Source organism: Sciurus carolinensis (genome assembly GCF_902686445.1).
Source record: "Sciurus carolinensis chromosome 14 unlocalized genomic scaffold, mSciCar1.2 SUPER_6_x, whole genome shotgun sequence".
NCBI lineage: Eukaryota > Metazoa > Chordata > Mammalia > Rodentia > Sciuridae > Sciurus > Sciurus carolinensis.
Window position 1 is genome coordinate 531101 of NW_025920104.1, and position 144179 is coordinate 675279.

At 40.1% G+C, this 144179-nt stretch overlaps 1 protein-coding gene and 3 pseudogenes across 2 annotated transcripts; 1 reads left to right on the plus strand and 3 right to left on the minus strand.

The window, feature by feature from the left end:
- Window positions 1–39710: 39710 nt before the first annotated feature.
- On the minus strand, window positions 39711–40521 carry LOC124973131 (phosphomannomutase 2-like; annotated as a pseudogene).
- Window positions 40522–62169: 21648 nt separating this feature from the next.
- LOC124973132 (transmembrane protein 140-like) lies at window positions 62170–63152 on the plus strand (annotated as a pseudogene).
- A 1519-nt stretch (window positions 63153–64671) lies between these two features.
- LOC124973096 (cell cycle regulator of non-homologous end joining-like) lies at window positions 64672–66820 on the minus strand. Of its 2 annotated transcripts, none has more exons than XM_047537262.1 (3): window positions 66684–66820; window positions 65671–65758; window positions 64672–64917 (listed from the first exon to the last, which is right to left on the minus strand). In XM_047537262.1, exons 1-3 carry the CDS (start codon window positions 66818–66820, stop codon window positions 64672–64674), a joined length of 471 nt encoding a protein of 156 aa, XP_047393218.1. The 2 variants fall into 2 exon arrangements, with proteins under 2 accessions (XP_047393218.1, XP_047393217.1); XM_047537261.1 differs by having other exon boundaries at window positions 65671–65761; window positions 66678–66820.
- Window positions 66821–71610: 4790 nt separating this feature from the next.
- Window positions 71611–94199, minus strand: LOC124973119 (WD repeat-containing protein 91-like; annotated as a pseudogene).
- Between the last annotated feature and the right edge of the window lie 49980 nt (window positions 94200–144179).

Genomic DNA, 144179 nt, shown 5'->3' on the forward strand with positions numbered 1-144179 from the left:
AAAACGGGAGACAGGGCCCTGCCCGGGGCCCGCAACAAATATACGGGGTAATTCAACAAGTTCCCCGATGGTGGTATCCTCCCACAGAGAAGGGGAGCGCAGAGCCACCTCAGGAAGTGCCGGATTGGACATCTGTGCCACCTCCAGACTCATACTAACCCCAGATATGGGGGTGCAGATGATTGATACTGATTGGCATGAAAAAATCCCACAGAACAGTGTAGGACTATTACTAGGTAGAGGTTCCTCAACACTAAAAGGACTTATAGTGCACCCAGGGGTTATTGATCCTGATTTCACTGGACAAATAAAAGCCTTGGTCTCTTCACCAAAAGGAATTACGGTCATCTCTCCAGGGGATCGCATTGCACAAATGCTTATATTACCCATTCGACATTCTTTGTGGCCCAGTAAAAATACAAATAAAAGACAAGGAGGTTTTGGATCAACAGGAACCACTTTAATAAACCTTACTATGGATATGGGACAGAGGCCCCTCCTAAAATTAAAAGTGGGAAATATGGAATTTACAGGTTTATTAGATACGGGAGCAGACAAAAGTATTAGCGCAATGGTCTGGCCAAAGCACTGGCCATTGATCACAGCAGCTCAGAGCTTGAGAGGCTTAGGAGTAGCAGAAAGCCCCAATCAAAGTGCTTCCTCATTATCGTGGAAAGATACAGAGGGACACACAGGAATATTTCAGCCATATGTCTGTAATGTTCCTATTAGCCTATGGGGACGAGACGTCCTGCAGCAAATGGATATGAAACTCACCACTGATCAGACTTACCAAGGGACTCCTGTAAGAAATATGTTACAAAATATGAACTATGATGATAAAAAAGGATTAGGAAGACATAGTCAAGGATCTACCCAACCACTGCCTTTACTTCCACCAAAAAATGATTCTCATGGATTGGGTTTTTCCTAGGGGCCACTGATAAACCATCAATCCCTATAATATGGAAAGATGATAAGCCTCGCTGGATTCCACAGTGGCCCCTAACAAAAGAGAAGCTAGAGGCAGCTCATAAGTTAGTACAAGAGCAGGTACAAGCAGGTCATTTACAACATTCTACTTCTCCTTGGAATACTCCAATATTCTTAACAAAGAAAAAATCAGGAAAATGGAGGTTATTACATGATTTAAGAGCCATAAACGAACAAATGTACCCTATGGGACCCATCCAATGTGGACTCCCTCTTGTCACTGCGCTACCAAAAAATTGGCCTACTATTATTCTGGATTTAAAAGATTGCTTTTTCTCTATACCCTTACACAAAAATGATTGTTGGAGATTTGCCTTTACTTTGCCCTCTCTTAATCACACTCAGCCTGACCAGAGATTCGAATGGACCGTGTTGCCTCAAGGTATGGCTAACAGTCCTACTATATGTCAAATATACGTAGATAAAGCATTAACAACTACTAGACAAAGGTTTAAGAGATTGTTGATTTATCATTATATGGATGACATACTTATTTGCCATCCAGAAAAAGAAGTTTTGTTAGAAGCATTACAATTTATAACTCAAGCATTAGAAAAAAGAGGACTAACGATAGCCCCTGAAAAATTACAATTAGAGGAGATCCAAGAATATCTGGGTACAAGGCTCACTGCCACTACAGTCAGACCATCAAGGTTGACCATCAGGACAGATCAATTGAATACCTTGAACGATTTTCAGAAACTCTTAGGTGACATTAACTGGATCAGATCCTATTTAAAATTATCCACAGGGGAATTAAAACCTTTATTCGATATATTAAAAGGTAATCCTGACTTGAATTCCCCTAGGAAACTTACTCCCGAAGCACGGATATCCTTACAGCTAGTAGAGAATAGACTTCAGCAGTGTTACGTTGATCGTTGTGATCCTACTCAACCATTAAGTTTAATCATAATCTCAGAGAAACATACCCCTTTTGGCATAGTTTGGCAAGGAGGACCTCTGCAAAGTATAAATCTCCCTAGCTCTCCAGCTAAAACATTACAATCATATCCCCAAGCTATTGCTCAGGTAATATTCAAGGGAATAGAATCTTGCATTACTGTTTTTGGAATCCATCCAGTCTATTATTATAACTCCTTATTCCACTCAGCAAATTAAATGGCTAATTAATAATGATGATGATTGGTCAGTATTATATTGTTCCACTTCAGCTCAGTTCGATAACCATTATCCCCAACATCCCTGGATTCAATTCTGTAAAAATACTCCCATAGTTTTTCCAAAAGTGACTAGTGTCCAGCCTCTTAAAGACTGTGTAACCATTTTTACTGATGGCTCCAAAAATGGAGTAGGTGCAGTACTTATCAGTAAACAACTTCACACCATAATAGTTCCACCCAACTCCGCACAGGTTACTGAACTTGCAGCTGTAATAGTAGCCTTTAAATTAGCAGATAATCAGCCATTCAATCTTCTATCTGATAGCTTATATATCGTTAACGCTTTACAGGTTCTTGAAACGGTACCCCATATTTCTTCCATGTCCACGGTAGCTTCTTATTTTACCACGCTACAAAACCTTATCCTACAGCGTAAACATCTATTCTATGTAGGACATATTAGAGCTCATTCTAATTTACCAGGACCTTTGGCCAATGCTAATGACTTGGTAGATATGGCCACCAAATCAATTTTTGTTTTTTCCATAGAGGAACAGGCAAAACTCTTTCATGAAAAATTCATGTAAATTCCACTACTTTGAGCAGAAAATTTCCTATATCTAAATGTATGGCTCGACAAATAGTAAAAAATTGTCAACATTGTGCTCCTTTAATCCCAGTACAATCCTTTGGAGTTAACCCCAGGGGACTGCTGCCTGGTCATATGTGGCAGATGGATGTAACCCATATTTCTGAATTTGGTACTGTTAAGTATGTACATGTGTGTCAGTAGACACTGCTTCAGGGGTCATTATGGCTTCCGCTCATTCTGGAGAAAAGGTAAAAGATGCCATTCAACACTGCCTATAAGCATTTGCTGGCTGGGGCATACCTAAAGTTATTAAAACAGATAATGGTCCTGTTTATACTTCCAAAAGCTTCCGGTTGTTTTTACAAACATTTAACATCCAATCAGTCACTGGCATCCCCTATAATCCTCAGGGACAGGGCATTGTGGAAAGAGCACATCTTACTTTAAAAAATTGTCTAAATAAACAAAAAGGGGGAATAGGAGCCTCCTACAAGTCTCCTAAAGATAAACTTAATTTAGTTCTTTTCATTCTAAATTTCTTAACTCTGGATAGGGACGGCCACTCTGCAGCTGATCGACATTATAATCCCCATGATACTCCTCAAGTATGGGCAAAATGGAAAGATATCCTGACAGGTTGTTGGAAAGGACCGGATCCAGTCCTTCATTGGGTCCGAGGGTCTGTTTGTATTTTCCCACAGGATCAACAGACTCCAGTCTGAATTCCAGAAAGGCTAATCAGAGTTTTACAGCATGCAAGTGATGCTGCTCCTCCTCGCGATGGCGAGCCTGAGCCTTCCTCCAATAATAAAAACTCAGACGGAAAGGCAAACCCGGAACCTATGGGCCATTGTTAGCCTGGCCATATTTTTTACTTCTAACTAACACATTTTTTATCCTTCCTTTTCTTGTTTTTCACCAATTCCTCTACAAGCCTGTCAATTCTACTGATGATTTTTCAGGTCAGTGCTGTTTTGGTGACAAGGATATCTCTAGCCTTTCTTTGCTTTAACAGGAGGAATTTCTGCACTTTGCCGTTGGAATCATACTACAAATCAGACCCAGAGTAGAGCAACTCGTTCTGCTGACCCTAGCTGTGATATTGCTTTTCCTCCCAAGTCAGCTTGTGTATTTCCTCCCTTTTATGTTTCTACCAACTAACATTTCTAATAACACCTCTTAACTGTTCACTAACCGTGTGCTATCTCGCACAATGCTGGAATGGTTCTTTTGCCACCCGTGCAATTTGATGCACATTTCTATCTTCCTACCAGTCCTAGTTTCTGTTGCAGATATAGAATTGCCAGTGCTATTATCAAGAAACAGAAGAGGCTTTGACATTGCAACAGCCGTGATCATTGCCATCACAGTCCTTGCAGTAGCAGCATTGACACAACCATAACAATGATCATTTGGCTGAAAATACAGCTGCAGCCTTACAGACCATAGAGACTCTATCAGAGAGTGGACTTACTATAAGAACAAGTGGATACCTTGCAAGAACTTTTGGGACTGGGATGCGTTTTTTCCCTGAGAGCTGTTTGTGTTGCCCGTATTGTAACACTGCTGGGATGTATATTGTTTCTGTATTTAATATGTCTATATGGTTTTTCTTCTGCTTATAGATTTATCAAACAGCGGGCAGGCTTAGGGGCTATGGTGGTACTCCTCTGCCTTGGCCTCCTTCTCTTCATTTGTTTTGGCATGCATCTACAAGCTAGCCAATAGAGAGATCAAATTATCTTTCATCAGGCCATGACCACCCTAAAGGCCGACAGCCCCCCATTAGTATGGCTCTTGATGCTGGACCGGTAGTCAAAGACGGGTAATGAAGGAGGTGGCTGTGTACCAACCTAAGACAGGAGCTGCAGCATGCTCTGCAGGCTCTGATGACGGGTAAGGACATATGCTGACCACTCAGCCTAAGACAGACACGGTCCCGAGCCTTAGTTTAATAATAAAGAATGGGGATATGTCGGGGTTCCCGGGACCCCCAGCCTTGGGCATGGTCATGATGGCGTCTGGCACTGAGCCAAAAGCGGCCAGCTATACAGTAAACAACCAGCGAATTCCAATGATTGGTTAGTTAACGATGTGATTAGAGCATGCCCCCCCTCGTGTACCTATTCTATGCCTGCAGCTGTCCGCGCTTTACCTCGTGTGCTCTCCCCTGATTGGTTGAAGTGAATATAAGCTTGGTGGGTGGGGGAGTAAGGCACGGAAGCTGGGAGTAAGAAGAAGCTGAGAGAAGAAGAAGCTGAGAGTAGGAGAAGAAGCGAGGAAGAAGAGTGCGAGCGAGGACGTGAGCCGAGTGGGAGAAGCGGAGCGACCGGAGCAGGCGAGAGTTAAGCAGAGGGAAAGAGAGCAAGAGAAAGAAAAGAGAGAAGGGGATAGAAAAGAGGGAAAGAAAGGAAGACTGTGCACAATAAACTTCCAAAGCTTCAGACGTTTGTCGTGTCTCTCTCTGCGGCCAGAGGGAACGCGATACTCTGGGAAGATTCTGCCTCCTGGTTTTCCAAATTCTGGAGGCTGTAGCTTCCCTGGCTGCAGCCACATTCCCCCAGTGTCTGCCTTTATATTCACATGGACTTTCCTCTTCTGTGTTATGTCTCCCTCTCTGTTATGAGAACAACTGCAGCTTCATTCAGGGCCCACCTTGTTTATCCAGGATCATCTCTAGATGGAAATATTCTTCATTCACATCTGCCAAGCACTTTCCACACAAGGCAAGTCAGGATAGGGGAGGACCTGGCCTGATGGCCCCACACTCAACCTCCTGAACCTTGAAGAACCAACTCTCCATGTTCACACACCACAGTCCCTCCCCCCTCCCTCTCAGCTTCTCTCCTTCATGGTTACCAAGGACCTTACTTGTCCAAGGGAGTCTGCAGCACTATAGGGCTCACATAGGAAGATTTTCAGAATGACCTCCTATATCAGAACTGTGAGGCTGGGCTGCTACATTTGCTCCTCCTGCTGCCTCACCTACTGAGAACACTTCTCAGGGGCAGTCAGGCTCTGAGGTCACTGGGAGGATTTTCTACAAGGGGAAAGAAAGGTCCTCTTCCCAAAGGTCCCCTTGCTGCTTCTCAGCCCCAGAAGCAGAGAGAGGACAAGACTCTTCCAGGTCTAATTCAGGACCAAGCTTGTTGCCTCTGTGTCATTGTGTTATGGACACTGTGTGGTTTTATCATGGCTGAATGGAGAGAAGCTTGGAGTGGTAGAGTGTTAGTAAAGCATATTCAGGAAAGTTGGTGTGATGTTCAGTGTAGATGGCTGGACTAGGTGGACTATAGGAGAAACAGAGAACACTCATCTTTTGTGTTCCCACATGCTCTTCCTCCTTAAGAGGATGCCTTTCTTCTCTCACCATGCATGGACATTAACCCCAAGTCTTTTAACCTTTCCACCCAGATGTGCACCTGCTGCCCTCTCTGCAGACATTGACCTGTAGATATTGGACTGGGAATATGTTATGGTCTCTCTCCTGAGGTTTCTGGCTTTATGGACAGAGAAGCAAATGGTTTTGTAAGATTATCAGGTCTTGCAAAAACACAGTGGGAAGTTAAGGGACATTGTCCTTTTGGAAGAGCTATGCCCAGACATTGAAAGATGAGAATTATTTAAAGTAAATACATTCCAAATGAATTTCCCATTTAAAAGTCATTATGGAGCAGGAACTATCAATAATTAGCATGAACAAACACACAGACTATAGATAGTCATCTTGTACTATTCCATTTAGGCTCATGAAACAATGTTCTGAAATCCTGCTTGGATTTCAATAGTATCAATTTCATCCCACCCAGTTCATGTGATCACTGGCACTTGTGACCATTCAACTCACAAAGAAGGCAGACCACTGTTGATCCCTAATGTTATATCCACACCATGGGGCCAGACTGACAGCCCAATGTTCACATGACCAGAGTGGCCCTGAGGGAAGGCTGTGAGGGATTCTTGTGTGTGCCTTTGGTTTCATTCTTGTGCTGCCAGGAATATGTGGAAATTTTCAGAGAGTTTTAATATATGCTAGAGCATTCTTATATAATACACCATTGGACAAAGCAACTCACTTATAGAAAAGTAAAAAAAACTGAGTGAAATTGACCATGATACCAATACGTATGCAAGTTCAGCTGCATTAAAAGAAGGAGACTGTCATGTACAACTAATTGGAACAAATAAAATTAAAAATTTTACAAAAGAGGAGAAACTAACAGGAATCAAGCTACTTTGATACTCATTCCTGTGAAGTTGATTCCCTGTCCTACTGGGCGTGGTGAAGGCTCAGAAGCACTAACCCTGTGTGGTCTGTTTCTCCCACAGATTATTCGCTCTTCAGAAACAAGGGTTCATTCCCACCATCTATACTGTGTCTACTGAGCCCCTTTAAATCTTCTGTTTCTATACACTCAGCTTTGAGATTGTCTGGTCTACAGTCTTGACACAAAGGATTGCCCTGGGCACTATTTGAGATAAATTGAATATATATATATATATATCAGCATAAGGGAGAACAGTTTTTCCTGAAAAGTGAGGAGAATATGACCACTCTATTACATACAAGATTGTATTATAAATGACAGCAAATGCAGTAAAGGCATAAGACTTTCCTGTAAAGATTATTAGAGATAAAAAAACATTGAGTGTTGACAGTCTATCTATAAGAACTGTAAATAACTTCTCATCAGCATGCTGAAGAGCTGCAGTGAGCGAAAGAGTTAACTGCAATAAACTGGTGGGATTATGTCATTTCCTCAGCAGCTGAAAAAAAAAAGTTGACATGTCAGTATTTAAAGAAATATATGATGGAACCCAATTAAAATGTCTTAATATTTGCTGTAAATTGTTGGGGTTTCCAGGACCCCCAGCCTTGGGCACGGTCAAGATGGCGCCTGACGCTGAGCCAAAAGCGGCCAGCTATACAGTAAACAACCAGCGAATTCCAATGATTGGCTAGTTAACGATGTGATTAGAGCATGCCCCCCTCGTGTACCTATTCTATGCCTGCAGCTGTCCGTGGTTTACCTCGTGTGCCCCCCCCGATTGGTTGAAGTGTATATAAGCCTGGTGGGTGGGAGAGTAAGGGGGCGGAAGAAGCTGGGGGCAGAAGAAGCTGAGGGCGGAAGAAGCTGAGGGCGGAAGAAGCTGGGGGAGGAAGAAGCTGAGGGCGGAAGAAGCTGAGGGCGGAAGAAGCTGGGAGTGCACAGAAGCTGAGAGAAGAAGCTGAGAGAAGAAGCTGAGAGAAGAGAAGCTGGGAGTGCGCGGAAGCTGGGAGTAAGAGAAGTGTAGGAGAGGGACTGTGCATAATAAACTTCCAAATCTTCAGACGTTTGTCGTGTCTCTCTCTGCGGCCAGAGGGAGCGCGATAACTGGTGCCGAAACCTGGGAAGATGAAAACCTTATAAAGAAAACAAGGTAAGATATCTAAAAAAAATTTTTTTTTATTTTATATAATTAAACCGGTTATAAAATAGTTAAAGGGTATTGGGATACGCCATCAGAGGTCCTGACGTGTGGAACGCAGGTTAAAAGGTATCGGGATACACCATCGGCATTCCTGACGCGTGGAACGCGGGTTAAAATGTTTCGGGATACGCCATCAGCGGTCCTGACACGTGGAACGCGGGTTAAAGGGTTTCAGGATACGCCATCAGCGGTCCTGACGCGTGGAACGCGGGTTAAAGGGTTTCGGGATACGCCATCAGCGGTCCTGACGCGTGGAACGCGGGTTAAAGGGTTTCGGGATACGCCATCAGCGGTCCTGACGCGTGGAACGCGGGTTAAAGGGTAACGGGATACGCCATCAGCGGTCCTGACGCGTGGAACGCGGTCCAATTAAAGTGAAAGTAGAAACATGCTTGAAGCGGTCCAATTAGGGTTCTAAGGCACACTTGATAGATAGTTTTCCTTTCAGTAATCTCGTTGCTCCTGGCAGCTAGGCCACTGTTTGTTATTGTAACTGCCATAACTAAAGCTATTCAAATTAGTAACAATGGGGTCTGAATGCAGCAACCCCTCAGGGAGCTATTAAAAAACCATGAGACGCCATTATTCAGAATGCAGCAACCCCTCAGGGAGCTATTAAAAAACCATGAGACGCCATTAAAGGAAAAAATAGCTAAAGTAAGAAAAGCTGCTCAGTGTGCCACAAGGGGGGTCTTCATGAACAGGATCTAATAGCAACAGAAAAGAACTCTTAAAGAGAATAAAGTGAGGAAAAATTGAGTGGTGGTGACCTAGAAAATAGTTGCTCAAAAAATCTAAGAACAAGGGAAAAAAGGGAACTAAGTCTAACACAAAGAACCCCCAAAAGGAATAACCAAGTGGTAGTGAAAACTTAAGAACAAGGGGAAAAGGTAGGAGAAACCTAAGCCTAATAAAAAGAGCTTCAAAATTTGTAAAACCTGCCCATATTTGAGGAGCAAATGGAGATACCATCAACCATTAGAAAAACTTTAAAGAGGCAGTTAAGACTATTGGAGACAGCTATGCAGAGCAGTGTTATCTGGAGAACAATGTCTAATTGGAGAGCTCAGTGGCAAGAAATAGCTGTTGAAACTGCTTGCAGAAACATAGTGGCAAGGTTTCCCGATAGAAATGTTGAGATGAGAAGGCCAATACGCTTCAATAGATGCACAAAATCAGCAGCAAGGAGATAATGCCCTAACAAAAGATAAGAGATAACTATAGTAAAATCTGTTACACCTTATGCCCCAGGACTTTGCCCAAGGCGTAGAAGGGAAACACGTTGGGCTAACGAGTGCAAATTGGTTACTGTTGAGGGAAAGCAGCATGCAAGTGATGCTGCTCCTCCTCGCAATGGCGAGTCTGAGCCTTCCTCCAATAACAAAAACTCAGACGGAAAGGCAAACCCGGAACCTATGGGCCATTGTTAGCCTGGCCATATTTTTTACTTCTAACTAACACATTTCTTATCCTTTCTTTTCTTGTTTTTCACCAATTCCTCTACAAGCCTGTCAATTCTACTGATGATTTTTCAGGTCGTGCTGTTTTTGGTGACAAGGATATCTCTAGCCTTTCTTTGCTTTAACAGGAGGAATTTTTGCACTTTGCCAGTTGGAATCATACTACAAATCAGACCCAGAGTAGAGCAACTCGTTCTGCTGACCCTAGCTGTGATATTGCTTTTCCTCCCACGTCAGCTTGTGTATTTCCTCCCTTTTATGTTTCTACCAACTAACATTTCTAATAACACCTCTTAACTGTTCACTAACCGTGTGCTATCTCTCACAATGCTGGAATGGTTCTTTTGCCACCCGTGCAATTTGCACATTTCTATCTTCCTACCAGTCCTAGTTTCTGTTGCAGATGTAGAATTGCCAGTGCTATTGTCGAGAAGCAGGAGAGGCTTTGACATTGCAACAGCCGTGATCATTGTCATCACAGTCCTTGCAGTAGCAGCATTGACACAACCATAACAACGATCATTTGGCCGAGAATGCAGCTGCAGCCTTGCAGACCATAGAGACTCTATCAGAGAGTGGACTCATTATAAGAACAAGTGGATACCTTGCAAGAACTTTTGGGACTGGGATGCGTTTATTCCCTGAGAGCTGTTTTGTGTTGCCCGTATTGTAACACTACTGGGATGTATATTGTTTCTGTATTTAATATGGCTATATGGTTTTTCTTCTGTTTATAGATTTGTCAAACAGCGGGCAGGCTTAGGAGCTATGGTGGTACTCCTCTGCCTTGGCCTCCTTCTCTTCATTCGTTTTGGCATGCATCTACAAGCTAGCCAATAGAGAGATCAAATTATCTTTCATCAGGCCATGACCGCCCTAAAGGCCGACAGCCCCCCATTAGTATGGCTCTTGATGCTGGACCGGTAGTCAAAGACGGGTAATGAAGGAGGTGGCTGTGTACCAACCTAAGACAGGAGCTGCAGCATGCTCTGCAGGCTCTGATGACGGGTAAGGACATATGCTGACCACTCAACCTAAGACAGACACGGTCCCGAGCCTTAGTTTAATAATAAAGAAGGGGGATCTGTCGGGGTTTCCAGGACCCCCAGACTTGGGCACGGTCAAGATGGTGCCTGACGCTGAGCCAAAAGCGGCCAGCTATACAGTAAACAACCAGCGAATTCCAATGATTGGCTAGTTAACGATGTGATTAGAGCATGCCCCCCTCGTGTACCTATTCTATGCCTGCAGCTGTCCGTGGTTTACCTCGTGTGTCCCCCCCCTGATTGGTTGAAGTGTATATAAGCCTGGTGGGTGGGAGAGTAAGGGGGCAGGAGAAGCTGGGGGCGGATGAAGCTGAGGGTGGAAGAAGCTGAGGGTGGAAGAAGCTGGGGGCGGAAGAAGCTGAGGGCGGAAGAAGCTGAGGGCGGAAGAAACTGGGAGTGCGCAGAAGCTGAGAGAAGAAGCTGAGAGAAGAAGCTGAGAGAAGAAGCTGAGAGAAGAAGCTGAGAGAAGAGAAGCTGGGAGTGCACGGAAGCTGGGAGTAAGAGAAGTGTAGGAGAGGGACTGTGCATAATAAACTTCCAAAGCTTCAGACGTTTGTCGTGTCTCTCTCTGCGGCCAGAGGGAGCGCGATAGTAAATAAAATAAGGAGAATTTGGAAGAAAGTGTCAGCTTTGCAACATGAAGAATGCAATAAAATCAGAGTATTTTCTGTCCTAATTAGTTAAAAGGGAGTTGTCATTGAATTTTTTCTCTGTCCACCTAGAGGCCAGATTGTAATAGAATGTGTTGTAATTTAGTTAAAGTATGTTCTTTAAGTATTGATCCAGAAATCAAAATAATATCCATGTAATGATAAGCAAAAATATGTGGGAATAATTTTCAGAAAGGCTGAGGAACCTTATTCACAAACTGTTGATATAATGTGGGTCTACAGAACATACCTTGAGGAAGAGCTTACCACTGATATTTATCAGCAGGCTTATGATGATTGAAAACAGGAACTGTGAAGGCAAATTTTTCTTGATCATCAGGAAAGAGAGGAATAGTTTAAAAATACAGTCTTTTAAGTCTACTAAATATAAAGAAAAATCTTGAGGAATTGAATTAGGATTAGGCAATCAATCCACATTGAAGTGGACCCACATATTGTATACATATATTAATTTCTCTTAAATCTTATAATAATCTTCTTTTCCCTGATATCTTGTTTGTGATAAAAATAGGTGTATTCTATGGACTGGTAGAAGTTTCAATATGTCCCAATTTTAACTGATCTTGAATGAGAGCCTGTGCAGCTGCCACCTTCTCCTTAGACAATGACCATTGTTCTATCTAGACAGTAGTGTTGTCCTTTCACTTTAATGGTGGGTGTTCAATTCCACAGAGACCCCTATACAAAAGTTGACTCCATAGTCATTTGTAACTTGTGTAAGATGTCTTTGCCTCTTGTAGGAAAGTGAATAATCATAACGTATGAATTAATATGAGTAATAACTTATGGGTTGGAAGGAGTAAAGCATTGAAACCATAGAGACTTTTAGACACCTGTTTATTATTTTCTTCAATGCCTCAGGTGATGATCCTCTGAAAGGGCCATGCATGAGGCCACTTTGAGACAGGTATCACTGTTACATCAGCACTGGTGTCTGATAAACCAGTGATTGACTGCTCATTTAAACAAAGGGTTTTTTTTAAATCTATTTCTCAGTAATAGGCAAACATGATCCTACAATACTGGAACCAAATCCTGGATTTCCTCTTTCATTTAGGGGTCGTTGGACATTAATTTAAGGAATGACAATTAAATGAGTTATGGAGGATCCTTTGGGGGAAATTAAAGTCATATGAGATCAAACTTGAATGTATATTACACCAGTGTAAACAGAATCATTCATTTCAAGAATTATAGATTTCCTTCTTTACCACTGTGAGAGCAGGGCAAAATTAAACCAAAGTTACCTTTTGGTAGAGGTCCTTGAGTTTGGGTAAGAATTTCATAAACTTTCCCAGAGAGGCATATTTGAGCATTCTCACTAGTAATCAAATTTAATCCCTCTAGTAGCAGGAAAGTATTTGTGGAATGAGCTTCTGTTTGAACTGGAAACATCTGTGAAGGAGACATCTGCATCTGTAGATGGTTTCTCCTCCTTTGGCTTTGCTTCAGGAGGTGACCCATAATTGGGTTTCCAGACATATCTGTTTTAGATCTGCATTGATTAACCCAATGAAATCCTTTATGACAGATTAGACATTTCTGATTGGGCTGTTTTTGCAGCCCCCCCTTTTTTATCATTCAGTACTTTGGAAGATGACCAGGATTTTTACAACTGTAACAAAGATTATCAAAGCCATGCCCATTCTGCGGAACTTGGGTGGGTGCATCCAAACTCTCTGGTCATGCAAGGGGTGAAGGGGAGTTGGAAAATAAAAATTTACAGACACAGATCTTGAAGATTAAACTGGGATCAGGTGGAGCTCTGCTCTCTGATGGAGATGCAGATCTAAGGAGTTGTGCCAGCAATCTTTATTTATATATATCCAATTATCAGTTTAAAGACTATGAAATTCTTTATATTCAGGAAAGTTACAGAAATTAGGACAACCTATGTAGTTTTTCTGTGTTGCAATCCACAGTTGGAAAGGGCAATGATAGGAGCTTTGTGTAGCTCTCAAGAAAGTCCATTGTTAAATGTTACTATAAGGCAGGCAGAAACCTGGGAAGCAGAGTTGGTGAAATTTTGTGATTGTCTAGCATAAGAATTTCTTCCTTTTCTGGAACTGTGTGCCTGAGATCAAGGTCAGAACTGATAGAAGTCTTGTACAGAGCCTGCTCATGCAAGGCATTGCCACAGTAGCTAAGCATCCTGTGTCCTTGCACAGAACCATTCCCAGGCTCTGGGCATGCCACAGCTGTTAGGTTATCAGAGATCCCCAATCTCAGTCACTGCTCTCCTATCCTCTGTCACTGCTCTCCACAGGTGGGGTTGGCCCTCATGGTGCCTCTTGTTGCTAGGAATAAAAAAAAAAAAAACATTTGCATTAATTTCTCATTAACAGTTACACAAACTTGGTATGTCACCACCAAGCACAGAGACTGCAGGTGGGAGCAGCACAGTTCCCTGGGTACATGAAGGGACAAACCCGCATGCCCTGAGTCCAAGACCTGTAGTATTTCCTTGTGCTACCTTACCTGCATGGGTTCCACCTGCCTCACAGCAGCTGGGTGCCCTGTCAATGCAAGCCAGGTCCACAAGCCCCGCCCTGAGTGAGAACTGAGATGCAGCTGTCTGCACTGTCTGCGCCAGATCCCTAGGGTCCAAGCCTGCATGGGAAGCTGCCAGATCAGTGCAAAATTGCAGGCAGGTGGGAGGGGGTGAGTCCAGGTGAGAGCCGCCTCTCTGGGCCATGTGCTTCAGCACAGATGGCACATGGGAAAGGACCCTAAATCTGGAGCTTTGGCTGCTTGCTCTGGGAGAGGTGACAGCAAGCCAGTGCTCTTTCTTCTCAGTGCTGTTCAGGGGGTGGCAGGGTGGTGGTGGCCACCAGGAATGGCCAGGCAACTTGACCTCCTGTAGGGCAGCTGCTGCATCCCTGCCCACTATAGCATCAGGGTACAGGGCCCTCATTGGTTTGATACAGCATGGCCCACCCCAAAGTAGCGGGCTGGGAAGGTTTCAGGAACGCTCTCTGCCATGATCCGACACTAAAACCTGGGGTGTTGGTGTGAAGTGGTGGGCGGCAAAATTCTGCCCTGGCAGTGGTGGATGTTGGGTGCTGCTGGTGCTTCAACTACTATTGTTCTGGGAGCTCTTGGAAAGTCGGTGTGTGCTTGACACTGGTGCCACCAGGGCCATGGACCTGTTTGTGGGCCAGGCATGGTGGATAGGGGTTGTGGTCACACACTGGGGTGCCACCCAAGTGGTGTAGGGTGGGTGTAGGCCAGGTGGGCTCTCCATCTGGGGTGGGTTCTGGGGTGCAACATCGTGAGCTTCTGGGCCCCTGCCTTTTCCTCAGAGTCACCAGTTTAGGATGGAGCATCGTTAGGTCTGGAGGCTCTAGGTGGGTTAATGGGGTGTGCCTTTAATCCATGAGGCATCCATGAGAGGGAAACTGACCTAGTGAGTGTGTGCCATGTTGCTACTTTTTTTTCTTTAATCAAATCCAAGAAAAACCTTTGAAGCTATGACCCCACCCTCTGCTCCTTCAAAGAATGCCAGAGACCCATCCCATTACTCTGATTAACTGTGTGTTGATTAGTGTCTGAGTCTCAGCATTGCAGATTTGTTTTCTAAGGATGACTGATATTTGTGAACTTCAAATGTCAAGTGCCAGTCACAGTGACCCACACTTTCAGTCCTCTCTACTGTCCTCCTGTCCTCCATGTCCCCCAAGACTTGGTTCCCGATTTCAATGGGTGTTGTGTAATGCATGGAGTAAAACATTCAGTGTCTGCAGCTTTGCCAGTCCACTGTTTCTCCCTCTGTTGACATCTATTTAGAAAATAGAAGTGAGCAGTAAAATAGGGAAGGAGGATCTGTTGATTTCAAATGACCTTTTGAAAATGGAGATGCAATCTCTTGTGCAAGAGCTTTCCAACATATCTGAATTTCCCACCTAAACTTTACCAAGCCTGCCAGGTAGCATCTTCTTCCACAGAAGTTTATTCTTAAAAAAATGTTAATGCTTCTCTTTAGTGGGGTGTTGGAAATGCATGAGTGAACTTGTTTTGCTGCTAGCTGCTTTAGAAAAATTAACTGTAGAATATTCATTAACTGTATTCTGAATTGCTGCCACACTAAGAAACTACTTACTCTGGGTTTGATGGAAGTTGTTCGCATTAGCTCTTTCTGTGTCAGGTGAAAGTGATTTAGGTGAGTCAGGCAGTGATTTCCATTTGATAACATTTTAAAGGTCTGAACTCAATTATGGTCAGATAGTTTGACAACATAACTTTTAAATTAATGTGTTTCTTATGTTTTGTAGTCATTTTTCTCCTCAGGTTTCCATAAATGCCTCCTTTTGTGTTCTACTGCATGAAAACAAATTGCTCTACTTCTAGTTAACTCTCACATTACTTACAAAAAGTTTATTTCATGTATCTGTGATTTTTGCTTAATGACTTAGTCTGTGAGAAAAGAATTGAATCAATTTGTAAAATGGAACCTGAGGATTGAATAATTCACAGCTATTCTTGGATTCACCATAATTAAAGGAAAACTTTTTATACAAATTTTCCTGTATCAATTCAAGCTCCTTTTTAAGGTTTAAACATTTTCAAGTATATGTTATTGTTTTCCTCATGAACTTCTAAAGGAACACATGATTTCAACTTCATTAAATTATAGACAATAAATGTGCATGTATTTTTCATGTTAACATTTTGCACTGTGAAGTAGTATTGAAATGTATAATTAACTTGAGGGAAATGATATTTACTGAGAATAACATGGATATACAACCAGTTTGTTCCTGGAAGTCATTTTTATGAACTATCTAGAAAGTATTTCCAGTGAATATTGTTTACACTTTTTCATTTTTTATGCTTGTTTTACCAGATTTCTAAGAAAAATTTGGATAATTTTAGAATGATAATCACTTGTATATTGGTTCAGTATGGTTCAATCATTTAAAGTTTTATTTATTCAATTAGGGTAATTTTATTTTTAAACAATTGTAGATTTATATGGAGTTGTGTTAAGAAAAAGAGAGACATCCTCTTCTCACTTTACATAGAATCCTCCCCGGGTTTACACTGTGACATTAAAGATGATATAGCTCAGGTATAGATATTTTCCATCACAAATACGCCTCATGTTGACCTCTGAGCCACACCTATTTTCTCCTGCTGCCCTACCCACTACTCACGAACACCATGAAGCCTTTTCTATTTTTATGAATTTATCACTTCAAGAATATTTTACAAACAGAAATATACTATGAAACCTTTACTGATTTAAAAAATATTGTAATTATTTGGTGATTCATTCAGTTTGTTGTGTATATTATAAGGGCTAACACATCTATAAGCATTCCACCTGAAAGCACCCAGAAACCACTTCTGATTTGGGAACTCACCCAAGAGATTTTATAAAGTGAACAGGCAGAGTGACTGACCACAAGGGTGAGAGAGAGAGAAATGGCAGAGAAACTATTCTTAGGTAGTGGAATTTCATGGGCTAATAAGAACCTGACAAGCAACTGATGAGAAAATTTGAGGGCTAACAATCTAGGTTGTAAATTGGTATGGAGGAGCAGAATAATGGTGGCAGCAAAATGGCAGATCTGATGCCAATATTCAACCCTTTTGTTTTTAGAGATACCAGGGGTGAGACAATGGTCCTTCTTCTGTAGCTTCTTCCTGCTGATTAGAGGTGCAGAGTCTCATTCCCGTAAAAACGGAATTAGGAAGGGCTTTAGGTGGGAGCAGAGTTTTTGGAGTCAGAGCTGTCAATAATGAATTGCAGGTATTGCCTTTGGGTGTCAGGGGCTGGCAGTCTTGTAGGAGAACCAGTTGATTGACTGGTTGGTGATCTTTTGTATCTGATCTTGTAGGAACTTCTGTAGGCAATTTAGCAGGCATGGTCCTATTTAGAAACATCTGTAGGCCTTTAAATGACCAAAAATTTCTGACTCTAGGTGTTTCTCCTGATAGTTATCAGACACTCCGGCCTGCCTAAGAATCTCTTTTGTAGTCTCCAGTCTTACTTATTCTTCGGGTTAACACAAGTGTACATATTAAGATACATTTGATTATTGTTTCTTCTTTTAAATGCCCAGGAATGGTTATGTTTTGGTTTTAACTGTTTTGCTAGGTGTTCAAGATCAAGCTGGTCAAACAGACTCTGTTCCTATTGCTGTTAAGGTTCAACTGAGTTCCCACAGGGGACACTCATGGAGAATTTTAGAGCAGCTTATTAACTCCTTTAGTGCCATTTGCTAGGTAGGATCTCCTTGATGAAGTGACTTCCTTTGGAAGCATTGGGGATGTCTCCCTTTTCAATTACCCTTTTCTTTGCAGCAGGTGCACTGATTGGTTTTTAATCCTCTAGTGGTCACATTAATTTCCCTGATTGGGAGGTCATGTTACCCAGAGTTACAAAGCCGCTTAGAGAAGTTTTCCCTTTCCCTGGATTCAGGCTGACTCAGAGGGCAAGAGTCAAATACTGGTTTTCTTGGCACCTGTATTTTAATGTCAATCACTAAGTTTGATCTTAAATATCGAGCAAGTCAGTCTCACAAGTCATAAAGTAAGAGTACTAGGCTTTAACTTCAATGTTTATGACTTTACAGCCATTTACCCCCTTTACTTAATTGGGGTCTATATTACTTGTACTATGGGTGATGACTTATTATCTCCAGATTTTTTGTTCTTGATGCAATATTTCTTGAAAACATTAATCAGGCAACAATTATAGAGTTTACAAGAAAAATAAAAAATGGAATTAACAACAATATTTAGTTTGAGAAATTGGTATCTTGAATTTTGGGTGAGCTACGTAGTATATTCCATTTGAGATCACAGTAACTCTACAATAAAAAACAATCTTTTCAATATAATTTTAGATGAGCTGAAGTCTGGTTATTTTGGAGCTACATTCTGATAGTAAGGTGGGAGGAAGAACCTTATCTCAGGTAAGATGGGGTTCTTCACAAATCTTAGGTAAAGTGTTCTAGTACTGTAGCTCCTCTTTACACATCATTTTACAAAGTTTACATATATTGTTTCCAGAATCTACATGAACGTTAACTAACATAAAGACATTACATCCCAAACAAATATCAAGGAGAGGCTGAGAGAGCTTTTAACTTTCCTTATGTGTGGCAAAATGTTTTTTGTGAATTCATGTTTCATGATATTAACCTTGAAATAAATCAGGCTCTTGGTAACTTTTAGAAATACATTTACATTTAATTTTTTTATCTCAGTGTCAAAAGTAACATAATTTTTTCATATACCCTATTGATAACAGGTCCTGCTATAGAATATTAAATGATATAAATAAGATCACAATAAATTTACTATTCTTATATGTTTAAAATTACCTTTACAGAGAAGTTTAGACTGGAGAACAACAGCTTTATAAATTTTCTGCTTTAAAGATGTGTATACCTGGAAGATATGAACACATTTAATATACAAATAAGAGTGACCATTCCACAATTACCTTGATATTTTTAAGTTAATAATGTTTCGCTTTTAGAGAAAATTTTAGACTTTGAAATGCAGTATAATAATCCAGCAGTTGTTTAACCATAATTGCATAAATCCTAAGTTTTAAGACCAATTTTCCTAAAGAATAAAACTTAACAGACACAATGTTAAGAGTACATTAGTGTTTTTAAAAAATCCTTGTGATTTTAACATACAGATTTAACATTGGTTTATATTAACCCATTAATATTTGATCTTAGGGAAAAACCCTAAATAGTTTTAACTGATTGTCTCACATACATCTAACCAAATTAGTTGCACACAAACTTGTTGAAATTTGCCCTTTACTTACACACAGACTTCCTTAGCACTTACTTAGACCCTCATGTATTTCATCACACAGAGATTTTCTCACCCAGAAATTTTTTTCTTCTTGTAAATATATTTCCATACTTAAAACATTTTACTTTCTTTCTTATCTGTTGACTCCTTTTTGTTCACATTTTGAAACATCTCTTATGAAGTTCATGAATTTAGATAAACTACTCCATTTTAATAAGATAAAATATTTTATATTATTTATAGTACTCTAATTGAAACACAGTTGAACCTTTGGATCCCCTTTGTATATAGAATTATACCTGTTAGGACTTAACTCCTAGTATCCTTGTTTTTAGTGATGACACAAAGCAATTATAAACCCTTTTTATTTACCATGTTATCCCATGGAATTTAAAGAGTTAGGAGTACTCAATGATATTTAAGTTAGCATTTTACCTGTGTAAATTAATCAAATGTCTCTTACAAACACATTGGAGTAATCCGAAATGTGTCCAATCTAATTATTTTACTGCAAAACCAAAATATCAGACAAGTGTATTGAACAGTATTTACCATCTCTTTTCTGTTGAATAACAGTCCTAAAAACAATGGATTAGACATTATATAAACCTCAATATTTTATTAGTTTTACCACCTAGACAGACTTGTTTGTTAAGTAATTTTAAAGATATTTTACCTTCATTTGTTCACCCAATTTAAATTAAACCTTTTAAAATCACATAAATTAAAGGTATTTGGATCCATTTTCTAAATTTTAATTATATGAGTACTCGTTACTTCTGTCAATTTTGATATCAGGTGCATAATATTTTAATGCACTATATAGACAGACAACACAATATCAGACAAAACAATATGTACATAACAAAACAAAGTTCTTGTAGTTTTTTGTAGGTTAATCTCTATTGAAATATTAAAAATGTTTTAAAAAATAAATTTTGGAATTGAATAAAAAATAGAACTGATCAGAAAATCCTTAACCTAGGAATGGAAGATCAAAATTGTGAGCTCGAAAAATAAACCATTTAAGGAAAAACAAAAGTCCTAAAAAAAAAAAAGTTAATGGCCATTAATTATAGTATAATACTGTGAACAAGACAGGCAGAAGTGGGAAGAGAGGGAGAGAGAGAGGAAGATGGAGAAAAAGAAAGTCTTAAAATCATTTTTCTGTGTTTCTGTACAAAAGTTTAAAACTGACAATTTTTTTTCCTTCAGTCTTAGTTCAGGCCCCTGCTGAGCCTGCTAGCTTACATTCCATTGTAAGGGAAATGCCTGCATAGGGATTTTTAATCCTTTTTGTGTTCTTAGCTTGGGTTAGCTGAAGTGGTGAGGGCTATTGCCAAATCCTTGAGGCAACATTTTGTAGGCAAATTGAGATCCAGTATCTGGTACCTTAAAGGTAAATAGAAATCATGATTGTGAGTCTAGAGTACACAGAAAAAGGCATCTTTTAAATTTAACATCATAAGACTAGGTAAGATACTGAAATTTCATAATGAATTTTGCAGAGTTGGAGGTGAAGTGCCTAGCTGCTTGTCTATCTGAGAAAGATTGGAGAGTAAGAAAGTAAAATGAACTCTGATCACTCCCTCCACACCATCCACCTCCCATAGGGTAGCTGAAACATGTGCTTAAGAATTCATTGCAGGAGGAGTGGGTGGACAGGGCAGAAGTTAAAATAGAGTGGGGCAAAGGAGAGAGAGGAGCAGGGTCCAGAGGGGACTCTGCTGCAGGAGAACAGTATGGGAGTAGAATATTAGCTGGGTCAAAGTTGGGGAAGGAGGAGGTATCAGGAGGGGAGAAGAAGCCAAAAGAAGGTGTTCAGGCTTGCAGGAAGAGCAAAGACTCACAGAATTGGTATGCCATTAAGTGATCATTTTGATTGATTTTCTGAAGGATCCTGTGGCCATATATCTTTACACAAGTGAAAAAGTTTTGGTGGCTTTAGGCCAGGTGAAGAGGTTTAAGATTATCTAGTAGACACCTCAGGGGTGAATCTGCTGGATTGGGGACACAGATCCCATTTTTGAGACTGATAAATAGATGAGTTAGCATCTAAGTCAACCGGAGGTCACAGACTAGTTGAGTGGAGATGAGGAGGCAGCACAATGATGGGAGTTTTCACCCCTGTCAGTGTGTGCCAGGCAAAAGTCAAGGGGGTAAGGACCTGGTGGCAGAAATTTTGACATGAAAACTAATGTGGAGACTCAATTCACAGAGGGAATCTCCATCATAAAAATCAGGGATCCACCCATCAGATAAAGTCAACTAAGGAGGCCAGCCATAATTGTAAAAGTCATGGCTGGGAGAACCCCCACTCCTCAACTGCCCCAAGGGCACTAGATGACCAATGGTCACATCTCAGGTCAGCAGAGGGGTGTTAAAGTCAACCTATGAGAAATGTACCAAACTGAAGCTGGGGGTGGATGTGCAACAAGTGTCAGGGTGAATGGAAGGTGAGACCAGCATCAGAGGGTCTGGGCAACAGATGGGATTCCACTCACTTAAGTGGCAGTAGAAGGGCCCACAGAAATCATGGCACAAATGAAAGCACCCAGAAAACATTCCTGATGTGGAAACTCGCACAAGAGATTTTATTAAGCAGACAGGCAGAGTATCTGCACACAAGGGTGAGAGACAGAGAGAATGGCTGGAGAGCTATTCTTAGGTAGTAGAATTTTGTGGGCTAATAACTATCCAGGGTGTAAAATGGTGGGGAAAAGAATAATGGCAGCAAAATGGCAGATCTTATGCCAATACCATCTATAAACAACTGAATACAACCCAGCAGGAAAAGGGAGGAGGGAAACACAGGCCATATAATCCTCACAGGTGAGAGGGAAAACAGGAAGCTGAAGTACATAGCTGTTATAATTTTCTTATATGAAGGGTCAACAAACATGTTCCTTAAAGAACCAGACAGCAAAGAGCTAGTTTTGCAGGCTCCATGGTCTCTTTCACAACTGCTCAAATCTTCTCATAGAACTGGAAAAGAATCTCAGTCAAGATGTAAACAAATCAGTGATGTACTGCAAATAAAATTTTAACTGGAGAAACAGAAGAGAGGCAGAGGGTGGGGACACTGTTGGATTTGCCTCTAGGGCAGTAGTTTCAGTAGAGTAACAGTAGCAGTAACAAAAGAAGTAGAAAAGAAGTAGTAATTGTGATTTCCACAAGCTTTTTAGAACAAAACCCCATTCTTGTAGGAAAGAAGAGGGAACAAGATATGAAAGGGCAGTGAGGAATGCATGGCTCAGAACTGAGGCAGAGGCAAAATTTAAATTGAGGTCTGGGAGACTGTAGCCTGTGATTTCATCCATACCTTTCTTGCCTCTAAAATATTCACCTCATTATGCAGGGAATTGGAAACTGGAAGGCTGTTCACCTGTCACCTACTCAGACATACTGAGATTTTGCAGAAGGAGACAGAGTCATGGAAGGCTAAGAGGCTTTCTAAAAAACAATTGTTGAAAGCAAAATAAAATCTATCTCTTGGTTCCTGTGCACCACTACTATACATGCTTCCAGTAATAAGAGCAGCAAATATGGCACCTGCACAGCACTTACGATGTCCTTTCGATATCTCATTTATTCTTCATAACAGCCCTATAATAGAGAAAAATTGACTTCTCTGATCTCATACTACATGTAAGAAATGAAGCCCAAAACAATAACTGATTTGCCAAAGATTATACAAACAAGAGAAGGTGGAGCTGAGATGTGAACCCTAGTTTGTTGTCTGAGCCCAGGTTCTGCATTACCAGACTGTACTGACTGTGGATTCCTGTTTACTTCACTGCACTTCAGGGATTGAGGGAGTTGCATTACATCCCTATGGAGTATGCAGAAGTCTCTGCAGTTTTTAAATAGTGATATGCTGAACTTGGAGTGCACAGCATCAAACAGGAATTAAGCAGTGAATATGCTGTCACCATAATAATCATCTAAGGTCTTAAAGCTCTTAATACACTGCCTGCCCCCAAAACAGGTACATATACTTTCTACAGGAGTCCCATTTTAGGAACCATCTAGTCTTTTGGAATCAAATGTTTTCTAATAGTGTTAGCAGGTGTCATGTTTCTCCACCCATTACCATTCTCTAAGGTCTTGAATAACTGGAAATTGACAAAGAGTTTTAAGTAATAATAATTCACAGATTCTGTGCCCCCTTACACAATTTCCTGAAGTTATAATAGTTTGTAAAATCAACACTGGACACCTGACCAGAAGGCTGTTGTGAGAGAGTCAAGGCAGAGAATTTTCATGGCCACAAGGTTCCTTTGATCTGCCTGTCCACTCAACTTCAACACTCCATTTCTTCACTAATACCCAGTAACCTGAAATTTGCATATTTCAATAATGTTCTATAAATGGAATCAGCAGCAAGTTCTTTTAGTAGTGACAATGATATATTACTAAGAGAAATGCTTTGAAAATAAATTTAGTTCTATTCACAAAATATTTCAACCTTGCCTACCATTTATAGGATAGTTAACTAATCTTAGATTTTTATTACTTCCCCTACTCCCTTCAAGATGTGGAACCTTTAACAGTAGTAAAGACACAATTACAATAAGGAAGTTTGTGCCCCCAGGAGCTATAAACAGGCAAGTTGGCCAACCACATTGGTTTGCTAATGGACTAAGAAAACATTCACTGTAAAATCTGAGGCAATCTAGAATGAACTAGACTGAGCTGGTGACCCTACACTCACACACACAACCTCTAGACATATGGTCTAAACAGTCTTTCTTTCCTTCTTATATCTTTTTTGGTGGTATATGTATCCTTTAACGCCAGCAGAAATTTCTAATAGAAACAATTCACAGTAAAGGAACAAAACTAGGAGACAAAGGAGATAGATCCCAAGCATAAATCATATTTCCTAAACATTTTCTATAGGTAAAAATGTTAAAAGGGGTAAGGGTATGTAAGAAACAAGTTTCAGCTTGTTTATTTTCCACCTGAAACTACTCTACTTTGAGACAAAAACATAGATTTTCATTTCTCTGATGTGAAATAATTAATTTCAATACAAATCATAAACTAAAAATCAATATTATTGTACTTGAGACACAGCAAGAATCAAATAATTTTACACTGTAATAGGTTTTAAAATATGGGAACAACATTATTTATTTAATTATCAAATTAAAACTATCACATCTAATTATAAAAGTCCAAAGTGAAATCAAATGAGTGTAGTTGTTTTCTGATGCATACATGTGCATCTGTGCAGTCACACACACTTACAGGTAGATTACATAGCTTTAGCATGCTAGCATGAGACACATGTGGAGGACACAGAGGGCAAAACATTAGTTGTTTCACTTTTGAGGTTAATGTGTAAGGCCAGGAAAGGAAGCAAAGAGAAGGTAAGGTTCTCACTCCCTTTTCCATACCAAGAATACCAAGGAACATACCAGGAATTTTCCATGAACCTGTGATCCTTCTGCCTCAGCCTCCTGAGGCACAGGAAATATAGATGTGTACCGCTGTACCTGGATCAGGTAATATCTTTAAAAACCTGCATAAACTACTACTCATCTCACAGAATTTCAGTACTAATTCAACAGTTACTTTTTATATACTGTTATTAAGAATTTGGATTCTTATTCACAAAAGGATTAAAGCAATAATTTTTACACATCCAGATGGCATGAGGATAATCAAATATACAAAATGAAATTTTTCTTTCTTAGAGTTGCTTGAACTAACAACAGATTATTTCCACCATTGTCCCTACCTTTGTTGGAAATACTCAAAAAAGTGATAATATATAAGCCTCTCCCCCTGATCCTCAGGGATATGTTCCAAGACCCCCAAAGGATATCTAAAACCATGAACACTAACACCACTCCCCAGTGATTTTTCCTAGGTAGCTTCAGTGTTCCCACAGAGTACTGGAGTTAGCCCATTCTTAATGTTTTATGCCCTGGTGCCTCCTTTGCATCACTATCCATTTTGGGTCACTATTAATTAAAACAAAATTATGTGATAAAAAATTGTGATACTGCAACAACCTGATAATGTGGAGGTAGTATATACAGTTTGGAGACACTGGACAAAGGTATGTCCTCAGAGGGATGGAAGATTTTATCATGAGAGGCTGTCATTTGCCCAAGGACATGTACTGTGATGTGTCAGAGACAGGATTCAAACCCATGCAGTCTGATTTTCAAAATCACATTTTAACTACCATTTTTATCATTGACTCTTTTGAATATTTACTAGTCATATATTTCTAAAGTTGTTAAGAAGAATAGTAAGATAACAAAATTGTAATAAATCAGGGACATTTTCCATGAGCAATTTAGAAATACTATTTTTTAAAATTTAATCAACAGATACTACTCAAAATTTTTATGACTGTCACAATTATTTATTTATTCACAAAGCCAAAAAATGACTAAATTGTACTAAGGGCATTTACAATTTATTGAAATTCTTAATGAGTGTAATAGATTACTATCAAGCACTAAATAACTAGACAGTCCACTCACAATAAAGGATCAAAGATAAGCCAAAGGCAGGTTACCAATGCCTCCTTTCTCTTCAAATTTAATTAACATGAGTATTGTTTCATGTTCATTTATACAGATAAAATTTTTAAATTTAACTGAAATTTAACTCAGTAAGTTTAACCCATATTCAGTGCTTCAAGATTATGATTTCTCTTAATGGGGTGTGGGAGGGAGGCTAGAATGGAGGAAGGAGGGACTGTATAGAGGGAAAAGAGGGGTGGGAAGATTGGATGGGAGGGAAAAATAACAGAATGAATGAAACACCATTACCCTATGTAAATGTATGATTACACAAATGGTATGCCTCTACTTCATATACAAGCAGAGAATCAAGATGTATTCCATTTGTTTACAATAAAAATAAATTAAGAGGTGGGCCAAGATGGCGGACTAGAGGGCGGCTGCATTTCACGCTGCTCCAGGACGCAAGATTCAAAAGAGGAGATAGTGACAGACTCGGGACCAACTCAAAGCTGCCGGGTGAGTCTCTCCTGTTGGGGAGGTGTCCTGGATGGGGCGGTAGCCCCGGAACGCAGGGAATTTGTGAAGTGGAGTTGCTCGGTGAGACGCCCCTCCCCCCGCTGGAGCGGTAAACACGGACAACTGGGATCATCGTAGAGGAGGCGGCTCAGCATAGCGCTTGGACTCGAGCAGACGCTGGGGCTTCAGGTGGCTGCCTGGGGAGGAGCTGCGTGGCGAGCTGTTTGGACCCAGAACAACCGATTCTGAACACTGGGGGGGTGACCGGAGGAAGAGGAGGAGCACGGTGGGACGCTTGGTCTAGGAGTGACTGCATCAGAGCCACCGGCGGTTGCCAGAGGAGGAGCTGCATGGTGAGCTGTTTGAACTCAGAGTGGGTGCTCCTGAGCGCCGGGAGACTGCCCGGAGGAAGAGGAGGAGCGCGGCGTGTTGCTTGACCTGGGAGTGACTGCATCAGAGCTGCAGGTGGTTGCCAGAGGAGGAGCTGCGTGGTGAACTGTTTGAACTCAGAGCGAGCGCTCCTGAGTGCCGGGAGGTTGCCCGGAGGAGGAGGAGGAGCGCGGCGTGTTGCTTGACCTGGGAGTGACTGCATCAGAGCCGCAGGTGGTTGCCAGAGGAGGAGCTGCGTGGTGAACTGTTTGAACTCAGAGCGAGCGCTCCTGAGTGCCGGGAGGTTGCTCGGAGGAGGAGGAGGAGCGCGGCGTGTTGCTTGACCTGGGAGTGACTGCATCAGAGCCGCGGGTGGTTGCCGGAGGAGGAGCTGCATGATGAGCTGTTTGAACTCGGAGCAGCTGCTCCAGAACACTGGTGGCCTGCCTGGAGGAGGAGAGCGGTGGGACACTTAGTCTGGGAGTGGCTGCATCAGAACCACAGGCGGTTGCCAGAGGAGGAGGCGAGTGGTGAGTTGATTGGACTAAAAGCAACCGCTCCCGAACACCGGTGGCCTGCCTGGAGGAGGAGCGTGGTGAGTCACCTGGTCTCGGAGCCACCGCTCCTGAACACCCAGGGGGCTACCCCAAGGAGGAGGAGGAGGAACAGGGCGGGTCACTTGGACTTGGAGTGACTGCCTAGGGCTACGGGTGGTTGGTGGGAGGAGGAGACCCGAAGTGAGTTGCTTGGACTCCTAGTGACTGCGTCGGAAAACGGGTGGCTGTCCAGAGGAGGAGGTGTGTGGCGGGTCTCTGGGTCTCGGAGCTATTGTATGGGGCTCCAGGTGGTGGCTCAGGTGAGGGGCTGCATAGCCAGGCGATTGGTGCAGAGCAGGGTCCCAGGAACTAGGGGGCTTCTTGTTGGAAGAGCCGCACAGAGACACGCCTAGGGGCAGAGCGAAGTTTCCAGGGCGGCGGGCAGATTCTCTGGGAGAGGCAGCCTAAGGAGACTCGCCTGCGAAGGGTGAGGCTCCCAGGACCAGGACGTAGGTCCTGGGCCCCTGGGATCGTTGCAGAGGAAGACAGCCCAGCCCAGGTGGTAGTTGTAGATTGAGGGGAACCTCTAGGAGGGAAACTGACCAGCGAGACGTCCCCACCGAGTGACTCTTCCCGGCCGGGGAGGTTTTTCCCACAAGGACAGTAAAGCCAGAGACATAGGCACAAACAGGCCTTGCCTCAGCCTGCAGTCTAGTTCCCCATTGGATGACCATTGGTCAACAAGTGGAGGCACCTCTGCCCACTATCAGGGAATATACACCACCTGAGGGTTACCACACTTAGAGAGGCAGCTTCTTCGTGAAGCTCTGCATTATCAACCTCCTCCAAGACTTCAGGCTACTGAAGGATAAGAGGGGATATACTAGCAATCTTCAGGGACATTATAAGTTGATAGAGGAAATCTGCAATAGCTTAATGACCCACTGATTCCTGAACAATATGAGATAACAAGGGAAGAAAATGCCCCAAACAAATCTAGATGTTACATCAATAAAATCCAACGACAGCATGGCAGAAGAAATGACAGAAAGGGAGTTCAGAATGTACATAATTAAAATGATTAGGGAACCAAACGATGAGATGAAAGAGCAAATGCAGGCATTGAATGATCGCACCAATCGACAGTTAACAGAGCAAATTCAGGAAGCAAAAGATCATTTCAATAAAGAGTTAGAGATATTGAAAAAAAACCAAACAGAAATCCTTGAAATGAAGGAAACAATAAACCAAATAAGAACTCCATAGAAAGCATAACCAATAGGATAGAACAGCTGGAAGACAGAACTTCAGATATTGAAGACAAAATATTTAACCTCGAAAACAAAGTTGAACAAACAGAGAAGATGGTGAGAAATCATGAACAGAATCTCCAAGAACTATGGGATATCATGAAAAGGCCAAATTTGAGAATTATTGGGATTGAGGAAGGCTTAGAGAAACAAACCAAAGGAATGAACAATCTATTTGAAGAAATAATATCAGAAAATTTCCCAAATCTGAAGAATGAAATGGAAAATCAAGTCCAAGAGGCTTATAGGACTCCAAATACACAAAATTACAACAGACCCACACCAAGGCACATTATAATGAAAATACCTAACATACAAAATAAAGACAGAATTTTAAAGGCTGTGAGAGAAAAGAACCAAATTACATTCAGGGGGAAGCCAATACGGATATCAGCAGATTTTTCAATCCAGACCCTAAAAGCTAGAAGGGCCTGGAACAACATTTTTCAAGCTCTGAAAGAAAATGGATGCCAACCAAGAATCTTATACCCTGCAAAACTTACCTTCAAATTTGACGATGAAATAAGATCATTCCATGATAAACAAAAGCTAAAAGAATTTACAAAAAGAAAGCCAGCATTACAGAACATTCTCAGCAAAATATTTCATGAGGAAGAGATAAAAAACAAAGAAGCAAATCAGCAAAGGGAGGAATTATCCTAAAGGAACTGTCAAATAAAGGAGGAACCAAGATGTGTCAAAAATTTTAAATATGAACCAAATGACTGGGAATACAAATCATATCTCAATAATAACCCTGAATGTTAATGGCCTAAATTCATCAATCAAAGGACATAGACTGGCAGATCGGATTAAAAAGAAAGATCCAACAATATGCTGCCTGCAAGAGACTCACCTCATAGAAAGAGATACCCATAGATTAAAGGTGAAAGGATGGGGAAAAACATACCATGCACATGGGCTCAGCAAAAAAGCTGGAGTATCCATCCTCATTTCAGATAATGTGGACTTCAAGCCAATGTTAGTTAGAAGGGATAAAGAAGGACATTTCATACTGCTTAAGGGAAGCATAAATCAGCAAGATATAACAATCATAAACAGCTATGCCCCAAACAGTGGCTCATCCATGTATGTTAAACACATCCTTCTCAATTTTAGAAACCAAATAGACCATAACACAATAATACTAGGTGATTTTAACACGCCTCTTTCACCACTGGACAGATCTTCCAAACAAAAATTGAACAAAGAAACCATAGATCTCAATAACACAATCAATAATTTAGACTTAACAGACATTTATAGAATATACCATCCAACCAAGAGCGAATACACTTTCTTCTCAGCAGCACATGGATCCTTCTCTAAAATAGACCATATATTATGCCACAAAGCTACTGTCAGCAAATACAAGAAGATAGAGACACTACCTTGTATTCTATCAGATCATATTGGATTGAAGTTACAAATTAATGAAAGAGTAAAAAACAGAAACTACTCCAACACCTGGAGATTAAACAATATGCTACTATATGATGAATGGATAACAGAAGATATTAGGAAGGAAATTAAAAAATTCTTAGAGGTAAACGAGAACAAAGAAACATCATATCAAAATCTCTGGGACACTATGAAAGCGGTACTTAGAGGAAGATTTATTTCATGGAGCGCATTTAATAAAAGAAGTAAACTCAAAAAATAAATGACCTAACACTACAGCTCAAAGCCCTAGAAAAATAAGAACAGACCAACACCAAAAGTAGTAGAAGACAGGAAATAGTTAAACTGAGAGCTGAAATCAACGAAATTGAAATGAAAGAAACAATACAAAAAATTGACAAAATAAATAGTTGGTTCTTCGAAAAAATAAACAAAATTGATAAACCTTTAGCCCCACTAACAAAGAGAAGATGAGAGAAAACCCAAATCACTAAAATTTGGAATGAACAAGGAAATATCACAACAGACAGGACTGAAATACAAAACATAATTAGAAGCTATTTTGAAAACCTATACTCCAACAAAATAGAAAATTTCGAAGACATCAACAGGTTTCTAGAGACATATGAATTGCCTAAACTGAACGAGGAGGACATACACAATTTAAATAGACCAATTTCAAGTAATGAAATAGAAGAAGTCATCAAAAGCCTTCCAACAAAGAAAAGTCCAGGACCAGATGGGTTCTCAGCCGAGTTCTACAAAACTTTTAAAGAAGAACTCATTCCAATACTTCTCAAAGTATTCCAGAAAATAGAAGAGGAGGGAACTCTCCCAAACTCATTCTATGAAGCCAATATTACCCTGATTCCTAAACCAGACAGAGACACATCGAGGAAAGAAAATTTCAGACCAGTATCCTTAATGAACATTGATGCAAAAATTCTCAACAAAATTTTAGCAAATCACATACAAAAACATATTAAAAAGATAGTGCACCATGATCAAGTGGGTTTCATCCCAGGGATGCAAGGTTGGTTCAACATCAGGAAATCAATAAATGTCATTCACCATATCAATAGACTTAAAGTCAAGAATCACATGATTATTTCATAGATGCAGAAAAAGCATTTGATAAAATACAGCACCCCTTCATGCTCAAAACACTAGAAAAACTAGGGATAGTGGGAATATTTCTTAACATGGTAAAGGCCATCTACGCTAAACCCATGGCTAATATCATTCTAAATGGTGAAAAACTGAAAGCATTCCCTCTAAAAACTGGAACAAGGCAGGGATGCCCTCTTTCACCACTTCTATTCAATATCATCCTTGAAACTCTAGCCAGAGCAATTAGACAGACCAAAGAAATTAAAGGGATACGAATAGGAAAAGAAGAACTCAAACTATCCCTATTTGCTGATGATATGATGGTATACTTAGAGGAACCAGGAAATTCCACCAGAAAACTTTTAGATCTCATAAGTGAATTCAGTAAAGTAGCGAGATATAAGATCAATGCACATAAATCTAAGGCATTTTATATATAAGCGATGAATCTTCAGAAAGAGAAATTAGGAAAACTACCCCATTCACAATAGCTTCGAAAAAAATAAAGTATTTGGGAATCAATCTCACAAAAGAGGTGAAAGACCTCTACAATGAGAACTACAGAACACTAAAGAAAGAAATTCAAGAAAACCTTAGAAGATGGAAAGATCTCCCATGTTCTTGGATAGGAAGAATTAATATTGTCAAAATGGCCATACTACCAAAAGTGCTATACAGATTCAATGCAATTCCAATTAAAATCCAATGATGTACCTTACAGAAATAGAGTAAGCAATTATAAAATTCATCTGGAAGAATAAAAAACCCAGAATAGCTAAAGCAATCCTTGGCAGAAAGAGTGAAGCAGGGGGTATCACAATACCAGATCTTCAACTCTACTACAAAGCAATAGTAACAAAAACGGCATGGTATTGGTACCAAAATAGAAAGGTGGATCAATGGTACAGAATAGAGGACATGGACACAAACCCAAATAAATACAATTTTCTCATACTAGACAAAGGGGCCAAAAATATGCAATGGAGAAAAGATAGCCTCTTCAACAAATGGTGCTGGGAGAATTGGAAATCCATATGCAACAGAATGAAAATAAACCCATATCTCTCACCATGCACGAAACTAAACTCAAAATGGATTAAGGATCTCGGAATCAGACCAGACACCTTGCATCTTATAGAAGAAAAAGTAGGTCCAGAGCTTCAACATGTCGGCTTAGGACCAGACTCCCTCAACAGGACTCCCATAGCACAAGAAATAAAAGCAAGAATTAATAACTGGGATAGATTCAAACTAAAAAGCTTTCTCTCAGCAAAGGAAACTATCAGCAATGCAAAGAAAGAGCCTACAGAGTGGGAGAAAATCTTTGCCAATCATACTTCAGATAGAGCACTAATCTACAGAATCTATAAAGAACTCAAAAAACTCTACACCAAGAATGTAAATAATCCAACTGACAAATGGGCTAAGGAAATGAATAGACACTTCACAGAAGAAGATCTACAAGCAATCAACAAACATATGGAAAAATGTTCAACATCTCTAGTAATAAGAGAAATGCAAATCAAAACCACCCTAAGATTCCATCTTACCCCATTTAGAATGGCAATTATCAAGAATCCAAGCAACAACAGGTGTTGGCGAGGATGTGGGGAGAAAGGTACACTCTTACATTGCTGGAGGGGCTGCAAATTAGTGCAGCCACTCTGGAAAGCAGTGTGGAGATTCCTTAGTGTTAGGTATAAAGCAACCTTCCTTTCCCATTACAGGAATCCAGCTTCCAAATCCACCTGTCAATCTGCCGTTAAGCCCACCTTTCCCGTTACAGGAATTTCCAGCTTACATCGCTGTAACCTTCCTGCCCCCCCCCACATTATGTTCCAATATGTCATTGGTCCATCAGTCAGTCTGTAATAATCCTCCTCCGTGATTGGTTCCTCCCAGCCCGCGAAATTCCAATACAAAGAACCGTGCGCCATCTTCTCTTTTTCCCTTTCCCTTTTCCCCCAAGCGGACACGTTTTGTCCACTTGAATAAAAGTTCCTCATGTGAGACTGTATCTGTGGAGCGTCTTTTCTGGGAGTTATCGACAAACCAAAACTGCTCCCCTTTATATCTAACTAACATTTGGTGCCGAAACCCGGGATGGGTGTTTTTTTCCGCTGACTAAGCAAGTGGAACCCCATCAGATTTCTCCTGCGCCCGCAGATTCAGGCTCACCTTCCATTTACCTGGATGCCCAGTTTTCTGCATACAACACCGGACTCCAAAATTGGTGAGTTCCCCTTAGGCAGGCCCCTGACCATTTAAAACACATCTCGGCTACCCGCACCTCCATCTGCAGTCCGCTGCAGCCCCCTTCTTATTATAAAGCGGCCAGTCCCCAGCTCCCTTCCACCGGCTCGCAGCCTTTCGCTGCCTGCCCAGCGGCTTCATCTCTCGCTGCCCTGCGGCTTCACCCCTCTTGGCTCCTGCCACTCAACCGCTGAGGTGTGGGGGTACCTCCTTGGTCCTCATAATTGGTCTTAGTTGTTGGGTGGATGTCTGAATTTTATGGTGCTGTGATTCTTTCTCGGGTTTGAAGTTTACTCACTTCTGCCGCTGCTAGTCCCTCTCGCCGCTCTGTGGCTTTTCTCCCCCTCCTCTCCCGGCTCCCAATCATTGTTTTTAACCTCTCATTGCCTGGTACCATGGATTCTGGGATGCCAAATCCACTACCCAGGTGGGTCTCAGCTTACCATGAAATTCAAAACATCCAACCCAGCAAACTCGCCCCTGAGATGTTTATTGAACCATCTCAAACCCCTTTACCTATTCCCTGAATCAGAGCTAAATTGTCCTTTAGATAGTAAGTCAGAATGGTCTATTTATGACACCCTAAATTCTAGCTTTATACTAAGTAAAATTGTATGCCTAATTATGCTAGTTATAATTAAGTACATATATGGGCAACCTGGTGAATGGAAAGGAACTTTTCCCCTTCTTGTTTTTCCTTTCTTTCTTGCTAAACCTCTCTTGGCTTCTCCCCCACCTATTAACCCTTCTTTCCCTTCTGAGTTCACCTCATTCTGTTTCTCCTTCCACTCCTCCATTCAGCCTTCCAAGTTCCCCAACCATGCGGTCTCGTACACACATTCTAACTCCTTTACTGGAGGAGGCTGACATGGAGGGAGTAAAACCTGAACACATTGTCTTGGCTAATTCCTTATTTTCAAATCTTTTCTTTCTTATCTTAGCTCTCCCTACAGACTCAAGAAATTAAAAGGTCCTAAGCATCAAGTTTCTGCTAGAACATATTAGCCCCTTTCAGATTCAGATCTCAGTCAAGGGTTACATTGAAATGTAAATGAAGAAAGGCTCAGTAGGAGACCAGTTTCAAACCCAAGGGAAAAAAAGTGTCCATTTTAAATTTCTCCTGGGCTACAACTCAGAATACTTTTCTCCCTTTCACCTTTACTTTCCTTCTCATTTTCTCATGCTTTAATTAATAACCATTATCATTTTTCTTCCAGGACTTTGTTTTTCTTAAATGCTGTATTTTTGAGCTCACAATTTTGATCCTACAGACCTAGGTTAATGATTTTTGATCAGTTCTTTTTATCCAACTCGAGTTATTTTTGAACATCTGCTACATTGCAATGGAGATAAATATTACAAGGCCTTTACTTTTGTGTTAAATATAAGCACGCATAAAAATTAAATTTTTAAAAATGGATCCAAATATTTTTAATTCACGTGATTTAATGAGGTTCAATTTAAATTGGGTATACTAATAAAGTAAAATGTCCTTAAAATTAACTCACAAGTCTCTAAGTGGTCAAACTAATAAAATATTAATGTTTATAAAATGTCTAACATCAATTTTCTAGGAATTTTCTTCAACAGAAAAGAGACAGCAAATACTATTGGTACACTTGTCTAATATCTTGGTTTTTCTACAATAAGATGAGAGAATTGGAGTCAACATGTATGGGATTATTCAAATGTGTTTGTTAGAGACATCTAATTAATTTATAAGGTTATTCCATGGAGTAACATACTTAAAAACATTATTCTTTGTATATTAAATGTGTTCATATTTTCCAGGTATGCAAGCCTTTTTCAAGCTGCTGTTCTCCAAATTAAACTTGTCTGTAATGGTAACCCTATCATTTAATATTCTGTTATAGGACCTGTCATCAATAGGGTATAAGTAAAATGACATTTAAGAAAGAGTGTAATATGCAGTAGCAAAAATGGGACTCAGCCAAAATTCAAGATAGCTATTGCACAAACTGAATGTTTTACTGTTGGTAATTCTATTTTGTATTTTCCTTGTAAACTCTAATTGTTGCCTGATCAATATTTTGCAGAAGTACTGCTTCAAGAGTGAACACCGTAAATTAACTTAGAATAGTAAGCCATCACCTATAGAACAGATAATGTAAACCCAAATTTAAAAAGGGGGGTAAATAACTGTAAAGTTATAGACATTAAAGCTAAAGCCCAGTACTCTAACTTTACGACTGGTGAGACTGATTTGCTTGATGGTTAAGATCAAACTTAAAGATAGAAATTAAATACAGAGGCCAAGAAAAACTCCATATTTGGGTCTTGCCCTCAAAGTCAGCCTGAACCCAGGGAATAAGAGGACTTCTCCAAAAAGCTTTGCAACTCTGGGTCACACAACCTCCTGAGCAAGGAGATTGATGAGACTGCTAGAGAAAAAGCGACTCAGTGCTGCAGAGGAGGGTCATGGAAAAGGGAGACATCCCTGGCGCTTTCAAGGAAAGTCACGTCATCGAAAAGACCCTGCCTAACCAATTGCACTAATAGAGCTAAGAAACTGCTCTTAAGTTCTCTATGAGTGACCCCTGTGGAAACTTAGCTGACTCTTTAACAGACAGGAACAGGTCACTTTGACCAGTTTGATCTTAAACACCTAGCAAATCAGTTACAACCAAAGTATAGCCATTCTTGGGCATTTAAAAAATAATAGTAACTATCAAGAGAAACTGCTAGAGTCAGAATTTCTGTTTTTAGTCAGTTTAAGGCCTACAGACACAAATAGGCTTAATCTATGTTTGCTAGTACTAAATGTGTTCACATTCCTGATGACCTAGACAATGTTGAAACTCCCAAATGAAGGCCTGTTCTCTCCAGCCTTTGCTAGGCCTTGTTATGGGAACAACTTCTCAGTTCTTCCACCCCCTGTCTTTTACTTTCATGTCAATTAATCAACTTGTATTGCAGAAATATCAGGATTTTACAAAAATTGGAGCCTGGCTGCAGATGTGCCTCCAGAGAAACTATCAAGTCTCCAGTTCTCCCTGTCACAATGATACCAGCTCTACGTCCACACCCCAGCAGGAAGTAATTACAGAAGACTGACCTTCATCCATGTACCCAAAAAATTTTATTATTTTTTTATAAAAAAGGAAATGGGGGAATGTTAGGTATAAAGCAACCTTCCTTTCCCATTACAGGAATCCAGCTTCCAAATCCACCTGTCAATCTGCCATTAAGCCCACCTTTCCCGTTACAGGAATTTCCAGCTTACATCGCTGTAACCTTCCTGCCCCCCCCCACATTACGTTCCAATATGTCATTGGTCCATCAGTCAGTCTGTAATAATCCTCCTCCGTGATTGGTTCCTCCCAGCCCGCGAAATTCCAATACAAAGAACCGTGCGCCATCTTCTCTTTTTCCCTTTCCCTTTTCCCCCAAGCGGACACGTTTTGTCCGCTTGAATAAAAGTTCCTCGTGTGAGACCTGTATCTGCAGAGCGTCTTTTCTGGGAGTTATCGACGAACCAAAACTGTTCCCCTTTACATCTAACTAACACTTAGAAAACTTGGAATGGAAACACCATTTGACCCAGCTATCCCACTCCTTGGCCTATACCCAAAAGACTTAAAATCAGCATATTACAGAGATACAGCCACATCAATGTTCATAGCTGCTCAGTTCACAATAGCCAGATTGTGGAACCAACCTAGATGTCCTTCAATTGATGAATGGATAAAGAAAATGTGGTATATATATACAATGGAATATTACTCAGCCATAAAGAACGATAAAATTATGGCATTTGCAGGCAAATGGATGAAACTGGAGAATATCATGCTAAGTGAGATAAGCCAATCTCAAAAAACCAAAGGAAGAATGATATCGCTAATAAGTGGATGATGACACATAATGGGGGGTGGGAAGGGTTAGTGTTGGGGTTGGAGTTGGGTTTAGGGAGGGGGGCAGGAATGGAGGAAGGAAGGACTGTATAGATGGAGGGGAAGGGTGGGAGGGGAGGGGGGAAGGGAAAAAATGGCAGAATGAATCAAACAACATTACCCTATGTAAATTTATGATTACACAAATGGTATGCCTTTCCGCCATGTACAGAGAAACAACATGTATCCCATTTGTTTACAATAAAAAAATAATAAAAATAAATAAATTAATTAAAAACAGAAAAGCTATTGGAATAAAATAAAAATAAAATAAAAGGTAATAGAAGAATTGAGAATGACTTAGATGTTCAATGTACTTGGCATGATAGATTTGAAGAGAGAATGACAAATTCTACAAAGCACAGGTTAATAATATCTTAGATCACTAAATTGGGCAATAATGACTTCTCATGATTTCATATATTGAAAGAGAGGTGTTCAAAAGATCATGAGCACAGCCTTCATAAAGGTGATTTTCTAAACACCACAATAACTCAGTTGAGGCCATTCTCGAAATTGGTTCATGCATTAGGTTATAGACACCATCTATAAAATATACACATTGTGTATATCACCAGAGGACATAAATTATCTCTCAGATATAGTAATTTGTATCTTCTAATAAGGGGCAAATCTAGACTGAAGAAAGAAAGATCCATGTTCTCAAAAGCAAAGAAAATTCTAAGGAATACCCCTTATTATAACTTTCCATGGTAAAACAGTGCAGTACCATCAGCAAGCAATAAAACCAAGCATTAAAACATAAAAATTCTGGGTGAAACATAAACTAGTGCTTCAATGGTTGTCTAATTTTAACATTCTAATCATTTCACAGCAGATTTTTTTCTCCAGGGGGCTTTTCAATTTATAACTTTGCTGAGGGTGAAGCTGGATGTTTTCTCAACCAGGTTGTGGAACTGAGTCTGTTATGTTCAGGTTTTACCCAAAGACAATGAATGCTATAAAGACAGGCTCCCCAGTCCCCTTCTCACTTCTCATTTTTCTTCCTCATGGCTCCCAAACTCCACCTCTGCTTTGTTGACTTCTTATTCACTTTCTATTGACTCAAGACTGCTCAACAAAGCTGGAATTGGTTGAAAAGTCTGCCTCCTGGTGGCTGCATGCCACCAGGCTCACCTGATACCTTCTTCCCAGTTGCACTCTTGTGCATCTTGAACATCTTATCTCTGTTCTTCTATGAATGTAGATTACTGGAGTTTGCATCTCTTCTCTCTAGAATCTCCTCCTAGAAGGGCTTGTCCACTAACATTGTCTCAAGTACCTCCACAGTGATGAATCCCATGTCTGCTTATCCAGCTTTCCTGTGAGCTCTAGACCTGTGTGTATGTAAATGTTCAGTTAATCTTTCTGTTTACGGTTTTCATATATGTCTGAAAGCCATTTGAATCCAAATTTCTTAACTTTAGAGAAATCTATACCAAAGAGCTCAAATTAGGCCCTGAATCCACTTTACACTCAACACATCTTTAAGACCTGTCCATTCTCATTTTGGCATAGCTTTTTTTTTTTTTTTTAATGTGCTACACTTTATTTTGAAAGGTCATTACAGTACCATTTGCAAAATCCAGCAAAGGCAAATGACAAGATGGCTGGTCCTGAAGTTGCTGAGAACACACCCATGTGGGGCCTAGGGCAGGCCTGCAGCTGCTGCTGGCTCACTTCCCTGCCCCAGGCCAGGCAATGGGGCTCACCTAGTGCTGAGCCCTGGGGTGGGGTGGGGATGCCAGAGGCTCAGATTCTAAACCTTTTCTGTGAAAGCTTGGTGCTCTGGAGGCATGGGGCTCCCTTAAGTCACAGAAGGTGGAGGGGAGGAGAGGGCAACAGTGCTTCCACCCTCAAGTGAAGGCACAGGAAGAAGCAGACACTGCAGACATGACTAATTCCTGTACAGATGCCTGAGGAACTAGGCCCCCTCAGGATAGGGTCCCCTTGGTCATGTCTGATGCCAGCCCCAGTGAGTTGCTCTGGTCTGCAGCAGACCCCACCTCCAGGGCAAGGCCTCTCATCTGAGAGTGGCTTGGCTGTTCAGTGTAGTGAATGCAGAGCCACCTGCGTGCTGAGCCAGCCCAAGGGCAGACCCCATGGGTCAGTTGGTCTTGGCCAGCAGTCTGGCAGGCCACCAGAGGTCTGGGCTCACAAATAGGAAGCATCTCAGCACCACCCTTGCTCAGCTCAGGAGGGCACATTATGTAGGAGGCATTTCCATCTGCTGTCCCAGTGTTCAGTGTGGACAGCTGTCTTTCTAATCACCAAACATCCCCTTCTGGTGTCTATACTGGGGCCCAAGCACTAACAGTTATGGTTTCTCATGATCCTTAAAGAGGGTGAGCCTAGGCACACTTGTCCTTTCTGAATTATTCCTGAATGACAAAATTTCCAAAAACCCATGTGCACAGTGACAATGTGCCAGTATGAGGTAGGTCATAGGCTGGAGATGGGGGGCAAATTATTTTCTTGATGAGTTTTATCCCCTCCCTTCTGGATGCTTCTGGCACTGGAAGAAGGGCACAACCTTCTGGGGGTGGAGGGTGACCTTGCTGTCTAGTGTGGCCAGTGTCCTTTCCACAACTGGACAGTGCAGACAGCCAGGATGGAAGTGGGTATGTGAGAAGGGACTGTGGTTTCAGCCCCAAGGGACCCCCCTCCCATCCTCCCTCAGAAGAAGAGCTCTTTACAGATCCTGCATGTGTCCTTGGGTGCCATCACAGTGTATGCCATGGTTCTCAGATCGATGAAGATCTTGTAGTCATTGCCACCTAGTATGGTTTTGTCTCCAAAGAAATAAATGGTCTTATAACCATCATTTTCCACATGTCTCAGGCAATATCTCTTGTCCCATTCATCAGGAAAGACATCAAAGCTGATCTGGCTTCCTATGTTTTGCCTCTGCCTGCAAACTCCTTCTACAGATCTGCTACAAAGGTTTGTCTTATATATTTTCTTTATTTGCCAACTTGTAGAATTCAATACATTCTACCTAGCTACTGCTTTTTCCAACAGGGGACACATTCAACATCACATTTCATAGTTCATGAAAGTACCCCTTTTCCTGGGAAGTTTAATTTTTGCAATGTAGCTCAGGCAGTAGTTGATCAAGTCTTGGATCAGGGCCTCACCCAGGTGACCTTGAATATTCTGTTTACACAATAGTTTCCCATCTTTGTACATAACCAAACCATTTTCTGGAAACACAAAATCATATTTCTCAACCACATTATTTCCCAGTTGCTCCTGTACTTTCTCAAAGTCCAACCTGCCTACCACTCCACTTTTGATTTTATGCCTCAATTTTTTTTAGAAAGTCATCCATTTCTTTGGTAATTTTCTGCCACAGGGATGTCAGGGTCCCATCCACATTGAAGAGGCACAGTGTTGGGCTGGATGCCACCATGTCCACAGTTCCTGAGTGCACTGGACATGACACGCAGGCACTGGGCTCGGCATCATTGATGCAACCCCTTGACATAGCTTTTTGATGTGTCCACTCTGGTTCATTTCTTCTTCCCTATCTTAAACAAGGCTGCCAGTGCCAATGAGCAGAACATATGCAGAAGATTTCCAAGTATTATATTCCAATTTGACTCTTGCATTTCATTATTCAAAGAGCAGCCACATTTTCTTAAACCAAATCAGATTATAGCACTCCACCTGGAAGAATTCAAAACTGTTTTTCACAAAAAAGAGCTAGGTGATCATGGCCCTGCTCCTCTCACCTGGTACACCCTCCTAATAGCAATACAGCCACTCTGACTTCCTTTCAGGCCTTGGAACTCACCAGACTCCTGACAACATTAGCGCCAAATGGTTTGCCCAAAGTTTAGCCTCATCTCTTTGTGTCACTGGGTCCTCTTTCAAATTTTGGTATAAATACTTTATCCTTAGACAGGGCTTCTCTGACCATTTGATTACATTCATATGTGTGTTTTTCTCATGTTTCTCATTGTACCTTTATCAGACTGTGAATTTAGTGAGAACAGGAACCTGTGGAATGTGACATAAAGGAGGCATCTGACAAATACCTGCTGAAGGAAGGGGTGCCTTCTCTTTACTCCAAAGAACTCAGGCCAGAAAATGGACCAATGAAATGACTCAGTGAAGTATAATGATGACCAGAAAAAAGCAAAAGAAAAGAAAAAGAGAGCTGACATCAGGTCATGGATGTTGTCAAAAGGCCATGCACTAAATATTTCTTCTGTATTACATGTTCAGAATGGACAAATCATTGAGACAAAGTCTCATGGTTTCTGTAGATAGAGAAGAGTTATAAATGGGAATGACTACAAGTGGGAACAGGGTTTTCTTTCTGATAGGCAGTGGTGTACATGCACAACATTTTGGATGTGCTAGTAACCTAGAGCTGGAACAGACCACTTCACAAGTCAATTTCATGGTGGGAAGATCAAACCTCAATAAAGTTGTTATTTTTAAAAAGCACATGCCCTTTGACAGATGAATGGATAAAGAAACTCTGGTATATATACACAATGGAATATTATTCAGCCATAAAGAAAAAAAATATTATGACTTTTGAGAATAAATGGATGGAATTGGACAATACCTTGCTAAGTAAAATAAGCCAAACCCAAAACACCAAAGGTCGAATGTTTTCCCTGATAAGTGGAGAATGATATATAATGGGGGTGGAGAATGAGAGAAGAATGGAGGAATTTTAGAATATATAGAAGGAAAAGAGAGGGAGGGGGTATGAAAATGGTGGAATGAGGCAGTCATCATTACCTTATGTACATGTATAATTACACGAATGGTATGAATCTACATTGTGTATGACCAAAGAAACAAAATGATGTACCCCATTTGTGTACAATGAATCAAAATGCAGTCTGTAAAAAACTAAAAGCTAAATAAAAAAATAATTTAAAAAAGTACAAGATGAACTGCTGTGAGGCAACTATAGCCCACTCACAAGAACACAAGTCCTAAAGAGTGATTCCATTTTATTGATATTTTCATCTGCAGAGCCTACTACAGAGGTGAGACTTACACACTGAACAAAGGCTGGATACTAGGGACCATCTTTGAAGAAAATATTCAAACCATTACAGCTAGTTAGACTTTGGTCACTCTGATTACAGGAAAGCATGAGCCTTCATGAGACATGATTTCCCAGTTAAAAAATTTGGTAATTCACAAAGGACTCCAAGATTTGTGCCAGTATTTGGTAATTATGCACACATATACATGATGAGTGGCCCAGATTCTCTGGCACACAGGAAGACATGAATGCATATTAGCTATTCTTTCTAAAACATTGCCAGTCTCATATTCATTTAGTCAGGCTGCCTCTTCCTCACTTTTACTGTCTATTTACTCCTCAAACCAAACTGAAGTTCTTCTCAATCTTGCCTATGAAATGTCTTCCAAATTTATTCCTATATCCACTGTCCCTCCAGTATTTGAAGTAGTGTAATAATTTTCTCCTATTTTCCTGTTCCTTCCTTTTTTTTTTTTTTTGCAGTGCTGAGGATTGAACCCAGTGCCTTTTGCCTGCAAGGCAAGCACTCTACCACTGAGCTATATCCCCAGTTCATCCTTCCACTTTCTATTGAGTTCTTTATTCACATGGACATCATGTCTGAAGCAGATTAAGGTGGAACTATTCATGGCCCATGCCTCTTTTTCAGACTTCATCTATTGCCAGGTCTCTTCCTAAATATACTTTCTATATCCTATCCAGGCAGGTATATTAAGTCCTAAAATATACTTTGCTCTCTATCAAAATCCTATCCCTTCTCCCAGTTCAGCCCAGGTGGCAATTCTTCCTCAGAATCTGCTCAGTTCCTGGATGCAAAGAACCACTCAGAACCTCAGTTCCTGTTCACTTTGTTTACTTTCCTGTTATTCACATGTTGTATGTCTCTTACAGTCCCTGCTGCAGAGTATTGAAAATATTTACTGTCTCAGATTTGTCAAACTAAAAGTACGAGCACACAGTCTCAAATGCAAATTTGACTAGCTCCACTGCATTTCAACCTACTGGGTGCATTTCAAATTTGATAAAAATCTGTTTAAAAATTTTGAATGGTATAGACATGGAAGCTCAAAAACCCGAATTATTCAGTTGAAGAACACATTTCAATTTATTTGTATTTCTGGATCCTTGACATTCAACACTTAGCACAGTGTTTTTGGCATCTATCTCTTTACTAAAATATATCTCAGTTTGAAAGCATACTTCTTCCAGAACAGTTAGTGCCTTTTCTCCTATTTGGGATTTCTTTAATATATGCTCTTGCCTGCTACAATAATTGTACATGAATGAACAATGAATGTATGTGAATGATCATGTGCAGAATCTTCTCAGCTCTGTCAGCTGTCACCCTCCGGATTCCAGCCTACCTTTGTAAAGATCACAACAGGAAACCAGTCAGAAAGTTTGTTGTAGGCCAAGCCTGGTTTTATTTCCTTTGCCAGTACATTAATAGTATATGTGAAAGAGGTTCGTTATTTTGATAGATTACTTTTATAAGTTTGGAAGGGACATAATCATAATCTGAATGCTGAAAATCCATCAATTGCAATGTCTAGTTTCAGAAAATTCTTTCTCTTACCATGTTTTTATGTTTATCATTTTAAGAATTGCTATGTTCAACTACCCTTTTCATTGGAAGGGTAATAATATTTTGAAAGGTGCATAAGGGTTTTTCCTTAGTTTATGATCCAATCAGAAAAAGAGTGTCCAAGAACATATAGCAAGTCAGCCATCCAGACTGGGTTATATTATTTTTTTTTGGGGGGGGGAGCATCCTGCCTTTTGAATAGCACCAAGAGAAAAAAAAAACAGGTCTATTTGGTGAAATTAAAATTGAAACTCTCAATTAAGTACTTTTAAGTTTAGTAATAAACTTAAAAATATAAAGGGCTGAGTATGGAACTCAGTGGTGGAGTTCCCTGGGCCAATCACCAGCACCTCCCCTCACCACATACAATGCAATTTATTCTTCAGATTTCTAAATGTAAACTAGGAACCACTGGCCTTCAGTCGTTCTCAAAATATCACCCCTGAACCAAAAGCATTATTAGGCACTTGAATGAAATATTTATGTCAGACACTATCTAAGACCTAATAACTCAGAAATATTTAATACACCATCCAATTGATTGGATGCTAATTTTCAGAACTACTGAGTATAAATATTCCAACTCCCAGAGATCCAGATAATGTATAGAAAAACCATGAATATGAAGAATACTTATTTTTGGTAATACTAGATGAGAAAGTTAGCATAGTTCCAGTCATTCCCCAAGGCTTTCCCAGGATGTCACCAAGACACATTTCATTCATGTGGCAGAATTCTCAATAAGGAGGGAAAAGAGGCCATTCATTGTTTACAAATACTTGCTGAATTCCACAGAAATTCTGGGTCCTGCCCCAGAGTCATATAAGTCTTTCTGCTCTACTCATTTACAGCATTCTGCTATTCAAAGCTTGAGACTTTCGGACAATGATTCCTTTAATCTCCTCACCAAAGATTTGCTCATTGCTGATTTTATTTGCAATTTCTAGTTTTTGCTTTCCTGCCTATTTTAAAATGTTTAAAAATCAATATATTTCTGTGTGTGACTAAACCTTGATTTCATGTGAAAGGAATAAGAGCCAGGGGAAAGAAAGAAACCCAACTGCTCCAAGGACACAGTCACTTCTTGACACCCTAACTCCAATAGTAAGCCAGAGAAGCAAGATAGAAATTAGAATCACTTTAGCTTACCATTCTTCCAATGAGACCCTAAATCTCATCATGTACATCAGGCTTCTGGCACAGAGATGGTACTTGACATATATAATTTTGACAAGCAAAATGACCAACTCAAAAGCTAAGACTTGATTTTTTTAACACTTTTTTTTGACATCTCTTTATGAATTTGTTGGCATCTTTTCATTTAGAGAGTCACTGATAATTGCTGGTATCATTTGTACTCCAGCCAACAAGCTAGATGCTGGGAGACACCATGGGGAACAGGATGCAGTTGCATTCTTAAGGGCCCACAGTCTACTGAAGTTTGCAATATCAACAGGCAAAATGCTAAGTGCTACATTTATTTAATAATAATAAATATAATATAATAAATATAATGGAAGCAAAAGAACTGCAACTAGCTTGAAATGAACCACACTGGGGATACAGGAAGAAGGGTGGATGAGACAAGGCTAGAATCAGGCAGGGGGAGTTTGCACTGTGTATACCCCTGCTTCATTACTGTCCCTAGGATTTTTTCTCCCTAAAGTCACATATCTAAACAATAGCAATGTAGGTGGGTGAGGAACAGTCTTTTGGTGTGAAAGAAAAAAATTTACCAATATCCACATGATAGAAAGTGATAATACTGCAAAATTCTATCATGTAAGTGAATAATAAGGCTCTCCTAATTCAGAGGTTTCTGCAAGGTAAAGCAACTAAGTTTTTATTATTCTTTAATCCAATGCCCTGGATGCTTCTTCTTTCTTTCTTTCTTTTTTTAATCACAGAACAAGAAGAACTTGATTATAGAGGTTTAGAAATATGCAGGTGATTTTTGTATATCAGTAGAGGAAATGTGTTGCTATTTTTACTTTTGAATTCATTTAAAGTCAATCAGTTCTTTGAGTAACTGGATCATGTTTTCTTCTTAAGTTTTATACTTTCCTAAAAAAAATTCAGTTTCCAGAGTCAAATTAAAATATACAAAATACTTCAAGAATTACTTGTTGCACTTATGGACAGTTGACATAAGTACACCATTTCTGCCTCAAAAAAGTTTCCTCTAAAAGGGTGTGCAGACTTGTGCATATGAACACCCTTTTTAAAATCAATATATTTACCAAATATGAGACAGAAGCCACCATCTTAAGTCTCTGCAGAATTGAGAGAATGGGTGTCCCTTAGAAGTTATATGTTTACAAGTTCATTTCCAAACATTCACCTGGAATGGAGTATTTGGCCCTTTTAGTATGCAGGATTCAGTGAAGCTACAGTACTAAATCTGTTCCCAAAATGTAAGCTAGCCAGTAGTGGACTAGGGGTCAGAAGCAATCCATTTGGTGCCTTGGAAATAAAGGACAAAGATAGTTCTTGATAGAGGTTCACCTGACTCTAGTGTGATCAACAGAGCAGCATAGATGTTACATTCCCTCCTGTGGACCAAGAAGCAAACCCCACCATCTTAGTAAACCTGCACAACTTATTTGTGCAAAATTTAAACAGCTTATTTCTCTTCTATACTAATAGTTATCAACTTAAAAAGGAAAAAATATATTGATATTCTGGTGGAAAACTCATTTGTAGCAACTTCTGTCCAAAAGATTTCTTCAACTTTCTCCCCCCTCCTAAATTAAAGAAAGTTTAGTGTACTGACAAAATGGGATCTCAGGAAGGGGCTTTCTTTCTTCCTTTCTTTCTTTCTTTCTTTCTTTCTTTCTTTCTTTCTCTCTTTATCTTTGGAATTGTTTTTCTACAGTGGACACTCTACTTAGGTTATCAACACACAAAGCACACATACACATTTTAATATTATGTCTTCACACCTTCCATTATTGACCATCCCTGTAATAACTTAGAATCTGCTGTTAAAATACCCTGTCGCAGCTTCTTAAAAAGCTCTGAACTTGTTTTCAGATTTCACTCTGGATGTGAGATTGGTGAAATTTCAACACCCTGGCAATGGTGAAGGCTATATGTTGTGATTTTTGTCAGGTTGGATGAAGATTCAAGTCTTCAAGTATCCTGAGTCTCTCAGGAGAGTGCCACACTGGCATTTGCTTTCATGTAGGCAGCAGGAGACCTGGCCCACAAGCCAGAAAGAAGACAAGAAACAGGATTCTCTGCCTGCTAAATCTGCCAGGCTTTAATTCTCAGCAGAGGAAAACTCCCCAGCCCAGGATGGGTTTGCAGCTCTGGTGACTAGGAGTCCCTCTGCATTGTGCTATCAATACAGTGTTTTCTGTAAGAACCACAGTGAAGTGCCAGCATTTGGGACTGCATCATTATGGTCATCAACATGTTATTTTTCCCTAAAATTAGTCTAAGCAATTTCATTAATTATCAAGAACATTTGGGCTTAAACCTGAAATGAAAGGTCTGCTCTGCTCAGTGGAACAGAAACAAACATCTAAATCTCTTTGAAGATGAAATGCTGAAAGGAAACAATTTATACCAAATCATTTGACTCTGGCATTTCCTACATATTCAATGACCTATGAGGTTACTAGGTAAATACATGTTTTGAATAAGCTTCTCATTTGTTTCAGGCAAGGCAGTTTTGCAAGTACGCCAGGACCACTGGCCTAACTGTTGAGAATTAACTGTTGAGCATGAGTTGTGCCAGGTTCAGAACCAAACTTACTAGCTAGGAAATCTCAGGCAAGCTACCTAACCTCTTGAGCCTCAATTTCAACATCTGTAAAATGGGGAGAATAAACCATACCTACATTACAGGTTTGGTGGGAAGAATAAATTGGATGATCCATCTAAACCCTGTAGAAGTGTCCAGCACACAGGATGTTGAACAAGTCCTGGCAACTACACTCAACTCACACCTAGTGCTTTTTAAATGTGTTTGAATGAATAAATAAATCAGTAACTAAAAGTGGACATTACTAACTGTATTTCATCTATTTATGAATGAGAATCTCAATTATATATTGAGAAGTACTTAATGCTCTGAAACAGATGGACAAAACTGAATTAGCTGTGCTCTCAAGCACAAAGCCACAGGCTCATGTGACCCAAGAACTAGTATTTGCATGTTACTTCAGAGCCAGGATCCAAACACAGTATGTTACATTAACATTTAATTACCAGGGTATTTAGGGTCTCCTGGTTCATCCACCAATGAAGACTTCTCAAAGACTAAGAAAATAGTCCTCAGTCTGGTAGGGTGGTGCACATGCCTGTAATCTCAGCAACCTGGGAGGCTGAGGCAGAAGGATAATAAGATTGAGGCTAACCTCTGAAATTAAGTAGTGCCCTAAGCAATTTAGTAAGAACCTGTCTCAATACTTCCACTACTACTAGTACAACAAGTACTACTACTACTACTACTAAAAATAATAATAATAATAATAATGATAATGATAATAACAACAATAATAATAATGAACAAGGGATGTAGCTCTCAGTGGTAAAGTGCCCTGGGTTCAATGTCCAGTATCAAAATAAAAGACAGTTTTCAAAAGCACAAAAGAGCTAACTTTCTCTCAAATAAGATCAGAAATACCCACCTATTACTCTCTAATCCTTGAGTTAATAATTAAAGAGTTAGGATTCATATTTCCATTGTCTAAAATCAGTACCTACAACTGTCTGGACATAAGAAGCTGCACATTGCTGTCCAAGGGATAAATACCTCAGATCCACTGCCTTCTTCAATATGTTTGAAATGCCTTCTACAATGTATGTAAATAAACATTGTGAAGTGACATCTCCCACTCCTCCCACATATCTATGTTCTCCCTAGGGACCCTGTAGCCTTAAAGAGTTATTTGGTTACTTTTAAAAGGAAAGTTCCTATAAATCCTGCACTGAGTAATTTCTGGAAGAGTGTGAGCTTTTATAACCTCTCCCCATGAACTTGGGGAGCCAGGCAGGCAAGGCTGACTGAGGGAAAGTGCTAAATAAAGGAGCCACAAGCAAAACCCATGCTTTCACTTTCTCTTCCTCTACCCATAATGCTTGTTTAAACAAGTGGCCATAGGGGGCTCCTGATCCTGCAGGCTGTCAGGGAAGGAAGCACCTGAGCATTTATTGGCAAAGGAAAGGACCCTCCTACGAGGAACTCACTTTTCATCTCCACTTAATTTTCTACTTAATACTTAGTCAACTAAAAAGCCCACACATTGGCCAAACAAGGAGAGTTGGCCTTGTCCATATGTGCCCACCTGGGCCCTTGCGCATGACCCTTTGCCAGGATCAAGTCCTGCGATGCCCTCTTCCCTACTCCTACCTCCCTTTGCCCATCTAAATGCCACCTCCTTAAAGGAGATATTCCTCATCTTCCTCAACCAGATGGACTTTCTCTCCCTGTTGTGTCTTTAGAACACAGCGTAAACCCATTTTTTTCCTTAACTTTGAGCATGTTCCACCTCATCTTATGGTAATTTGCTTAACTTTCTGCTACTTCTTTCTGTAGTCTTTATTCTCCTATAGTACTCAGAACTCAAAACTTGATGGACTGAATCCAGGCACAAATCTGAGTGTGTCCCATAGTGTCCCCTCACCCTTCACTGACTTCTCCACTTCCATTGCCCATGCTCAAACTTGAACTCACCATCATCTTTCTACATTCACTGTTTCTTAAACTTTATTTTTTGTCAACTGTATCATTTATTCCCTCCACGAACACTGAGGGTACAAGTATGTTTCAGGTGCTACAAACAAGGTTAAAACAAGGTGTGATCACTGTGCTCATGGCTCTGTCCACCACCCCATGTCTCAGTTGCCATGATGCATAATGCCATGGCCTCTGAATCTTCCTGGAATTTATGCTCTTGGGTATCCCCTCATTTCAATTCCTTCTGTACTCAACCACTATCACTTTAGAGAAGGTATCCTACACACCTACCTAACCCAGTCCACCTTCCTCAAGTTCCCCTTTCCCATCAGTTCTGTGCACTGCCACAAAATCATTACCTTAAAACAGCATATTTATTCAAAAGTCACAGTTTCAGGGAAAGAGAAAATGACAGAATCCTTAGCCTCAGTTCTATATACCCCCTTGATCTGGTTTTGGATACTCCATAACTACCCCTTGTGAGCATCACTTTACTTGTTTTATCCTGAGCTCATCTATCATGCACAGAGAACCATAGAATTTCAAACTACCAGTCTTTCAACAACTCATCCCACAACTTCCCTGACCACCCAACCCATAGTTCCCTGGGCTGCAGAACCTCTGAGTGACTGTATCCACTTCCATGATTTTAACTCTCCCTTACATGTGGATGACTCCCTAACTTCTCTTCAGCCCCAAACTCTCCTTCTTTCCAGCTCCACCTGGATACTTACACCCAAATGTTTTACAGCATCCTCAATCTCAACATGGTGGCAAATGAACTCTTAACTCTTTACCCATGAGCTTACTCTGTCCTTTACCCTCTTCATGCACAACTTCCACTTTTTCCTAACCCCAAGTTAGTCCCCTTGTCCTGTTGATGGCATTCCCTGAGTCCTGCAGATACATCTCCTCTGACCCTGTCCCACTGTGAACAGCCTTACATCCTCATTGACTTTCACCTGGAATTTTATGATAGAATCCTAACTGAATTCAGCCTCCCCCTTCCAAATTCTTGCTTTGATTCAAGAACAATGAAGACTTGTGCCCCTTAGATGCTGAATACTGCCTTGTCTCTGACAACTTCTTTCCCTTGAGGTCTAACACTCATGTAGTATCTTCACTGTAGCATAAGACACTCACAAAATATTTGACATGTGGACCCTCATATTCACATATAATCCTCATTTGACATCTTTTTTAAAAATAGCATTTATTTTTTTGAAAAAGTTAATATGTAAATTATAGAAAAATTAAAAATGCAAGCAAAGAACAAAGTTATTCATTTGCAAGCAGCTTAGTTGAACATGCCTTCTAGATCATGAGTATGCATACACAACATACCATTTTTGTGAATGAGATCATCATGAGTATCATGCTTTTCCACACATGAATATTCAGCAAAACAAAATCCAAAACCTACCTCATTTGACCACTTACACTCTCATAATGTTGTAACTCTGACCCAAGAATCTCACATAATACTCCTCACTTTAGCATCTGACACTCATATAATGCTTACACTTGACTTCTGACACTAGCATAATATCCTCACTCTGGAACCTGACACTAACAAAATACATTCACTGTGACTGAATACACTAATTTTTCCCTTACTGTGAATGCTGATACTCACATAATATCCTCAGTATGCACTTCATCCTTTAGTATTAACATAATATTTATACATTAGCATTTATAACTAATATAGTAGTTGCCCTGTGGTTTTAATACTAAAATATTATCAATCACTTTGCATCCAAAATGAATAGTTTCACTGAGTCCTTTCAAATATATGTAATATGGAAAATGGCCTCTGAAATTAATATAAAAATTATTCTTTTGGGCTGGAGTTGTGAATTATTATAAAAACTATTCTTTTGTGCTGGAGTTGTAAATTATTGTTAGAGCACTTGCCTAACACATTTGAGGCACTGGATTAAATCCTCAGCAACACACAAAAAATAAACTGTTCCTTGGTCTTTCAATACTGACATTGAATTCATACTGTAGCATCAAAACTGCTGTAATCACTCGTCTCTGCCTGTTCATAGTAAAATCCTTTCCAATCTATAAAATACAAACATAATATAATAGCTCACTGGCTTGGCCTCTTAATATGAATATGATATATTTGTTGTACCCTCTAAAAATAATAATTGACATGTGGTCTTTAAAGATAAAGAAATATTCTTACTATTCCATGTTAAACTAATACAGTAGATTCCTTGGGACCTTAAAGATGATTATAATATTCATAGTGGCCATCTAATGTTCATTTATTATCCTTGACATAACACCTAAAACTAGCAAACAGGTTCTCTGCAGCATTTAGTATTAGCATGATATGTATATTATACACCTTATGGTAATATCTGCATTGTGGGTATTGAACTAATAGAATATTCATGAGATACTATTAAATAAATGTATTAGCATCCATGTTAACTTTAATCCTAACATGATATGCATACTTGAACTTCTAAAAGTGACATAACTATTGATGTATGATCCTTAATACTAATATGATATCTATAGTATAACATTTCAAACTGTTACAATATCTGTCCTGTGTCTTTTAATATTGATGCATTATTCATACTATAGCAAGTACAACTAATATAATTGCCTAAGGTTTTAATACTATTACATAAACCACAGTACTGCATTTAATATAAATAAAATAGATTCCATACAACTAGGATACTTTTAAAAGATGAGTGCTGTAGCATCCATAACAAATGTAATAGCTACCTATAGTTTTTTATACAAAAATATTATCCATGATAAAATATTTTGTGATAATACAATACCTGCACTTAGCTCTTAATGTAATGTATTACCCATACAACAGAATCTAAAACTGATATAATATCTGTTCTGTGGAATGTAGCTCTAAAATGGAATACATACTAGAGCATCTAAAAAGTGCCTCCCCTTGCCATAGACCTGCAAATGTCTTCTTGTGCAATGTAGAAATATCCCAATTTCTCTTCCAATAGTATAATGTGGTTACATAACAAGGGACCACAAACACCACAGTATCCTGGTGCCCAAGAGCAGCAGCTCCCTCCCCTATTAATGAAACTACATCAGCATCTTGTTTCAAAGATACAGAAATCAACAGGGGTCATCAGATTTTGCTTCTAAAGTGGATTCATGGGATGTCTTGTTTTTGTCTGTTTCCATATTCTCAGTGCAGAAAGCACTGCTTGAATTCTAGAGCTTTGTGGAAATACTTGGTGTGGCAGCTCACAGAGGCCTGGGGACACCTTGAAGTGGCAAGGAACTGAAATTGCTGTGATTCAGTTTTAAGTGCCTAAGGTAGGTGAAAATATTTGGGTTATAAAATTTACTGATTCACAAATTATATCAAGATGAAAGGATAGTGTAAAATGGCCAAAGAGTTTTTTCAATATCATGGTAATAACCATGGGAGAGGACTTCATTTTGCCTATGACTTTAGGGAAAGGCTTTGTTTCTTCTCTCAGTTGGCAACAAGCCACTTCTTTATTGGGGTGGGTACGGGGATTGAACTCAGGGGCAATGAACCACTGAGCCATATCCTGAGCCCTATTTGAATTTTATTGAGAGACAAATTCTTACTGAATTTTCTTAGCACCTCACCATTTCTAAGGCTGGTTTTGAAATTGGGATCCTCCTACCTCAACCTCCCAAGCTTCTGGGATTACATGAATGTGCCACCACATCCTGACCCTGCAAGCCACTTCCTTTTGCTTTATGTGCAGTTGAAGATAGATAGTTTCCTTCTATGATTTCAACTAAAATTTGGAAAAAAGGCCCATTTCAGAAGGCAATATTTCTTCAGTTCCTAAAAGAGTTTTTTTTTTTTTTGTCCTTCCACCCCCATCCCCACCCCCACCCCAGTCTGAGAGGCCAGGGATTCAAACCATGGCCCTACACAAGCTAGGTGAGCACTCTCCAAAACAAGCTATTTCTTCAGCTCCAGAAGGCAATATTGATTCAATAGCTAAGGTTACTGGAACAGAAAGAACACACAATTCAGTTTTGAGGACTGCATAAAGAATAGGAGACCACTCCCTGCAAGGGACAAATACTAACAAAATGCATCTTCACTGAACTGTCTGTTTTCACTGTTGAATGGAACACAAGGAGGTGATATTCCCTTTCCCTAAGAAACTTCAGGAATTACCTACCCATCCCAGGACATTCAGAACAACCTTCCTTGTGCACACATAGCAAATTTGCTGCTCATTACCTTCTCACCAAAGATGGGAGGCAGATGATAGACATCTGTCCTGAAAAAGACTTGAAAATTCACATCCATATACATAATCACTCCTGTGGGATGGATTCCAAGATAGGGCATTGCTAACTGTTTCAGTGTTCCATGAAATTTACTGGGGAATGAAATAAATTTGGGGAAAATCACCCTAATAAAGAACTGTAGCTCTGAATGGTGCTGGACTTCATGCACCCTCAAGCTCCAATAAATTTTAAAACAGAAAATCATCCCTGGTTTTTAAACTGATAGAAGTCAAACACATGAAAATTTCTCTCCTTTTTTCTCCTGATCCTAAATTTATTCATCTTATAGTATTAGGCTAAAGTTAAATCAGTTTCCATGTTACTATACACAACAATTAAGTTAACAAGTGGAGCTGGTGATAGTTTCTCTTTGTTGGACACTCCTGAAAAAGTGCCTCAAAATTCCCATGCTGGGATTTTTTACTTAACTATCCAAAACAGGAGAAAATAAGAACTCACAGAAATGGGGTGATGGGTCTTGTTTCCAGTTGGTTTAATTCAGAAGGTGACAGATTTACTGTCTTAACAAATAAGCCCCATGAACAAGTACCTCAATAAAGCCTACCTGAATGCTAGTCCCCTGCCTCCAATACATGTTTCTACCAATATCCTCAATGTGGTTCTGTACCAAATCAGCCCAGTGCAGGCTTTTACACTTTAAAGGACAGCATCACCAGTTCTAATCACTGAGGCACCAAGCTCTGAGGGTTTTACAATTCCCTGGGTGACTATCGCATCCAAGACAAAGGTGTAATGTGCCAAATTCTCAATAGAAAAACACTAGAAAAAAATTTTAAAACAATGATTTCCTTGGAGTTAGACCCACCTAGAAAAAAATAATACATTATTTAATGATATATTCATGACCACAGTTTCCCTGTTGCAACCTAATTATGCAAAATCAATGCTTAAACACACAATATGGAACCCAGGACAGTCAATGAAAGCCCAAAATTGAGAACCCATAGAAACAATGCCCACAGACAGTACCTTCTGGCCTCAGGTTACCAAGGTGCAGCGAGTCAGTATAGGCTACATCTGTCACTTCTTGGGTTCTTGCATCTGTACCTGTGCACTCAGGGTATGATAATTCTGACAAAAATGCTGGGACTTTGGAGCTACTTGGTTGGTCTCAGGCGCAAGACTGCAGTTCATATTTGAAGGACAAAACCCCAAGTGGCATGGAACCCTGTGTATGACTAGGAATGGTCCATTCAATTAATTGCTTTATTTCTGATGGGATTCTCCCAGAGAAGCAGAACATAGACCCTCATGTTTTCATGGTTTGAATGGATGACTTCTGTACTATTTCAGTTATTGGGCATGTTTGGGTCCTTTTGTTTCTTGTGGAGTCTTCTGGGAACGTGCACTCTTGTTTCCAGGCAGTGCTCTCTTTCTTACCTCTCTGATTGCTCCCAGGTGAGGTTCACTAGGAGCAGTCCTGGACAGGAGGAAATTCTCTAACACCTGCAGATGTATCTTCTTCTTCATGGGCCCTCCACAGAGCCAGCTGTGGCCCCACTCCAGCCGAGGACTCTAGTGATGACTCGGAGCTGAAGTCATGAGGGTCCAGTCTATGCTGTGGCACTGGTAACAGAGTCCCATTCTGGCCATGTGCTTGGGCCACGGGTGCTGACCACATACTCACTTGGGGTACCAGTTGAACTTTATTTCCTCTCTGAAGTACTTCATGAAACACGGAAACCAGATCCCCTCTGAGGTACACAGTATTTTCAGGAGAGAGGTGGATGCTTCTGTAGATTGCAGAACAATGTGGCTCTCAGAAATTCAAAGTGAATCATCTGTAGCATCATACATGTATAGTGACACATCATATACAACACTGTGAATATTTTAAGGACTTGTCATGTGAGTTTTCTTTGCTTTCCAATAGTGAGAGGAGTAAAAACCTCTTGATATAACATCCTCTCCCACAGTTGTAAGTCTACTATTTTATCTTTGCTAATTACACAACATGTTTTCTGGTAATGGAATGCTGCACAAATAGCATTTATGCTCAAATGAAATCCATTCTCATGATATTTTTAAAATGCAATATGTGCCCCAAGTGTTTGCAAACTATATGGAGTGAAATGAATGTAGGCACAAAAGAAAACTAATACCCAAAATAGCCCATTGTAGTCCAAAACTAAAATTTAAGAAAACTAAATATATTCCAGAAGGAAAACATAAAAATCTATGTGATCTTAGACTTAGTGTTGGGTGTGTGTGTGTGTATGTGTGTCTGTGTATGTGTGTTCATGTACTGGGGATCAAACACATGGCCTCACACATAATGGATCATTTCTCTAAGACAGAGTGACATATCTGTCCCTTGGTCATTAGTTTTAACACATGCTACCTAAAGCCAATGGACAGAAGAAATATACCAATAACACTGACTTAAAAATTTAACATTTTTTTCCAACTGAATGGTTGCATTCCTATGATACCAATTGCCCAAAAGTCTGAGGCAGAAGGATTTCAAATTTGAGACCAGCCTTAAGGAGACACTATCTCAAATAAAAATACCAAAACAAGAACAAAAAAAGAGCTAGGGATGTGACTCAGTGACTACTCATCCCTGGGTTCAATCTCTAATGCCCAAAAGTAGATATCTGACCAGACACCTGAACAAGAAAGTAAAAAATCAGAATATAGTTATTCTCATTGATGCACACTATCTTATCATGTTAGAAAATAATAAATTGAAACAATAGTAGCTTGGCACTGCAATTACCACTGGTAAACTCTAAGAAGTCATTACAGTGAAAAAGTAGGATATGGAACACCAGCATTTTCAGGCATTGTTGGAGACACATGATGCAGTCACTTTTGAAGATGGTGTGTCAGTGCCTTCTAAGGCAAATCAAATTTAATCTCTGACCCAACTCTGTGCCCATAATTAATCTGCATTTGGAAACATGCTCTGAAAAAGCATGCCTAACCAAAACTACCATGCAATTATACACATCAGATCTATGATACTGATTAGATAAAATATGCAAATACCTTTCTGTAGCTGAATGCACAAACCATCCACAATAGAAAGAAATAAATCACAAAGTTACAAATAAACACAGATGCGTCCTACCTATTGTGCTGTTAAGTACAATAAAATCACCTGAAGAAACAAGATGCTGTATGGTCCACCACTGATGACATTCTATAAAAGACAAAATTATGGTCAAATGACAAGGTTCACAGGATTAGACTTGACAGGGTCCCCAGTGCAACAGACTCTGCCCACATGGAGTTGGGGTGCAACATTCTCTTTAAGCTTGCTTGTGTACAGCAATTCAAAAACTCTGTGACCACATCTTGTACAGACATTTGTGAAGACTTAATCATTTAGGCCTGATGGATATTAATTCAATCTCTAGCTTCTTTCCTCAACTTAGGTGAGGAAAGAAAAGTTCCAAAATTTTTGTCAGGGCTTCATCTTCCTCATGATCACCCTCAATCCTGAAACTACACTACAGATCCAACAAGAGTCCTTATTAGAGCAAAACACCTTCATATCACCCTAAACATTCTGCAAGATATAGGAGCCACTTGTGACAAATAACTGGTAGGAGCTGATTCCTCAATAACAAATGGTCAGGGTAGATTATTTGATATCAACTTGATGGAGTAGATTCATCAATATTGCATCATTGGTATAGATTTGTCGATATTGACTTTGGAATAGATTCATGAATGTTAACTTGTTAGAATAGGTATTTCAATATTTACTCATCAGGGTATTATCACTAATATCACCTCAATGAGGTAGATTTGTTGCATTGGTTCATTGGTGTAATTTTTTTGATATTGACTATTGGTATAGATGCTTCAGTGTAGATTATCAGATTTTACTCATCACTGTACATTCATCAAATTTGAATAAAGAGGGAAGATTTGTTGGTATTGATCCAGTGTAGTTTCATGAATATCAAATTTTGTAGATTCATCAGTTCGTGACATCATTGTAGATTCATTGATATTGACTCAACTGTGTAGATTCATCACGTCAAAACATCTGTGTAGATCCATCAATGCAAATTTGTCAATTTTATTACTTCACTGTAGATTTGTTGATATCAATTTGTCAATATTGATTCAACAATTTGGATTTGTTGATATCACTCATTGGTAGAGATTCATCCATATTGATTGGTCAGTATAGATTCATCAATATTGACCAGTTGGGTAGATTTATTGATATCGACTGGTTGGTGTAGTTTTGTTGATATTGTCCCTTGGTGTAGATTCACCAATATCAACTAGTCAGTGTATATTCATTGTTATCAACTCTTTGGTATCGATTCCTCATTATCAACTCATTGGAGTAGATGTGTCAATATCAACTTATGGATTCATTAATATTGAGTGGTCAATGTAGATTCATCAACAGTGACCAGTTGGGGTAGATTTGCCCATATCAGCACATCAGGGTAGATTCATAGATATCAACCTATAGAGGCAGATTCATCAGTATCTGCCCAGCAGGGTAGATTCATTGATATCCACCCATCAGGTATATTCATTCATATCCACTTATTAAGTAGATTCATCAATATTGTCTCTTCAGGGTAGATTGGTCAATATTGATTCAAAGGGGTAAATAGGTCAATATCAACTCTAAGGGGTAGATTTGTCCATTTTGATTTGATGTGAGGGATTCACCAATATCAACCCATCAATGTAGATTCATTGATATTCACACTTAAGAGTAGTTTCATTTATATGGATCCGTAGGTGAGATTCATTGATATCTACCAGTTGGGGTAGATTTATTGATATAGACCCTTTGGTGTAGATTCATCAATATTGATTCATCTAAGTAGATTTGATTCTATCAACTCAACTTGATAGATTCCTCAATATTAACTTGAGTGGTTTGATTCATTGATATAAATTTGACTGCTTAGATTTGTCAAAATTGACTTGGTGTAGATTCAGCAAAGAATAGCCCTTCTTAAAAGAAGAAATATAGGTGGTCATTACTTGAAAATATTGAACTTTACTAACTCTGAAAGAAAATAAAAGTCATCTCTCACTAAGATTAAAGTACTTGAGAATATGCAATTCTAGGGAACAAGCTTTCTTGGGGACAATGGCATGTGCCTGTAGTCCTAGCTCTTGGGAGGCTGAGGCAGGATGACAATTTGAGCCCAAGAGTTCAAGGCTAGCCTGGGACAGAATAGTGACACCATTACTCTGGAAAAGAAAAGAAAAAAAGAAAAGCTGGGAGAAAAATTAGAAAAACAGATAAGCATTCTCTTACACTGCTGCTGGGAGGATAAATTGATTCACATAGTCACAATATCATTATATTATTATAAAATAATGTTATAAAATACAGTTTATAACAATTTAAGCTCTGATATGGCTATATGAAGCCCTTAAAAGTGTCATTTAGGAAACATTTCTAGAATATAGGGAAACATTTATTTTACAATGATGTTCACAAAGTGGAATGCAAACATATATTTATGTGATCCTGACTTATAAAACAACCTTAAAGAGTGTCAAGAGTGGCTATTTCTATGACCAGGAATTACAATGGGTTTTAGTCTTTTTTCTACACTTTCAAATATTTTCTAGTTTTCGGCAACTGGCACGTATTACTTATAAACAGTAAAAAGTTCATCTAAAAAATGGCTACAATGACTCAGCAGTCTACCCTTTTGCCCTTTGAAGGAAGCACTGGCTGGTCATTAAAAGGAATTAAAAAGCTCATTGTCATGAGAACATGATCACCAGGATTGTTAAAAAAATAAAAAAAAAAAAAAAAAACAGGACTATGGGGCAGGGCAAACAGTGAGTGTCATGGGTTTCCAACCACGTATCTTGACACTGTCAAGTGAAATGTTTAGGAAAAGACCAGCCTCTAACCTGTCAGGACCTGGTTACTAAAGTCTGCGTATTTCCAGTAGGAAGCACAAATGGACCATCCCGGTACTGTGCTGGGAATGTGTGGGACAAGAAGATGGCATCTCACTCGAGAAACTCCACTGTCTGGTTACAATGTGTACATAGCACACGTCAGTGAAATACAAGGACACCAAGCGCATTTTCATTTATTCATTCATTCAAAAAAAAAGTTCCTCTTTGTGTCCATAATAAAGACCATCCAGGAATGCTCAGGAAGCACAGAAGGTTTTATAGAGGCAGTCAGGTGGACTTTGGGAGTTGGGGAGTGACTGAGGGTGGACACAGCCTGAGCAGACGGTGGGCCACGCAAAGCAACAATGGAGGACAGAGAGGAGCTGTGGCTCAGTGGAAGACTGCAATTTCAAATTCTAAGTGGAAGCAGATGGCAGAGAGCCTCCATCCCTGACCATGGGAGCAGGACCTGACTGCACACATCCAGAGGTGAGGAAGAGAAGCAAGCCACCTCCTCCACGCACCTGTATTTCTTGGTTCCAGTTTTATTTTGCTTCATTCTCCATCTGAAACCTCTAAAAGTCCACTGGGGGAAAAAATAAAGAAGTTAAATACAGGCTCCCTGCCTGTGGCAGGAGCTGCAGTGTGAGGTGGCTGACAAACACTCTTTTCTGAAGAGTCATGAAATTTTTGTTAAGTTATGCTCTGTCTTCAAGTCAAAAATGTTTGATGATAATGGTGTTTCAATTGAACTAGGATGCAAACGGGAGAAATGGGAGGGGACATTTAAACAGTACCCCTCTCCTATCCTGCTTTGTTCATGGGTCTTATTTTCTGTAGCACAGCAGTGTAAATCAGGTCTCCACCCTAGAAATCCATCCCACTTCCTCAAATACCAAAACCCATTACAAATGTAAGTGTAGGCTGTTATTAAATTTGCTAAGTATGCAAAACCATGCAAAATACCTTGGGAATGTTCTGGAGGGAAGGAAGGCACAGGCCAGAGCTGTTATGTCTCTGAGGCTGGCTGGAGGGGCAAGGGCTACTGATGAGGAGGGATCATGCTGATGAAAGTCTAGAAACCACAGTTCCTCAGCATCCATGCTTTTCCTTGAACATTATTGTCTCTTTGGTTCTTAAAAGTTGGACTACATGACCTCATTTTCTCTAGAACATTGGAAACTGAATAAAACAAACATTTGAGATTCCATTCCAATTTGGGAGCAGAGCAGGCTGTTCAGGGCTGCCCAGTACCTGGGGTGGCAGCACAGATTCAGGTGCTCGCTGTCCTGACAAGGGCTTGCTCACCACCACGTCTCTCTCTGTACAATGCTCTGATGAATCCCTATTCTCATTTCTAGGTCCTTTGAATGCAGCTCTCCTTGCTGTGAGCCTTGTTCCACTTGGTCCCTTTCTGATTTTGCAGAACAAATGTGTCAAATAGAATCAGGTGGCTGTGGGACAGTGGGGCTGCTCCCCACAGACCCCTGAGGAGCTGATCCCTAGGGTCTCTGGGTTCTTCCCCAGGTCACCAGTGGCTACCACACACTTTACTGCTGGACCCCACCTGGCACTCCTGGGCACGCCTCACAGGGCACCACTTGGTATCACAGCACCAGTTGGTATCTGGGCTCCAGTGCATGCATCACACAGATTGCAGCTCTGCATCCCTTGCCACTCTTGATGTAAAAAGCTGGTTTACTTATGTGGAAAATGGGCATAGATGAAGCTCCAGGGTGCAGGCTACTGTTTTAGAGGCCAATTTGAATACACTCTTCTGAGTAAAATAGTAGAAAGAAAATTTTTTTTCAAATAATGAGTATAATGAAATGGGCACTTTTATTTTATTTTTTTGAAAATCTTTTTCAGTTGTTGATGAACATTTATTTCATTATTTAGCTTACTCATATGTGGTGCTGAGAAATGAACCCAGTGCCTCATGCATGCTAGGTAAGCGCTCTTACCACTGAATCACAACCCCAGTCCCTGGGCACTTTTATATACACCTAGAAGGACTGCAATTAGCAAGTCTCAATAGGTCAATTTGGCAAGATGCTGCACGATCACTATGATGTGCTTACCTTGACTGTGATGGCCCTTCTAGATATCTAACCCAAGGAAAAATCAGATTCCAAACAAGATTCCTACAAGCATCTTCACTATCACAGTGGTGAAAAATGGAGATGACTTGTCAATTGCTAGTGTAATTGTTAACTCCATAACACGGGCTTTTCAGTGAAAAAAGTGTTATGTTGAACACAATGGTTATTATAAAATATATCAACATATAGGAAAATATTACTGAAATATTAACAGTGGTTGGTTCTGTATGTGTGATGGGATAAAAGGTTTTCTTTTTCTTTTAAAACATTTTCTAAATGTTCTAGAACTCGTATATATAACTGTTGTTTTCAGAAAAAAAATTGTAGATGTTTTCAAAGAAATGAGTGCTGGCATGGAATTTCATCAGCAGGTGACATAATGTGTGGCCCATTACTGAGTTCTAAAAACAGGGCAAGTGACATTAGAGAGAAGGGCTGGCAGTGGTCCTTGGCCTAGGTTCACATCCCAGTGTTTCAGAGCTTTGAAAACACACCAATGCCCATGCCAAGTGCAGAAGTGCAGATTCAATTGATGTGTGGCTTTTATGGCTCTCCAGGTGGTTGTCACTAAAGTTACAGTGAAAGCCATGGCTCCACAGTTCTTCCATACCTTCCACAACCTTCAGAACCCTGCTGACAGTGACCCTTGTCCTCCACCGTCAAACCCACCCACTGTAAGGATGAGAAGTTCCCTCAGGAGTGCTTCCAATGGCTTCTGGCATTTAGGCTGTAGAAAATCCTTTAACCCAAGGACATTTAAGTGGGGACATTTCAGGCCTTCACAGCAGTCTGGAAGAGACTTTTCCTCCTGACCTTAAACCCAAGGGGCAGATGATCACTCATGAGTGGGTCCTGGCTATATGTTTCCTGGGACTACCTATCCTGGTAGGGTGGGTTAGGAAAAGATTGCCAAAGACAGACTGTGAGCCTGTGAAGATGCAGGGTGTGAGCAGAGGGAGAGCTGGACACACTGGTGTGACTTCCCTTCAGGTCCCCTGCAAAGCGGGAGAGTGTTGGCCATCCCCAGGCCCCTGCAGGGTGACCATCTTCTCTTCATGGACATCATGATCCTAGTGGTTGTGGTCATCTCCCTGCTGTTCTATGCTCTCCTCTGGAAGGCTGGCAAACTTGCTGACCTGCCCAGCCTGAGAATTGGCTTCTAGGACTTCTGCCTGTGGAACAAGGACATGGACTCCCTCCAGTGTCTACATTTCCCTGAGCTGGAGGCCTGGGGTGTGTCTCAGGTTGGTCTGGCCCTGGCCAGTCTTGGTGTTTATGGTGCCCTGGTCCTCACACTCTTTGTCCCCCTGACTCTCCTCCTCACCTAGTACAATGGTGATGAGGGGGAGTGGCAGCTGGCAGTTAGCTTCTTGGCAGTGTCCTCTGTGCCACTAGCTGGTGGCTTGGGCCTCTTCCTCTCCTATGTGTGGAGGTGGGTCAGCCTCTCTCTCCTGGGGTCTGGCTTCCTAGCTCTGGCCTGGCCCAGAATTTATGTGTTCTGTTACTTATTGCCATGGTTGTGTTCCCTCCAAGGGTCAAGAATGACAAGTGCCAGCTGGAGAGCTGTTAGGCCTACCTAAAGGCCTAAGTGATCGTGAGGACTAGTTCTCACTATGCTCAGAGAAGAGTCAGAGAACCAGAGGCTGGCTCATCTTCTCTGCCACCTTCTTTCATAGCTAATGCTGCTCTCAAGCTCCATGAGATGGAACTCTGCAGAGCAGTTGGAACCCCAGTGTCAAGGAAATGAAGGCAGTAAAGACAGGGCCACCTGTGGCTTCTTAGTGTAGGATTGTCTCTACATTAGGACTTCTGAGGATGTCATAAAATCACATGCATCATTGTCACATGAATTCCTGTTTTATTTAACCCATCTGGGCAGTTCTTCCTCTAGCTTCACGAGGGTATGGAGGTGAAGATTCCTGTCATGGAGCCAGATCTGCAGAATGATCTGTAAGACTGCCAAACTTGAACTATTGATGGTTTATGGGAACAAATAGGATCATAATGAAAGAGCACCTAGTGTCCCTCAGGCTCTGGTTACGATCCTCACTCCTCCCTCAGTGATGAGTGGCTTACTGCAATGAGCTCCTCACCAGGACTCCATCTCCATGGCCCAGGAATGACCCCCAAGGGATCCAATAAAGACAGAAGAACACACATGGTACAAAGAAAATTAGAGGTTTGGAAGGTTCCTCCACAAAGGACAGAGCAGAAGTCAGTGGGCATGCACTCCTATCATTGTGACCCTGGAGGGTGGGGCAGGATGCACCAGATCCTTGGTCCAGAGAAGGTGGAGTAGACCAAATGGATCCACACACAAAGGCTATGTCCCCTCTCATCTCCACTCAGAACTGGAAAGGAGTGAAGCACCACAACCCATGCATTGGAGAACTCTGTATTTCTGGCACCTGTATGTTGGAAAATCTCAATTCTATACCTTTCCAAAGCCACACTGAATACAGAGGTGGAAACATGGACTCTGGTGTGATCTTTTGTCCTTAGTGTCTCTGGGCTCCCAATCCATTCTTGCTTTAAACCTTCCCAGGAACAAGGTAGAAGCTGCCAGGCAGAAGAGAGGTGGCAGCTCAGGGAGGCCGGCCTGACTTTCCAGTCTCTGCATGGAAAACCTCACAATCCCAGGTGGAGCGGGAACTGTGGGCAGCTTGTGTGTCTTCAAGGCTGGCCCTCACCGCTCTGAAGGGGAGGGATCATGCTGATGAAAGCCTAGGAACCAGTTATTCAGCAGCCATGCTTTTCCTTGAACATTATTGTCTCTTTGGTTCTTAAAAGCTGGACCCTGTGGCCTCATTTTCTTTAGAATGTTGAAAACTGACAATTGGGATTCCAACCCTCTGTACCAGATGAGGAGAAACTCTAATGGGAATTTGTTTTGAGTCCTCACTGTCCAACTGGAAACAGCAGCCCCCCCAGGAAGGCCCAGAGCACCTGGAGCTTCTGATCTAGGATGCCAGGCCCAGGGAGGGGCAAAGCTGGGAGCACAGATAGTCACACCTGCACCCTGGGGTGGGGGTGGAGGCCACAGTCACCCACAGCAACTCTCTGAAGAAAGTCCAGTGAACAGTTTATCTTTAGCTGAAAAATTCCCTGACATATTTCAACACATCTTCTTCCTCCACCTCCCTGGGGCTTCTGCAGGTAGAGCTAGAAGCCTCCATCCCCTGGGAAGGGCTGAAGCCCCAGGCAATCCTATATTTCCCTCCATCCTCTTCCTCACTGCTGCTCCCAGAAGAACTTGTGTGAGGAGATATGGAGCAGATGGGGGAGAGCTCCAGCTTATCATCATCTGCCAGAGATGACTGTTCCCAGGGCTTTTCCTGTGTGCAGCACTGTGGATTAGAAGAAATGGCAGGCTCAATGTCCATTGGTGAGGTGGGACAGATCCAGAAGCAACTGTGCATTACCAGGCCAGGCATCACTCCCACGGACTCCTCCCCAAACTCCTCAGGTCCTTAAGCAATCAGAACCAACTTGGGAGACCAGCAGGCAGGGGTGTGAGGAACAGCTGAGCAGAAAGAAGAAACCAATAGGAATGTAAGGTGAGAAAATGCGAGGGGCCCAGGCTGCATCACAGAACTAAGGAAACCCTGAGTCCCAGCTTCTTGGGGGTAACAGTATCTGAATTAATAAATCCCAAGTGTTATTGTGAGGATTAATGAAGTAATACACTGTGTAAAACAGCACATACAACTGTACAGTGGTCTGATTATTACTTCAGGAAGCCAATGACTTCCCCAGCGTTTTGTTAAGGAGAGGTGCAGAAGTTGGGAAGGATCTTGGCTGACTGAGACCCTTATGAGAACACAATCAGGTGAACATTTTGTGTCCCTGCCACATACCAACACAGAGTCATGGTGCATGCTGTCCCTCACACACACCTGTTCCAGGTATATAGTCCCAAAGGCTCACCCCACATGGGGAAGGCCAGGGGCAGCATGGATGAGGGAAAAACAAGGGAAGGAACACATGGAAGAAGCCAGCTAACAGAAGCAGAATCCCTGGCAATGACCAAGGACCTTGGATTGGTTTCTGTCCATGAAGTCTCTGGTCATAAGAGCAGAAAGGGACACAGCTGACTTTATCTCAATCAGGATCCCCAGAGCTACATCCATCATTTCTGCTTCATTCAAGCAGTACACAGTCTTCATGGCAGGGGTTCTGAAACAAAGATTTGAAGTCACAAATGGGGACAGAGGGTCTCCAGGCTAACAGGAAGAAGGAAATGAGAGCAAGAGAGTTGCATCCCTGGCCTTCCCACCAGGGATGAGCACAACAGCGCCTTCCTTGGGGCAGGAACATGATTTCTTCCTCCTGGTCACCCAGTGCCAAGCACAGGGGCTCCTACCCTCCACCAACTCGCAATAAGAAGCTGGGACTGGGGACAAGGCCGGCTCCTGAGAGTCACACCTTGAAACACACATAGTGGACATGCATAGATACAGGCCTTTAGGCCAAAATGACTGAAATAGACTGGAAGGCATGAACACATTTAAAAAACCTTCATCAATCACAAAGGGGGACTGGGCAGAGAAGGAGGATCCAGAGGGGAGGGTCCTGAGGGCCTCGGCCTGTCTAAGAGTGGCAGAGATGTCCCCTCCTGCATGATGCTGGCCCGCTGAAGACCCTCCTCCCCCACATTACCATCATTCAACTAACCCACCTACAGTTTCCGACTTCTTGCTCTTATCCACCTGTCCCCAAAGCTCTGTCCATAGGATAAGCAGGCACCATTCAGGAAGTCCAGTGACTGGCTCCATTGAACTTGCCCACTTGAGGTTATAATTTCTGTTGTAAATGTAGATACTAATATTTTGACAACTGGCATTTTGGAGAGCTTGGCTAGTATCCCAAGCCCACCCTACGTGTGCTGACAGTCAAGGCTCTGGCACTGGAGACCTCAACCACACAGGGCCAGAGGAGGGCACCCGACTCTGAGGGGATTGCTCAGCTTCCTTCCTAAGAGCTCCAGAGACTGGGAGGGAAATTCCACCTACCTCACTCTGCCCACTCCACAGGCCTGAGGCCACTAAGAGGTACTCTTCCCTCCTGAGCTTCCCCAGGAGCGCTCTGACCAGAGGTTGACTTACCTGCTGTCACTGACCCTGCTGCCATTCTCCTCCTCTTGGGGGTCTTCACTGGCACCACCCTCCTCTCAGTCATCCGGGATGTCATCCAGGAGGGAAGGATCCTCTTTTTGCCTCCAGATTTTAGGGTTTCCATCTCTGTAGTTTCCCCCAATGAGGAGTCAGGACCTGAGCTTAGTGACTTGATTCAGGACAGCAAATCCTACTCTTGTCACACCAGGATTTAGAGGCCTCATTTTTCCAAAAGGGCACCAATCTTTAAAGCCTACAAAGAAGAACAAAGTCTGTTAAATTGTAAGCTAAAACACTTCCAATCAGCCTGGGCAGGCTGGAGGTGACTCAGAGGGTCACCAGGACCCCAGAGACAGGGGCATTCTCAGCATGTCCAACAGAAGGTGTGGTGGCAAACAGGATGATGGTTGGGGAGACAAGCCCAGAGACTTGCCCCAATACCCAAAGGCAGACCTCCCCACCCACCCAACCAGAAGCACTTCCCTGTAGCCCCTGCATTCATGGACCCACTGCACCCAGGTGCTACTGAACTCAGGGTGTCCAGCCAATTCCCAAAACATCTCCCATGATCTCTCTCAAATTTGCCCCAAGTCCAGCTTCTCACTTTCTCTACAGTGAGGGGGTCACAAGGACAATTCTGATTCACAGAAAGACTTCATTGGTCAACACCCTCCCAGATCTAATATGCAGATTCTTCTGATTGGTCAGATTTTAACTGCTAGAGGGCTTAGGAAGTTTAACTGCTTGGCTCCCCAGATTTGCAGAATAAAGATCTCCCCACTTCCACCAACCTCTGATCTAACTTGGGTTCCCTTTTCCCTATCCCCAGTTGATTTCACCTGAGCCCCTCCCACCTTAGGATCAGTCCCCACCTTGAAAGAGCTGTGACTGAGAGACTATGTCATCACTTTCCACTTAGAAATCAACCCAAGTATTCCTAAGAACATCTTACTGAGAGTTTGCCTAGAAAGGGGTAGTCAGCAAAGAATAAGACCTCTCTCCGAATCATAACTTGAAAATTTATTGCTCGTCCAAAATGGCTGTTTACAATTTAAGAAAAAATGAGCAGACCAGCATCCTAATCTATAGGCTAGGGGACAGACCTTGGCCAATGTAGTTTAGTTTCTGTTGAAATTTGCACATTGATGCAGTCATTCCTGCCATCTAGTGAGTGCCCAGTGCCACGTTCTCTGTATGCAGAAATCAGACCGGGAGATGCATATCATTAATTTCACTTTACAAACAAGGAACTGAGACCTAGTTCATTTGCACAGGCTCAAAAAGATCAGTCATCCAGGATCTCTGCCAGGCCCTGCAGACAGACAGCCCTGTGCCCACCCTGCTTCAGGTTGGCAGCGTCCCCTGGACGCACGTTCTGTTCAGCTCGCTGCTCACTGGGGCAGACCTGGTGAACCTTAGAGAAATCTCACCTGAGGCCCCGCACGACAGGGGTCTGCCAGCACTTCTCATCTCGCTCTTGGGAACCCGCCCCTGCGCTCGCCCCTACCGGGCGGTGCAGACGCACAGGAAGGTACATGCAGGGGCTCTGCACCACGCGGACGGCGGCTGCCCAGACCCGGGAGGTGGCGTGCGGCTCCTTACGATCTGCAGGCGGCGCCGCCCGGCAGAGCGGGCCTACTCTGGAGGAGCGGGCCAAGGCCCCGGTGCTGCCTTGCTGCGCTGCCAGGCCTCTGTCCAGAGGTCTGGAGCCTCCTTATTGGACTCCAGGCGAGTCCTGGAGGAGGATTCCGGACGGTTGTGTCGGCCCCGCGCTGCCCGCCGCTTCCGACTCCTGGAACCCTGCCCCCAGCCCTCCAGGGAGCGCGCGCGGGTTCCTGCGGCGTCCCTGCAGCCAGCGCGGCCCCACCTTCTTGCCAGCAGAAGCAGGAAAGACTGCCTCGGCTTTTACAAAGTCAAAGTGCCGATTCCCAGGCCCCGGGACCCGAAATTAGACGAAGGGAAGGGGGTTCTGCATTCGATTGCCCTCTCCCAGGATCCCACGGGAACCAAGTTCAGTGCTCCCCACGTGGCGACGCATCCCGGAGGTGCAGGGAGAGAAGTCAAAGACTCTGTTCACGGTGCGATCATAAAGTAATGTAGGAGTTACTAATGTTTAATATTCAGATTGACTCTACCTAGCTGCCCAGGTGTGTTAAGTGCATTCAGCGATGCTGAGTGCTGCGATTGTCATTTGTAGATAACCTCGGATAAAATCACACTTGTAACTTCAAATAGCCTAAAAGAGACCTGAAAACCTCCCAGGTCAGACAGGACTGAAAAGGCCAAGGCAAGTAGTCCCAGGGGAGGCCTTCCCCTGCATTTTGAGATAAAATGATCAGATCTGATACCATCTGTCTTCAAATGAGAAACGAGACAGTTATTGATATGTGATTTACAGCTGATCACCTTATAACAGCATAGTTACTAATTAGAAACAGGCTGCACAGAGCCTGAGCCCCCTTCACTCTGCAACAGGAAGAGCTCTGTCTCCCCTACTGTGCTTTAGTTTCTCCAGAGGACCTCCCAGGCTCTTCGTGAATGCTAATCCTCAATACTAGGAGTGTGTGCTGGGTGGAAATTTTAAATAAATCCAGGTATAAGAACATAAACCACTGGTTTCAAGTCCCCAACCGGCCAGCCACTGTAGGGATCAACTTAACCATGGTTGAACCAAGCCAGCCTCCAGGCTCTGCAGGACCCACCACAGGGAATACAGGCTTCTCCTTGGCCACTGCTAAGGCATCAGTCACTGACCTCAAGGGTCCTGACTCCTACAGGCTGTGAGCCAGCCCAAACCTAAAGGGCTGGAGTGGAAAAGCATCATTTCCCTTTCTGTCAAAAGGAACAGAAAATACTTGCTCAGTATAACTACCCCCTGAGCATTTCTCTCTTTAAAACTTCTCTCGGTGGTCAGCTGGAAAATGAGGTCTGTGGGTCTCTGTAAAGAGTCTTGGTGCACGGAGAGACCCTGAACTGGCAAGGAACCTGGCTGTGAGATCAGCAGGCACTGGAGTCAACACCTGAAGCACTTGGGTTTTTAATTTTTTTTATTTTTAAATTGACAGATAAAATTGTATTTTTTTGAGTGTGAGCTACATGTAATGTTAATTAACTGAATTTAGTCAGTCCACATTGTATACATACTGTACTCCCAAACGTTGAGCTCCTAGGTATTTGAATATCACGCTAAGTGGGCTGAGTTTTGGCCCAAAACTTGTGTAGAAGCACTGGCAGGTACCTGAGGAGAGGGCAGGAGGAAACCAGATGGGGAAATGCACCTGCAGGGTCCTCAGCACAGGCCAAGGCACGTGGTCAGCACCTGGCAGATGGGCAGGTTCAGGACTGAGACTGGGCCTGCCTCAATGGTTTTCTTTTATTCAACCTTCACAAAAGATAACAGAACAGGGAACCTTGGGTCCTTGGGTGAAAATGAGCAGGGGTTTAAAGGAGAGATTGAGCTTCCAATGGGCTATGAGGATGAGCATTCTTCCTGGAAGGGGTGGGGGCAGGAGCACCAGGGATTTGAGTGTTGTGTTGCTGTATTCCTTAAAGCCATCTCGGCAAGTTATGGGGACCATATTGAGAGAAAGGATCTTAAGACAGGGACTTTGAGATGAGGAGAGGAAAAATTGAACTATGAACTCTCAGATGAAATTCAAGACCCTTTATACTGTCCCCCAGAATCCTGAGGTGAGACAGATCAGATGGCTGTTTCAGTGCCAAAGGTGGGGACATGGCAATGGAGAAGTCTTGGTTTTCTTCACTTTAGGGGTGGAAGTGGGTAAAACAGGACAAGTACTTACCATGAAGTCTCTGGTGTTTTTGGTAACCAAGCCACATTCATATGGGCCTTCCTACTTGCCCCTTAGTCCCAGCAGAAAGCAGTCATTCCAGCCCTGCCCCCAGAACTGGACTGGAGCCCAAAGAAGCTATAAAATGAATTTCTCAAGAAGTTGGTGGAAACAGGTCCCCCTACATATTTCACCCTGAGAAGCATGGGAGCCCAAGGTCCAGGCCCACCCATCCATGGTGGCTTCTGCACTTGCCCAGCCTCAGCAACCACAGTGACAGGATCTTCCTCTTCAAGGTGCCCAGGCTGGGGCATGGTCACCACTGGTCCAGGCTCAGCTCAGTCTCAGGTGGGCAGACTTGAAACCCAGGGGTCCTTCCAATAGCATGCTCAGGGAGTTGGCCCTCTTACCATTTGCCAGCACAGTGAAGGCAGCTGGAGGTGTTCAAATTCAAGGGCATCAAGTTGGAAGAATGAGATGAGCAACCAAATGAGGAGCTAGAAACAGCAACCACCAGATGGAGCTGGGCCACCAGCTATGGAGGCCTATGTACCTGCTCTCATCTGGAGAGTCTTCTGTAACAAAAGCCCCCATCTCTCAGGGAAGACAGAGACATTCTGGTCTCACCTTGAGCCCAGAGAAAACAGAAGAGCATGCTGTGGGTCCACAAAGCCCAGATGAATGGATGGTCAGTGAGGCAAGTAAGAGCTGGTGTGGGGAAACAAAGGCAGGGAAAAAGTGACACATGCATCCTAGAAAGAGACACCATGTGACTGCAAGGCATTCTTTAAAAAAAAAAAAAGAAAGAAAAATAAGCAATATATACAAAATACTGTCAATTTCTCCTGGCCATCACAGCAGCCATCACCATTTCTCCTTCCTGAACTCTCCTTCCACAGTCTGAGGATACCTTTACACAGACCACAACTTTGTTCTCTGGGACGAACATGCCACCTGCTCCCTGTGACTCCTGTTCTAGTCACTGTAGCTGGACAGTCCTAAGTCCCCTGGACTAACTTTGCCTGAAGCTCTGCTGCACTGGCAGGGACCTGGAAGTAGGGTGTCCTGTTCTCCCTCAGCCCTGGGACAATACTGCTCTGTGGTGTTGCTCAAGGCAGGTCCTTCAGATCTTATGGGCCAGGAGGGTGGTCAGCTTGATCTTGCCATCCATGGAGGCAATGAGGCAGGTCCCACAGTCCATGGCAGTGCTCCAATCCACAATGACCCCAGGGGCCTGGTGGCCACCCAGGCTCAAGCAGTTCTCCAGAAACTTCTCATTACCACCCAGCTATAAGAGGACAGGACAGAGAATGAACTGTCAGCAGACCTCACTCATGAACATGTCCATTTTATCCACTTTTTGTGGCCAAACTGCCTTGAGCCTGGGGCAGTCACCCAAACCCAAGAATGTGGCTCAGGCCACATACCCACCTTTCCAGAAAGTCCATTAACTTCCTGGACCATAAAATGTCTCACTTTCCTGACTATAGTTGGTCTATCTCATGTGGAAAAAAAGTCCCTGCAAAGCTCCTTAAAAATGCCAATTTCTCTGCTACCTTGAATATGCCATGGGCCAGTGCCTTTTGCACCCACCTGTGTTTTCTCACAGCATCATTTGTCACTAGCAGACATCTGCTCATGCATCTGCTTATTTACTTAATTTGACTTCCCATCAGGGGACAAAAGTCGAGGAGGACAGGTCTAGCTCTCTCCTGCAGCGAGGCCAGCCTATGGCATCCAGAACGGCCCTGGCACAGGAAGGCCTTGGATGGATGTATAAATGCAGCTCTCCTCCATCCCACAAGCACCACTCTCCAGCAGTCAGGCAGATGTGTGAAGGTCAGCTACTAACAGAACAGGAAACTGGAGCAGCTGAAGTACTCATCATTGCTGGACAGAGAAGAGGCATGAAGTGTTTGGCCATCATGGAGAAAGCATTTGTAAAAGTGTCAATTAACTTACTTATAGACCATAAAACTGGGACCTGATATTCAGTAGAGTACTTAAGTAAGTGGAAGCCAGTATTGGTGTTTCAAAAATTTCACAGGGAAATCTTTCAACTAATTAATTGTTGAGTGAGTCTGAATACAAATCATCAAATTCATTTGGGCAAATAAAAAGGCTGCATGATCAAAAATAAAACTCGTACACATCCACACAGATTCCCACAGATCTACCCAATAATACTAGTAAAATGGAAGGTTCTTGCAATTTCATACACTTATACAAAGAAAGCACATGAAACATGGCAGCTCAGACTTGAGAATTAAAAGAAATGTGTAAGCTGAGGAACACATATGACATGAACAACTCATGTTGTTATAACACCCTCAAATTTGCCTCAAATATGTACTGTGATGTACTTCACCCATGGTCCTCCCATGAAATAAGAAGTCCATGCCTGTTTAAAGTAACTTCAGTAAACCACCCAGCTCATTTTGTGTGGGTGGCATGCTTCCCCTTTCAATACTCCCCAACTCTTCTTGCTACTCCTCAGTGTTTGCTATGATAGGTTATTCCCTAGGAATGGGGTTAGGAGGTCATATTCTTGTTAAGACAGGATGACAGATGCCTCACATTCTGTCCCATCCCACCTTCTCTATGAGCACGAAGGCCCAGGCCCAGCATGCAGCTAGAGAACTTCAGGTTCTGCCTTGTGTCCAGGGCTTCTTCACTGCCATACAGGGTGGGTCAGATGGCCATGATCCACTCGGCCAGGTCCAGACCTCCAGGAAAGTGCTCCCTTGCCCACCATGATTCCATCACCCAGTTACCTTGTAGATGACTCCCCTGTGGCAGAGCACATCAGCATATAATTGCCCTCTGAGTCAAAAGCAAAGAGTCGGCCTCTGGGGACTTGAACCTGCTTTTAGCCACTGTAACCAGACAGTACAAAGGGGCCCATGACATCAGAGGGGAGGCTGTACTCAGACACCTTCAGGCCACTCTTGTGGATATTCCACTGAATAAACTGCAAATAAAATACACAACCAGAGTGCTCTCTCAGTGGGGGCTGGCCCAGCACAAGCCTGGGTGGAAGCCCAGGGACCTTCCCAGAGTAAACTGCCTCCCTCCACCAACAGTTCTGATAGCTTCAAAAAACCCTTTCCAGTTACAGAGGCAGAAAAGGGGTGGGGATCCACAGGACACCCCAAAGTCCCATTTCTTTCTGATGCACAATTTTTCACAGGATGAAAATATAGAAAAACAGCAACCTCATGTCAAAGTCCAACCCTTCTCTTTCACTCTGGCCTGAGCCCAGGAGAGGAAAAGGGACAGCAGGTGGCTTTGCATGGATTTCTGGTCTCTCAAACAGGTACATGACTACTGTCATTATTATGAGAATTTGAACCCAACTAGGAATAAAGCACAGGGGACAAATTCCAAATCTATTTCAGTTTCTCAGCAGTACAATCAATAGGACACTGCATGGTGAAGTTACAAAGCTATCTTTGTTTATTGTGGTGTGTATAATTCCCAAACCCATCCTATGAACAGGCTACTTGATGTGACCATTTCTTCACTGGGAATCCTAACAGATATATAGAAGTCAAACTGTATCTTAAAAATCCCTTCCTCTAGTTTTCAAATGAATAACTGAAGCTGGGGCACAGGAGTGCACATCTCAAGCCCTATCTACTAGGGAGGCTCACTTGAGCCCAGAAATTTGAGATCAGCCTGGGCAACACAGCAAAATCCTATCTCAAAAATAAAAAGAAGTCATCTTATAGTTACTGTTTTCAATGACAAACACAGGTAATTAGTATATAAAATTCCAAAGTCACAGGAAGGCATATGACAGATGAGTCTTTCTCCCACCTGTGCACACGCAGCTCCCTTTCCACCACTGTTGCTGTTCCTATTTCTTGTCATACCCTTCCACAAAGGGAAGGTACATGGGGCATTTCCTTATCATTTTTTCAGGGGGAGGGGTAGCTTCCTTTTAACTTCTTTGAACTCAGCTAAGGCCTGTTTGCCTCTGGGAAGCTGTCCCTAGTCCCTCAGCAAACTCCATGCATCCATGGCTGGTTACAAGGCCACCAATTACCAAGCTCACCAAATCATATCTTGGCTCCAAATATGGATCCATCTGGGTGAGCTGAGTTGCTTTGCTATGAGGAGGACACCTGTGGTACTACCTTTTCCACTCTATTCATCAAACCCCATGAAGAGCCCAGGAGATGGATTACTACCTATTTTACAGATGACAAAACTGAGGCAGAAAGAGGGCATGGCGATAGTGGATAGCATGCCAGACCCAAGGCCAGTCAGTCATGGTGTCCCAGCCCTCGCTGACCCTGAGGGTGCCTACCTTGTCATCCTCACTGATGCTGTACACGGCGTTCTTATCACAGCTGAACTCCACGGAGCAGACCTCACCACAGTGGGCCCTCCAGTTTATGGCACACTCGTACTGCTGCATGTCTGAGGATGTCAGATGCCATTACGACTGTGCACCTTGGAAGGCACCCTCCTGCAGCATGGGGGCCTCTCCCGTGATGCTTGGGGGGGCATAGCTATTCTGAGGACCACGGGGCTCCTAAACCCCATAGGGTAGCTACCCCTGCCCAGAGGTCCAGGCTGCCTCTGAGGTGCAGAAGAAGCTTCCACTGGGTCAAAAGTGAGGGTTAGGGATCCCAGCAGGAGGGGTGGCAGGTGGGGTCCTGGGCACCGGAGTCCTTTCTATAAGGCCTCTACGGTGTCCCCCCCAGGGGTCCCAGATATCCACTAAAGATAAGATCACCTTGACCCATCCCAGACCCTGGGGATGCTTCCCTGGGAACAGAGTAGAATGAGCCACCCACAGTTGAACAGGCAACAAAAGAGTCCTATATCCTGAACAGGCAATAGTTGGATCCAAGAGCTCCAAACTATCATTGAGTCCCAACTCCTCCCATGCCTGCTGACATTAACCACATGCAAGTGGATTGTGCTGAGTGTTCTATAAAAACTCCAATCGAGATTAAGCTTCATTGATTTGAAATCAGGGTTTTGTAACAGCATCTACTCCAGCTAGGTCATGTAAGGAGGGGACCAGGATCACCTTGAGCACACTTGCATACCAAATAGCCAGATGACACCATCAGCTGCTCCTGTGACCAGCATATTCCCATTGTGATTGAAGGCCGTACTGTTGATAGTAATGGGTTCTGGGTCCAGGGAGAACTGGAACTGTTAAAACCAAACAAAATCACAATTAGCAGACTATTCCAACTCAGACACAGACACAAGCACCCCACTGGATCCTCTGCCAGTTCCTCCCTTAAAAGACCTTCTTCTGGAAAAATTACCTGAGTGTTTGTCAAAGTGCTGGGCTGTGACCTCTTCTACTATTTTGAAAGGCAAAGTCACTGACCCATAAACATTCTGGTTTCCATACATGCTGGTTCACTTATAAAATGATCTATATCTTAGGAATATACACATCACTTGAGTGCCTTCTAGCTAAGTCTTATTGAGAGGTCAAATTGCCAGTAGGAAAGAACACTTCATTGACTGACTTTCATGACTGGCAGCCCTAAGTTAACAGAGGACCACCATGCAAAGGTCCTGCAGCTGCTCCATTCCCCCAATGTCTCCCCACAGCAACACTTAAAAATACAGGAGCTAACAAAACTACCTCATGGAACTTAGGCCTATCAGTTAATCCAATAATCAGCAGCACAATAGCTGGGGCTGGGTTGTAGCTCAGTGGTAGAGCACTTGCCTAGCACACGTGAGGCACTGAGTTCGATCCTCAGTATCACAGAAAAATAAAACAAATAAAAATAAAGGTATTGTGTCCACCTACAATTTAAAAAAAAAATTAAAAATAAAGGCTTCAGAATAGCTAAACTATGGAACCAAACTGGATGCCCTTCAACAGATGAATGGATAAAAAATTGTGGTGTATATATACCATGTAATATTACTCAGTCTTAAAGGAGAATGAAATTATGGCATTTGCTGGTAAATAGATGGAGTTGGAGAATATCATGCTAAGTGAAATAAGCCAACCCCATAAGCCAATCCCAAAAAACCAAAATGCTTTCTCTGATATTTGGATGCTAATTCATAATTGGGGGAGGGTGGGAGAGGGAAGAAGAGAGTTACTTTAGATTAGGTAGAGGGGACTGAAGGAAGAGGAGGGGATATAGAAATAGGAAGGATAGTAGAATGAATCAGATATTATTACCCTGTGAACATATATAACTATATGACTGGTGGGATTCTACATCATGTATAACTAGAAGAATGAGAACTCATACTCCATTGCATATCAAAGTGCATTCTACTGTCATGTATAAATAATAAAAAAAATAAAAATGAAAAAAAAACAATTAATGAAGATCAACATTCCAAATGACATGGAACTGAGGGGCCCTAAATTATCCTCCTGAGACTAAAACCACAAGACAGAATGCTATATGGTGTTATTGATATACATGTGCACAGTGCTGAACTAGCAAATAAAGACATCCTCTGATACCAGTAATGAGGGGAAGGCAAGACTCCCGAGGACAAGGGAACTCTGAAGCTGGCTTTCACTATGGGGCATCAATTAAACATATATGACCCTAGTTCTCACTTTGATTGCCATTAAGCACTCAGAAGTCCCAAGTGTAAGACCTGCCCAAGGTCAGGTTGGAAGAAATCTCTATACATGGCTGGGACTCAGAGCTTTATCGTCAGTGCAAGAATGAACTAATAAACCTACTTCACAAAACAGGATAAGAAAACTCACCTCTCTGCAAATCATAGCCACAAACTTGCCCTGATAGGGATTTATAATCCAAATTCATAAGTCCCTAAATAGTCTGTGAAAACTCAAACAGAGAATTTATTTTAAAGCTGTCAGGAGTTGGTAGGGTCCCCGGGAACCTGGCAGAAGTGAATGCATCTCCACTCCAGTTCTCAAATATTATCAAGAATAAAGGTCCCAGAAACATGAGACTACAGTTGGAATTCACAGGACAGAGGAAAATAAGGAAAAAGAGGTGAATGCCACAGCAACAGCAGAGAAGAATCAGGTCCACAGAGACCTCAGACATGGGGTTACCAGAGGTGTGACAAATCTGACAAAATAAAAGGAGGAATCCAAATAATGGGCAAGAATAGGAGACTCCAAGCATGACAAAGCAGGTTTTTAAAATGAAGCTGTGCTTCTAAAAATGAAACACAGAAACTGAAATTAGCATCCTAGTAGATTGGTTAACTAAAAGATCAGGCACAGCAAACTAGAGAGTGAGCAAACTGACAGAGCTGAGGGCATTCTCACCATGAATGCAGCAAGGGCAACAAAAGAGAAGTGCCAACACATCTGACCAGAGTTCCAGAAGGCAAGAGATAAGCAGAGATCTCTAAACCTGAAAAGCAAAGACTAAGAATTTTCCAGATTTAATGAAATCCTTGGATTCAGAAAAACCTAACAAACCCCAAGCACGGACTTAAGGAAAGAAGAAGAAAAAAAAAAAACGTTCAAATCTAAAAATCCACACTCAGATATCAGGTAAGATCTTAAAGGCAGCCCAAGAGAGAAGATAGCCAACAATGGAAGGCCTGTTCCACTCACAACAAACTTATCTTTCCACAAAGGAAGCCAGACAACCAAACCACAGAGTTAGGAGAATCAGTTCTCAAGTAGAATAAGAAGTTTGAGAAAAATACATATACTATGATTCCATTCATAAAAAGTTAGAAAACATACAGAACAAAGTCTGTGTTGTTTATGAATATATATATTAATATGATAAACTATTTTTTTTAAATGTAAGGCAAACAAAAATTTAAGAGTTTCTCTCTGGAAGCAGGAAAGGTGGAGACTGGGAAAGGGCAAAGAGTATTATTAATGTTCTACTTTTAAATTAGGCATTCATTTTATTGCCTTTCTTCTCAATAAACCATACACCTATGATTTCAATATTATTTTATATGTAAACAATATTTAATTAAAAATTTGAAAATCACAAGTGAACATAGGATTAAAAATCATGTTAACAGCTGGGCACAGTGGTGCCTGCCAGGAGGCTGAGGCAGGAGGACAACAAGTTCAAGGCTAGCCTCAGCAACTCAGCAAGAACCTGTCTTAAAATAAAAAATAAAAATAAAAAATAAAAGTGCTGGGAGTGTAGCTATGTAGTAAAAACTCACCTAGCATGTACAAGCCCCCAGGGTTAAGTCCCTAGCACTGCAGAAAAACAAAACAAAAAAATTACTTCTAAGTACTGAAACTATTTATTTTAATAAGAAACACCACTGCTTTCTAAGTAAATAAGTTCAACATCATTTCCCTCCCAAGGGCTCCTGTGACAGTGTGGGTACCTGTTAATGTTATGGGGTGCAACTTAAGAATAGACTGATCACCACTGAGAAGTCTGAATTTGAGAGTATTTATTAAGCTGGCCAGCTGACTGTCTCACACAATGCCCCAAAAAATGGCTATTGGGAGAACAGCCCCAGCCACAGGATTGTAGGGGTTTATACCAAAAATCACATCAATCATAAGTGTCTGTTGCTATGTTCAAAATTACAAACTAACATCATGAGATCATTGACAGAGGGGGAAGTGGGTCAAACTGACCCTTACCTAGGTACAAACTAAAGAATGGTTGCAAACATCCACACAATTACCTTTTGCATGGTACATTGGCTACTACTTAGGAGTTGCCATTGTACATTATTAAACATGTCACACTAAGTAACTAATGATGGGCACAGAGGCAGGGTGTTCCCATAGGAGAAATTATTTCCTACATAACATGGCGTCTCAGAGCAAAATGGAGTCTGTTTAGTCATTTCCCTTAGAGTCTGGCCTATAACATTCTCACAGAGCCAGATCTGCCAGCCCATCACATTAATATTCTGGGGTGGTGTGTAGAGGGCTGTCTTGGACAACATGGCACCTGGTAGTGAGCCAAAGGGTGATGACTGTCTGTCTTGGACAAGATGGTGCCTGGCAGTGAGCCAAGGAGTGCTGACTGCAAAATGAGAGAGTACCTAAAGGTTGTTTGCTGTTACTAGTTCCTTGGAGACTTATGACGTGTTACCGCCAGGCTCAAGGATTGACTATCTAAAATCATGACTCACATGGACAGCTCGTGATTAATATAGTGTTATGCTGGCATTTCCCTTCATGCTCTCCTGCATGAGAGAAAACTTGGCTATAATTGGCTTATAAGCTAGGAGCGGGGGAGAGGGGAGGAGAGGCAGGGAGAGAGAAAGAAGAAGAAAAAGGCAGGAGACAGAGAAACAGGGAGGATGCAATAAATCTCATAAAACTAAAGAATAGTGGTGTCTCCTTTCTCCGCTCTAGTTCCACTGGACAGAAAAAGTGGTGGCACATATGGGGAGCTTTCTTTCTCCTTCTACGTCCTCCCAGGTAAGTAAATTAAGGTAAGCTACAGAAAAACTGTGGGGTAACCTCCTGGAAATCTCTGGCCAGAGTGTACAAGAAGGAGGTCATATAAACCTGGTAAAGGGAGGCCACATAACCCCGGTAAAGTGAGGTCACATAACCCTGGTAAAGGAGGTCACATAACTCCAGAATGGGGTCACAGTGTCAAAAAATCAAATGATAAGAATCATACAAGATGTGCTTAAGGCTAATGGGACTGCCATAAAATGTTCTACTGTAACAGCATATGTAACCACACTGGCCAAGGTTGGTCCTTGGTTTTTGGAAGAGGGAGTCCTAAATATTCCACAATGGGAGCATCATAAAAGGATCTTATCAAAGCATAAAAGCAATCCCCATTACCTAGAGGTACTTTTCCCATGTGGCAGTTCATTAAGGAATGTCTAACATCTGAGAAAGGCAGAATAAAAACTTTAGTAGAAGAAGGAAATATGTGTCTGGAAGAGATAAAGGAACAACTAAGTGTAACTTCGAAAAAGAGGAAGAAGAGGAGGAGAGGCTTACTGGGGAGGAATTAGAAAGAGCATCAGGGACACGGTCACCCCCACCAGTTATGTCAGGAAGGAACACCAATCCCTTCCTGGAGGCAGCATCTTCCCCCCAAGCAGCCTCCCCCCTATATCCCCCAAGGTACCCTTGGGAGGAGTTAACTCATGCTATAAATCAGATGGGTTTTTCACCACAGGGAGAAGAAACCCCCATTAAGGAAATCTCAGCAGTCCCACAATTCTTCCCTGTGCTAGAGGACCAAAATAGGCAAAGGTTCCACCAACCTCTAGATTTCAAAACAGTAAAAAATTTTAAGGAAACAGAAGGTACATATGGTCCTCAGACCCCATTTAAAATTAGTATGTTGGAATCAGTATTGGGACTAAATCTAGGGCTAGAAGACTGGAAAAGGACTAGGCAAAAATTTACAAGGTGTTATCTGCCCCATTCAAGCTGAAGGACAAACAGGGACGAAGGGGCTGGGTTTTCCGGAGGGGCCACTGAACCATTAAAGATAACATGGAAATCCAATAATCCTATCTGGGTCCCCCAGTGGCCCATTTCTAAAGGAAAAATTGAGGTGGCCCAGGAAATAGTCAACAATTAAAGGAAAACCATATCATTCCTTCCGCTTCCCCTTGGAATATACTCATTTTTGTCATAAAAAAGAAGTCTGGAAAATGGCGACTCTTGCAAGATCTGAGAGCCATAAATTCGCTGTTGCTGCAGCAGCTGCTGCGGCTACTGCCACTGCTGCTGGACTTGCCCTAGGAACTGCTCTTCCTACTGCTCACATGCTCAACAACCTGTCACAAGCCACTGCCAAAGCATTGACAGCCCAGGAAAACATCAATGCACATCTCGCCATGGGAATCCTGATTCTAAACCAAAGAGTGGACTTACTACAAGAATAAGTGAACATGTTAACTGTTACCACACAGATGGTCTGTCTAGTACATTCCCAAGCATTATGTGTTACCCCTATACTCTATTCTAATATTACTGCTGCTGCAAATCTGTCCAAACAGTTTGGAAGCATGCTTAGTGGGACATGGACTAAAGTGTTTACTAATTTGACTACCCTATTAAGAAATTCTATATTTGTGGTAAATAGTACTCAGGTCAAGGTCCCGGGTATGCCAGAAGCCATTAGTTTTTTACAATCAGCATTACAATTTGGAAAATAATGGATGGTAAATTTTGCTATGATGGGATTGTTGTTCTTGCTTTTATTATTTCTACTCAGATATCTGTTGTCTCTGAGGAGACATCAAAGACAGCAAGCCTTAGTGGTATGGCAAGTCCTTATGGCCATGGACCAAGGCTCTGATCCACAGATTTGGCTCTCCCACTTACAGGGCTGGTAGTCAAAGATGGGTAAGCACAGGGTGGACTTTATACCAACCTAAGACAGGGATCAAAGCATGCCAACAGCTCTTTGACTCCCAATGACAGGTAAGGATAAAGTCTGACTCTGGCAGGTAAGACAGGCATAGTCGCTATCTTTTCCTTTTAATAAAAATAAAGGGGGAGCTGTTGAGGGCCCTCTTGGACAAGTCGGTGCCTGGCAGTGAGCCAAAGGACACTGGCTGGCTGTCTTGGACAAGATGGTGCCTGGCAGTGAGCCGAGGGGCACTGGCAGCAAAATGAGGGAGTACCTAAATGTTGTTTGCTGTTACTAGTTCTTTGGAGACTTATGACGTGTTAACACCAGGCTCAAGGATTGGCTATCTAAAATCATGCCTCACATGGACAGCTCGTGATTTATATAGTGTTATGCAGGCATTTCTATTCATGCTCTCCTGCATGAGAGAAAACTTGGCTTAATTGGCTGATAAGCTAGGAGCGAGGGAGAGAGGAGGAGAGGCAGGGAGAGAGAAAGAAGAAGAAAAAGGCAGGAGACAGAGAAACAGGGAGGATGCAATAAATCTCATAAAACTAAAGATTAGTGGTGTCTCCTTTCTCTGCACTGGTTCTGCTGGATGGAACAGTGGTGGGCAGGTCCCTGCCTCCAGGGAGGTAGGCCAGTACCAGTACCTAGGAGCTGGCTCAGCCTGGCTGTCAGCCATCACTTCTTGGGAGCATGTACCTGCCCTCACTGCTGCCAGCTGCTACTGTAATTCTTACACAGTTCTAACAGGAAGTCAGAAATAGGAATCCTCTCCTAAAATATAAGTCACAAGGTCCTCTAGTTGGTTTTGGGTGACTTCTGAATCTATGGCACAATTCTGAATAACTTCAGTCACTAATGATCTGTCCAGAGTAACTTAATTTGCAACACTTAAAACTTAGATATTTTCTCACAAATCAACAATCTGAGGAGACTAAAGCAAAGAGGGGGGCAGAGCCTCACCAGCACCACAGGGGGTGCAGGCAGGGTGCCTCCACCTGGTGTGCCCAGCACGGTGGGGGGGGAGGGGGGAGTGTGGGGGAGGGGGCAGACCCACCCCATGGCAGGTCCGTACCTGCTGCTTTATGCTCTTCATGTCCCACAGTAGCAGCTTGCCTGGAACCTGGTTCATGCCCTTGCTGCCAATGTCTGGTGCCAAGGAGTCCACCTGGGAATTGAGACACAGCTGCAGCTGAACAGATGAAAGAGGTCCCGTTGGGCCTGCACATGAGAGACAGAATTCTGCAATACATGTGGGCCAGGTCAGATGATTGCCTTCCCAAGAGGGAGGACAAGCCTCCGCTCTGAGCCCAATCCTGTTCCAGGAGGTGGGACACTGGTCTCAGGAAACACCTGGCCCCCCAGAGCATGTGCCAGCAAGCCGTGGCCTTGACAGTGAGGAGCAAGGGGCCTCTGGCTCACCTGAACATATCGTCATTGATGTTGATCTCACAGAGATTCTTCTTGGCTTCTGTGTCATAAAGATGTGTGGTTCCCACACCACTGTCCAGCAAGAGCTGGAATGAGAAGGTGGGGGTTTGAAGGAGTATGGGAGTCAGGGAAGACTGCCAGAGGGGACCAGGCCCACTCCTGTGAGGTGATGGGCTACACAGAATGAGACCCTCCTGCACTTATCCAGGCAATTGGGGGAATTCTGCCTACAATGGACCACACTTAAAAATTACAAATTAAGATGACAAAGCCAAACTTGAACAAAAGCAAATTCATAAAGGTTATCTGATATGGTTTGAATATAGTCTGACTGTGTCTTTGGAGTGCTCATGTGTTAGGGACTTGGTCCCCAGTATGGCAATGTGAGGGGTGGTATGACTTTTAAGAGGTGAGGTTTAGAGGAAATTGATTAGTTCACTGGGTCAGTGAGTTAGATCTGCCTTTGCAGAGTTGCTATAAAGAGAAGGCGTGACTCCTGAACCAGACTGAGCTTTCTGTCTTCCCATGTAATTTCTTCCTCTGGCACACCCTCCTACAACTAATGCCATCTGTCATGTTGTGAGGCAGTCAAGAGGGCCCTGACCTGAGTAGAGCAGATGCAGTCACCTTTACAAAGGATCCAGCTTGGGTGGGGGTGGGGGTTTTTATAGCACCAGAAAACAGACTGATGCAGCATCTGCGGAATGGGAGAGATGTGTCTCCTAAGACACGCCTGGAAAGATTCTGTCTGCTTACACAGGACCCCTGATCTTCTTTTTTTTCTTCTTTTCTTTTTTTTATTGTAAACAAATGAGATACATGTTGTTTCTCTGTTTGTACATGGCGTAAAGGCATACCATTTGTGAAATCATAAATTTACATAGGGTAATATTGTTTGATTCATACTGTTATTTTTCCCTTCCCCTATCCCTCCCACCCCTCTTTTCCCTCTACACAGTCCTTCCATCCTCCATTCTTGCCCCCCTTCCTACCCTAACTCTAACCCTAATACTAACCCCTCCCATCCCCCATTATGTGTCATCATCCACTTATTAGCGATATCATTCGTCCTTTGGTTTTTGAGATTGGCTTATCTCACTTAGCATGATATTCTCCAATTTCATCCATTTGCCTGCAAATGCCATAATTTTATCATTCTTTATGGCTGAGTAATATTCCATTGTATATATATATCACAGTTTCTTTATCCATTCATCAATTGAAGGACATCTAGGTTGGTTACACAATCTGGCTATTGTGAACTGAGCAGCTATGAACATTGATGTGGCTGTATCTCTGTAATATGCTGATTTTAAGTCCTTTGGGTATAGGACAAGGAGTGGGATAGCTGGGTCAAATGGTGGTTCCATTCCAAGTTTTCTAAGGAATCTCCACACTGCTTTCCAGAGTGGCTGCACTAATTTGCAGACCCACCAGCAATGTATCAGTGTACCTTTCTCCCCACATCCTCGCCAACACCTGTTGTTGCTTGTATTCTTGATAATCGCCATTCTAATTGGGGTGACATGGAATCTTAGGGTGGTTTTGATTTGCATTTCTCTTATTACTAGAGATGTTGAACATTTTTCCATATGTTTGTTGATTGCTTGTAGATCTTCTTCTGTGAAGTGTCTATTCATTTCCTTAGCCCATTTGTCGAATGGATTATTTGCATTCTTGGTGTAGAATTTTTTGAGTTCTTTATAGATTCTGGAGATTAGTGCTCTATCTGAAGTATGATTGGCAAAGATTTTCTCCCACTCTGTAGGCTCTTTCTTCGCATTGCTGATAGTTTCCTTTGCTGAGAGAAAGCTTTTTAGTTTGAATCTATCCCAGTTATTGATTCTTGCTTTTATTTCTTGTGCTATGGGAGTCCTGTTGAAGAAGTCTGGTCCTAAGCCGACATGTTAAAGATTGGGACCTACTTTTTCTTGTATAAGATGCACAGTCTCTGGTCTGATTCCGAGGTCCTTAATCCATTTTGAGTTTATTTTTGTGCATGGTGAGAGATGTGGGTTTAGTTTCATTCTGTTGCATATGGATTTCCAATTCTCCCAGTACCATTTGTTGAAGAGTCTATCTTTTCTCCATTGCATATTTTTGGCCCCTTTGTCTAGTATGAGAAAATTGTATTTATTTGGGTTTGTGTCCATGTCCTCTATTCTGTACCATTGATCCACCTTTCTATTTTGATACCAATACCATGCCATTTCTGTTTCTATTGCTTTGTAGTAGAGTTGAAGATCTGGTATTGCAATACCCCCTGCTTTGCTCTTTCTACTGAGGATTGCTTTAGCTATTCTGTGTTTTTTATTCTTCCAGATGAATTTCATAATTGCTTGCTCTATTTCTGTAAGGTACATCATTGGGATTTTAATTGGAATTGCATTGAATCAGTATAGCACTTTTGGTAGTATGGCCATTTTGACAATATTAATTCTTCCTATCCAAGAACATGGGAGATCTTTCCATCTTCAATGGTTTTCTTTAATTTCTTTCTTTAGTTTCTTTTTTCTGTAGTTCTCATTGTAGAGGTCTTTCACCTCTTTGTGAGATTGATTCCCAAGTATTTTATTTTTTTTTTGATGCTACTGTGAATGGCGTAGTTTTCCTAATTTCTCTTTCTGAAGATTCATCACTTATATATAAAAATGCCTTAGATTCATGTGCATTGATCTTATATCCTACTACTTTACTGAATTCACTTATGAGTTCTAAAAGTTTTCTAATGGAATTTCCTGGTTCCTCTAAGTATATAATCATATCATCAGCAAACAGGGAGAGTTTGAGTTCTTCTTTTCCTATTCATATCTCTTTAATTTCTTTGGTCTGTCTAATTGCTCTGGCTAGAGTTTCAAGGACAATATTGAAAAGAAGTGGTGAAAGAAGGCATCCCTGCCTTGTTTCAGTTTTTAGGAGGAATGCTTTCAGTTTTTCACCATTTAGAATGATATTAGCCATGGGCTTAGCATAGATTGCCTTTACAATGTTAAGGAATGTTCCCACTATCCCTATTTTTTCTAGTGTTTTCAGCATGAAGGGATGTTGTATTTTACCAAATGCTTTCTGGGCATGTATCGAAATAATCATGTGATTCTTGACTTTAAGTCTATTGATATGGTGAATTACATTTATTGATTTCCTGATGTTGAACCAACCTTGCATCCCTGGGATGAAACCCACTTGATCATGGTGCACTATCATTTTATATGTTTTTGTATGCAATTTGCTAAAATTTTGTTGAGAATTTTTGCGTCGATGTTCATTAAGGATATTGGTCTGAAATTTTCTTTCCTCAATGTGTCTCTGTCTGGTTTAGGTATCAGGGTAATATTGGCTTCATAGAATGAGTTTGGGAGGGTTCCCTCCTCTTCTATTTTATGGAATACTTTGAGAAGTATTTGAATGAGCTCTTCTTTAAAGGTTTTGTAGAACTCGGCTGAGAACCCACCTGGCCCTGGACTTTTCTTTGTTGGTAGGCTTTTGATGACTTCTTCTATTTCATTACTTGAAATTGGTCTATTTAAATTGTGTATGTTCTCCTCGTTCAGTTTAGGCAATTCATATGTCTCTAGAAACCTGTTGATGTCTTTTAAATTTTCTATTCTGTTGGAGTATAGATTTTCAAAATAGCTTCTAATTATGTTTTTTATTTCAGTCGTGTTTGTTGTGATATTTCCTTGTCCATTCTGAATTTTAGTGATTTGGGTTTTCTCTCATCTTCTCTTTGTTAGTGTGGATAAAGGTTTATCAAATTTGTTGATATTTTCAAAGAACATACTATTTATTTTTTCAATTTTTTGTATTGTTTCTTTTGTTTCAATTTTGTTGATTTCAGGTCTGAGTTTAACTATTCCCTGTCATCTACTACTTTTGGTGTAGGTCTGTTCTTCTTTTTCTAGGGCTTTGAACTGTAGTGTTAGGTCGTTTATTTATTGAGTTTTACTTCTTTTATTGAATGCGCTCCATGAAATTAATTTTCCTCTAAGTACTACTTTCATAGTGTCCCAGAGATTTTGATATGATGTTTCTTTGTTCTCATTTACCTCTAAGAATTTTTTAATTTCCTTCTTAATATCTTCTGTTATCCATTCATCATATAATAGCATATTGTTTAATCTCCAGGTGTTAGAGTAGTTTCTGTTTTTACGCTTTCATTTATTTCTAACTTCAATCCATTATGGTCTGATAGAATACAAGGTAGTGTCTCTATCTTCTTGTATTTTCTAACATTTGCTTTGTGGCATAATATATGGTCTCTTTTAGAGAAGGATCCATGTGCTGCTGAGAAGATAGTGTATTCGCTCTTGGTTGGATGGTATATCTAAAAATGTCTGTTACGTCTAAATTATTGATTGTGTTATTGAGATCTATGGTTTCTTTGTTCAATTTTTGTTTGGACGATCTGTCCAGTGGTGAGAGAGGCATGTTAAAATGACCAAGTATTATTGTGTTATGGTCTACTTGGTTTCTATAACTGAGAAGGATTTGTTTGACATACATGGATGAGACATTGTTTGGGGCATAGGTGTTTATGATTGTTATATCTTGATGATTTATGCTTCCCTTAAGCAGTATGAAATGTCCTTCTTTTTACCTTCTGACTAACTTTGGCTTGAAACCCACATTATCTGAAATGAGGATGGATACTCCAGCTTTTTTGCTGAGTCCATGTGCATGGTATGTTTTTCCCCATCCTTTCACCTTTAGTCTATGGGTATCTCTTTCTATGAGGTGAGTCTCTTGCAGGCAACATATTGTTGGATCTTTCTTTTCAATCCAATCTGCCAGTGTATGTCTTTTGATTTATGAATTCAGGCCATTAACATTCAGGGCTATTATTGAGATATGATTTGTATTCCCAGTCATTTGGTTCATTTTTTAAATTTCATTTATTTATTTATTTTTTGGACACAACTTGGTTCCTCCTTTATTTGACAGTCCTTTAGGATAATTCCTCCCTTTGCTTATTTGCTTCTTGTTTTTTATCTCTTACTCATGGAATATTTGACTGAGAATGTTCTGTAATGTTGGCTTACTTTTTGTGTATTCTTTTAGCTTTTGTTTATCATGGAATGATTTTATTTCATCGTCAAATTTGAAGGTAAGTTTTGCTGGGAATAAGATTCTTGGTTGGCATCCATTTTCTTTCACAGCTTGAAAAATGTTGTTCCAGGCCCTTCTAGCTTTTAGGGTCTGGATTGAAAAATCTGCTGATATTCTTATTGGTTTCCCCCTGAATGTAATTTGGTTCTTTTCTCTCACAGCCTTTAAAATTCTGTCTTTATTTTGTATGTTATGTATTTTCATTATAATGTGCCTTGGTGTGGGTCTGTTGTAATTTTGTGTATTTGGAGTCCTATAAGCCTCTTGAACTTGATTTTCCATTTCATTCTTCAGATTTGGGAAATTTTCTGATATTATTTTCTAGAATAGATTTTTCATTCCTTTGGTTTGTTTCTCTAAGCCTTCCTCAATCCCAATAATTCTCAAATTTGGCCTTTTCATGATATCCCATAGTTCTTGAAGATTCTGTTCATGATTTCTTACCATCTTCTCTGTTTGTTCAACTTTGTTTTCAAAGTTAAATATTTTGTCTTCATTATCTGAGGTTCTGTCTTGCAGGTGTTCTGTCCTATTGGTTATGCTTTCTATGGAGTTCTTAATTTGGTTTATTGTTTCCTTCATTTCAAGGATTTCTGTTTTGTTTTTTTTTTCAATATCTCTAACTCTTTATTGAAATGATCTTTTGCTTTCTGTATTTGCTCTTTTAACTGTGGATTGGTGTGATCATTCAATGCCTGCATTTGCTCTTTCATTTCATCATTCAATGCCTGCATTTGCTCTTTCATCTCATCATTCAATGCCTGCATTTGCTCTTTCATCTCATCGTTTGCTTCCCTGATCATTTTAATTGTGTACATTCTGAACTCCCTTTCTGTCATTTCTTCTGCCATGCTGTTGTTGGATTTTATTGATGTAACATCTAGATTTGTTTGGGGCATTTTCTTCCCTTTTTTCTCATATTGTTCAGGAATCAGTGGATCCTTAAGATATTACAGATTTCCTGTATTGACTTACAATGTCCCTGAAGATTGCTAGTATATCCCCTCTCATCCTTCAGTAGCCTGAAGTCTTGGGGGAGGTTGATAATGCAGTGCTCCACAAGGAAGCTGCCTCTCTAGGGTTGGTGACCCTCAGGTGGTGTATATTCCCTGAGAGTGGGCAGAGGTGCCTCCACTTGTTGACCAATGGTCATCCAAAGGGGAAGTAGGCTGCAGGCTGAGGCAAGGCCTGTTTGTGCCTGTGTCTCTGGTTTTACCATCCTTGTGGGAAAACCTCACCCAGCAGGATAGACTCACCCAGTGGGGAGGTCTCACTGGTCAGTTCCCCTCCTAGAGGTTCCCCTCAATCTACAACTACTGCCTGGGCTGGGCTGTCTTCCTCTGCAATGTTCCCAGGGGCCTGGACCTACCTCCTGAGTCTGGGAGCCTCACCCTTCACAGATGATTCTCCTTAGGCTGCCTCTTCCTCAGAGAATCTGCCGGCAGTCCTGGAAACTTCACTCCACCCCTAGGCGTGTCTCTGTGGGGCTCTTGCACCAAGAAGCCGCCTAGGTCCTGGGACCCTGCTCTGCACCTAATCGCCTGGCTATGTGGACCCTCTTCTGAGCCGCCACCTGGAGCCCTGTACAATATCTCTGAGACCCAGAGACCCACCACACACCTCCTCCTCCGGCAGCCGCCCAGTTTCCGACACAGTCACTAGGAGTCCAAGCAACTCACTTCGCGTCTCCTCCTCCCTCCAAAAGCCTGTAGCCCTAGGCAGTCACTCTGAGTCCAAGTGACCCGCCCTGATCCTCCTCCTCTTCAGGTTAGCCCCCCAGGTGTTCAGGAATGGTGGCTCGGAGACCAAGCGACCCACCGCGCCCCAACTCCAGGCAGGCCACCAGTGTTCAGGAGTGGTCGCTTTGAGTCCAAACAACTCACCACTCACCTCCTCCTCTGGCAACCGCCTGTAGCTCTGTTGCAGTCACTCCTAGACCAAGTGACCCGCTGTGCTCCTCCTCTTCCTCTGGGCAACCCCCCAGTGTTCAGAAGTGATTGCTCTGAGTCCAAACAGCTCGCCAAGCAGCTCCTCCTCAGGCAGCCACCCAGAGCTCCAGTGGTTGCTCCGAGTCCAAGTGCTGTGCTGAGCAGCCACCTCTACCATGTTCCCAGTGGTCCGTGTTTACCGCTCCAGAGGGGGGAGGGGTGTCTCGACGGGCAACTCTACTTCACAAAGTTTCCTGCATTCTGGGGCTACCACCCCATCCAGGACACCTCCCCAACAGGAGAGACTCACCTGGCAGCTTTGAGTTGGTCCCAAGTCTCTCACTATCTCCTCTTTTGAATCCTGCATCCTGGAGCAACATGAAATGCAGCTGCCTTCTAGTCCTGCCATCTTGAAACCTCCCTGATCTTCTTTTATCTGGTTGTAATCCCAGCTGTTCCAGTCCCTTCTCACTCCCAGTCCACAGGTCACCTCTCTTTGTACTGGCTCTGGCTGATCATCGGGTCTGGGTGACTTCCCATTTGCCTTTTTAGAGGGGAGCTCTGATTCTGTATCCAAAGACCTCCAGAGAAACATAAAAGTGGCTATCCTTGCCTTCATGAACATGTGACTTAGTTTCTGAAGAACTTCAATGATAATAACAAATACAATCAGAAAGCACCAGAAGCAGCCCAAATCTTAGGCTATCCCTAGAAATACCAGCTAGATTGTGAACTCAACATTCACTTAGCAAATGACTCAGGGAGAGCCCTGAGTTCCTAGGCCCATGAGAATAGTTCCTTCAGCTGTCAAAATTTACACAAACTCAGCACAGGCCTCTGACCCCTGCATAGTATGATCCCTGTGAAATGAATGAAAGAAAAATAGTAAACCAATTTTGTATTTAACTACAAACCTCATCTGAAATATTAATGTACAGAGAGAAAAATAAACTACTGCTCTTTGGAACCTTCTGTGGATGACACAATAATGAACACCATCCTCTCACCAGCACCAACTGCTGCCCTTGGGGCCTAGACAGGAAGGTTCTCCACAGCGGGAGGGGCATACTGGGAGTGTGGTTAAAAACAAGGAAGGTGGGAGAGGACAGGAAGCTGGATCATCTCCTGGGGCAGACCAGCATGCACAGGAGGAAGACTTCCATGTCCTCCAGGTTGCCTCATTTCAATTCTTAATCCAGTAATTTCTTGGCCACAGCAAACAGAAACCTGTCAGACCAGTCATGGATGTGAGGTCTCTGCATCCCCAGTGATGGAGAGGAGGAAGGGGATCTGGCTTGACTGCCTCAACTCAGCAGTGTGAAAATCCCTGGGGAATTGTTCAACTTGGACTGCAGAGCAGGTGCTGTTGGCCAAGTGTCACTCACCATCCTATCCTGTTTGGTGACCCATTCCAGAGAGATCAGCAGTGACTTGGAAATGGAAGATGCTTTGGTCTGCATGATGGGGTTGAAGGACAACAATTTTGATGGCCCTGTTTACGTCTAAGCTGGAGACCCTCCTCTCTGAGCAGTCCACTCTGAGCAAGAGTGAAAGGGTGATGTCAACCTCCTGGCCTCATTCTCTTCAAGAGCCCCAGAATGTCAGGGCTATCAAAACAAGAAGACCACCTCCACCCTGAAAATCATGCTCCTTGAGGGCTTTTCTTTCTTTTTTTTTTTTTTTTCTTTTTCTTTTGCCGTACTGGGGATCAAACTCGGGGCCTTGTGCTTGTGGGGCAAGCACTTATACCAGCTGAGCTATGTCCCCAGCCCAAGGGTTTTTCTTGAAAAGTCATGATTTTAGCCATATGGAAGTTAAAATGTATACTTGGTAAATATTTCCCTAAAAACACAAACATAAAGCAAATTATAACTGAAGAGACTTGGGGGCTAAAATGCAGAGTACTTTGTTCCTAGCCTCAGAGCAACATTATTAGAAAGGGTGGAAAGACTTACCACTGCAATGGCAGCTCTCAGAGGACCCCCAGAAGACAGTGGTTCAACACTCCTCCAATCCTGTGGGAGGAACACTGTCCTTCAAGAGCCATCTTCCTGCTGCCACACCTTCACATGCACTGCCTGAGAACCCAGGCTGCACAGCACTTCCTGGAGGCCCTGCCCCCTCACCTGCAGTGCATGATGGAAGAGTGGTGCTCCCCATACTCCTCCTGCCCCAGCACAATGAAGGGCTACTCTGGGCAGTTGCCTCCCTCGGGTCCTGCTTTGGACACCCATGTCAGGGGCTCCACTGGTTCCATGTGGAGATCTGGACAGGGCTCACTCTCAGGTTCACTGGCTTCCAGCTTCTTCTCTGAACACTGTGGTCAACAAGTGGGGATTCATCAGCTGGGAAGTGCTCTCCCACACTCAGGAGCACAAAAAGGGACTCAGTGGTCACATAGTCCAGAGGAAGTTCTGAGCTGTGGGGGTTGAGCTCAGTTTTCCCCAGGAAAATGGGGTTCCCACTCCCTAGACAGCCCCTTCCTGAAGACTTCACTCACCCCACAGGCCCTGCCAAGGTACAGGGACCCTTTTCATGGCTGACAGGACTCAGGACATAGATCTGCTTTGAAACAGGCCAGGTCAAGTATAATGAACCTTGTTTCATGAGAGCCTACTGTGTACTAGGCACTATGATGTATAGTTTTCTCCCATTTAACCACTCTAAAATCATGTAAGAGGCTGTTATTTGCTCCATTAACAGTAGTGGAAACTGAACAAGGTCACAGGCTGGCAAAAGGTAGAACTCAGATGTAGATCCAGAGTTATTCATAGATTCAATAATATTGAGTGTTCAATGTAGATTCATCAACAGTGACCAGTTGGGGAAGATTTGCCCATATTAACACATCAGTGTAGATTCATAGATATCAACCTATAGAGGCAGATTCATCAGTATCTGCCCAGCAGGGTAGATTCATTGATATCCACCCATCAGGTATATTCATTCATATCCACTTATTAGGTAGATTCATCAATATTGTCTCTTCAGGGTAGATTGGTCAGTATTGATTCAAAGGGGTAGATTTGTCAATATCAACTCTAAGGGGTAGATTTGTCCATTTTGATATGATGTGAGGGATTCACCAATATCAACCATCAGTGTAGATTCATTGATATTCACACTTAAGAGTAGATTCATTTATATGGATCCATGGGTGAGATTCATTGATATCTACCAGTTGGGGTAGATTTATTGATATAGACCCTTGGTGTAGATTCATCAATATTGATTCATCTAGATAGATTTGTTTCTATTGACCCAACTTGATAGATTCCTCAATGTTAACTTGAGTGGTTTGATTCATTGATATAAATTTGACTGCTTAGATTTGTCAAAATTGACTTGGCATAGATTCAGCAATAATGACACATTGGGGTAGATTCATCAATATTAATTCATCATGGTAGTTTCCTCAATATTGACCTCTTGGGGTAGTTTCATAGATATTGAGTCTTTAGAGTAGATTGGTTGATATAGACTCTACAGGGTAAAATTGTCAATATTGACCTATTAGGATAGATTGAAAAATATTGATGTTTAGAGTAGATTTGTTGATATCAACCTGTTACTTCAATTTGTCAGTGTAAACTCGATGGAAAAGATTCCTCGATATTCACTCATTGGCATATATTCAATGATTCCAATACATCAGGATAGATTTATCAATATTGATATGTCAATATCAATTCAACAATGTAGATTCATTGATGTAGACCCATTGGGATAGATCCTTCAATATCAACCCTTCTGAGTACATTCATTGATATTTACCCATTTTGATAGATTCATCAATATTGGCCCTTCAGTATAGATTTGTCAATAGTGAATGGTCAGAATAGATTTGTCTGTATCAACACATTGGGATAGATTCATCAATATTGGTTCTTCAGTGCATATTCATCAATATTGACTTGTCTCTGTAGTTTTGTCCATACTGATCCATTGGTTTAGATTCATTGATATTGACTTGATGAGGTAAATTCATCAATATCAACTGTAGGTGTTTTATTCATTGATATTGATGATTCTTTGATCCTTTGATATTGACCTGTCAGGGTAGATTGAACAATATTGACTCTTCAGTGTAGATTTGTCCATATCAATTCAGTGGGTTAGATTCATTGATATCAACTGGATGGCATAGATTCATTGACATTAACCCATAGGTGTTGACTCAACCATATCAACTTATTGGTGTAGATTCATTGATATTGAACTGTCAGTGTTAATTCACCAGATATTGAATTGTCAGTATCAATTAATAGATGTAGTTTCATCAGTATCAAACACATGGGATACATTCATCAATATTGACTCTGCCAGGCAGATTTTTTAATATCAACCTGTATGGTAGGTTTCCTGATATTGACTCTCTGTTGTAGATTTGCTGATGTTGAATCATTGATGTAGATTTTTTCATATCAACTCATCAGGATAGATTCATTGAAATTGACTCAACTGGGAATATCCATCAACATTGACTCATCAGTGTAGATTCTTTAGTAACGACCCATGGGTCTAGATTTGTCAATATTGACTCAAAAATGTACCTTCATTGATATAATCTTGAAGGTGTAGATTCATCATTATCTGCACATCAGGGTAGATTGATTGATGTTGATTTGTCAATATCAATTCTTCAATGTACATATGTCAATCTTGGTGGGGTAGATTTGTCAGTATCTTCTCACCTGTATACATATGTTGATGTCAACCCATCATTGTAGATTCATCAATTATGACTTTTTTGGTTACATTTCTTGATATCTACTTGCCAGTGTAGATTTGCTGGTATTAATCTGTTAAGGTATTTTTGTCCATATCAACTTTACAGGGTATGTTAGTTGATATCAACTTGTTGTAAATGTTCATTGATTTTAATGTTTTGATGTCAATTTATCAATATAGGTTTGTCAATATCAATTCAACAGTGTACATTTGCCAATATTAAGTGGTCATGGTAGATTCTTCAATATTCACAAGTCCATGTAGATTTGTCAATATCAACCCTTGAGGTAGATTTTATCAAGCAGTCATTGTGAATTCTCTGCTATTGACTGAACTGGGTAGAATCATTGATGTCAACTCATCTATGCAGATTCATGAATATCAACTTGTCAGTGTAAATTTATGAGTGTTGATTTGTTGAAATCAAATAATCATTGTAGATCCACTGGTATCAACTGGTATAGGTTGATTTATTGATATGGACCCATCCAAGTAGTTTCATTCATACTGACCCACTGGGATATATTTATCAATATTAACTTGTTGAAAACTATTTGACAATGTAGATTCATTGATATTAACTGATCTGGGTACATTAGTTAATATCAACCTCTCTGGGTATTCATTGATATCAGTTCATCTGTGTAGATTGTCAGTATTGACACATCAGGTTTGATTGTTTGATATCAGTTTGTCAATATCAATTCTTCATAATAGATTGGTTGATATCAACTCAACAGAGTAGATTTATCAATATCAAATTGCTGGTATAGATTCATCAATATTGACATGTTGGTAAAGATCCATCAATATCAAGCAATTGGTATCAATTCACTGATATTGACCCATCAGTGTTTATTTGTTGATATTGACCCATTGGGGTAGATTCATCAATATCGACTTGATGAGATATATTCATTGACATTGACCCATCAGTGTTGAATCATTAATATGGACCAGTCATGGTAGATTTGTCAAAATTGACTCTTGTGTACATTTGTTGATATTGTTTCATCAGTGTAGATTCATCCATAATAACCTATTGGGTAGATTTGGCAATATCAACTTGATTGGGTAAATTCATCAATATGAATTTGTCATTGTAGGTATATCAATTTTGGTATGTCAATATTGACTCATTGATGAAGATTCATCAACATCAACTAATTAGTGAAGATTCGTCAATAATAACCCAGAGGGGCAGATACATAGATATCGACTCAATAGTAGATTCATCAATATCAACTTTAAGGTTTAGATTAATCAAGATTGACCCATCAGTGTAGATACATTGATATTGATTCAAAGGTGTAGACTAAATGATGTTGACCTGTAGGGGTAGATTAATCAATATTGACTGGTTGGGGTACATTTATCAATATCCACACATTGGGTAGATTCATCAATATCCACTCATCAGTGTAGATTCATCAATATCACCATGTTGGGGAAGATTGTTTAATATTGTTTGTCCATATTTATTCTTCAATATATATTTGTCAAAATTGACCCATTGGGGTAGATGTGTCAATATCAACTTGACTGGTTAGATTTTCTGAAATTGACTCTATGGTGCAGATTCATCAATATTGACTTGAGAGATCCAAGACTGTGGACTACAGGAAGGTTGCATTCCTTGATGCTCCATATCTCAGGATTCAAGGAGAGGAAAATCTGTTTCTCAGTGAGGCAGTCTCTGGTGCTCATAGATCTCCTGCTGTTTACCCCATTTGTCCACTGTTTTCACCTGATATCTGCCAGCACATTGTCCTACTTTTGAGTGTAGATCACCCACTGACTGCTGCCTATCACCCACCATTTGCCTATTTGCCTGCCTCTTGCCTGCCTTTTACCTACCCATCACCCACCTCCTGATGTCCACCTGCCAATCATCCATTGTTAGACTATGGGCTGCCTGAAGACTGCCAGAGGATTGCCCACTGACCACTGTTGCCTGGAAGTCCACTGTCACAGTACCCACAGATTTGGTTATATGTGGATGCCACCATTTTGAGAGAACAACAGGACCAATAGGACCCCCAGCCAGATTGAACACACCACACCTCCAGGACCACTGACCTGAATGTGCCCAGTGCAAACTTGGCACCTGTGTCCTGCACTGCAGTTCTTCATTTGCCAACACATTTGGAAGCCAGTGCAGGCATTTTAGATTATCCTGGAAGTGGAAATCACCATCTTTAGGTGGGGCAATACCACCCTGAACACCTGCTGGAGACTGGAATCTCATTGTCAGGTACCTATTTTTCATCAGGCTACTGAAGACCAGGAAGTGTAAATATTATATGAATAGTATATAGTGTAGATTTTTTCTCCTTTTGAAAAAATTGTAAGTTTTTATTTCTTTATTTTTCTCACTCTATTTTCTTTTGTTTACCTGTTTCCTCACTGTCCCTTTCTTCCTTTTCTCATGCTAACAATCACCTTCTTTTGATTCCACTTTCACTCTTCCTATGATCTAGTATTTCTATATCCTCTATTTTATCCCATTAACAGTTACATCTACACCCCTCCCCATCCCTCTTTTTCTACCATTAGAAATTGTAGCTCTCATTGCAAATCTATTAGACATATTGTAGGTAATAATCAAACTCATCCTCTCTGTTTATTATGACAATGCTGTTAATGTCTTCATAGGGGGTATTTGGTACAGCACTACATATTATCTGTGTTGAGGGCTGCTAATATTTATTTCCCCCCTTAAAGAAGAGGTTTTGGAAACCTTCAGGGTCACTTTAAGTCTATAGGGGGGAACTTCTATATCCCAGATCTGCACTGCTAGAGAGGAAAATACATGACCAACATGAAAGAACAAGGGAAGAAAGTATTCCAAACAAACCAAGATTCTATATTAATAGAATCCAATGACATCAGAGTAGAAGAAATGTCAGAGAAGGAGTTCAGAATACACTTAATTAAAATGATTTGTGAAGCAAAGGATAAGATAAGAGAGCAAAGGTGGGCACTGAATGATCACTCCAATAAACAGTTGGAAAAGCAACTGAAGGAGGTAAAAGATCATTTCAACAAAGAGATAGAGATTCTCAAAAAAAAAAAAAAAAAACAGAAATTCTTGAAATGCAGAAAACAATAAACCAAATAAAAACCTGAATGGAAAGCATCACCAACTAATCACTTGGAAGACAGAACAACAGATAAAAATTTAATATTGAAAATAATGTTAACCAAACAAAAAAGATGATAAGAAATTGTGAATGGAACATCCAAGATTATGGAATATCTTTAAAAGACCAAATTTACAAATTATCAGGATTGAAAAAGGCACAGATAAACAAACCAAAGGAATGAAAAACCTATTCAATGAAATAATATCTGAAAATTTTCAAAACCTGAATGAAATGGAAAATCAACTACAAGAGGCTTACAAAATTACAACAGATCCACACCAATGAATATTAAAATGAAAATGACTAACATCCAAAATAAAGATAGAATTTTAAAGGCTTTGAGAGAAATTATATGTAGAGGGAAACCAACATGGATATCATTAGATTTCTCAGCCCAGACCCTAAAAGCTAGAAGATCTGGAAACAACATATTTCAAGGTCTTAAAGATCATTTTTGCCAACCAAGGATCTCATACCCAGCAAAAGTAACTTTCAGATTTGAAGACAAAATAAAATGTTTCCATGATAAACAAAATTTAAAAGAATTTACAAATAGAAAGTCTGCACTACAGAACATTCCCAGCAATATATTCCATGAGGAGGAAATGAAACCCAACAATGTAGTTCAGCAAAGGGAAGAACTACCCTAAAGGAAAAGTCAATCAAAGGAGAAACAAAGTCAAGTTAAAACCCCAAAATTAGCCACAATGACTGAAAATAGAAATCATATCTTAATAATAATCCTGAATGTTAGTGACTTAAATTCATCAATCAAAAATTTCTGTTTCAATTGGTTATGATTTTGTCAATTTACATGTTAGGTTAGGAAAGATAGCCCTTTGTGGTATGAACTGTAAATATCTCCGTTAGTCGTCTTTTTTAAAAGTTTTTTTATGACACTTTTATCCATAAAAAATTGATTTCTATGTAACACAATGTAACACTGAAATAATTTATGACTTGGGGATTTTGACTCACACAAGGTTAGACAGTTCATGGTAACTACAGATATGTATAGAAAAAAATCAGTTTTGTTCTTAATATTTAATGATTGTATTATTTAAAAATATCTTTTGTATATCAGGAATTATCATGGTATGTAAAATGAGGCAGGGATATTATTTTATTTATCCCTATAACACTTATTGAATACTTATTTTTCCCAGTGATTTGAGATGATGTGCTCTTTATATGTTCAATTTCTTTGTGTATCTGAGTGTATTTACTTAAGGGCACTCTGTTTTGCTAGTAGATCAGTTTGATACTTTTGAATTATTTAAGCTTTTTAAAAAATGCCTGAATATGTTTTAGTGTTGGTCCCATTTCTGTCTATTTTTTTTCACTAAATTTAGCATCAGATGATATAGCTTAAGACTGTGAAGCTTTCATTGAGGTTTTGTTGAATTAAAGTTTAATTTACAAAATAATAAGGCCTGTCTATTTGTAGAAAGCCTATTTTTTGGCTTCAGTGATATTTTAATTTTAATTTTAATAGGTTTCACATTTTTATTGACAAAAATATTAATATATTTTTATTAGTGTTACACATGAACATTTTTCTTCCATTAAATCTTTCTAAATATTGTTTGAATATATGTAAACTACTCATTTTTGTATGTTGATTTTGTTCTTGGTAATCTAATTGAGTTATCTTACTGTTTACAGTAGCTGTCAATAAAATATTGTGAATCTTCAAAAGAAAAAAAAGAATTAAAGTTGCACATGACCTAGCTACCAGAATATTTAGTGCAGCATATTTATGTAGTAATAAATTTGAAACCAAAATAGACCAATAAGTGAATGACCAAATATTATTATAATACCAGTATATAGTGGTTTACTATGGAATCATTAAAATTATATAGTTTAAAAATAGTTAATAAAAAAGTAATATATTGTTCAAAGGGAAAATCAAGTTACAAAGTACTATAATATTGTGATTCTATGTAAAATAGAAAAATTGTTTGTGTGCATTTGTATTCATTTCTGTGTGTAACTTGTAAATTGAATAAAGTTGACACATTTGGGGTAAAAAAAGGGGGACCTAGCCTTGCTCATGTTAAAAATGCTCTCAATATTGCCTTCTTCACAATGAGTGCCCTTAATAAACATTTTGAAGATAATTCACATCGCTAGTCCTCAGCCTTGGACAGGCACTTGCCCCTAAGGAACCACTACCAAAGATTTATGTAAAACAATGACTTTCACAAGACCTGATATGGTGGGACCATGCACCTTTGATTACTTGGGGGAGGGGATATGCTTCTGTTCTTACTCTACAGTTCCTGTCTGGATTCCTGCCAGATGTGTGAGACTCAACAATCATCAACAGTTGGCATCAAAAACTTCACAATCTGATTCCCAAATTTCATTTGACCCTGGATGAAGAGAATCCTGATTTGAAGGTGGAACCTCTGATAAGAACAAGAGGCCCCAGAGACCCTTGGTCTTCAAATCATCTAGTGACTTGGAGGAATATAAAAAATTTAACAATATCTGCTCAACAAATGCTAGCCCAAATGGGTTTAGAATTCACTCTGGAAAACCTGGTTACAGCTCTGTTTGCCAAACTTACCCAAAATTCTCTGCTGGATATTATTGTGTTATTTCTCTGTTATTGTATCCCTGTTGGTAGTGCCTCCATACTTAGCAGAAATTGTTTATTCTCCTGAAATTTGTATCATCAAGCTCTTCTTGATAATGGGCTACTATTGATTATTTGCTGTTTTTACATCATATAGGATGCCAAGATTTTAGCAATATGTGTGTTTTTAACTTAACTGATAATAACCACATTCAAAAGGAATTGAATCATCTTAAACACATTGTAATGAAGGTGTAGAAAGATGATGGTGATTGGTATTTATTTGTTGGTTAACTTGATGGCTGCCAAATTTTAAAAGGATCAAACAGCTTTCATTGGAGAATGTTTATTGATACATGCTTTATTATGCTGTGTGTATTTGCCAATGTTTGCTTTGCTTTCTCCCTCCACCTTCCTTAAAGAGAAGACAAGACATGTCTATTCAAAAGAACATTGCAATTAAAAAAGCAGAGTCATAGGGATTTCAGTTCAGTCAATATTCCTAGGAGCAAAAGTCCTTTGAGTTGAGCAATATCCTCAGAACAAAAGGCACTCTGTTTGAATGACTTAGAAATGCTCTCAAATTTTCTGCCTTGAGACCTGGAATCATTATCTTATTATAATAACCTTTGGCACTAATGTACCCTAAGAAGCAAGAATGTTATGTGATCTGCACATGGGCAAATCTAACTGTTCTATGTAACCTAGGCAACTCAATTTGATCCTGGAATGGATAAAAAACTGGACTGGCTCTCTTTGCCATTGGAGTGATTGCCTCTTTATTAGTTCTCCCCTTAACCCTTATAGCTAGATCCCAATTAATCTTTACAGAAATTCTGAAAAAAAAAGAGAAATCCTTGAAATGAGGACAACAATAAACCAAATAAACTCAATGGAAAGCATCACCAAGAGATTTGATCACTTGGAAGACAGAACTTTAGAAAATGAAGACAAAATATTTAATCTTGAAAATAAAGTTGAACAAACAGAGAAGATGATAAGAAATCATGAATGGAATATCCAAGAAATATGAGATACCATGAAAACACCAAATTTAAAAGTTATTGGGATTGAGGAATGCACAGAGATACAACTCAAAGGAATGAATAACCTTTTCAATGAAATAATATCCAAAAATTACCCAAACATAAAGAATGAAATGGAAAATCAAATACAAGAGGCTTACAGAATACCAAATGTACAAAATTGGAACAGATCCACACCAAGGCATATTATAATGACAATGCTTAACATTAAAATAAAGATAGAATTTTAAAAGTTCCAAGAGAAAATCATTAGATTATATATAGAAACCAAAACAGATATCATCAGATTTCTCACTCCAGACCCTAAATGCTAGAAGTGCCTAGAACAGCTTTTTTCAAGCTTTTAAAGAACATGGTTGCCAAAAAGAATATTATACCCAGCAAAACTAACTTTCAGATTTGATAATAAAATAAAAACCTTCCATGACAAATATTAAAATAATTTGCAAATAGAAAACCTGTGCTACAGAACATTCTCAGCAAAATATTCCATGAGTAAGAAATGAAAACAACAAGTTAAGTCAGCAAAGGGAGGAAGTACCCTAAATGTAAAGCCAAAAAAAGGAAAACCAAGCCACATTAAAAATGAAAAATAAGCCAAAATTTCCAGAAATGCAAATCATATCTCAATAATAATCCTGAATGTTAATGGGCTAAGCTCATCAATCAAAAGGTATATACTGGCAGATTGGATTAAAAAGAAAGACCCAACAATATGCTGCCTTCAAGAGACTCATCTCATAGAAAAAGACATCCACATACTAAAGGTGAAAGGATGGGAAAAACATACCATGCACATGGACTCAGGAAAAAGTGGGGGTTACTCACATAAAGTGAACTTCAAGTCAAAGTTAGTCAGAAGGGATGAAGAAGAATATTTCTTACTGCTGAAGGGAACTGTCATTCAGAAAGACATAACAATTGTAAATATTTATGTTCCAAATAACAGAACATCTATGTATATCAAAGAAATTCTTCTCAATTCCAGGATCCAAATAGACCACAACAGAATAATTCTGGGTGACTTCAACATACTGCTCTCACCACTGGATAGATATTACAAACAAAAACTGAACAAAGAAAACATGGAACTCAATAACACAATCAATAATTTAACCTAACACACATACATAGAATATTTTATCCATCAATGAGGAAATACATTTTATTCTCAGCAGCACATGGATCCTTTTCTAAAATAGAACATATATTATGTCACAAAGCAGTCCTTAGTAAATCTGAAAAATAGAAATACTACCTTGTTTTCCATCAGATTATAATGAAATTAAATTACAAATCAATGACAAAATAGAAAACAGAAAATACCCCAACACCTGGAGACTAAATAATATGCTACTTAATGTAGCATGGATAACAGAAAATATAAGGGAGGAGATAAAGAATTATTAGGAATAAATGAGAATGACAATACAACATATCAAAATCTCTGGGACACTATGAAAGCAGTACTAAGAGGAAAATTCATTGCATGCAGTGCATTAAAGGAAACAATAAAAAGTCAACAACAAAATGACCTAAAACTGCATCTCAAAGTCCTTGAAAAAGAAGAGAAGACCAACACCAAAAGTAGTAGAAGACAGTAAATAGTTAAAATCAGAGCTGAAATCAATAAAATTGAAACTAAAGGAACAATTCAAAAAATTGACAAAATAAAAAGTTGGTTCTTTGAAAAAGTAAACATATAAACACTTAGTCACAGTAATGAAGAGAAGGAGTTAGATAATTTAAATTACAAACTTCATGATGAAAAAGGAAATATCATGACAAACACCATTAAAATATATAACATAATTAGAAGCTACTTTGAAAATCTAAACTCCAACAAAATAGAAAATTTCAAGATATCGAAAAATTTTTCAAGACATGTGATCCTTTCATATTGAATCAAGAGGACATACAATTTAAATAAATTAAATAAATAAATTTCAAGCAATGATATAGAAGAAGCCATCAAAACACTTACAAACAAGGAAAAGCCTGGAATCAAAAAGATTCTCAGCTGAGTTCTACAAGACCTTCAAAGAAAAATTTATGCCAATACTTCCCAAAGTATTCCATGAAATATGGAGGAGACTTTTCCAAATTTATTCTATGAAACCAGTATCACCCTGACACCAAAACCAGAAAAACATGCATCAAAGAAAGAAAAGGTTAGATCAACATCCCTGGTGAACATAGATACAAAAATTCTTAACAAAATTCTGGAAAATCATGTAAAAAACTTATTAAGAAGATAGTGCACCACAATCAAGTTTGGTTCATTTCAGGGATGAAAGGTTGTTTCAACATCTGCAAATCAATAAATGTAATTCATCACATCAGTAGACATAAGGTTATTAATCTTATGATTATTTCAATTGGTGCAGAAAAAACATTTGATAAAATACAACACCTTTTTATGCTCAAAGCATTAGAAAAAAATAGTATAGTAGGAACATTCCTCAACATTGTAAAGGTTATCTATGCAAAGGCTACAGACAATATCATTCTTAATGGAGAAAAACTGAAAGCATTCCCTTTAAAACCTGTAAAAAGACATGGATGCCCTTTTTTGCCACTTCTATTCAACATCTCCTTGAAGCACTAGCCAGAGCAATTAGGCAGACCAAAGAAATTAAAGGGATACAAATACAAAAAGAAGAACTCAAGTTATCACTATTTGCTGACTACAAGATGCTATATTTAGAGTATTCATAAAACTCCACCAGAAGATGTCTAGAACTAGAATTTCTGAATTTATAAATAAATTCAGCAAAATAGCAGGATATAAAATCACCATAAATAAGTCTAACGCACTTCTATTCATAAGTGATGAATCTTCTGAAAGTGAAATTAGGAAAACTACTCCATTCACAACAGCATCAAAAAAAAAAAAAAACACTTGGTAATCAATGTAAAAAAAGAGGTGAAAGATCTCTACAATGAAAACTACAGAACCCTAAAGATATAAGTTTTAAAAAGCCTCAGAAGGATATCCCATATTCTTGAGTAGGCAGAATTAGCATTGTCAAACTGGTCATACTTCCAAAGGCACTATGTATATTTAGCACAATTCCAATTAAAACCTCAATAAAATTCATCATAGAAATAGAGAAAGTCATCGTGAAATTCATTTGAAAGCATAAAAGACCAAGAATAGCCAACACAATCCTGGGTAGGAAGAATTTCACAGGAGGTACCACAATACAGACCTTAAATTGTACTACAATGCAATAGTAACAAAAACGATGTGGTATTGGCACCAAAATAGACAGGCAAACCAAAGGTATAGAATAGAAGACACAGAGACAAACCCATATAAGTACAGTTACCTCATTATAGGTAAAGTTGCCAAAAACTTTCAAAGGAAAAAAAATAGTCTCTTCAACTAATGGTACTAGGAAAATTGGAAATCCATATGCATTAAAATGAAATTACACCTCTCTCACTCTGCACAAAACTCAACTCAAATGGATCAAGGACCTTAGGAATTAGACTAAAGATGGTTCACCTAAATCATCATGTTGGTTTAGGACCAGACTTTTTATAAAAGTTTCCCAGAGCACAAGAAATAAAAGCAATAATCAAAAAATGGAATGGATTCAAACTAAAAAGTCTTCTCTCAACAAAGGAACAATCCATAATGAGAAAAAGAAGCCTACAGAGTGGGAGAAAATCTTTTCTACATGCACTTCAGATAGAGCATTAATATTCAAAATTTATAAAAAAAAAACATACAAAACTTTACACCAAAAATGCAAATGGGGTACAACAACCCAATGAGTAAATGGAATAAGGAACTGGGAAGATCCTTCACAGAAGATATAGAGGCGATGTACAAACATGAAAAAGTACACCTCATCTCTAGTAATTAGAGAAATGCAATTAAAAGCTGCCCTTAGATTTCATCTAACTCCAATTAGAATGGTAATTATCAGAAACACAAGCAATAATAAATTTGGTGTGGATGTGGGGAAAAATGTTCACTAATACATTGCTGGTGGGGTTGAAAATTGGTGCAGCCACTCTGGAAAACAGTATGGAGATTCCTCAGAATTGGACCCACCATTTATCCAGCTATCCCACTCCTCAGTTTATACCCAAAGGACATAAAATCAGCATACTACAATGACACAGTCACATCAATGTTTATAGCTGCTCAGTTTATGTTAGCTAGATTGTGTAACCAGTGTAGATTCTCTTCAATTGATGAATGGATAAAGAAACTGTGTTATATATACATAATGAAATACTACTCAGTCATAAAAAAGGATAAAATTATGGCAATTACTGGTAAATGGATGGAGTTAGAGGATATAATGCTAAGTGAAATATACCAATCCTAAGAAACCAATGGCTGATTGTCTTATCTGATAAGTGAATGATGAGACATAAAAAGAGGAGTATGGGGGTAAAGGAAGAATGGAGGTACTTTGCATTGTGTAGAAAAGAGGGGTTGGGGAAGAGAGATAGTGGGTGAGACATTATTATGCTATATTTCATGTATGATTACTCAATTGATGTGAGTCTACATTGTGTACAAACATAGAAACAATAATTGTACCCCATTTGTGTTATCAACAAGTCTAACCCCATTGGTTGATACAGACAAATCTACCTCAATGAGTACATTTTTACAAATTGAACCAGTTAAGCTAATATTGATGAATCTAATCAGAGAGTTGATATTAATGAATCTAACCAATAGAGTTGATATTGAGAAATGAAGCCTTATGAGTCAATATGGGCAAATCTATAATGATGATTCAATATTGACAAATCTACAACAAAGTGTTGATATTGATGAATCTATTTCAACAGGTTGATATTGATGAATATGCACAGAAGACTTGATATTGCAGGATCTACCCTGATGGGTTAATATCAATGAATCAACATTGACAAATTAATATCAACATATCAATATCAATGAAAGTAACCAGTTGAGTCAATTTCTATGAATCTCTACCAATGAGTCAAAATTGATGAATTCACTCAGTTGAGTTGATATCATCAAATCTCTCATGATAGGTCAATAAGACCAATTTTCCCAATTGGTAAATAACACTGAATCTACACTGAAGAGAAGATACTGAAAAATCTGCACTGAGAGGTCAATATAAATGAATGTACACCAACTAGTAGATATTTGTGAGTTTACACTGATGGGTTGATATTAACGAATGTACCCCTTATGGTTGTTATCTACAAATTTGTGCCAATGAGTAGATGTGGTGCATCAAAATAGACTTGTCAGGGTAGATTAGTCCATATCAACTCATCGAGATAGATTGTTCAATATTGACTTTTCTTGTTAGATTCATCAATATCAACCTATCTGTGTAGATTCATCAAAATTGACTCATCAGCATAGATTCATCAACAGTGACACTTCAGCATAGATTCTTTGATATTGATGAGTCCATTGATTTGATGATGTAGGTTCATTGATATAGAATTTATGGGGTAGAGCCATCAATATTGAATTACCTATGTAGATTAATTGGTGTAGATTCATCAATTTTGATACATCACTGTAGACTCATCAAATTCAACTCAAAGGTTAGATTTGCAATATTTAATCATCAGTGCAGATTCATCTATATTGACTCTTCAGGTAGATTTGTCAATATTGACTCTTTGAGATAGATGCCTCAACATTGATCCATTAGGGTAGATTCATTGATATTGACTGGACTGGGTAGAGTTGTTGATATCAACTCATTAGTGTAGATATGTTGATATTGATATGTCAATATAGACTGGAGTAGATTTATAGACACTGACTCATCGATATCAATGCATCAACATTGATTAATTGATGTAGATTCACTGATATCAAACTATCAATGTAGATTTGTCATTATTGACCCATTGGGGTAGATTCATTGATATTGACTTGATGATATAGATTTGTTGATATCAAATTGATGGTGACTCATTAATTTTGATTCCTCAGATAAATTTGTTGATATTGACTCATAAGTGTAAATTCATCAATAGCAATCACACAGGATAGATTTAAAGATATCAAATGAATGTTAAATTCATTAATATCAACCCATCAGTATAGATTAGTTGATATTGATTTGAAGGCAAGGACTCATCAATGTTGACTCTTCAGTGTAAATCAGTAGATATAGATTCAATGGGTATATTCATAAATATGAACTCAACAGGGTAGATTTGTCAATATCAACTTGTCAGGTAGATTTGTTTCTATCAACCATAGGGGTAGATTCACAATGAGATTGTCATAACATGTTAGTGTGCATTTGTCGATATTGACTCAATGGGGTAGATTTGGTGATATCTACTCATTGGTGTTGATTCACTGATATCTGCTCATCATTGTAGATTCACCAATATCAACCCATAGGAGTAGATTGATCAATATCAACCTGTCAGTGTAGATTCATTAATATCTTCTTGTAGATTAATTGATATCAACCCTTATGGGTAGATATGTCAATATTAACCAGTCATGATGGATTTGTCAATGTTCATATATCAATATTGATTTGTAAATTTAGTTTCCCTGACATTGACCTGAAAATGTAGATTTTTCAATATCAACTCTTCTGGGTATATTCATCAATATCAACCCATTGGTGTGGATTTGATAATATCTATCCACTGGGGAAGATTCATTGATATTTAATAATTTAATAATCAGGATACATTTATCCACATCAACCCATTCTGGTAGAGCAGGAGTAATGGAACTGGTGAAACTTTGCAATTGTTGAGCATAAGAGTTCCTCTCTTCCCAGAAGATTTGTGACTGAGATCAAGGTTACAGCTGAAAGTTCTCTTGCACAGAGCCTCCTCATGCAGAGTTTTACCACAGCAGCTAAACATCCTGTGCCCTTGCACAGAAAAATTCCCGGGTGTCAGTCGTGCCACAGTCATGAGGTCATCAGAGACCCCCAATCTCATCACTGCTCTCCCATCCTGTCACCGCTTTGCACAGAAATGTACTCATTTGGGGTAGATTCATCAACATCTACCAATGAGGATGGATTTGTTGGTATCCACTCAATGGGTTAGATTTTCAATATTGATTTGATTGGTTTGATTTGTCAAAATCAATTCATTGGGGGTAGATTCATCAATATCCACTTGCCAGTGTAGACTCAGCAATTTTGACCCATTGGGTTGATTCATCAATATTGACTTGATGGCATAGATTTATTGATATGGACCCACAGTAGTAGATTTATCAATATCCAACTGTAGGGGTAGATTTATCAACATCAACACATCAGTGTAGATTCATCCATATCAACCTGTTGGGTATATTCATTGATATCGATGTGTTGATATTGATTTACTGATGTAGATTCATCATTATTGACTCATCAGTGTAGATGCATAGATATCAAATCATCAGGGTAGATTTGTTGATATGATTCTTCAATGTAGATTTATAGATTTCAACCCATTTGTGCTGATTTGTTGATATTAAACCTATGGGGTAGATTCATCAATATTGACCTGTCGGGGTACATTTTACAATATCAACCCATCAATGTAGCTTGGTCAATATTGACCCAATGGGTTAGATTTGTTCGTATCAACACATTGGGGTAGATTTGTCAATATTGATACAAGCATGTGGATTCATAAATATTGACTTTTTGCAGGTATATTTTTCATTATCAATTTGTCATTATCAATGATATGATGTAGATTCATTGATGCCAACCTGTTGGATAGATTTGTGGATATCAACTTGTCAGTGTAGATCATCAATATTGACCCATTGGTGTACAATCACCAATATCAATCCATGAAGGTAATTCATCTGTATTGACCCTTTGAAGTATATTTGCCAATATTGACTCTTCGGTGCATATTTATTGTAATTGACTTGTCTGTGTAGATTCCTCCACACCAACCCATTGTGTTAAAACATTCAATATCAAATTGATGGTGTATATTCACTTATGTCAATCATAGGTGTTGATTCACTGATATTGATTCATTGGTGTAGATTCTTTGATATCAACCAATTGGAGCAGATTCATTGATATTGACTTTTCAGTGTAGATCTGTCCATATCAATTCTTTGGGTTAGATTCTTCAATATAAACCTGATGGGGTAGATTCATTGACATCGACCTGTAGATATTGATTCATCTATATTGACTCATCAGTGTAGATTTGTTGATATTAAACTATCCATGTTGATTCATCAGATATTGATTAGTCAGTATTGATTCATAGATGTAGCTTCATTTATATTGAACCATGAGGGTATATTCATCAATATCAACTCTTCTGGAAAGACTCATTGATATTGACCTAAAGGTAGATTTGTTGATATTGACTTTTTGGTGTAGATTCATCAATATTGAATCATTGGTGTAGATTCTTCCATATCTACCCATTGGGATAGATTCATCAAAATTGTTTCAATTGGGTAGGTTTGACAATATCAACATATCAGTGTAGATTCTTTAATATTGAACCATTGGTCTAGATTCATTGATATTGACTCGAAAGGTGTAAATACATCAATGTCACCTTAAAGCTGCAGATTCATCAATATCTACCTGTCAGTGCAGATTCATCAATATTGACTCAAAAGTTTAGATTCATCAACATTGACACATTGGTGAGGAAACCTCTATGTGGACCCTTCAGCATAGATTTGTTGATATTGACCCATAAGCATACATTCATCAATATCGACTCATTGGTGTAGTTTTGTTGATATCAACTTTTGGGATACATTGTTCAATATTGATTTGCTGATATCAACTCTTCAAAGTAGATATGTCAATATTGACTTAATGAGGAAGGTTTGTCAATATCTACTCACATGTGTAAATTTGTCAAAATTGGATCATAAGTGTAGATTCATGTATTATGACTTATCAGGTTAGATTCATTAAAATCTATTCACTGGGGTAGATTTGTTGATATCAACACATTGAGGTAGATTCATCAATATTGACTCTATGGGGTTTATTTATTGATACTGGCACATTGATGTAGATTCATTGATATTGACTCTGGGGTATATTTGTTGATATCAACTCAGTGGGAAGACTTGTTGATATTGATGGGTTGATATTGATTCATCAATGTAGATTTGTCAATGTTGATTCAGCAGGGTACATTATTCAATGTTGACTCACCATGATAGATTCTTGACATCCACAATTCTGTACAGTTCTGTTGATATCAACCCATTGAGGTAGATTCATCATTATCAACCAGTCATGGTAGATTCTCCTATATCAATTAAAGTGCATAGATCCATCAATATTGATTTGTTGAAATCAATATGATGATGTAGATTGATCAATATTGACTAACCCATGAACATTGGTTGATATTGATGTCTCTGAGTAGATTTGTTGATATTGACTCTTTGGTGGAGATTTGTAGATATCAAATTATAGGGGTAAATTCATCAATATTGATTTGTTAGTATGGGTTTGTCAATGTAGATTCATTGATATCAACCCATTGGGGTATATTTTTTGATATCTACTCTTCTGGGTATATTCATTAATATATACCCTTCCTCATCAGTGTAGATTTGCTTATATCAACCTGTCAGGGTAGATTTGTCAGTATCAACCAATCAGAATAGATCCATCAATATTAATGGTTTGATGTAGATTCATTGATATCAATACTTCAGTGTAGATTCATCAATATCAACTCATTAGGGTAGATTCATCAATATCAACCTATGTAGATTTGATGATAAAGAATTGACTCGGTTGTTTTGTCATTATTGACTCATTGGTGAAGATTCATAGATATCTACTTGTAGGGTAGACTTCATCAATATCGATTTATTGATAAGGATTCATCAATGTAGATTCATTGATATTGATCCATTGGGCTATATTTGTTGATATATACTCTTCTGGGTATATTTGTCACTATCTACCTGTTGATGAAGATTCATCAATATTGACTCATTGAAGTCAATTCATTCATATCAACCCATTGTATAGATTCATCAATTTTAACTATTCTGGATAGATACATTGACATTGACCCTTCATTGTAGATTCATCAAAATCAACACTTCAGTGTAGATGCATTGATATTGATTAGTCAATATCAATTTGTCAATATAGATTTGTTAATATTAACTTGATAGGGTAGATGCATGAATATTGATTCATCATTGTAGATTTGTTGGTATTGACTTTTCTCCTTAACATGTAATTTTATAAATGCTTATTCTATTTCTGTTAAATCTAATTCATCTAATTTTAACTTATGGTATCCATGACATCCAAGATTTTAGATTAATCTACCTAATATTTTAAGTCATTATTTTTTGCTGAAGATACATTCTATAAGAAATAGATATTAAACTTTAACCATTTTAGGGAAATCAACACTATATTGATTGCTTGACCATTTAGAGAAATGAATAGTTAAGTAAATTTAAAGACATCCTTCCATTTATCTATTTAGCCAATTTTAGTCATGTGAACTGAAAGGCATTTGGATCCATTTTATTGTAAATTTATTAATGCTTTTTTTATATAAATACTAATTTTGGCACCATATACATAATATATATAGACAAAAGCAAATGATACAAAATACAATAAACAGGTATGCACACATATGCACAAAACTGATATAAAACAAAGAATTTATAGTTTTAAGATCCCAGTTATGAAACAAAATATTTTCAGATGTTTATTGCACAGAATATCATATTTAACCACTGAGAAATAAAAGAAAAGACTGTCACAAATTTTTATAAATCATGCATAGGACCAGTGCAGTTGGAGACATATGGTCAAGAATCTACCAGTCATGGGGAAGACTAAAATCAAAGTTTCATGTGAGCTACTCATTCTCCAAGGTGGAGGATTTACTCTCATTTTCACCATTGTATATTCTTCATCCTTAGGTCTTTTCCAAAGGAATCTCTTCCTTTCCAGTGTGTTTATGAGTTGACTTTTGAATAATTGGACTCTGAGTAAAGACAGTAGAAGAAAACATTAGGCAAGAAACTCCAGGAACACAAAACAAGACCAACTGATGCAGGACAAAAGCTGAATTCACAAAAACAACCTGGAGCTCAGAAGACAGAGACTTTGAAACATGACACAGTATGAAATATTACACAACTGGATCGGATTAGAGTCAGCTCAGATATGAAAAAATTCTGGGAAAACATGAAGTCCTTAGGAGACTTTTTGAAAGGACAATAGGTACATATGGAATCCTTTTAATTTTTTCTTACTGTGAATATCTGGAAAGAATAAAAAATGCATGGAAATTAGTGAATTACCTGACATTCTCAAGCCTGGGGCACCTGGCTGATCCAGATTCTTCTTTCATTGTCTCTTTCTTTCTTTCTTTCTTTCTTTCTTTCTTTCTTTCTTTCTTTCTTTCTTTCCTTCTCTCTCTCTCTTCCTTCCTTCCTTCCTTCCCATCTTCCATTCTTCCTTCCTTCCTTCCTTCCTTCTTTCTTTCCTTCCTTCCTTCCTTCTTTCCTTCCTTCCTTCTTTCCTTCCTTTCTTCCTTCCTTCCTTTCTCTTTCTTTATCCTCCTTTTCTTTAGTCCTTAATGTGGAACTCACTCAAAGAACAGAATTGCAGAGTACAGAAAAAGAGAAATCAATCTTTTAAGGCCTACAGCAACTTTGATTTAAGAGTGATGTAATATTTCCTCTGCTTTTGAATCACTTTTGGCAAAAGCTGATGGAGCTTTCATTACATGTGGATATCAGGCAGGCAGCAAAAAATAAGGGAATATGCCATTTTGAACATGATACTCAGAAAACTTAAACATAGCAGTTTGACCATTTTCCTCCATTTTTGTAAAACAAGTTCTTCTATAAGATAGGGTAATAATTTATGTTTTTCTTCAGAGATGATTTATTTTCCATTCCCTTGCTGGTAATCAAGCCAGGTTCAGATGCAGAATAAACCTAGTATTTGTTTCTTAAAGTTTGGGGAGGTGTTTACAGAGAAGTGTAACCTTGCATCCAATGTATGAGGCAGAGGGAAGACTAGAAGTGTCTCCTGATATTCCCTGTCTCCTGTGAACTAGAGTGTGGAGATTAGTGACAGAGGATGGGAGAGCAGTGATCGAGATTGAGGGTCTCTGATGACCTCATGACTGTGGCATGCCTGGGTGCTTTGGAATGTTTCTGTGAAAGGGCAGAGGATGCTTAGCTATTGTGGCAATGCCCTTTATGAGCAGGATCTCTTCAATAGTTTTATCAGCTAGGACCTTGACCTCAGGCACACAGCTCCTGGGAAGGAAGGAATTCTTATGCTAGACAACTACAATATTTTACCAGCTCCACTTCTCCAGTTTCTGCCTACTTATAGTAATTTATAACAATGGACTTTCCTGAGAGCTACACAAATCTCCTCACATTGCACTTTGCAACTGTGGCTTGCAACTAAAGGAAAGCAACATAGGATGTCCTAGTTTCTGTAACGTGCTTGAATACAAAGAATAATGGTTGCATAGTCTTAATATATATATATATATATATATATATATATATATATATATATATATGAAGATTGCTGGCATAACTCTTTAGATCTGCATCTCCATCAGAAAGCAGAGCTCCACCTGATCCCAGCTCAATCTTCAAGGTCTGTGTCTGTGAATATTTCCCAATCCCCATTCCCCCCTGACTGCACCTGGGATTTTGGTTGCACTGGTTAAGACTGTTGGTTGGCCCATATGGATCCAGACATTAGAATAGGGGACACTACTGGAGGTGCACCTTATAAGTCAAAAAAATCCTCAAAGGTAAGGAGATCAGGGGAGTGTGTCAGAGTCACGTACAAACTATGGGAAATACAGGATCCAAAGAAAGGGATCATTATGTGTCTGTCCTTAGAGATCAGGAGAGGAAGAGTGATAGTTCTGTTAGACAAGCACAACTGTTAGAATTTATAAACTTTACTTCTAAAACTCTGTCCCACTGTTGGTACAGTCTCAAAATGAATTTAGCAAGACACCCTTGCTTAGAAAACTGGCAGAAAATGTTATAAGAATCCTCTAAATGTTGCTTTTATTGTGTAGCAGGGCTGGGGATTCACTATGTTGTGGTTAATCAATGCCAGAAACATTCTGATTCAGTGTATATACACATAGTCACAAACAATAAATTTGGAGCATGTGCATTTACCTTTATTTAATGTTTTTTCAGTGTGCCGCCTTTGTGCTTTATGTCAACAAATCTAGGAAAAGGGTTATGGCTGTGTATACATCAGCTTTTTCTCCATTGTGACTAAAAGGCTTAACCAGAGGAATTATAAAGGAGAAAAATTTTATTTGAGAGTTCACAGTTTCAGAGATCTCAGTCCATAGAAAGCTAGCCCATTCTTTGGGCATTGAGATAAGGTTAAATATCATGGCAAAAGTGTGTGGTGCAGAGAAGTGGCTAATATGAACAAAACAGAAAGAGACACTCACTCACCAGATGCACAATATATACCACAAACACTTGCCTCCAATGAAACAACTCCTCGAGTAACACCCTTCTTCCTTTAAGTTACCACTCAGTTAAACTCACCCAGGGATTAATTTATCAATTGGTTTAGAGGATAAGGAGGACTTTCTGAATTGTTTGGGTGTTTCTCAAAGAAGTGTGGAGGAAGTGTTCCTAAAGTGAGTATGTACAGTACAGCACTTTCAAGTGTGTAGAAAGATCTCTTGATTTAATTATAAACAGATTACTGTGATATGTAGGGAAGTGTGTTTGTCGTATGAAAGGTTCCCTGAGGTGGAAAAGTGGCTTCTTTTCATTGTGCAATGAGGTCTCTCTAAGGCAAGTATAAAGGGCCATCTGAAGGGTGTGGGAGGGCTCCTTTATGTATGTGGGAGGGTCCACTGTTGTTAGTTGGAAAGGCTCACAGAGATGCATACAATTTGACTAAGGAGAACAAAGAGTTGTGATGGGAGTTTTCTTTGCAGGATAGTAGAGGGAATCTCTGTGGTGTTTAGGGAGGCCAGTCAAAAAGAATCATGAGAACTCTGAGGTGTCTAGGTATAGACTTTGGAAGTAAGTAGGGAGGGCTCTTCGGTGAGCATTGAAGTTGATCTGAGATGTATGTTTAGGGTTTGCTGAGGTGTGTATGTAGGACTTGAAAAGGAGTATGGTGTGTACTCACTTAGCTCTGTAGGATTTTCTCTCTGAAATGTGCAGGTACAGATCACAATGTGAGTAGTGAAGGTTTTTTTTTTAATGTGTCAACAATGCACTCTGAAGGTTACAGGGTGGGCTCCTTGATATTTGTAGTTAGTGTCCTCTGGTCTGTGCAGTCTGAACTTGTTGAGGTATTTAGGAGGATTTCATGATGTTTCTCTGAGGTCTCTTCATGTTTCTGGGAAGGACCCTTGAGGTGATTTGGGAGGGCTCACAGAGTTACATAGATATGGAGCTTTGTGAATGATAGAAAGAGATCAGTGAGTTATTTCCAGAGGACTATTTGATGTGAGTAGTTAAAGCTCATTAAATTGAGAGGAGAGGACAAACTGCTGTAGATGGGAGGGAAATATGAGTTGAGGGTTATGGTTGGACCTCAGGTATGTGTTAGTTCTGGATCAGGGTTAGCATTTGTGGTATATAGGAAAAGCCTTTGTTGTGAATTGAAAGGCTTCTCTGTGGTGTGTATTGAGTGCTCTGAAAAGTGCATACATAGGCCCTCTGGTGCTTAGAGTGGTCTTGTGGAGAAGTATAGTTAGTAGAGTGGGCTTCTAAAGAATTATAGTTTGTACACACTGAGGTATGTAGGGATGACTCTGTGTAGCATGTAGGGATTGCTCTTGAGTAGGGAAGATTTTCTTTAATGTGTATGGAGGGTACTCGATTTGTTGTATGAATGACTTTCAGACTTGTATTTTGGGAGATGAGTAAAGACAGCTATATGAGGAGTGTAGCAGGGTTCTGTTATGTGTGTCTCTTAGATGTGTGTGGGATGACCCTCTAAGAAGCGTTTTGATGGTTCATTCAGGTACATAGGGAATGCATACTCAGATGAGTAGAAAAGACTCAGTTGTGTTCAGAAGGCCATTTAAAGTGAGTAATGAGAGCTCTGTGAGATAAGTATGGAGGACAAAAATGACATAGAAATGACGGACATATAAGTTGTTGTTTGGGTGATCTTTATAGTGTGTAGGTAGGACTCCCTGATATAAGTAGGGAGGGCTCTGTGAGATTTGTAGTGTAGTTTCTTTGAGGTGTAAAAGGAGGGGTCATTGAAATACATAGGAACAGAACACTGATATGTGTAGGGAGGGCATTCAGAGGTTTCTACACAGGTCCCTATTCGGGTGGGCAGAAGGATATATGAGAGGTGTAGGAATGCTTTATGACTGATTAGAAAGGTTATCTCAGTTGTGTAGGGAAAGCCCTCTCAAGGCAATAGTGAGATATATCTAATATGAGTAGGGAGAACACACTGAGTTGTGATGGGAGTGTTTGTTGAGGATAGTGGATGGAATTGGAGGCATTTTAGTAGTGTACTTAAAGGAATATCTGATGTTTGTACTTATGGTGTCTGCAGGTGAATAGGGAGGGCATTTTGCTGGGTAGTGAGAGTTATGTAGTACATGTACACATAGAGATTTTTGAAGTTTGTTTAAAGGTCATTCTAAGGTTGGTATGGAAGTCACTCTGAGATTTGTAGTGACATCACTTGATTGGGGTGTTTAGGGATGGTGATCTTAGGTGAGTATTAAGAACCCCCAAGTTGAGTAGGAAAGTTCCCCTAATGTGAATAAAAAGAGATCTCTGATATGAATTGAGTGGATTAACTGTAGTTTGAATAGAGAGCTCTATGAAGTGGGTTAGAATCCCACTGAATTTTGAAAGTAGGGCATTGTGAGGTGTTCAGAAAAGTGGTGTGTGGTGTTTAGTGACAGTTCTCTGAGATGTGTAGAAATTGGTGTTTGTGGGAAGAATTTCTGAGATGTGTTTGGAAGGTCCCCTGAGGTGTAAGGGCTCCTGTTGTGACCAGGGAGGGTTTTCTTAGTTGTATAGGGAGGTGTCTGTAATGTGTGTAGGTAGGGTTCTCTGAGGTATGGACAGAGGTCCCCCTGATATTTGTAGATCAGGTGCTCTGATATATTTTGGGAGGTATTGGGTGGGCAGCAGAAGTCTCTGTGGATGTAATGGCTTTTGTCTGTGTTGGAGTGCTATCTGGTTTGTGTGCAAGGGCCCTTTGAAGTTAATAGTAAGACCCATCTGATATAAATAGGGAGAATACACTGAGGTGTGATGGGAGTGTTATTTGAAGATACTACAGGGGATATCAATGCTTTTTAGGAAGGCCAATCCAAGAAGTATCACAAGTGGTCTTTGAATTGTGTAGGTACAGTACTCAGAAGTAATTAGGGAGGACTTTTTGGTGTGTAGTGATGTCTAAGATGTGTAGGTAGTGTTTGCCAAGGTGTTTAGCCAAGACATTCTGAAGTTTAAATTAACATTTCTCTGGATTCTCTAAGAAGTACTCTTTGGGGTGTATAAAGAGCGCTTTTTTATTGTTTAGGTTTTGCTCAAAAATGTGTTGAGGAAGCATCTCTAAGTTGTGTATGTATGGCACTTTTAAGTGTTTATAAAGGGCTCTTGATTTAAATAGGGAGGGCTTACTTATATGTGTAGGGAGGTGTGTTTTAGGTGTGGAGGAAAGGTACTCTTGGTTTTCTTCATTGCATAGGAGGTCTTTCTGAGGTATGTAGAGTGGGCCCATTGATGATTGTAGGAGGGCCCCTTGATGTGTGTGGGAGGGCCCTCTGAAGTGAGTTAAAAGGGTTCACAGATGTACATAGGAATGGTGCACTTTTCTGGGTAGAAAAACCTCAGTAAGTTGTTTACAGACAGCTTTTTGTGGTTAGTATTGAGAGCACTGTGAGATCAGTAGGGAGAACAAACTGATATAAAATGGAAAGAACTATAAATTTTGGGTTAGAGTTAGGATGTGGCTTACAGTTTTGGGTCAGGATCCATATCATGCTCAGTGTCAGGATCAGGGAAACCCTCTGTGGTTTCTAGGGAGGGCTTGTGTTTATAGTTATGATTAAGATTATGTTAAGGTTTATGTTAAGGGTCATAGTCAGTATTTTCAGTGTATAAAAAATGACTTGGTGATGAGTTGAGAGGACTCTTTAAGGTGTGTATTGAAAGCTTTCTAAGGTGGGTATACAGGCTCTATGTTGTGTTTAAAGAAGGCTTGCCAAGAAAAATAGTTTGTAGGGAGTGTGTGCAAAGGAGCATATTTTGTACCCAGTGAGGTATGTAGACATGCCTCACTGAGGTGTGTAGGGATAGTTCTCTGAGTTGTTTAGGAACTGCTATTGGTGTGAGTAGGGAGGGCTACTTTTGATGTGTATGAGTGCCCACTCAGATGTGCAGGGAGTGCCCTCTGAGGTTGGTAGCATGTGACCTCTGAGCTGTGTAAAGAGGGATCTATGAGGTGTGTTGAAGTTTTCCAAGATGTGTGTCATAGGACAATTTAACGTGTGTGGATATGCCACTGATGTGAGTTAGGAGGGCACACAGCAGTGCAGAGAAAATTTGCTTTGTAATATGTAGGAATGGTTGAGTGATGTGTGTTTGTATGGTCTTTTGAGGGAAGAAGTGAGATCTCTGAGAAATGAGTAGGGAGGGCGAATTGATGTAGAAGGGGAAAAACTATGAGGTTAGAGTGTGAGTTGTGGTTAGTGTTAGGGTTTAGGGTCAAGGTCATAATCATGGTCAGTATCATGGTCAGGGAGGGCCCTCTATTTCATCTAGGGAGTGTTTGGGGTTAGAGTTATGGTTAGGTTTAAGGTTAGGATTAGGATTATGGTCAGCATTTGTGGTGTACATAGAAGGCCTATTAGTGACTCAAAAGTATTCTCTGAGGTGTGCATTGAAGGCTTTCTGAGGTGTATAGATAGGCTACTTGAGGCATTTAGAGAGGACTTGGAAAGAAGTATAGATAGCAGAAGGAGCTTTAAAACAAGTATAGATTGTATTTAGTGAGGTATGTACAGATGTCTCCTGAGGTGTATAGAGATTGCTTTGAAGTGATTAGGGAGTGCTTTTATTTATGTGCATGGAGGATACTCTAAGGTGTGTAGGTAGGACTCTCTGAGGTTAGTTGTGCATGGTCTTTGAGCTATGTAGAGTATGCTATGAGGTGTGTAAGAGAACTCTATGACATGGCAGAGGGCTATTAGATATGTGTGGGATGTCCAACATTGATGAATTGAGAGGACTCACACAGGTCTATAGTGTTTACTGAAATGAGTAGAAAGAACTCTAGTGAGTTGTGATCAGAGAACCATTTGAGGTGAGAAGAGAGAGCTCTATGAGTATGGAGGACAAGTTTATATAGAAAGGGAGGCATTATGAGGTGTGAAGTGGGGTATCTCTTTGGTGTGTAGGTAGGATTCACTTAGATGTGTAGGGAGGGCTCTCTGAGCTTTGTTGTGTAGGTTTCCTTAGGTGTTTAGTGAGGACTCATTGAAATGCATAGAGATGGCACACTGATATGTGATGGGAAGTCTCACAGAGGTGTGTAGGGTAGCCCCTATTAGGTGTGCAGAAGAATCTATGAGTGGTCCAACAGGGTTTTACATCTGAGGAGAAATGCTGTCTCAGTTGTGTAGGGAAAGCCCTCTGAAGTGAAGTGTGATATCTTTGATTTGAGTATGGAGAACATACTAAAGTTAGGTGGGGGGATCCTTTGAAGATAGTATAGGGAATCTCTGAGGTGTTTTGGGAGGGCACTCAACGGAGTATCACGAGGACTTTCTGAGTTTTGTAGTTTTGGCCTTTGGCAATGAATAGAGAGGGCTTTTTGGTGAGTAGTTCAGGTTACCTGAGATGCACAGGTAGTGTTTTTTGAGGTTTCAGGTTTGATGAAATGGCATTCTGAGGTTTGTACGGAAATCTCTCTGAGATTTGTAGAGAGGATAGTTGAATAGGGTGTTTAGGGAGTGTCCTCTTTGTTGAGAGGTATGTACTGTCTAAGGGTGTAGATATCAATTTCTAAGGTGAAGAAGTGGAGAATTCTGATGTGAATAAGGAGGACAAACTGAGTTTTGAAAGGAGGGCTCTATGAGTGTGTAACAGAGTCCTCTGAATTGTGAAAGTAGTGCAGAGAGGCAGTGCATAGTATTTGTCAACTGCTCTCCCAGTTCTGTAGGGATTGATAAATGATGTATGTAGTATGTGCTTCTATGGTGTGAATGGATGGCCCTCTGTTGTGTAGTTTGGATGCTTGATATGAGTGTGGAGGGCTTTCTGAGATATGGAGAAAGGTGATTGTGAGGTGTGTAGGAAGGGAAGGGCTCTCTGAAGTTTGTTGTGTGGGCTCTCTGTGGTGTGTAGAGAAGTCTCCATTAGGTGTGCAGAAGCAACCTATGGGGTGTGAAAAATGGCTTTTGTACATGCAAGAGTGATATCTCAGTTGTGTATTGAGCACCCTCTGAAGTAAATACAGAGATCCATCTGATATAAGCAAGGAAAACATCCTGTGGTGGAAGGTTTCTTTTAGGATAGTAGATGGAATCTCTGAGGTATGTATGTAAGGCACTTGGAGGTGAGTAGGGAGAATTTTTGGTGAATATTGAGGTCTATCTGAGATGTGTGGGTAGTGTTTTCTGAGGTGTGTAGCACAAGCATTCTGAGGTTTATATTAACATTTCTCTGATATTTTTAGAGATTATTCTCTGGGGTGTATAAGGAAGGCTTTGTGAGTTGTTTAGTGTTTGCTCAATGAAGTGTGGAAGGCGTGTCCCTATGGTGTGTCCCTCTGAAGTGTGTAGGAAATGCATTTGAGGTAAGTAGAACCAGCTTTACTTTATGTCTAAGGAGGGTAATCTGAGATTATTTGGGAGGTGCTTTATGTTGGTAGTATGTGACTGTGGAGGATGGGAACTGTGGCATGGTTTCCATTGGTGTTTATGGAGCATACTGTGACATATGTAGAGAGGGGTTTCTAAGATTGGTAGTGTGCAGCTGCTGAGCTCTGTAAAAAGGTGTGTATGAATTGTGTATGATGGCTATATGATGCTTGTCCTAGGACTCCTTTTTGTGTGTGAGAGGGTCCCCTGAAGTGAGTTGCGATGGCTCACAGGGTTTCACAGGGTGTGTGAACTGGAAATTTTAGAAAGAACTCAGTGAGCTGTGTTTGGAGGGCCATTGGAGGTGAGTAGTAAGAGTTTGGCAAAATGAGTAGAGAGAAAAAACTGGTGTAGAAGGGAGAGCACTATGAGGTTAGGGTTAGGTAGGCTGAGGGTTAGGGTTTAGGATCAGGGTCTAGTCATGATCAGTTTCTGGGTCAGGGAGAACTCTGTGGCATTTAAGGAGGATTTAGATTTATACTCAGGGTTAGGGTTAAGTTCACAGTAAGATTCAGTATTTCCAGTGTATAGGGAAGACCATGGTGGAGAGTCAAAAGTGTTCTTTGAGGTGTGTACATTGAGGCCTCTTTGAGGTGAGTATATAGGCTATTTGAGGTGTTCATAGAAGGCCTGTAAATAAACATTGTTTCTTCTTGCAAAGAAGTATGATTTTACTCACTGAGTTATGTACGGACTTCTCTTATGTGTGTAGCAACTGCTCTAGACTTGAGTATGGAGGGTACACTTTGTTGTGTATGAAGGCTAAACTGAGGTGTGTTGAGATGTCTCTCCGAAGTTGGTAGCATGTGGCTTCTGAGCTGTTTTGTGGACTTTTTGAGGGGTGCAGGATGGTTCTATGATGTGTGTTATAGAGCTACAAGAAGTGTGTGCGAGGGTCCTTTCAGTTGATTTGGGAGGGCTCACTCAGGTGTATAGATAGGGTGCACTGAAATGAGTCGAAAGGGTTCAGTTAGTTGTGTTTGTATGGGTTTTTGATGTGACTAGTCAAAGCTCTATTACATAAGTAAGGAGGACAAATTGATGTAGAAGTGGGGGCCCCATGAAGTGTGGAAGGGGGATCTATATGGTCTGAAGTTAGGAATCATGAAGATGAGTAGACTGAACTCTGAGTTTTTCCATGTAGGTAAACTGAGGTGTGTAGAGAGGGCTAATTAAAATTCAAAAGGATAACACTCTGATGTGTGTTTCAAGGACTCTCAGAGTTGTGTAGGGAGGTCTATATTAGGTGAAAAGAGGGATCTATGAGGGGTATAGGAGGCCTGTTTGACACAGTAGAAATGCTATCTCAGTTATATGTAGGGAGGGATTGCTACAGTGAATAGTGAGATCTCTGATATGAGTAGCAAGAAAAAACTCAGGTATAGTGAGAGGAATATCTGAGGATAGAAGACAGAAACAGTGAGGTGTTTTGGTAGGACACTCAGAAAAGTATCATGGGGGTTCTTTTAGATTTGTAATTTGACACTTGGAGGTAAATATGGAGGGCTTTTTGGTTAGATTTGATTGCTACAAGAGATGTGTAGGTAGGATTTTTATAGTTTTGTTGAAAGGGCATTCTGAGGTTTGTATGGGAGCCTCTTTGAGATTTGTAGGGAGGACTGTTGAATAAGGTGTATAAGGTGGGTGCTCATTTGTAAAAATTAAGAGTTTACTGAGGTGTGTATTTGTGGGCGCCTATGGTGAGAAAGGAGAGATCTCTGGGATAAATGAGGAAAAACTGAAATTTGAAAGGAGGGCTCTATGAGGTGTGTAACAGGGCCCACTGAATAGTGAGATTATGGCATTCTGAGGTGTGTAGAGGCATGGCATATGGTGTGTAGTGATGATTCTCTGATCCCAACATTGATACAGTGATTGATAAATAATGTGTGTAGCAAATGTGTCTAAGGTGTGTATGGATGGCCCACTGAATTCTATAGAAAGGGCACTTGATATGAATAGGTAGGGTTATAAGCTGTGTGGAAAGGTGACTGCTATGTGTGTAGAAAGTGCTCACTGAAGAGTGTAGGGAAGGTTCTCTGAGATTTGCAGAACAGACGATTTGAGGTGTGTATGCAGGTCTCTATTAGGTATCCAGAAGGAATCTATGAGGGGTGTAGAAGCACTTTTGTCTACATAGGAGTGCTCTCTGTTGTGTAGTTAGGACCCTCAAAAATGAATAATGAAATTTATCTGATATGACTAGGTAACACACAATGAGATGTAATGGGAGTATTCTTTCAGTATAATGGAATCCCTACATTGTTTAGGAAGGTCACTCAACAGTGTATCCACAGTCTTCTCTGAGGTGTGTCAGGACAACCCTGAGAGGTGAGTAGAGAGGGAATTTTGGTGAGTAGTAAGTTGTATCCGAGTTGTGTCGTAGGGTGTGTTGTTGTTTGTAGCATGGGAATTCTGAGGTTTGAATTAACATCTCCCTGGAATTTGTAAGGAGTACTCTCTGGAGTGTATAGGAGAGGCTTTCTGAGTTCTATGAGTGTTGCTCAATAAAGTGTGGAGGCAGAGTCCCTATGGGGTATATGAAAGGGAATTTGAGGTGTGTAGGAAAAGTTCTTGGTATTAGTAGGGAGTCATTATTTAGAAGTGTAGGGAAGTAAGTTTGAGGTGTGATGAAAAGATTCTCTGTGGTGTTAACTGGGTTCTCATTTTTATGTAGGATGGGCTCTCTGACATGTAGGGAGGGCCTTCTGAAGGGTGTAGGAGGGCTTTATGAGGCTTGTAGGAAGGCATATTGATGAGAGTGTAAGTGTTCACTTAAGTGAATAAAAGGGTTATTTGCAGTGTATAGGAAAGGTCTCTGTGGTGAGTCAAATATTTTCTCTGAGGTGTGTATTGAAGGCTCTCTGAGGTAAGTAGAAAGGCTCTCTAAGGTGTTTAGAGAAGACTTGCTAAGAAGGATAGTTACCAGGGCTTGTAAAGTACTAGTTTGTACTCAATCAAATATGTGGTTATGTCTCTCTGGGGAGTGGAGGGAATGATGTAAGTTGGCTCTCTTTTAAAGGATAGTATCACAGCTTGACCAAAATCAAATTAAATGAGTCACAAATATGAGACATAAATATAAAAACACACAGACATAAACTTCCGAGGTTCTGGTGCTATCTAAATGGGAATCTATGTGGAGGGGTAGACTCTATACTCACTTCCAATGGCCTGTACTATTTCACCTCTGGTATTCTTGGGAAATATCACTAGAGTTGTTGGTCACAACATTGATACAGTGCTTCCAATCTTGAGAAAGATGCATAGTAGAGACTTTCCTGAGAAATAAGCATCCAAAGATGAGTAGACAACTCATGGCTCTGGACTTGCTATCTCAACACAAGCCAGCAGAATGGGAGTTTATCTGGAATGTGGGTGCCTAGCTACTAGGGTTCCAAATTCTGTTTGTTCTACTTCAAAGGAAGTGAGGTCACTTCCTTGAGGACTCCATACCCAAAGCTCTTTCTCACACAAGTTGGTTCTAATTTCCCACTGATATGCAGGTTTCTCCCATTTTCCCTTAACATATATTCAAGGGGACATGGTTACACCAACACACCCTGAATATGGTCACCACACTGTCCTAGGTGTAGCCAACTCACCTGGTTTGGAAAGGCAGTTTGAATCAGACTCATTTCCTCCTTCTGGCTATGTGGGGGGGTCCTGAAGAAGTCATTATGCCTTAAAAAGCCTGAATAGTTTTGCCATTTATTCCCCTGCGATTATTTAAGTATATACGTTTGAAGTTGTCATCAGGTGTATAAGGCCATTTATATATGTACTCCTAGGGAAACCTAATGTTTGAGTCATGTGTCTATAATGCAGCAACATACAGAAAACACAACACAGAAAGGAGAGGGACAAGGGATTACATACAACTCTAGCATGATGTGAATCCAAAAGTGAAAGTGGGGAAATCAACTTCTACCTTGTCCTTGTTTTCACTCTGCCCCACTGGAAGTTTCTCATGACTGATTTTCAGAGATAGACTCCCTGTGCCATAGACCTTCCAATGCTTCCTTTGAAATTTAGAATTGTTTCAATATTTCTTCTCATTGTATGATGTGGGTACACTACAAGGGATCACTGGCACCCAAGAAAACCCAAAACCTGAAGCTTTCCCATCTAAGTGAATCCACATCAGCATCTGGTTTCAAAGGAAAAAAAATCAGCAAGAACGATGGTATTTTATTTCCAAGATGTAGTCAGCAGAAGTCTCATTTCTTTGTCTCCACAGTCCCATAGCAGTGGCACTGCTATAATTCCAGAGATATTTTTGGAAAATTTTGTGTGGCAGCAGGCAAAGTTCCAGGGACACCATTAAATAGCAAGGAATTGGCATTTTTGTTTCCATTTCTAAATGCCTCACAAAGATGAAAATATTTTGGCTAAAAAATTTATGAATGCAATTTTCATCAAGAAGAAATGAAATTGCCAAATCTTTGTTCAATACCATGGTCATAATCATGAGAGTGAAATTGTCTTTCTCTATTTTTTTAGGGAACATCTGCATTTCTTCTTTCAAGGTCATAGCAGGTCACATCTTTTTGTGTGTGTTGTTGAAGACAGTTTCTTTCTATTCTTCTAACTAAAATTTGGAAAGTAGGCCCCTGTAGAAGAACAAAGAGCCAACTCAGAAGTCAGTATTTATTCAATAGCTAAGATTACTGGAGTATAGGAAAGGACTGATAATTCAGTTTTTGAAAATGAAAAAGGACTAGGTAACAACTCTCTTTGGGGGACAGTCGTTAATCTAATGCAGGTTCACTAAGTGCCCTGTGCCCTCTTTTGAATGAACACAAGAAGCTGATTTCTTTCTCTTCTATTAAGAAACATCAAATATTGGCAAACCATCTCAAAGGCTTAGAACAATCTTGCTTGTGCACACAGAAATAATTGGCTTCTCATTACCTTCCCACAAAGATGAGAGTCTTATGATAGACCACTGACTTGTAAAAACTTGAATATCAATACTCATATGTGAAATCAACCCTGTCAGAGGGCTCCCAGGATAGGGCTTTGCTGAATGCTTCTGTGTTCCTTAAAATTTACTGGGGAAAAACAAATGGGAAGGCTCACCACAGGAAGACCTGCAACTCTGAATGGTGCTGAGTTTGGTAAGCCCTGAGACACCAGTGAATTTTAAAAAGGAAATAGTTCCCAGTTTTTAAGCTGGTAAAAATCATAGAAAATTCTCCCCTCTTAACTCCTGCTCCTGTTGGTATTCATCTTATGACATTATGGCATTTTGTGATAACATTCCCTATCCACTAATTTTATTCAGGTAGGAGAAAGAGCCCTGTATGAGCTTTGGAAGGCCTGATGGAACCATAAAATTAGCAGAAGTTCAATCAGTTTTCAAGTCACTGTTAAAAGCTTTTAAGCTAACAAGGTCAGCTAGTGATAATTTGTTTTCAATGACCACTTTTGGAAAATGCCTAAAAATTGATTTGCTGGGATTATTGCTTAATTCTCCAAAACAAGAGAAAAAAGAAATCGCAGAAAAGGGGTGTTGGATCCTGGGTTCAAGAGCGATTTGATTCCACTGGAAACAGATTCACTTTCTTAACAAAGTCCCATCAACAAGTACATCAATAAAGCCTACCTGAGAGTTAGTCCCTTGCCTCTAATACATCATTCTACCAATATCCTCAACATGGTTCTGTACCCTGTTGTCCCAGTCTTGACTTTCACACTCTGAAGCACAGCATCACCAGATCCAAACACCAAAGCACCAAACTCTGAGGGCTGTACTATTCACTTTCTAAGAAGAGCATCCAAGACAAAGGTGTAGTGTGCCAAACTCTCAATAGAAAAATAACAAGAACATACATTCTTTTAAAATTGTGATTTTTCTGACAGCTAGACCAATGTAGACAAAATTAAAATTTTAAAGTGATATATTATGACCACAGGTTCCCTACTGAAATCCAAATTAGGGAAATACAGTGACTAAAGGCACAGTGTGAAGCCAGAACAATCAATGTCAGTGTGAGATTGAGACACCCTGGAAACAACCCACAGACTTTGCCCTCTGGTATTGTATTAGCAAGGAGCAACAATGCAGTGCAAGCTATATATGTCCCCCTCATGTTCTCACATCTGCACCTGTGCATTCACAGTATGGTGATCCTAACAAAGAGACCATGGAACTTAGGGGCCACCTGGTTTGTCTCAGGTACAAGACTGTTACTCAGATCTGAAGGGTAGGGTCAAATCCCAGGTGGCATGGAAACCTGTGTATTACTGAGGGATATTTCATTGCAGTTGCATTACGGATTACATTTTCCTTCCAGAGAATTGGTACAAAGATGATGCTTTTTATGTGACTTGATCAGCTGCCTTCTGAATTCTTTCACTTACTGGGTATGGTTTGTTTCTAATGGATCCTGTTGAGAACTTGCAACCTGGTTCCAGTTAGTGCTCTGTCTGACCTCTCTGCTCACTGCCAGTGAAGCTTACAAAGAGCAACCCTAGTCATGAGAAGGTATTTGGTGAGTAGTAGAGGCCACATTGAGGGTATTATATGAGTGATGGCATTTTGTTAGTGTCAGATGACAAGTGAGGATATTATGTGAATATCAGGGGTCAGATTAAATTTATAAATATCTGAGACCAAATATGGATAGACTACAAGGGATCACTGGCACCAGAGGATATAATATGAGTGTCAGAGGCTACATTTCAAGCATTATGTGAATGCCACAGGTCACAAAATGGTATTATGTGCAAAACAAGTCACATTGAATGTATTGTGTGAATATAAGAGGCCAATTTATGGGTATTATGTGAGTATCACAGGTTAGAATAAGGATACTATGTCAGTATCAGAGACCAAAATGATAACATTATCTGTGCAAGAATTCACAGAGAGGATATTATATCAGTTTCATACATCACAAAGAGGGTATTATGTTAATGTCAGATGTCAAAGTGAGGATATTTTATGTGTGTCAGAGGACTTTTAGAGACACAGTGTGATATTATGTAAGTGACAGAGACCAGAGTGGTAGTGGTCTGTGTCTGAGGTCAAAATGTGTGTATTATGTGATTTTCAGAGACTAGAATTGAAGATTTATGTGAGTGTCAGAGGGTACAGTGAGGGTATTATGTGAATGCCAGAGGTCACAGTACAGGTCAAGTGAGGATATTTTGTGAATGTCAAAACCCAAAGTGATGCTATTACATAAGTATCAGAGGTCCCAGTGAGGTTATATTGTGATTATAAGAGGCCCCAGTGAGGACATTATGTCAGTGTCAGAGGTCATGTGAGGATATTATGTGACTATCAGACTCACAGTGAGTATATCATGTGAGTATCACATAACAAGTGAGGAAATTAGGTTAGTATCAAAGGCACAAGTGAAGATAAATGAGTGTCCAAAGTCATTTCAGAAAATAATGTGAGTGTCAAAGATCCCAGTTAGGACAAAATGTGAGTATGAGTGACCACAGAGGTATTATGTCAGTTTCTATAAAAGAGCAATGAGAATATTATTTGAGTGTCACAGGACTCATAAGGGAAATTACATGAGAGCCAAAGGACACATTGAGGGTATTCTGTGAGTGACTAAGGCCATGTAAGGATATTATGTGTGTGAGAGAGTTCACACTGAGTTTATTATGTGAGTAACAGAGGTCACACTGAGAATATTATTTCAGAGTTAGAGGCCAAATGCGGGTATTATGTGTCTGTCAGAGACCACAGTGAGTGTATTTTATGAGTGTCATAGATCACCATGAGGGTAATAAGCAAGCATTAGAGGTCATGGTGAGCGTAATCTGTGAGTGTGAGTTGTTAGATGAGGGTTTCATGTCAGTGATAGAGGTCAATGGAGGACATTTGTATCAGAGGTCAGAGTGAGGGTATAATGTGTCAAATGTCACACTAAGGGTATGACATTAGTGTGAAAGGGCAAGTGAGGATATTTTTGAATGTCTCAAGTGACAATGAGCTTATTTTTTGTGTGAGATATCAGAGTGAGGATATTGTTGAAATCAAGTCAGTCTATTTTGTGACTATCAGAGTCACAGTGAAGATATTCTTTGAGTGTCACATGACATAGGAAGGTAAAGTGTGTATCATAGGAAACAATAACTATATTATGTCAGTGTCAGTGGTCACAGTGAGTTTGTTATTTCACTCTTAGGGTTTTATGTGAGTTTCAGAGAAAAAAGTGAGGTTATTATGTCAGTTTCAGAGGCCACAGTAAAAGTATCATGATTGTAACTGAAGTCACACTGAAGGTGTTTTTTGTGTGACAGAGGTCACATAAAGGATATGTATTCAGTGTCAGAGGTCACTATGGGGGTATTATGTGAGTGTAGGAGGCCATGTTGGTGGTATAATGTGAGATTCAGGCATCACTGTGTGGATGTTTGGTGAGTATCAGTGGTAAAACAGAGGTTACTACCTGAGTGTCAGAGGTCACAGTGAGGTATTATGTGAGTGACAGGGCAAATTGAGGCTAATATTTTAGTGTCACAAACCAAAGTGAAGCTGTTATGTGAGAGTCAGGCCATTTAGAGGGACTCGTGTGAGAGTCAGAAGTCACAGAAAGAATATTATATCAAAATCAGAGGTCACAGTGAGGTTATTATGTGAGTGTCAGAGGTCACAGTGAGAGTATTATAAGTTTCAGAGGTACCTAAATGGTTATTATGTGAGTGTCTTAGGCCACAGTGGGGATATTATATCAGCATCAGTGGTTACATTGGGGTTATAATGTGAGTCATAAGTCATATGAGGGTATTATGTGAGCATCACAGGCCACAGTGAGTGTATCATGTGAGTGTCAGTGGTCACACTTAGGGTACAATCTGAGGCCACATGAGGGTATTAAGTCAGTGTCAAAGGTCACAGTAAGGGTATCATTTGAGTGTGAGAATTCACAGTGGGGATAATATATGAGTATCAGAGGTCACACAGAGTGTTATGTGAGTGACACAGGAAAAGTGAGGATATTATGTGTCAGAGGATATATTGAGAAAATATTTTCAACATCATGGGTCATAGTATGGATATTTTATGACTATAACAGGTTATTATGAGGGTGTTTTTCTAGAGTCACAGGCCAAGTGAGGACATTATGTGAATGTCAGAGGCCACATGAAAGTTATCATATAAACATCAGAGATCAAGTGAGGATATAACATGCACCACAGGCAACATTGAGGGCATTATTTGAGTATCAGAGGAGAGGCCAAAGTGAGAATATTATTTGAGTGTCCAACATCATATTCAGATTATTAAATAAATGTAAGAAAACAAAATGGGACATTATGTCAGTGTCATAGGACACAGTGAGGATAGTAAATAATTGTTCAGTGTCACAGTGAATATATTATGTTAGTTTAAGAGGCCCTGCTAAAATATTATGTATTATTAGATCCCAGTGTGTTATTGTAATACTGTCAGGGGCCACTGTTATGCCATTATGTAAGTGTCAGATACCAGAGTGAGGGATTTATGTGAGTTTCAGAAGTGACAGTGAGGGTTTCATTGCAGTGTCTGATCTCCCAGGCAGGATATTATATGTCAGGGGGTGATGTGAGTGTATTATGTTAGCATATGAGGTCACTCTGAGACAATTACATGAGCATCAGAAGCCACAGTGAGGATATGATGTCAATTATGGGACACATTGAGGGTATCAAATTTGTGTCTCAGGTCACACTAAGGAAATAATAGTGAGATATGTCACCCTGATGGTATTATGTCAGTGTCAGAGGTCAGAATGAGGGTATTACGTGAATGTCAGAGAACACAGTGTCAGCAGCTAAGTGAAGATATTATGTGAATGGCATAGGATACAATGAGGGTATTACGTGAGTGTCATTGGTCACAGGAGACTACTATATATCTGAGATCTTACTGACTATCCTGTGCTCATGTCAGAGGCCACAATGAGAATAATTTATGGGTGACAGAGGCCATGTGACAATAATATGTGAGTGAAATGTGAGTGACCACAGCCATGGTGAGAATTTTTTTTTTTTTTGTGATATCAGTCAACAGTAAGGGTGTTATGTAAGTGATACAAGAACAGTAAGGATATTATGTCAGTATCAGAGGACAAGTTAGGATATTATGTGAATGCTAGAGGCCACATGAAAGTATTATGGGAATGTTTGAGTAACAGTGAATAAATTATATAATGTCAGAGGTCTGGTAAAAATATTGTGAGACTGCTACATTGAGGATATTTTGTAACTGTCAGAGGGCAGAATGAAGGTATATGTGGGGGACAATAGGCACAGAGACGGTATTAGGCAAGTGTCAGAAGTCCCAATGAGAACATTCTGAGTGTCAGAGGACACATTTTTGGTATAATGTGTCAGAGAGCACATGCAGGTGTTATATTAGTATCTGAGGTCACACTGAGTGTATTACATGAGTGTGAGAAATCACAGTGAGTGCATTTTATGAGGATCAGAGATTACTTTAGGGTATTTTATCAGTGACAATTGTTATACTTAGGGTATAATTTGAGTGTCTGAGGTCACATTGAGTGTATTATGTGAGTGTGCTCATACTGAGGTAATTATGTGTCAGATGTCACAGAGTATAATATGTGAGGATCAGGGGTCACAGTGAGAATATTATGTCAGTGTCAGAGGCCAAGTTAGGATATTCTGTGTTTTACAGGTCACTTTGTTGATTTTATATCAGAAGTTCCAGCATGGTTTTATATCAGAAACTCCAGTATGTGAGTTTCAGAGATAACAGTGAGCAAATTATATGAAAGTCAGAGGTCGCAGTGATGGTATTATGTGAGTATAAAATTCAAAAGGATATGTCAGTGTCAGACACCACGTGAGGATATTGTATCAGTGTCATAGGCCACATTTAAGGTATTATGTAAGATTCAAAGAACTCACTGAGTATAATATGTGTGTAGGAATCCACACTTTTGGTATTATATGAGTTTCTGAGGTCATAACACAGATGTAATGCATCAGTGGTAACAATGAAGGAATTATGTAAGTGTCAGAGACTGAGTACATTCAGTGTCAGAGGCCACAGCATGGTATTATATGAGTGTTTGATGTCACTCTGAATGTATTATGTGAGGAACTCATATGAGAATGATTGTAATATGTGAAAGGCATTTTGTAAATGAGAAGATATTTTTTAAATGTCAGAAGCCACAGTTAGGAAAATTTTTCAATCTCAGGGGCTATTCTGAATAAATATGTGAATACACATGAACATTGTAAGTATATTTGAGAGCATCAGATGCCATAGTGAGTATATTTTGTCAGTGGCAGGGGCCTTAGTGATATTATGTGACTGTCAAAGTCACAGTGATGATATTGTCTGAATGTCAATGTAAGAGTGAGGATATTTTGTGAGAGTCAGAGGTCAAGTGAGGGTATTATGTGAATGGCAAAAGCCACAGTAGGGTATTATGTGAGTGTCAGATGTCACATTGAGCATAATATGTGAGCATGAGAGGTCTCAGTGAGGGCATTAGTTGAGTGTCAGAACTCAGTGAAGGGGCTGGGGAGATAGCTCAGTTGGTAGAGTGCTTGCCATGCAAGTACAAAGCCCTGGGTTCAATCCCCAGTGCTGAAAAAAAAAAAAAGAACTCAGTGAAAATGCTATGTATGATACGCCATAGTGAGGGTGTTATGTGAGTGTCAGAGGCAAAGTAAGGATATTATGTGAATGACAGAGGCCAGAGTAATGTAGCATATCAGTGTCAGAGGCCACAGTGAGAGTATTATGTGAGTGTAAGAGATTATACTGAGGGCATTATGTGAGTAAACCAGGCCATGTCAGGATATTATGTGACTCTCAGAGGCAACATTGCTCCATTTTTGAAAATGAAAAAATATTTATCTCAAAAGATTGACTAGGAAATTTAAGGCACATATCCAGAACTTCATGGATGCCCAGAACACAGCTGTCTTGCCCATGATAATGAGAAATGTTATGCCACCTGCAATTCCCCTCAGTTCTTGACAAGGATTCTGCTAAGTAATAAAGGTGTTTGCAAAGTCTTATCGTACTGGGAATTCAGTTGCAGACTTTCCTTCCTTGCTTGCTTAATATGTGTAGGTTTATTAATATTTTATGTGTTTTCCCTGAAAACAGGGGTTTTAACAGAATCAGGGTTAAAACATAAAAAACAGATTTCTTTTTTTTTATTGTAAACAAATGGGATACATGTTGTTTCTCTGTCTGTACATGGTGTAAAGGCATACCATTTGTGTAATCATAAATTTACATAGGGTAATGTTGTTTGATTCATTCTGCCATTTTTCCCTTCCCCCCCACCCCTCCCACCCCTCCCCTCCATCTATACAGTCCTTCCTTCCTCCATTCCTGCCCCCTCCCTAAACCCAACTCCAACCCCAACACTAACCCTTCCCACCCCCCATTATGTGTCATCATCCACTTATTAGCAATATCATTCTTCCTTTGGTTTTTTGAGATTGGCTTATCTCACTTAGCATGATATTCTCCAGTTTCATCCATTTGCCTGCAAATGCCATAATTTTATCATTCTTTATGGCTGAGTAATATTCCATTGTATATATATACCACAGTTTCTTTATCCATTCATCAATTGAAGGACATCTAGGTTGGTTCCACAATCTGGCTATTGTGAACTGAGCAGCTATGAACATTGATGTGGCTGTATCTCTGTAATATGCTGATTTTAAGTCCTTTGGGTATAGGCCAAGGAGTGGGATAGCTGGGTCAAATGGTGTTTCCATTCCAAGTTTTCTAAGGAATCTTCACACTGCTTTCCAGAGTGGCTGCACCAATTTGCAGACCCACCAGCAATGTAAGAGTGCACCTTTCTCCCCACATCCTCGCCAACACCTGTTGTTGCTTGTATTCTTGATAATCGCCATTCTAATTGGGGTGAGATGGGATCTTAGGGTGGTTTTGATTTGCTTTTTTCTTATTACTAGAGATGTTGAACATTTTTCCATATGTTTGTTGATTGCTTGTAGATCTTCTTCTGTGAAGTGTCTATTCATTTCTTTAGCCCATTTGTCAATTGGATTATTTACATTCTTGGTGTAGAGTTTTTTGAGTTCTTTATAGATTCTGGAGATTAGCGCTCTATCTGAAGTATGATTGGCAAAGATTTTCTCCACTCTGTAGGCTCTTTCTTTGCATTGCTGATAGTTTCCTTTGCTGAGAGAAAGCTTTTTAGTTTGAATCTATCCCAGGTATTAATTCTTGCTTTTATTTCTTGTGCTATGGGAGTCCTGTTGAGGAAATCTGGTCCTAAGCCAACATGTTGAAGCTCTGGACCTACTTTTTCTTCTATAAGATGCAAGGTCTCTGGTCTGATTCCGATATCCTTAATCCATTTTGAGTTTAGTTTCGTGCATGGTGAGAGATATGGGTTTAGTTTCATTCTGTTGCATATGGATTTCCAATTCTCCCAGCACCATTTGTTGAAGAGGCTATCTTTTCTCCATTGCATATTTTTGGCCCCTTTGTCTAGTATGAGAAAATTGTATTTATTTGGGTTTGTGTCCGTGTCCTCTATTCTGTACCATTGATCCACCTTTCTATTTTGGTACGAATACCATGCCGTTTTTGTTACTACTGCTTTGTAGTAGAGTTGAAGATCTGGTATTGCGATACCCCCTGCTTCACTCTTTCTGCCAAGGATTGCTTTAGCTATTCTGGGTTTTTTATTCTTCCAGATGAATTTCATAATTGCTTGCTCTATTTCTGTAAGGTACATCATTGGGATTTTAATTGGAATTGCATTGAATCTGTATAGCACTTTTGGTAGTATGGCCATTTTGACAATACTAATTCTGCCTATCCAAGAACATGGGAGATCTTTCCATCTTCTAAGGTTTTCTTGAATTTCTTTCTTTAGTGTTTTGTAGTTCTCATTGTAGAGGTCTTTCACCTCTTTTGTGAGATTGATTCCCAAATACTTTATTTTTTTCGAAGCTATTGTGAATGGGGTAGTTTTCCTAATTTCTCTTTCTGAAGATTCATCCCTTATGTATAAAAATGCCTTAGATTTATGTGCATTCATCTCATATCCCGCTACTTTACTGAATTCACTTATGAGATCTAAAAGTTATCTGGTGGAATTTCCTGGTTCCTCTAAGTATACCATCATATCATCAGCAAATAGGGATAGTTTGAGTTCTTCTTTTCCTATTCGTATCCCTTTAATTTCTTTGGTCTGTCTAATTGCTCTGGCTAGAGTTTCAAGGACGATATTGAATAGAAGTGGTGAAAGAGGGCATCCCTGCCTTGTTCCAGTTTTTAGAGGGAATGCTTTCTGTTTTTCACCATTTAGAATGATATTAGCCATGGGTTTAGCGTAGATGGCCTTTACAATGTTAAGGAATGTTCCCACTATCCCTATTTTTTCTAGTGTTTTGAGCATGAAGGGGTGCTGTATTTTATCAAATGCTTTTTCTGCATCTATCAAAATAATCATGTGATTCTTGACTTTAAGTCTGTTGAGATGGTGAATGACATTTATTGATTTCCTGATGTTGAACAAACCTTGCATCCCTGGGATGAAACCCACTTGATCATGGTGCACTATCGTTTTAATATGTTTTTGTATGTGATTTCCTAAAATTTTGTTGAGAATTTTTGCATCGATGTTCATTAAGGATATTGGTCTGAAATTTTCTTTCCTTGATGTGTCTCTGTCTGGTTTAGAATCAGGGTAATCTTGGCTTCATAGAATGAGTTTGGGAGAGTTCCCTCCTCTTCTATTTTCTGGAATACTTTGAGAAGTATTGGAATGAGCTCTTCTTTAAAAGTTTTGTAGAACTCGGCTGAGAACCCATCTGGTCCTGGACTTTTCTTTGTTGGAAGGCTTTTGATGACTTCTTCTATTTCATTACTTGAAATTGGTCTATTTAAAATGTGTATGTCCTCCTCGTTCAGTTTAGGCAATTCATATGTCTCTAGAAACCTGTTGATGTCTTTGAAATTTTCTATTTTGTTGGAGTATAGGTTTTCAAAATAGCTTCTACTTATGTTTTGTATTTCAGTCGTGTCTGTTGTGATATTTCCTTGTTCATTCCGAATTTTAGTGATTTGGGTTTTCTCTCGTCTTCTCTTTGTTAGTGTGGCTAAAGGTTTATCAATTTTGTTTATTTTTTCGAAGAACCAACTATTTATTTTGTCAATTTTTTTATTGTTTCTTTCGTTTTAATTTCGTTGATTTCAGCTCTCAGTTTAACTATTCCTGTCTTCTACTACTTTTGGTGTTATTCTGTTCTTCTTTTTCTAGGGCTTTGAGCTGTAGTGTTAGGTCATTTATTTTTTGAGTTTTACTTCTTTTATTAAATGCGCTCCATGAAATAAATCTTCCTCTAAGTACTGCTTTCATAGTGTCCCAGAGATTTTGATATGATGTTTCTTTGTTCTTGTTTACCTCTAAGAATTTTTTAATTTCCTTCCTAATATCTTCTGTTATCCATTCATCATATAGTAGCATATTGTTTAATCTCCAGGTGTTGGAGTAGTTTCTGTTTTTTACTCTTTCATTAATTTGTAACTTCAATCCATTATGATCTGATAGAATACAAGGTAGTGTCTCTATCTTCTTGTATTTGCTGACATTAGCTTTGTGGCATAATATATGGTCTATTTTAGAGAAGGATCCAGGTGCTGCAGAGAAGAAAGTGTATTCACTCTTGGTTGGATGGTATATTCTATAAACGTCTGTTAAGTCTAAATTATTGATTGTGTTATTGAGATCTATGGTTTCTTTGTTCAATTTTTGTTTGGAAGATCTGTCCAGTGGTGAAAGAGGCGTGTTAAAATCACCTTGTATTATTGTGTTATGGTCTATTTGGTTTCTATAATTGAGAAGGATTTGTTTGACATACATGGATGAGCCACTGTTTGGGGCATAGATGTTTATGATTGTTATATCTTGCTGATTTATGCTTCCCTTAAGCAGTATGAAATGTCCTTCTTTATCCCTTCTGACAAACATTGGCTTGAAGTCCACATTATCTGAAATGAGGATGGATACTCCAGCTTTTTTGCTGAGTCCATGTGCAAGGTATGTTTTTCCCCATCCTTTCACCTTTAGTCTATGGGTATCACTTTCTATGAGGTGAGTCTCTTGCAGGCAACATATTGTTGGATCTTTCTTTTTAATCCAATCTGCCAGTCTATGTCTTTTCATTGATGAATTCAGGCCATTAACATTCAGGGTTATTATTGAGATATGATTTGTATTCCCAGTCATTTGGTTCATATTTAAAATTTTTGACACATCTTGGTTCCTCCTTTATTTGACAGTTCCTTTAGGATAATTCCTCCCTTTGCTGATTTGCTTCTTTGTTTTTATCTCTTCCTCATGAAATATTTTGCTGAGAATGTTCTGTAATGCTGGCTTTCTTTTTGTAAATTCTTTTAGCTTTTGTTTATCATGGAATGATTTTATTTCATCGTCAAATTTGAAGGTAAGTTTTGCTGGGTGTAAGATTCTTGGTTGGCATCCATTTTCTTTCAGAGCTTGAAAAGTGTTGGTCCAGGCCCTTCTAGCTTTTAGGGTCTGGATTGAAAATTCTGCTGATATCTGTATTGGCTTCCCCCTGAATGTAATTTGGTTCTTTTCTCTCACAGCCTTTAAAATTCTGTCTTTATTTTGTATGTTAGGTATTTTCATTATAATGTGCCTTGGTGTGGGTCTGTTGTAATTTTGTGTATTTGGAGTCCTATAAGCCTCTTGGACTTGATTTTCCATTTCATTCTTCAGATTTGGGAAATTTTCTGATATTATTTCTTCAAATAGATTGTTCATTCCTTTGGTTTGTTTCTCTAAGCCTTCCTCAATCCCAATAATTCTCAAATTTGGCTTTTTCATGATATCCCATAGTTCTTGGAGATTCTGTTCATGATTTCTCACCATCTTCTCTGTTTGTTCAACTTTGTTTTCGAGGTTGAATATTTTGTCTTCAATATCTGAAGTTCTGTCTTCCAGCTGTTCTATCCTATTGGTTTTGCTTCCTATGGAGTTCTTAATTTGGTTTATTGTTTCCTTCATTTCAAGGATTTCTGTTTGGTTTTTTTTCAATATCTCTAACTCTTTATTGAAATGATCTTTTGCTTCCTGAATTTGCTCTGTTAACTGTCGATTGGTGCGATCGTTCAATGCCTGCATTTGCTCTTTCATCTCATCGTTTGGTTCCCTAATCATTTTAATTATGTACATTCTGAACTCCCTTTCTGTCATTTCTTCTGCCATGCTGTTGTTGGATTTTATTGATGTAACATCTAGATTTGTTTGGGGCATTTTCTTCCCTTGTTTTCTCTTACTGTTCAGGAATCAGTGGGTCATTAAGATATTGCAGATTTCCTCTATCAACTTATAATGTCCCTGAAGATTGCTAGTATATCCCCTCTTATCCTTCAGTAGCCTGAAGTCTTGGAGGAGGTTGATAATGCAGAGCTTCACGAAGAAGCTGCCTCTCTAGGGGTGGTGACCCTCAGGTGGTGTATATTCCCTGCTAGTGGGCAGAGGTGCTTCCACTTGTTGACCAATAGTCATCCAATGGGGAACTAGACTGCGGGCTGAGGCAAGGCCTGTTTATGCCTGTGTCTCTGGTTTTACCGTTCCTGTGGGAAAACCTCCCCTGGCCGGGAAGACTCACTCGGTGGGGATGTCTCGCTCCTCAGTTGCCCTCCTACAGGTTCCCCTCAATCTACAACTACCACCTGGGCTGGGCTCTCTTCCTCTGCAACGATCCCAGGGGCCCGGACCTACGTCCTGGGCCTGGGAGCCTCACCCTTCACAGGCCAGTCTCCTTAGGTTGCCTCTCCCAGAGAATCTGCCCGTCACCCTGGAAACTTTGCTCCGCCCCTAGGCATGTCTCTGTGCGGCTCTTCCAGCAAGAAGCCACCTAGCTCCTGGGACCCTGCTCTGCACCAATCACCTGGCTATGCATTCTCTGAGCCACCACCTGGAGTCCCGTACAATAGCTCCGAGACCCAGAGACCCGCCACACACCTCCTCCTCCGGACAGCTGCCCGGTTTCCGATGCAGTCACTAGGAGTCCAAACAACTTACTTTGGGTTTCCTCCTCCCGCCAACCATCCGTAGCCCTAGGCAGTCACTCCAAGTTCAAGTGACCCGCCCTGTTCCTCCTCCTCCTCCTTGGGGTTGCCCCCCAGGTGTTCAGGAGCGGTGGCTCTGAGACCACGTGACTCACCATGCTCCTCCTCCAGGCAGGCCACCAGTGTTCTGGAGCAGTTGTTCTGAGTTCAAAAGCTCGTCACACAGCTCCTTCTCTGGCAACTGCCTGTGGCTCTGATGCAGTCACTCCTAGGTCAAGCAACCCGCCACGCTCCTCCTCTTCCTCCGGGCAACCTCCCTGTGTTCAGGAGCGCTCACTCTGAGTTCAAACAGCTCACCACACAGCTCCTCCTCTGGCAACCGCCTGTGGCTCTGATGCAGTCACTCCTAGACCAATAGACCCGCCAAGCTTCTCCTCTTCCTCCGGGCAACCCCCCAGTGTTCAGAAGCGGTTGTTCTGGGTCTAAACAGCTCACCACACAGCTCCTCCTCAGGCAGCCACCCGGAGCCCCAGTGGTTGCTCGAGTCCAAGTGCTGTGCTGAGCCGCCTCCTCTACGATGATCCCAGTTGTCCGTGTTTACCGCTCCAGCAGGGGGAGGGGCATCTCACCGAGCAACTCCACTTCACAAATTCCCTGCGTTCCGGGGCTACCGCCCCATCCGGGACGCCTCCCCAACAGGAGAGACTCACCCGGCGGCTTTGAGTTGGTCCCAAGACTCTCACTATCTCCTCGTTTGAATCTTGCGTCCTGGAGCAACGTGAAATGCAGCTGCCCTCTAGTCCGCCATCTTGGCCCGCCCAAAAAACAGATTTCTAATGGAACAATGATTTGAGATTTAGTCATTTGTAATGAAACTTTGAGTAACCAAAAATGTTATGAGAAATACAAAAATAGATTCTAGCTGCCGATCCCCTGTTGACTACTCTCAGATGACCTGAAGTATGTAGGCAAATAACTCCAACACCATCAGGAATGGTTAACAGGAACAGAAGAAATAAAGAAAATAGAGCTCCTACAGTTAAAACACCTTATGACAATGCTTATTTAATTAATGGAAAGCCATGACATCCTTACAGAGGGATGCTTCTTAAGTCCCTGGATTTAGACCCTCCTTTATCTCCCACGGGATATTTAGATGTAAAATCAGAACATGTTATAATCTGGTTTGAAAGTATGATGAAGAAGATGATGTCATATTATTGTTAGCTTACTGTTAACTGTCTAGTACTTATTAACCACAGCAGTAGCCACACAACTGACATTTACTCAAATCTGCTGAACTTGCTTTAACCTTTAAGATTAGTTAAGCAATATTAATATGTTATTTAGTTTGAATCTATTCCAGTTATTGATTCTTGCTTTTATTTCTTGTGCCATGGGAGTTCTGTTGAGGAAGTCTAGTCCTAAGCCGATATGTTGAAGATCTGGACCTACTTTTTCTTCTATAAGATGAAGGGTCTCTGGTCTGATTCCAAGGTCTTTAATCCATTTTGAGTTGAGTTTCATGCATGGTGAGAGATATGGGTTTAGATTCATTCTGTTGCATATGGATTTCCAATTTTCCCAGCACCATTTGTTGAAGAGGTTATTTTTTCTCCATTGCATATTTTGGCACCTTTGTGTAGTATGAGAAAAATGTATTTATTTGGGTTTGTGTCCGTGTCCTCTTTTCTGTACCATTTATCTACCTGTCTATTTTGGTGCCAATACCATGCTGTTTTTGTTACTATTGCTTTGTAGTATAGTTGAAGTTCTGGTATTATGATACCCCCAGCTTCATCTTTCTTGTGAAGGATTACTTTAGCTATTCTGGATTTCTTATTCTTCCAGATGAATTTCGTAATTGCTTGCTCTATTTCTGTAAGGTACATCATTGGGATTTTAATTGGAATTGCATAGAATCTGTATAGCACTTTTGTTAGTGCTATACAAAATTTTGACAAAATTAATTATGCCTATCCAAGAACATGGGAGATCTTGGGAGATCTTTCCATCTTGTATTATTTTCTTTAGTTTCTTTCTTTACTTGTCTGTAGTTTTCATTGTAGAGGCCTTTCACCTCTTTTGTTAAATTGATACCCAAGTATTTTATTTTTTCCAGGCTATTGTGAATGGGGTAGTTTTCCTAGCTTCACTTTCTGAAGATTCATCACTTATGTATAAGAATGCATTAAATTTATGAGCATTGATGTTATATCCTGCCACTTTACTGAATTCACTTATGAGTTCTTAAAGTTTTCTGGTGGAATTTCCTGGTTGCTCTAAGTATATAATCATATCATAAATAGGGATACTTTGAGTTTTTCTTTTCCTATTTGTATCCCTATAATTTCTTTGGTCTGTCAAATTGCTGTGGTTAGATTTCAAGGACAATGTTGAATAGAAGTGGTGAAAGGGGACATCCCTGCCTTGTTCCAGTTTTTAGGGGGAATGTTTTTATTTTTTAACTATTTAGAATGATATTGGCCATGGGCTTATCATAGATGGCTTTTACAATGTTAAGGAATGTTCCCACTCTCCTTATTTTTTCTAGTGGTTTGAGCATGAAGGGGTGCTGCATTTTATCAAATACTTTTTCTGCATTTATTGAAATAATCATGTGATTCTTAACTTTAAGTCTGTTGATATGGTGAATTACATTTATTGATTTCCTGATGTTGAACAAACCTTGCATCCCAGGAATGAAACCCACTTGATCATAGTGCACTCTCTTTTTAATATGTTTTTGTATGTGATTTGCTAAGATTTTGTTGTAAATTTTTGTGTCGATGTTCATTAAGAATATTGGTCTGATATTTTCTTTCCTTGATGTGTCTCAGTCTGGTTTATGTATCAGGGTAATATTGGCTTCATACAATGAGTTTGGGATGGTTCCCTTCTCTTCTATTTCATGGAATACTTTGAGAAGTAATGGAATGAGCTCTTCTTTAAAGGTTTTGTAGAACTTGGCTGAGAACCCATCTTTTCCTTTGCTTTTCTTTGTTGGTAGGCTTTTGATGACCTCTTCTATTTCATTACTTGAAATTGGTCTATTTAAATTGTGTATGTCCTCTTGGTTCAGTTTAGGCAATTCATATATCTCTAGAAACATGTTGTTATCATTGAAATTTTCTATTTTGTTGGAGTAGATATTTTCAAAACATAATTTAGCTTCTAATTATGTTTTGTATTTCAATTGTGTGTGTTGTGATATTTCCTTGTTCATTCCAAATTTTAGTAATATGGGTTTTGTCTCTTCTCTTTGTTAGTGTGACTAAGGGTTTATCAAATTTGTTTATTTTTTCAAAGAACCAACTATTAATTTTGTCAATTTTTGTAGTTGTTTCTTTTGTTTCAATTTCATTGATTTCCGCTCTGATTTTAACTATTTCCTGTCTTCTACTGCTTTTGGTGGTGGTCTTGTCTTCATTTTCTAGGGTTTTGAGCTGCAGTGTTAGGTCATTTATTTGTTGGTTTTTTCTTCTTTTATTGAATGTTCTCCATGAAGTAAATTCAACTCTATGTACTGCTTTCATAGTGTCCCAGAGATTTTGATATGATGTTTCTTTGTTCTCATTTACCTCTAAGAATTTTTAATTTCCTTTCTGATATCTTCTGTTATCCATTCATCCTATAATAGCTTATTGTTTAATTTCCAAAGATTGGTGTAATTTCTGTTTATTACTCTTTCATTTATTTCTAATTTCAATCCGTTATGATCTGATAGAATACAAGGTAGTGTCTCTATCTTCTTGTATTTGCTAACATTAGCTTTGTGGCATAATATATGGTCTGTTTTAGAGAAGGATCCATGTGCTGCTGAGAATAAAGTGTATTCACTCTTTGTTGGATGGTATGTTCTACAAATATTAAGTCTAAATTTTTTATTGTGCTATTGAGATCTATGGTTTCTTTGTTCCATTTTTGTTTGGAAGATCTGTCCAGTGGTGAAAGAGGCGTGTTAAAATCACCTAGTATTATTAAGTTGTGGTCTATTTGATTTCTAGAATTGAGAAGGATTTGTTTGACATACATGGATGAGCCACTGTTTGGGGCATAGATATTTATGATTGTTGCATCCTGATTTATGCATCCTTTAAGCAGTATGTAATGTCCTTCTTTATCCCTTCTGACTAGTTTTGGTTTGAAGTCCACATTATCTGAAAGGGGAATGGATACCCCAGTTTTTTTGCTGAGTCCATATGCATGGTATGTTTTTTCCCATCCTTTCACCTTTAGTCTATGGGTATCTTTTTCTATGAGATGAGTCTCTTGCAGGCAACATATTGTTGGATCTTTCTTTTTAATCCAATCTGCCAGTCTATGCCTTTGATTGAGGATCTCAGGCCATTAATATTCAGAGTTATTATTGAGATATGATTTGCATTCCTGGTCATTTGGCTCATTTTTTTTTTGCCACGACTTGGTTTCTCTTTATTTGAAAATTCTTTTAGGATAGTTCCTCCCTTTGCTGATTTGCATAATGGTTTTTCATCTCTTCCTCTTGGAATATTTTGCAGAGAATGTTCTTTATTGCTGGCTTTCTTTTTGTCAATTCT

Coding starts and splice junctions, on each gene's coding strand:
- LOC124973096 (XM_047537261.1), bottom strand. CDS start 66,820: ATGGAAACCCTAAAATCTGGAGGCAAAAAGAGGATCCTTCCCTCCTGG. Junction 65,762..66,677: donor GTGACAGCAGGTAAGTCAAC/CTCTGGTCAGAG, acceptor AAATCTTTGTTT/CAGAACCCCTGCCATGAAGA. Junction 64,918..65,670: donor TGATTGAGATAAAGTCAGCT/GTGTCCCTTTCT, acceptor TGCTGCACACAG/GAAAAGCCCTGGGAACAGTC.